At 39.3% G+C, this 144179-nt stretch overlaps 3 protein-coding genes across 5 annotated transcripts; all 3 read right to left on the reverse strand.

Moving 5' to 3' along the window:
- Positions 1-2856: 2856 nt before the first annotated feature.
- On the reverse strand, positions 2857-9323 carry TBR1 (T-box brain transcription factor 1). Its single transcript, XM_075029339.1, has 6 exons — positions 8444-9323; positions 7884-8038; positions 7427-7548; positions 6920-7078; positions 5974-6035; positions 2857-3700 (listed from the first exon to the last, which is right to left on the reverse strand). The coding sequence occupies exons 1-6, from the start codon at positions 9133-9135 to the stop codon at positions 2857-2859; spliced, it is 2034 nt and encodes a 677-aa protein (XP_074885440.1). The 5' UTR covers positions 9136-9323.
- Positions 9324-13317: 3994 nt separating this feature from the next.
- On the reverse strand, positions 13318-61870 carry PSMD14 (proteasome 26S subunit, non-ATPase 14). The gene is made up of 12 exons (XM_075028580.1): positions 61718-61870; positions 56426-56513; positions 53683-53734; positions 38604-38675; positions 38155-38274; positions 36983-37053; positions 35866-36016; positions 23175-23282; positions 19765-19839; positions 17308-17433; positions 15952-16014; positions 13318-13742 (listed from the first exon to the last, which is right to left on the reverse strand). The coding sequence occupies exons 3-12, from the start codon at positions 53728-53730 to the stop codon at positions 13644-13646; spliced, it is 933 nt and encodes a 310-aa protein (XP_074884681.1). The 5' UTR covers positions 53731-53734; positions 56426-56513; positions 61718-61870; the 3' UTR covers positions 13318-13643.
- Positions 61871-93682: 31812 nt separating this feature from the next.
- On the reverse strand, positions 93683-122728 carry TANK (TRAF family member associated NFKB activator). Of its 3 annotated transcripts, none has more exons than XR_012650490.1 (11): positions 122584-122728; positions 121764-121897; positions 117729-117875; positions 114563-114671; positions 113626-113738; positions 105798-105977; positions 104437-104513; positions 102117-102235; positions 99908-100491; positions 95212-95531; positions 93683-94166 (listed from the first exon to the last, which is right to left on the reverse strand). XR_012650490.1 is itself a non-coding variant. In XM_075028579.1 (11 exons), the coding sequence occupies exons 3-10, from the start codon at positions 117825-117827 to the stop codon at positions 95364-95366; spliced, it is 1449 nt and encodes a 482-aa protein (XP_074884680.1). In that variant the 5' UTR covers positions 117828-117875; positions 121764-121897; positions 122584-122728; the 3' UTR covers positions 93683-93967; position 95363. The 3 variants fall into 3 exon arrangements, 2 of the variants coding, with proteins under 2 accessions (XP_074884680.1, XP_074884679.1); XM_075028579.1 differs by having other exon boundaries at positions 93683-93967; positions 95363-95531; XM_075028578.1 differs by having other exon boundaries at positions 95363-95531.
- Between the last annotated feature and the right edge of the window lie 21451 nt (positions 122729-144179).

The raw sequence follows: 144179 nt of genomic DNA on the forward strand, positions 1-144179 counted from the left end.
GCGGGCGGCGGAGGGCTGCGGGCGACGTGCGGGGGGGGGGGGACGCGGGCGGCGCCGCGGCCTCCGCCGTTCGGTGCGAGGCGGCCGGGGAAGGGCGCGCACCCCCCGCCGCCCCGGCTGCCCGCGCTTCCCCCAGGGGTCCTCTGCCGCCTGACAGCCCGGGCCGCCCGCCCCTCACGGCGGGGCGAGGCGGGGGGGGGCGGCACTGGCCCCCACGGCCCTTCTCCTGGCCGGCGGGGTCCCGCGGCCGCGCAGCCCCCACGGCCGCCCCGGGGGCGGCCCCGTGAGCCCGACGGCCGCCGCGGCCGCGCGGCCCTTGAGCCCCTCCGCGCGTGTCGCACCCCCGCCCCCCCCCGCGCACCGGGCGCGTGGCCCAGCGCTGGCCGCTGCAGCCGGCGGAGGCGTGGGGGCCGCAGGGGCCCGGCTCAGGTAGAGCCCCGCACCTTACCGGGGGGGGGATGTAATCGGGCTGCTCAGACCCCCGCCCTCGTCAATACCGCGACAGGACAAAATCGGCGTGGTGGCTTCGCACCCGCGCTTACCGCGCCGAGGAATCAAGACTAAAACCGGCCGTTTAGCCCAAGCACCTGTGCACCCCGACCCACGCAGGTGCCCGGGGATGGCGCCTTTCCTAAAGCCCCCAGAGAGGTGATTTTTAAGGGGGGAGGGGGGGGAGCAGCATATCCCCCCCCCCGCCAGAAGGTGGGCAAAGGCGGTGGCGCGGGAGTGGGGGCTCCTCCGCCGCTGCTCCGCTCCCGCGCAGCGGGGACGGCGGCTCCCCCGAAAGGGCAGCCGCCCCGGGGGGCCCGGCCGGGCCCCTTCCCCAGCACCGCGGGGGCTCCGCCGTCGCCCGCCCCGGCAGGGCAGGCTGCGGGCGGGCAGCGCTGCGCCCCTCGCCTCTGCTGCGCCAGCAAAGGTGTCCCCGTGTCCCGTGTCCCGTCCACCCCCCCGCCAGGCACCTCTCCCGCCTGCAAAACGCTGTCAGGGTTTTCGAACGTCAAAGACGGGGATAATGATAAGCCTCTCAAACCCGACGGGGTGTCATCTCCCTCTTTCTCCGACTGCAAAGCTCCACGCTTGGCCACGCGCTGTGCGGGCTCCCCCCACCCCCCCAAAAAAAAAGGCAACCGCTGGGTGAGGGGGCCGGCTCCGGCCGGGAGGGAGGGAGGGAGGGGAAGCGGCAGGACCCCCGCCCGGCAGCGGGGCCGGAGAGGGGCGAGCGGTCGCCAGCCGGTTCCCCTCGGCCTCGCCTCGCTTCGTACGTGCAAAACGGCGAAGTGCTCTCCGACACGACGTTAACGTTTTGCCAGGTTTATTTTACTTGTTATACACAGACGATACAAACGGGCAAAAACCGAAACATTTCTCAATGGAGCATGTACTGGTATAAATTATTCAGTTCCACAGACGTAACAGAACAAATATAAAAATCACAACATTCGATTTACAGAAGAGTCAAAAATATACACACGTTTATGACCCTGAATTTCTATTAGGAAATTTCCCCGTCGAGTGTAATCTAGACTGAATATTTAGCCTGATGCATATTTCAGTTTGTAATTTTTTTTCCATATAAAAATGCATTAATTGTATAGATTTGCTACTCAAAATTCGAAGACTTACTATTCTGCTTCGCCGGGGGGGGAGACCTGGAGGGATACGAGTTCTCCTTCATTAATATAATAAGAGGTTTACAGGAAAGATCGCTCTTACTTTCGATGTGCATTGGATTCCCCAGGAAGTCAGATCTCGGTTAGCTACTTTATGAAAAAGTCAATTCCAAAACTAAATGCAGTAAAATATACAACTCACAATTCATCTTCACTGGACTACACTATGGTTACCAACAATTCAGTCGTCTATATCTTTTTTTTTTTTTTTTAGATTATTCATTACAAAGATTTACAGCAATATAAAGAAAGAGGGGGGAAACTGCAAAGAAATTTGAAAAGAGTTTGTCAGCATATTTGGCACCTGCAGGGACCAGTAATGGATTTGGCACTTGGGGGCGGGGGGGAGGGGGGGAGGAATACCACAAAAATAATAATATTGCTGCTGTCGAGCTATTCCTTTTAAAGAAAAATACAGAGGCAGTTAATTTTGCTTTTGGAAGGCGTCATGCTACTTTAATCGACTTTCCTACGAGACATATTTCTGTTCTTTTGAAGGGAAAGCTGAGCTATTCCTTAGCTGTGTTAGCCCAGGGCACAGCGTAATTATTTCATGCGAGGAGTTGCAGAGAAAGTGAGAAACCCATTACTCGCTGCTACAGCTATGGACCACTCTACATTTCCAGAGGCGTTTAGAAAGAGTGTTTACCTGGGGAGGGGCAGGAAGAAGAGGGAGCAAAAGGGGGAGGGTGGGGGTGGTAAAGAAATTGAAACAGGATCTAAGTTTTGTGACTTAACAATGAAAACAAAATTAAAAAATCCGAACAAATAAGGAAGAAACAGAACCCAAGAAAAGTAATCGGTTACAATAAATTAAATACTATGTACAGGCATTTCACAGGCTCTTTTTCCCCACCATTACTGTTATCCCCTAGAATCCATCCGTGGTAAAAGGAAGGAAGCGCTGTACGGTTTGAGAGAGTCTAAGCATCCTACTTATCAGTGGGTTTCGGAGCGGCGGTGCCCCCCGCGCCCCCGGGGCGCCGCCGGGCCGGGCCGGGCCGGGCGGGGAGCGGCGGCAGCCGCGGCTCTGCCTCCCTGCCGGACCGGGCCGGGCCGGGCCGGGCAGGGCAGGGCCGGGCCGGGCCGGGCCGGGGGTACGGATGGGGCAGCTAGGGGCGGGGGTCAGTGCGCTAACGCGGAGGAGTTATTGTGCAAAAGGACGGCGGGGCCGGGCGGGCCGCGCCTAGCTGTGCGAGTAGAAGCCGTAGTAGCCGATGTCCTTGGCGCAGGTCTTTTCGCAGTCCCGCTGGGTGAGCACCTCGCTCTTGAGGGGCGAGGAGCTCTCGGACACCGGGGTGTCCGAGGGGGAGATCCGCCTCCTTTTGGCCTGCTCGTAAATCCCAGAATCGGTGGAGTCGATGGACTTAATGGACGACGGCGTCTCGATCCAGCTGGAATCGGACAAATCTTTGGGCTTGGAGTCCTCGGCGCCCGGCAAGGGGGACCGCTCGGGGGCCAGGCTCTCCGCCTCCTCCCCCAGGTAGGGGTTGCCGGCGGCCATGCGCGCCGCCGCCGCGCTGTTGGGCCAGCAGGAGAGCACCGAGCCCGACTTGCTGCAGTACTGCGGGGGGCTGCGGGCCCCCCAGCCCGAGGGGTCGGCGTAGTAGCCCAGCGGCCGCCCGGCGCAGCCGGCCGCCTGCAGCGGCAGCGCCTTGACGCCGGCGGCCGCGTAGGAAAGCAGCGTGGCGGCGTTGCCGGCGAAGTCGGTGGCCGTGTCGTAGGCGGAGGCGGCGAAGTCGAGGCGGTTGTTGGCGGGGGCGACGAACCAGCGCTGCGGCGAGGGGGCCCCCGGGTCCTCGGCTTGCTGTGGGGAGAGCAGCCCGTTGGTGTGGGGCACGCTGCGGTCGGCGCCGGGCCCCGGGCCGGCTCCTGCCCCGGGGTGGAAGCGGGACTTGGCGTAGTTACTCACGAACTGGTCCTGGAGGAAGGAGCCGGCCATGGCGTAGCGGGCCCCGGGCACGATCTGCGAGCGGGGCGAGTCGTTGGGGGAAGGCGTCAGCCGGTCCATGTCGCAGCCCGTGTAGATCCTGCCCAAGACAAGGGGAGAGAGCTGGGTGTCCGCCGCCGCCCGGCGCCCTCCTGGGCGCGGCGCCCGGCCGGCCGCAGCCCTCGGGGGACGGACGGACGGACGGGAGGGGACGGGACGGGACGGTGGCCGCCCCAGCCCTGCCCGGGGCCTAGCGCTCCTCTGCGGGCTTGGCCTCCGGCTCCAGGAGCGCCCAGGGCCTTAACGGGGGGCCGGGAGGGGGTGGGTGGAGGGAGGCGAGGAGAGCAGGTCTCTCGGGACCGGTTGGCCGTTCGTTGCCGGGGCTGAGATCTCTTGCTCCGGCCCGAGCCCGGCACCCCGGCTGCGTCACACCCCGCGCGGTGACGCATTGACCCGTCCTGCCATATGCGCAACAGGCAACCCGGTCATTTGCCGCGAACAGCGTGAATGGCAGACTATGGAATCATATCGGCTGTTTAACACTTATTATTGGGAGTCGCAGACGAACCATCAACATTTTACCGAGTTTAAATTAAGCTAATCTTTAAACACCTACTGTAGGAAACGTAAAACCAGACACATCCAGTGTTCCCTGCGTGGCCTATATATAATTCTCCCATGCTGGGCTGCAATTTGCGATTATAAAAACTTTAATGGATGAATAACTACTATCTGTATTTAATTCAGGCTAAAACTGTGCTTTAATTAACCCTCCACGCCTCCTGGAATTTCTTATCCAAAATAAACTTGGCCCTTAAACAAATCCGACGTGCTAGACAACATTGAAGCTTCCCCCTCCCCCCGTCTCCTTTCAAGTGACGCCCTATAAAGTTTTTTTCCCATTAAAAAGAGAAAAGCACTTGCGGTTGGGGCGAAGGCCACGCAGCCTTTCTAAAGGCCGCGCATCTTCAGAGCTCGCAGAAGAGTGGGCGGGCACGGCCGCCGCTCTCCGTGGCACCGGGGACCGCCGTTCCCCTCCCTCCGGCGGCCCGGCTCCCCCGCCACAGCCCCCGCGACCCTCGCCCGTGGGGGAGAGCGGCCGCACCACGAGCATCCCGCCGAGGAGAGCCGGTGCTGGGCCCCGGGCCCCTCTCGCACTGGTTCAGGCCTCGGCGTCGTTTCCAGCCCGGGACTGAAATCCCGCTGCCGGGGGATGCTGGACGGCTGGCGGAGCTGAAGGAGGCTTAAGCAGGCGCTGAAGGTACGCGCGGGCTTAGGCGCTCCGAGGGAGACCGCTCCCCGCCGCAGTTCAGGGAGGAAAGAGGAGGTTTCCCCTCCCAAAGCCCGAGCCCCGTCCCGCAGAGCCGGGCCCTGCAGCGGGGCGGGTGAGCTCCCAAGCCGCCCGCCCCCCCCGGGCGTGTGGGCCGCCCTGTGCCCACCACCTCCCGCTGGCCCGGCCCGGGCAGGGGGGCGCCGGGTGGGCCGGACCCCTGGCAGGGGAAAACCGGAGCCGCCAGTAGCTGCCAGGCCGGGATGTCCCCATTCGGCTCCCGAGGGCCGGGAAAGGCGGAGGGGGGCGGGGGGGCCGAGGGCTGGTGCGGCCCCCCCCCCCAGAGCCGCACTCGGGGCGGCGCCAGGCGCAGGTCCCGCGGGGGGCACGGCCGGGTGGGTCGCACGGCTGAGCCTGGGAACAGGCGGACCCCGGGCCGACGGGCAGTCCTAGCGCGGGGGCAAACCGCGATTAAAACTTGGGAAGCTTTAGCTCCACCCAGAAGGAAGAGGGGGGGAAGAAAAAAAAAAACCAAAAAAACACCAAAAAAACCCCACCCCTACCCCCCCCAAAAAAAAAGCCTCCAACCCCAGAGAAGAACAAAACGAGACCAAGAAATTTTCCTCCGGACACCGGCTCTGCGGACGCCGGGATGATGCAGAGACGGCGGGATGCTCGGGGACTGAGCCCGGGATGGTGGGGTGCTTCTTTCGGAGCCCTTGCGTGCAAGTGAGAGGGGAACTTGGAAAGGGGCACAGAGATCCGTGCCAGGAGAAAAACCCAACCACACGACCCCGCCGCAAGTGCCAAAGCGAGATGCGGGCTCAGGTGCGGGCGGCACGGCCCCGGGCGCGGAGGTGGCCGCGGGCAGTGCGGGGCTGCGCGGAGCCCAGCCGCAGGGACAGCCCAGCCGCAGGGACAGCCCCTCCGCGGCCGCGGCCCCACCGGGGGAGCTTGCGGGTGCCTCCCTCCCGGAGGGCTCTGGAAAAGCCTGACATTACACGTTTCGGTGCGAAACGAAGCCAGCCCGCATCCTAAAGCTTCCCCCCCTTTGCGATGTGTGCGCAGCCGGCAGAAGGGTAATAAAAATCCGCTTTACTTACGTGTCATAATTGTCTCGGAAGCCTTTTGCGAAAGGGTTGTGGTCTATTTTCAGCTGTGTGATCTAGGGAAAGAGAAGATGAGAGCGCACGTTGTGAAAGCCTGAAAAACGTACCCTGCTGCAGCCAACACATTTTTTAAAGGATCAGGCTTTACTCTAGTCGATCCAGTTGCCTTTAAAACGTGAAAAATAAAGCTTCGGCGTGCTAACGGGTATCACGGTGTAATGTTAAGGTTTATTTTATTGTAAAAAGTACGGTAAATTTTAATATTTATCCCCATGTTTTGAGGCGTGTCAGTATTCCTACCGCATGGGTGTGAATACACTTAAATCCAGAAATTAGGTAAAATGTACCGCAGAACGGTAGCTAGGAGTTCACATTCGCATCGAGCAAAATAATTAAAGCAAGAATGCGGACTGAACATATGTCATTTGAAAAAGGGGTCACCAGTCTGCAGCAAAGCCAGACCACTCCGAAACGCAGCCAGGCGTTAACGAGCTTTTAATTTGAGGAAGTTGCTCCGTCACCCCCGGCGCAATCAATGAGGTTGTTAATTGATCTTTGCAGACTCAAAGCTTAAGCTAACAGTTAACTGAGCCGTTTCCGACTGGAAGATAAACGCCCAGCTCCGGCCGGAGCGGCACCGCCGCCGGCAGGATTGCTGCCCGGCCCGGCGGGGGGGGGAGCGCAGGGCCGCGGCCGGCGGCCGGCGGGGGGCTCCCGGGGCAAACGCGGAGCGGAGAGGGCGGCCGGGGCCATCCTCGGGGCTCGCCAGCCTCGGGCGAGGCGGAATGGCATAAAGCGGGGCGGTAGGCAGCCCCGTCTGCCGGCGCCGGAGCGCCGGGGCAGGGAGCGCAGCGGCCGGGCAGGGCCGGGCCGGGTTCGGCGGGGTGCCGAGCGGGGAGTTCGGGCGACCGCAAGCGGAATAAACCGGGGAGGTCTTTACATCGGTGTTCTGGTAGGCGGTGACTGCTATGAACTGGGTCTCGGGGAAGGTGAAGGTCTGCACTCTGCCCGGCTGGTTGGTGTCCTCCGTCCCGTCTTCGTTCACCTCCACCACATGCAAGCGGGGCTGATACTTGTGGAGGGACTGCAAAACCACCATCTGCCAGACAGAAGGAAAGGAGGGAGGGGGCCGCGGGAAGAGGAGGACATTAGAGCCAGAAGGACGGGGAGAGCGATGCCCGCGGGCGGCGGGACACCCCCCCACCCTCCCCGGGACGACTGCGGGCTCCCCCGGCCACAGCGGGCAGCCGCGTCGGCCGGGGCAACGCGTTCAGGGTCGACGAGGCCCGTGGCAAAATAAACGGGAGGGCTTTTCCTCCCCTGCCCCCCTCTTCTTTTCACCCAGCGACGCGATCTGCAAAAATACACGTCCTTTCGGAAACGGCAGGATTTTGCCTGGAGCGTTAAAAACGAAGCCTGGCAGAGCGTCTGCGCTTCCCCCACTGACCTGCCCGTTGTTGTTTGATGCTCCTTTATTGTTTGTAAGTTTTAGTTTCCCAAAGGAGATTTCCTGGCGCATCCAGTGGGCTCCCGTGTTGGGGGAGTCGGGGTGCATGTACACCCGGTTTCCTAAGCAAAACAACAAAAAACACAACCACATCACAGTTCTCGCGTATACCCCGGTTCTGCCGCTGCAGCGGCACACGGGGTCGAGGGACCCCGTTAAAGTTAGCGGTATTTTACTGCCGAAACTCCCTTCATTTTGACCGCGAAGGATTAAAACAGCGTTTTCCGAACACCTTTTGCTTTCTCCTCCACCCTCCTTTTTTTTTTTTTTTTAAAAAAAAGCATCATTGGCCCATTCATTCTCTTTTAAGAAGTCGCCAGAGCCAGTCCACAAAGGCTTTAATTAATCATTCTCACCTACATATGTGTCGGGAAAAGTGTTAATTGGAGGAACTTGCCTTGTACATTGGTGTCCGCCTTGCCGCAAGGAACCCATTTGCCTCCCTGAAATCTCCAGTGGTTGGGATCCGCCAAAATTACATCCACAAAAATATTGTAGTGAGCCGTGGGGTCGAGACCAGAAATATTAAAACTTAGGAAAGGGAACATGCGCCTATAAAAAAGGAAAGGGAAAAAAAAAAAAGGAAAGAAGGAAAGCAAGCCACCGGCAGCGACAGGCACACGCGGAGGAACCAGCCCGTTGTGCTTTATCCTCACGGCTCCCGGCAGCGGCCGGGAAATAAAAATCAAAAGAAACTCCCTCCCCGAAACGTCGAGCTCTCCGCGGGGCAGGGGTGAGGGCAGCGGGCGCGGGGACCTGCGGGGAGGCAGGGAGGGCTGCCCCGGCGGGGACCGGCACCGGCGGGACCGGCAGCGGCGCGCCCGGCGCCCGGCGCGGGGGCCCCGGCGGCGGGCGGGCGGGCGGCTCCCCCGGGGCGGCGGAGGCTCCGGGCGGCTCCCCCGGCGGAGCCCGGCGGCTCAGCCCCGACACCCGGCGAGGGTCCGCGCCGTGGCTTACCTCCCCTGCTTCGTGATGATCATCTCCGTCTGGTGCCGGTGAAATTTCAGCCAGAGTGGCCTGTTGCACAGGTAGACCTGAGCCTTGCCGGGAACTAGCCCCGGCTGGGTGGAGGAGAACTGGTAGAAAGGTGCCCCTTGGTAGGAATGGCCATACTGCTGGGGGTAAGGGTAGCCCGCCGTGGGGTAGCCTTGCGGAGAAGAGTTGGACAGGAGGCTGTTATAAGCTCCGTTGGTGATCACAGGATGGTGAGCCATGTAGCGGCTGGGGCTGGCGATGGAGAAGGCTGGGTGAGCAGGTCCATGCTGGCTGGGGTAAGGGAACATGGTACTAGGAGCAGAGGCAGCAGACTGGGGCTGGCTGGACTGAGAGAGCAGATAGCGATCTGCAGCAGATCCATCGAAACTGTGACGAAGCTCAGAGACCCCGTCCAAGACGGGAGAGAGTTTATTTCTCTGGACGTCCCCTGGTGTGTCCTTGGAGTCAGGAAAATTGTCTGTATCTGACTGATTCGTCATCCCCCTGGTAATTTTTTTCAAAGGTGAACTTCTCTCCAGGTTGTCAGTGGTCGAGATAATGGGATGATCATGCAAGGCAAGCTCAGATCCGCCTGCATGTGGGTAACTGCTGCTCACATTGAGAAATTTCTTGGAGAGCATGATAGAGGGAGAAAGACAATGCTCCAGCTGCATAGCTCTAGCACCACAGTAATAACCCTTCAGTCCCTGGATCTGAAAGGGCTCCTTAGTATCAGAAGCTAGACATCCTGGGACCCTCACTAGACAGAAAGCACTTCATCCACCAAATGCTTCCCAAACGTTTGATTTACTTTTTTTTTTTTTTTTTTTTTTTCCTCCCTTCCCTGGGAGAAGAGATTGGCCAATTGACACTATGCAGCAATCAGGAAAGACTCACTTTTGATCTTGCTGCTTGTGGAGAGGATGAAACGGCTTCTGCCATTGGTTAACCGCTGACAGTAATTTAATTAGATAGACATTAATTAGGATAATCACCTGGCTCCTGGTCGCGACGATCATGGCAAATTGAAGGAGATGATTTTATTGTGAGATAGAAGGAAGGGGAAGGGGGAAGGGAAGAGTGTGTTTGCTGTAAGAGCTCATTATTATGTGACCTTTCCAGCATTTTTTTTTTTTTTTTTTTTTTTTACTACGGCTGGAAAATAAATCCAAACCCCTGCGATTCCCCAAATATTGCGCGCGTGTCCCCCCGCCTTTGTGTGTCGGGGAGGAGACGGGGTGCTGGGGGCTCCGGGGACCGGCTGCGCGGGGAGCGCCGGGCTGGGCGGCCGCTGCCCTCGGCTCACCTCCGCAATTTGCCTCCCCTTTCGGAGGGCGCAGCCCCTCTCCCCCAGCTCCTGTGAGCGACCCCCCCCAACCCCCACCCCGCCGGCGCAACGCCCCCACCCCTTCCCACCCGTGCCTGCTTCGCGGGGGAAAAGACACCCTCCGTCGACAGCGGCCGCGTATCGTCTCTTTCAAGTTCTGAAATAATCATAAACCCCGCAGCCGGAGTGCCCTAATGTATCTGCCGCGATGTTTACGGGTTCTTTGGTAAATAAATATTTTATCCGGGAGCCGTGATGCCGGCGGTTATCAGCAGAACGGCGCGGAAGGCATCCAGCTGCCCGCCCGGCTCCGGATTCCTCTCCCCTCGCTGCCTGCCTTCCCTCCGCGACGCGGTCCCGCGGGGAGGGCAGACACCCTGCCCGGCGCATCCCTCGTCAGCCGCCGCCGCGGCCCGGGCGGCAGGCTTAGGGCGGCGGCGGGGAAACCCAAACCGGGGCGACGCGGCGGCGGGAGCCGCCGGCCCGGCCGAGCCCCGAGCCCCGGCCCCCGGCGCGGCACCGCGCGCCTTCGGGGAGCGGGGGGGACACGACACACTGCGGCCGCCCACCGGGGACCCCCCGCTAGCGGGAGGGACCGGCCGGCGGGTCCCGCAGCGCGTCCGTCCGTCCGCTTGAGCCTCGGGCTAACGGGAAGCGGGACCCCCCCGAGGCGTGAGGAGAGGCGCGGAGACGCGCCCGAGGAGTTGAGGGGACGCGCTCGCCCCCCCGCCCCGGGCAGGCATCAGCCTCAACCTCCCTCCCTAGGCCAGCTCCTGAGTTTTTTTGAGCGCCGGCTTTTTGCCCGGGGAGGAGCTCTCCCGGTCCATTTTTTGTAGCATTTTCCCCTGCGCGGTTTGGACTTCAGGTATTTTACCAACCGCGTCTCTTTCCAGGTGACGGCAGCAGCCGGCTGCCAAGTCCTCTGACAGTTAACGCAGCCTGGACCATTGCATAACAAAACCAAGACCAGCGTATAATCAGCTGAAGCCGGGCGGAAACTTTGCAGGCTCAAATCCAGAGAAGATTAGGACCAGGATGACTTGTCAGACCGAGTATTTCAACGTTCTCAAATCCTACGGCCATTTATTTTGCTGTTGCTTAACCGTGAGCTAGTTCGGTTATTTGATGCTTCACAGAAGCCAGCATACACCACTCTCTGCAAGGACATTATTCTAATAAAATAATTTACGAAGCAAAAAGCAAGCAGTTCACTGTTTTACTCGCCGTCAGGTGGTACAGCAAACATGACTTTCCATACTACACCTTCTCCTTTCACTGCTAAGGAAATAGTTTCGTTACTGTAACTCATGTTTCCGACACTTGTTTCACCAGTGTGCTCACCCTTCCCTTTCTCTGCTCGAAACCGACAGAGAGGTAATGGACTTATATAGGCAGGAGACGGGTCGAAATGCAGATAAACCCTGGGAAGCGCTGCCCTGCATTACGGAGCTACACCCATATAGATGCAGAGCTGCAATGAATTCAGTGGTATACTGCCAATCACATGGAAGTGCTAATATATGCCAAAAATCTTCAGTGCACAACTCCTAAACTGGTATAATAGGGGGATATGCAATGGCAGGTGGTGTTATAGAATCGTCATAGAAAGAAGGAGAGAGGTTTGCTAATACAATATGCCCGTCCTTCATGCTGACAGGTGACGAGGGGTCAAGCTGCTAATGAAGGTCTGCTCCGTTGCGGCTGGAGGCTCAGAAGGTGGCTGCTTGAAAACCTCTCTCTTCCTCCAAGACGGTATACGACGAGCTGCTGCCTTTCAGGCTACTGCATGCACACATTCTTCCAAATCCTCTGTGTAGCTCCTAAAGCACTGGACAAAAATGAGGAAAGATGCCCCGAAAAACAGCCTTTTGATTATTCATGAAACAGTAAATGGAAAATTGTGCCTCCAAGTCAAACTGAGGAGTAGCTAGAAAGCAGGGTACCACAGCACAAGCTCATGCTACAGGAGATCTGCATCTCCAACAGACTCCCTTCAGCTACCCTCTGCAAGATGTACATTTGTCAAAATTAATTTAGAATATGCAAGACTCACTGGTTTGTCTCCCTGCTTACACCGGCCTTTCACGCATGTATACACTGCAGCACTGCGATAGCTTCTCTCCTGTTCTGCAGTGCCATGTTACCCACGACCTGCCAAACTATGTTTCCCTCGTGGTGTTACACGTGCACGTGGGAGTAGATAGCAGCAGGGATGCAGAGCCCCACTGGCAGACGAGCCCCGGGGCAGGTCCCCCAATCTCCCTGCGGTGCGCACATTGGACAACGGCAAGGCCCAGATACAGCCTTCCTTGGTGATACGCAGGTTTTTAGTGCCAACCGCCAGAAAGCACTTCCATTTAACTATATGCAGGCAAATGTGGTTTGGTACATCTCCATTTTCCCAGTCTGATATTCTACTGCCTACTGTGGGGGCAGAGGGAAGGCCATAAGGAGGGCAGCTGCAAAAATCTGCATGTTTCCCACTGAAGTAAGCGCATGCTAAATATACTTAGAGAGAGTTATTCTAAAATAGTAAATTAAAAGGCCTAAATAAGACATTTCAAACAAAAGAAAAACCTTTGAATGGTAAAGAATAAATAAACCGAAAAATACTGGGCACAAAGTAGAAAATAGACAATTTTATGGGCTGTATCTTTACTATGCAAGAAGCAAAATAAATTTAAAAAATCATCTCCAACACAAAAAGATGCATCTAGTTGTAAAATATTTGCCTGCCACAACTGTTGCCATTCATTTAAAAAAAACAACCCCACTAAACAAAATATTGTGAGTGACACAGAAAGAGAACACTTCTTCCCAGGCAAAAGAATCAATCAGCCTAAGTACCATCCAATGCTTAAAACCCAAACAAACAAAAAAGCCCAACCAGCCCCCTGCCCAAAACCCAAAGTCACTCCCCAAACCCAGTTATTTGGCTTTGCCTGCTTAAAACCAAGCAGCCAACCCACCTGCCTTCCTGTGAGTGTTTCCCTCTCTAGTCAGTGGAAACGGTTTTAAATGTCATATTCCAGTTGGGACTCTTTCCATATATTTATGTATATGGACATCTCATGTACGTTCTCTTTCACAGGAGGGAGGGTTCACGTAACCTAGAACAGCCTCTATCACTTTAATGTTTATTCTCAGAATACTGCTATTTATGACACCACTTGTGAGAGTTGTGTGATTCAGTTATCAGCATAACTGAATTCATTTTCTTAAGGTCAATTGTCTTCTGTGGATATTAGGGTTTGAATAATATTGAAAGGGAGCTGGCAGGGGAATTTTCAGCATTTTGGTTTTTGTACATCCTCAGAATTCAGCATGACTACAAATTTTTTTTTTTTTTTAATCTCAATGAGAGTATCTGGTAATCAACAGGAGCCAAATTGCATTAGAGAATTTTTGCTGTCCTAGAAATTAATATCTCAGTAGTTTTACAGTGGGTAGAAATAAACCTTTACCAACACTTTTCCTCCACCGTTAATTCCCGCTGTCCTTTCTCAAAAAAGGCCTTCCAGAACTTAAGACAGGTTTGTAAATGTATTTTTATTATGTTGCAACAATCAAAATATATATGTACTACTGATTTTTCCCCCAAATATTAAATGAAAATGTAATACATTTTTGTCCACGCTGTGTTCTTGAATGCTTTGGAATCTGTAAAGACCCTGACATAAAGAAACTGAAGCAACTGCACAATTAGAGACTGAAAGGTGTTATAGTGCTGCACTTACATTGCAAATGAAGTCAGATGTCTGTGTTTAATCAAATATAGCCTCAACAGTCTCTGTTTTGTGAGTATTAGAAACAATAAACAAATATACACAGAAAGCATCACAAACAGTAAATCGGTTATTTAAATACAACTGTATCCAACATAGCAGCTAAACACTGGACAATGTTTGAGGTCATCAGCACATCCACATGCTCTTCTAAATGACGTTTGGGGTCCTGAAATACAAAGGATGCCATGAGAGAAATGACTGAAACACATCTGAAGGATTTCATTTACTTCAGGTCTATTTAAGACGATTGTGAGTTAAGGAACACAGGCCAGTAATACTCCTAAATTTTCCATTCTAACAAGACCTCACAAAAGACTGAATTTCCATGAATAAGATTGTATTAGTCCATGCTATCACTCAGAATCTAAGTTGAGGATAGGAAGTAAATTTCTATCCAGCATCTGAAGAGTAACCATGACAGCTATGAGTTTCAAGGACAACACACAGTATGTGGAATTTACTATACATCTCACTAAGGCCAATATTTTAATCTTAGTTCTGGTACATTGCAATTTGTTTTCAGATCTTTGTACAAATGTGTGTTCTAATCTTGTAAAGACTCAAGCATGATCTAACACAGTCTTTGAATAGTTGTGTTGACTACAAGAGAATTAGCATATTTATACCCATAAAAAATGAAAAAATGCACAATGCTGTGTTCAAATATTCTGAAAAATTGAATGTTAAGCCTGAGCAGTGTTCTGAAAATACACATCCCCACACACTATTACTCAAATCATGTGGGCATTTGTGGGCATCTGCATAGAACAATAAGATTATTTCTGGTTGAAAACCATACTCGTGCACTTCTTCAGTTTCAGAACTGAGATTAAATAATTAATCTCCAAATACTGCAAAATTATCAGGCATATTTAAAAGACCCTCTAAACTTTATTGTAGTGTTATTGTAGCATTCTTGTGTGTAAAGAAACTAAAATATGGAAGACAAGCATGTGTGAGATTTTTACCTTTTTTTAATAGAATTATTGTCAAAATCTAATGAACCCATCTAAGTTTACATAAAAGTGTACCAGAAAAATCTTTAAGCTGTCCTTCTTAAATAACTAGTTTTCAAAGATCATACAGTTCTCCAATATTCTCTCTGTTCCTAGCAAATTATGCAACCTAATAACATAATATCCCTATTGTGAGCAGCTGTTTGTCTACAAAGCTTTTTATATAAGTTGCATAAAAACACCACATGGAAATTACTTAACAACCATTTTGTAATTTAAAGAAAACTTAATTTTATCAGGAAAAAATTTATTTTCTTTTTAAAGAATTGTATCAAAATAGATTATTTTTCTTCACGTATGTGTAACGATTTAAACAACTAGTGAAGCTCAAGTTCTGTTTGAGATCACATCACAACTGTTAAAATACAACCCTTCTTACATGTTTTATTTTATGTATGTATTTATGTATGTGTAGGTGTGCATAAACTCCATTGTTCTGAATGCTACAGAAATACATGAGTGACTGAACAATGGTGCAGATGTGTTATGACATAGCTGCTAGAAGCTGACACATAAGAGCAATCCAGAATCCTTTAAATTCTTCTACTGCTACTAGCAATACAATAAATACTGGTTCTTTAAGGACACAGTGGATATTTTTAAAGCTATTTCTTGTTTCCACTACCCTTTCTGAATTTGAACACAACCTCTTACAAACTTGTTTTGCTCTCCTTTCCCTCACCAAAGCACCTTTTCTCAACCTTTACGCTGAAATCAAACGTAGAAATAGTTTTCCGTTAAGTCTTCTATAAAGACATTATATCCTGACATTGCAAAGGGACAGAATGAATTGAGTGGGTGTTTTCAGTTTCAGCTATGGCACTAAACTGTCTTCCTTCAACAGCAATACAAAGCAACACAGCTTACTTGCATACATATGTATTGGGGCTAAGCACTGACAGTGTGTTCATGAACTGAAGATAGGGGCGAGCTGGCTCTTTAGCCATGACAATGGATAAAAAACACTCCCACATTTTTTCAATTATTACTATTTTTTAAAAGTCCTAACAGTTTTGGCCTCTCTAACAGACTTGGATATCTTTATGCCTCTTCTTGGAAAGAAATTAGAAAAGAAAAAAAACCCAACCAAAACAAAACAAACCTACCAAGTCTCAAAACTGCTCCTCAGCATGTAATACAAACGCATGTAGAACACGACTTGCAGATATTCTGCCAATTACCTATAGTCAAAAGCTTTGTTCCTTACGCAACAATCTTCAACAAAAATAAATTCATTATTTGGAGCGTAGAAAATATCTTGCACAAAGAACTAAAATCACCTACGCACACATACAAGAATTAATATTTAGAATGAACGAAGCATATCATTCCACCTCACTCTAATTCATCACACCTCACCTGCTTGCCAACATTTTTTATTGCCAGCTGTTCAGGTGTCATCTTATCTTCTTCTTCAACAGCCTGTGAAAGAAACACAGAAAAGGTCAGTGTTTCAGATTTCATTTACTTTTTCCCCAAGCCACAAGATCCTCAAAATATAATTCTCTTTCTCAAAAAAAAAAAAAAAAAAAAAAAAAAAAAATCAAACAGCAACACATTTCAGAAAGTCAAAAGGAAAGGTACTTCAGCTTTTCAGCAGACGTGGGTTTAATTACTAAGTGTTAGTGCAAAAGATCAAGGCAAATACTCATGAATGGTTTTATTGTCAGATATTCACAAAACTGTTTTTAAGCAAAAATCTTAAATGAGCGATATCAACAGTTAAAGATAGTTGAAGATAATTGAACTAGTAAAGCAGAACCAAAAATAATGTTACCTAGATTGTTTCAACTACTGGAGGTTTGATCTCAATAAATTTTTATACTGTTTAAAGTCACTTATTTTAATACAATTTTATAATGTTCCTTTGCCTGCAAACACAGTGTCTTTATGAAGTAAATCTACTAACTTAACTAGTGAACATAATATTAAATTTTGTTTTTAAGCACTTCTAGGAAGTTAAAAAATAGCACTCATCAAGAATGACTGACATGCTTACTACTCACTGAGTGCTTGCTGAGATCTAGTATTTATAAAAAATATTTCTAAGTGTCAGTATTAAAACAGTACAAATAACTGATTCCTCTTTCTTACAACACCAATAATAATTTTTTTATCTAAAAAGAACATTGAATTGGGCTCCAGAAGGTGTTCTAAATACTTACTATCTATCTACTGGAATGATACAGGTAAATAACCTTTATTCTGCTATACTGGTCAAGTAGTCCTTGACTGAAGGAATGAAGAACACAGTCAACTGCTTATTTTGATCTACAGGAATCTTATATTCTCTTCACTAAGTAAAAATACAAAATTAATGAGATTACTCACATTTCAAAGCAAAAAGTGTAATTAAACACTTTGCTACTTTAGGGCAAAAAGTCAGGTGGCAAAGCCTGAAAAGCTAATGGGCAACTTCACATAGAAATGATACATAGTTGACTAATAAGAAACACAGTCTCCACAAGGCCATTAAAGCCACACTTGTACCTAATTATCCACATGCCAAAACCCTTTGCTGAAAACAGATTATACAAATCAAATAACCACTAAGATCCAAAGGAGTTCCTGCAACAATTATTTTGTTCTTACAGTCTAGTCCTTCACAAGTCATTCTGAATAAAGCTTGTGATAATCACCTTCTAAAATTAAGTAATAAATTTCTTCACTTCATAAACACAGCTACAGTTATACTATCATTATGGGATATAATACCTTGTTATAATTCTTTGCTAATTCTAACATCTCCTTCACTACTGTTTCATTGAGTTTGCAATGTTCACTGTAGTCCTGAAGTGTCAAACCTTCCATCCAACTCTTCTTATGCAAATTTAGCAACATCTGCAAAACAAAACCTCTTCAGAGCATTCATCGTAAAATACATTCAAAATACTACGAAGACCTCTTTGACAGAAAAACAATTTTTAATAGTAAGAATGTAATAAAAAATTATTGATCTTACAATCTTTAAATACAGGAAATACAATAATCAACTATTCTGCTAGAGCAGATGACAGATTTTGCATAAATTTTTAAAGATCAAACTTCTTGAACCCTAAATATGAAAATGCGGCATGGAAGCCAGGATCGCATTTACTTTGATAGGAATACTTAGGTTTTTCTTACGTAATTTTGTTATTTTTGCTGTAGGTCGAGAATGCACAATTGCATTGTAGGAGAGCTAATAGAAAGGTGACTATTTTAGCTGCCAAATAAGGAACGGTTGAAGCTTCTGTCCTCTGATGAAGTTGAAAAAATATTTTAATGCTTGGATTAAATGTATGAAGTAGTTATTTATGCTTCACTGATTGTCCTGAACTGTATGCAAGCAGATGCCACAGTTGTGATGAAGTGAACTTCAAAAGCAACTAAAGCATGACTTGCATGTGCATCCTCCTACAAAGTAAACAGCCCTAAAACCAACATGATAAAGTGATGCAGAGTTTTGATGCTGATAAATGCCAGGACTACTAGAAATATCTGAAATGTTTTACGTGACACTCTGATGTCATTCTTGAAAGAGTGAAGGAATAGCTACAATGACAATTTCCTGATTTTCATGAATAAAGAAAGTGTATTTTGTGGATCTCCTGCACACTTGAGGACTGTAGGGAGGACCCTTTCAGCAGTTTCAGCTTGCCCTCAATTTGCAAACATTTGCTACAGACATCTTTGAGAATCCGTAAGCCCTGTAATTGCTATCACCTGAATAAAAGTGCCTGTTTCATCCTAAGTACACCTTCCAAAGAAACCTAGCTTTGGAACATATGAACTGAGAGGAAAGTTTGTGTCATAATTTGTATTAGCAAGATCTTAGTTACTGACAGAAGGAGTTGTAGGCAAACTGCATATGGACAGTTTAGCTAGGCTATCTGGATTTTAAAATTATGGTTTGGTGTGATGGGCTCCTCATCTAATACATGAAGCATATACTCTTCTTACTACAGATGGAGATAACAGATCACCACCACCACGAGGGGGTTTGAGATATGTATGAACCTTCCTTGTGAAAGATGTGTGGAGATAGTTGCTGCCTCACAGATTAAAGTTTCCCTAACTTGGTCAAGACTATTCTCCTACTTGCAAAGGTAGTAACTTGCATATGTGAAGCCATTAAAAAAAATACACACTTGGAACTTCAGAAAAGGCTGGATTGGCCACACTGTTGTATTTGAATGCAAACAATAACCTCCAGAAGCTTCGCTGAGAGCTGGCTTTGTTGAATCAGTTACTCTTTTCAGTAACAGTGAGGTCTTGAAAGTCTGATACCATCCTAAAAAGGGTTGTGCATTTCACAAATTCTTTTCAACTCCCTGATTTGCATGCATATTCTTCCGTTACTCAGAACTGGGTTTTTTTATTACTTCTAGCCCTGTAAGAAGTCAAAATTAAGCGAGAAAACTATTCTGACCATTTAATCATGAACTCCAACTCTGACATCAATTCATAACCCTAACAAGGCCATGAATATACATAGGCATAACTGAGGACAAAACTTGTCTTTTTCAATTTCTGTAGCTGATAAATGAGTTTGCTTGGTTTTTTCTGTTTGTTTTTCTGGTTGAGACTGTCAAGCTAGATTTTACTTGTAACTGAGGAAGTTTGATACAAAAGTAACTGACAATATTTGGTGTCAGTAACTGAACAATATTTTTTCTGTAAATGCAGGACATCACTACTTCCTGATACTCAGTGAAGTTTTGGGGAGCTCCATTCATACCAACTGGAAGCACCTTCTGTCAATGTGATTATAGCCAATAAAACCCCTGAGATTCCTTGGTTACATATTTTCCAAAATGGAATTATAGTCTTCTAGCTTCAGAAATTCCAGCCTGTGAAAACCTAAGGCAGCTAGTATATCTTTCAGCTTCATCACTGAAAACTTGAAACTTTGCACAAACCTGTTAAGTGTAGAGAACAGCATGAGGACTTTCCATAAAGCATGTGGACTGAAATATTATCAAACTATTTATATGAATATTAGAATGTGGTTTCGGAAGGTTTCATCATCATGACTACACATCTAAGTGCTTTCTGGAAGAGAAGCCGTCTACTCCAGAAGAGCTAAAACAACTACTGAAAGTATCAGCAGTTGCAATCAGAATATAGTCACAAATGTTAAATAGTTTGTATAGTGTTTTTTGTCTTCTGAATAAAAGCTAAAACAATTACCTTTTGTTCTAGTTCATTCTTTCTGTAGTTGATGGTGATGGAATAGTAATGTCTGTTTAGTCCATGAATTAGTGCCTGTAAAATTCAGGGAAAAGTTTGCATAAAAATTACCCACCATTGAAATGAAGAAATATTAGAAGGGAAGAGTTCATTTAAATACAGCCATCTTCAAACATCACTTAAATAAAAGAAAAAAACACAAAGAAACAATACACAGAGACTGTAACTAGGTATCAAGTAAATATACCTGTTCCTATTTCTCTTTCAGTGTTCATTAACTGACAGTTATACTTTCTATTTCTAAACCACGGATTTTTTCACACAATAACAACTATCACAGGAATAAGTGGTAACTGCCTGCAAACATTTGACCGATACATATGCACAAACATATTTCTCTCAAATCCTTCCTCTCTCAATAAATTTGGTTATCACTTCTCTTAAAATATAAGGCTCTTGGTTACAAAAAAAGAGAAAGTTGGCTATCTACTTATTTGCAACCACTGCCAACATTCCCAAGTTCATTCTCTAAGGTACAATACAAAGAGAGAGTAGCTGAAGCAGTGATTAAACACATCAAGTATCAGTTAGACAATGTGCATCAAATTAACCTTGGATATTAAAGCTAATTTTCTTTTTTAACTTTAAATGAAAAAAAGCCTCTCTCATTTATAATTATGCCCTTTGCAAATTTGTCCTTAAATGTGTACATCACAATCTGATCAACTGAGATTAGGTTAAGTGACACCTTTATGCATGTATCTTCTATTTTGCTTATGTGCATTACAGAATTTTTTTTTTTTTTTTTTTTACATTTATGACTTAAGGGTGAGTTGGATTAATATTTGGGAGGTGGGGGGGTTAAGAAAATTCTGTGATAAATCCTCATCACAACTAAAATCATCTCTTTTTCAAATAAAATTTTACATATGAAGTATACATTTAGAAATGAGATATGATAAATCATATATAAAATATGCAGAATTAGTGGTAAATATTTCTTGTGTTTCAATCATTCCACCTATTTATGTTTAAACATATTCTTTACTGCTATGTAGAATGAATGTGTATTTGCATCTTATGCAACTTAATATTTCAGCATTCCAAAATTATCTGTATGAAAACTGAAAATGTTCTCATACATACATTTTAAACAGATTTCTTTTGCAAACACATATACAAAGATACAAAACTACTTGAATGGTTACATTTATAAGAACCAGCAGTTACAGATAACCATTGCTTATGCCACTTACTATAATTAAAATCACAAAATACAGGTTTTATCATCAATAAAGTAATTTATGGTTGAAACTATTAGCAATAAGCAGTTTCCACCGCTATTTTCTTATCCTACTCAAAATGACTGCATATGAGGTTTTGGGGTTTCTGTTTAAACTCAGTTGTAGATATTTAGGGAGTTTTCTAAAGCTCCTGAAATTTGACAAACAACTTTGCCTTCCCCCACTACCCTCTCTCTTTCCTCTCCCCTTCCAAAACCACTCTTTAGAAGAGTAGACAAACGTGAAAGGTAAACAACTGTTCCAATTCAAACCTGAACAGTAGTTGTAGTTTAGCCACTGCAACAGGTTAAATTAAAACCCATAAAACACTTTAAAGCAAAGCTTGTTCTTTGTATGTTTTGTTTGAAATGGAAACCACCATTCCGACAAGGCTTACAAATTAGATGCACAAAGAGCAAGTAAAAAAGCTGTTGATAAGGGAACACAAGAAAAACCATAAAAAAAGGAACGAAGTCAAGCCACACACTATTCTTATTCCTGAGATTTTAAGGAATGTCTTAAAATCCCTGCTTCTAGCCCAGCTGAAATCAATATTTAAGTTTGCTGCTGAGCTCAACTGGGTCAGAATTTTATTTATGACCTTAGAATAAAAGCTGAACAACACTGCAAGAGCCCTTCCAGTTTTAAGAACAGAGTATCATTTTAAACTATGATTTTTAGCTTAATGGTGACATTTGTAACAGCTCACTGTCAACTTGCAAAAAACCAACACAAACGAAAAATACTCACTCTAGCAACAGAAACCCAGAACTCCCATGGCCAAAATACACCACACTATAGTGACAGTGACCTTAAAACAATGAAGTTGAACAATACTACCAAGGTTTACAAGGGAGATCATTACACACGGTCCAGAAAAGCCAGTTAGAAAAGCCCTGAAACATGCAAGCACGGGCTCGCCTATATCCAATCAAGAGTATTAGCTGCTTATCTCATTCTCATTATAGTTTGCAGTTTTTACCAATTCGAAAATCAGAAGTAAAACACAACAACCTCCTGAAGCAGACACTCTTTAATTGTCTGATTTTTTTTGGCTAGCATTTTTATAAATAGTAAAGGATTTCAACGCATTAGTAATAAAAAGAACTGATCTTTTGAAAGATAGGGCCATGGTGATCTAGCAACTCCCAAAGGACAGCTCTCTTACAGCAGAAGTTTATCTAGCAAATATTACTTTTATTGTTCAAGTAACAGATCAAAAGAGCAGGAAGTAGGCTTCATAGCTGCAAGTACACATGCCTTTTAGAATGCATAGTAATGGAAAAAAGTTTTCTAGAGAGAAAAAAGGCAAAAACACTGAGGGAGAAGAACGACACAGATAAAAGCATTAATCACTCCAGAGGATACTTGTTTCAGGACAGAAGCTATTTCTCAAAATAAAGGTTTGTTTCATTGAAGACCAACATTTTTGTTTTACTAGTGAAAGTCAACTTCAGAAATCAAACTCTGAACATTTAAGTTTCACAAATGCTTGCAAAGAAATATAAGAAAACATACTCAAAAGAAACATTACATTTGAAGCAAAGCAAACATCCTATTTATCCACTGAATCTCCTACTCCACCATTCTTCAGCAAATTACTGCATTACATAAAAATCATAGATTAATTATTTAAGACACAATACAAGGTTTAATCTAGATTACATATTAGGTAAGAACCTATATAAGCATACAGTAGAAAGACAAGATTATTAAGGAAGAGGGAACTTTTTCCATAATTTGCTTCAGAATAACTTAACTTTAGGAAAGGTGAGAGGTTAATAAGCAGCAGTTTTAAAGTTGCAGTACTGAAAACAGTACCTATCTTGTATCATATGGTATGTCATCAATTGTCACTTTTAAAAGTTTGCATTTCCATAAATCTGTACTTCAACCTTTGCAGTACATACTTACACATGCATTCACACTTAAGTAGTTAATTTAGGGCTCAATTTTAAACCCTTCACATATATAACTCCACTGATGAATCACATCAATTATAAATGCATGCAGAAAAATTCTATAGAGAGAACAATAAACAATTTGTAGCTTATTGGTTTTAGGTACCTTTCCCCAAAATTGCTGAATAAATCTTGCAATTTACAGGAGTATCAACACTGGGTTTACCTGGATAGATGGCTTGTTTAAGTGACCCAGATTCGAAGTTGTTTGTCTTGGTTCATGTCCCAAGACCATCATATTAGCATTGATCAACCTGAAGGCATCAATAACAACCTGTAAAAACAAGATGTCAAGTCAATTCTTTTTAGAAAATGCAACTAATAGTGCCAAGCAACAGTGGACAAGGCACAATCAACTCTCATCTGTTTTTGGCCTTTATCCAGAAAATCATTTAATTATAATATTAATAAAAAAGAGCCTCCTGCTGGCTATGCTATCAGCACACCACACTACCTTGTATCGTAAGGTGACACCAATTATTACCTTTTGCATGGAGCTGTAAGTTTTATATACATGATATCATCATATAACATTGAATTTTTATGTATGCTTACTCTAAGCTTCAAAGGTATGCATATGTTTGTCACCTAAATCTTATCCAATCAAAATGAATGACAGAGAGAGACTAAAACTGAAAGTGAGCACAAGCTAAGGGACTAAGTCTAAAGCCCAGTCCTGTCACATCAATTATACTACCACAATACTTGAAATGACAACAAAATTATAGCCAGCAAGGAACTTGCCCCATGTATTCCCTTCTAGTCAGATGCTTTTTGCTTCTTGTGACTACGAAAGGGTCTATAAACTGCCTGATGGATTAAAAAGTCCTTGTCAGTGTCATGCTCAGGAGTACAAAATAGAGTAAAAGAAAACCAAGGTCATTTATGATTTAAAGGTACACAGTAGGTAGTATTCAGTGCCATTTCATTGCAAATAAAGTAAAACCATCACTGATTTTTATTCTGTCCTGTGCTGAATTTGTCTATGAAAAATCTTTGGAAATACAACTTCATGGCCCCATACAATAAAACCCTCACCCCTACCCAATGCCTCTGTGAGGTGAAAAAGAACTGAGAACATACCAACAATACACTCAAACTCAGTCTTACTGGGTACTCTCCATTACAGATTTGTAATTGCAAGACGAGATTTCTCGTTTAGGCCCCAGTCTTAACTGGACCAGTGCACGTACAGCCTTGTACATCCACAGAAACAGTACCAGGCATACTTTACAGGCATAGTGTCTGCACATGTTTGAAGAGTTATTGTAGCTCATTGAACTAAATACTTTAAATCTCCTTTTAACAGCTTTTCTACAACTTTTTTTATTCCATTCCTCTCCATACTATGGGTTGGACAACAGATGCATTTATATGGCTGCTTCGATATTTTGAGGCATTAGACCTGAACCAAATCTTTTATGTTGAATAAAAAAGAAATCAACCACTGTCACTGCAAGTCTGCAGAGAAAGCAGCATCGAGTCTCCCACCTTGTTCTAATACTTTCCTCTCCATTTACACAAATATTAATAACTAAATACATATGCAATTTATTAGGAGCACTTTATAAATATTGAGGTTATTCATGTGGAAATAAAATTAATTGGCAAGTATTTATAACAAAGAAAAATCATCAAAGTGTAAATGGAAAAAGCTTAATAACTTATCACCCTGCTGTATTTACTTTTGAGACCCAACTATTTCAGTTGTGTTGAGTGACTCAGTGCCACTAAGGGCTATTGCCTGGACTCTGCTGACTGGCCAGATCCTATGTCAAGTCTCAAAACTGCATGCAGAAAACGTACAAAAAAAATCTTCTTTATTAAAAATGTTAGGTTGTGACCCAATTAAAGTCAGTTAACAGTGACAATTTTTTCTGAACAATAATAAAATCAAAACACATTTCAGATTTAATATGCAGCAGAAGCATGCCATCTGATACTAATGCTACAAAAAAGGAATTAAATTTTAAAAAGCATAATTCTCAAAAAGATCTGAAACAGTTTCCATATATATATTCTTTATAGTAACAAACAAAATAATTTTATTTTTTCCTTTTTTATCACGATTAGATTTTTTTTTATCTCAAAACACTTGACAAGCTTTTGTATATATCTCTCTGTGTTCCATTTCAACCAGATGCTCCAATTTATGCACACCTGGAAATGCCCAACCATAACAAACAGGCAGTATAAATTTAAAACTCAAGCAAAGCAAAAAAATTCCACACCACAGGTTCTTCAGAGACTAGCTAGATAAGGGGAAAAAAATCCAAGCAAGTAAAAATTGACCCTGAGGAGCAAGAAACATGAACTTGGCAGTATACTATAATCACAAGGAGCTGCTTTATGACTTACTAACAGCCATGCTTCTAGAATTGAATATAACTGAGAACTTCACTAGACAATGCCGAGCTTATCCAAGAACAAATGGCATTGTCCAGCATGGATTTGTTTTGGGACTTGAGTCACGTAAAATGAAAAGAAAAACCAATATAAAAAAAATGATTAAATGTGGTTTTGATAATGAATTCAGCATTTCAGTTTGTGTTCGCAAGGTTATGTTTGGATAAGTTTCACATTAAAATATGAGAACTAGCTGCTAAAATATTTGGGTGATACTGAATATTACTCTAGCATCTTAATTCTGACCAGAAGTAATTTTTCTTATGTTTCAGGTACTACCTGTGTGGGAAAGGATTGCCCGCTCTATCTGTCCTCCTGAAGGAATGAAATGCATGTATTTCCTAAGTAGAACAAATATCAATCTAACAGAAAGTGGTATGAAACATTAAATGACAAATCACAAACATTAAGCTTTAGAAAGGAATAAAAGTGCAATTTCTACCATCTCAAAAAGATGGTACAGGGCTACAAAAAGTACACGTGTGAATGATATTTCTTGTCTCAGTTGCACTGTGACAACCAACGGTAACTAAATACTTTAACTACACTAAGATTAAAGGAATTTGCTGCTATCACTATAGCAACCATCTTAAAGAAACTAACATGCTCAACAACCTGGAGGCTAAATTTAGACCTAATACGCAATAAAAACATAAATACAACAATAAATCCTACATATTCATTTCTATGAAATGTAATAGCTTTTTTTCACAGTGAGCACAAATCAGTCCCTTCTTTAGAGGATTATATCAAAATAGACTCATTAATGTCCACTGTATTAATGAGCAATGGGTGAAGTAGGTGTTAATTATGCCACAGTAAGATTCAAGAAAAAAACCCCGGTGAGCACTTGAAGGTGTGTACAAGCTGAAGTCTCCCCTCTAAATTTGTATATTTTGAAGTACAGCATGATGCAATCAGATGACAGCAACATGGTCACCCCGTATTCTACAATGGAAACTTTAGACACAGTATTTTGAATAAATAACCTCTAAGGATTAATTAAAAGCAGCACAAAAACCTGCTCAGTTATTTTTCTTGTAAGAAGTCAGTATTTCTCATAAAAAATTTTAAGTTTTCATTGTACTTAAATTATCTAATGCAGCTCAGCGTGCACTGTTTTAGTGAAAACTATAGTTTCCAAGCTTCAGGCTTTACAGACTTTCTGTAAAGACACAAAAAGTTAAACAAAAGTCTGTGCCATTGGGATATTTTCCAGATATATGAAGGTAGATATATTTTTTTAAATGCACTTCCATAGTGCAACTCTTTCACCACTTTGACCATTTAATTCTTCCTAGTACAAGTGTCTTCAGACTTTTCAGAGGTCATTTCAACAGCAGACAGCTTATAACAAAACCATTAGCAGTTTGGCTAGCTTAAGGAAACCTCTTACTTTCCTTTTTTGTTTATTATCACTGCATGAATCTGCAGCATATGAGAGTTTATAATTTCTCAGGCTTGTTAAATTCATGTTAAAGGTCTGTTTTCTTGTTGAATAAATTTTGTTCATATAATGCTGCCTATTTCATATACTGAGTCTTTAATAGCACCTTTGGTCTATGCGCAACTCACAGATCAAAACAGAGGACTAAAATAGGGGTTGATGATGCTATTTACATGTGTGATTCCTGCTGTCTTCTTGTTAGTAGCTTTAATATAATAGAAGACCTTGTCTGTTTTGTAATTAACACATCTTTACTGGAGAGATATTTGGAAGTGATTGCTGTGAATATACTGGTTAGTAAAATAAACACAATCACACACCACTTTCTGTTATCAGACAAATTTGTGAATTGTACACATTATACTCCAGATCAACAAACTGTGATATAACAGCCAAGTAGAAGACACATTTATATAACCCTTTATTTTTCTGAAAATATGTATTCAATCTGACCTTGCAAATATAATTAGCTTGTGGGATGTGTGGATTTCAGTACCATGGATGCTTTACTAATTGCAGCTCTTGGAAAAAGATACTAAATATTTGGAAGCTGCCAATACAAAATAAAAACTGCATCTTTTTGTACATCTGTCTTAGCTTCAAAAAGCATAATAATCTAAAAAACAATAACTATACAGCATTTTTTAAGCATTTCTCCAGGGTCAACAACCCACAGTACAGCCTGCGTAATATATTTTTAGAAAAAAAATTTACAATTATCTTCAGTGTACTTTAATAAATTTGAGAATAGCTACAATTAATATGATTCATAGTTATTCACAATCTGAAGACAAGCACTGGACTCCTCAATTGCTAACTAGAAAAAATCTGGCCTTTATAGTCTGCACATAGTTATTAAAAATAATGGCTTGATTAAAATTTAGGATGCTTAGTAGCCAGACTTATTTCAGCTGCTTCTGAGAGGGTGAATGCCATATATATATTACCACTTTTTCTAAAACAGGCTTAATAACTTTGTGGGATATTTTTTACCACCCCCACCCCCCCAAAAAAAAAGATAATTTCAAGAGTACTTTACACTTTACACACTTGATTCTTAAATCCCTCCAATATCGAATGTACAAACAATATTGAAACAAAAACAGTCCTGTTTTGCAAGACCCACTATATTTTAATGGTAAACTTCAGTTAGAAATGTCAGCCTTTTATGTTTAAATTAAAAAAATTTCTAACATCAGTATTTTTTCCAGTGAAGAATCTATGACATATGGTGACTATCTTTGAAAATGTATTGTGTCCTTGGAATTCAAATAGCAATGTATTGTTTATGCCATATGTTTATGAACAAACATACCAGTGCTTAAAGACAACTCTGTGAAGGATATAATGTGGTTATGCCAGGTGTGGAAAAAGAAGTAATGTCCCATCTAAAATCTCTTTTATCACCTGCAACTGACCTGTTATCAACTGCTTAGTTTGTTTCTAGATTCTTTAAAAATGAAATGGAACATGTGACCTGAGAAGTGCAGCTCGGGTTTATGACCATTTCGTTATTTATGCTGCCATGCACTGTTAGACAACTACAAGTGAAGAACATCTTCTGTCCCCTGTAAGCCCACAACATAAAAAATTCAAAGAAATCTTACTTTTTATGCCATTTCCAATGAAAAGCACTAAGAACTGAAACTGACTCATGCCAAATGCATATCACTGAATTGCTGTGATTGTGAGTTTGAAGTTTGCAACATGGAAATTATTTATAAAATGTCAATTTTAGCTCTGGAAAATATATTCCTAGGAGTATGTGCATTTTCCTTCTCTGTCCTTAGAGAATTGCTTACTTGTGGTCAAATCCGCAGTACAACTTGAATATCCATACTGGGAGGGGAGAGAACTACAGTATAATACATTTATCTTGACAAGTGAGGGCATGCATCCATAACTCCCAAGTAGCAAAGCCACAAGTTTTAAAGCTATATGCCTTAATGAAGATAAATGGACTATTCTAGATCCACCATGGCAAAAGGAAATTAAACATTTAATACTTTTCAACAAAAAGTCTTCTTGGAACTTTTTTTGTTTTAAGGACGGACATGAACTGAAGTAACCTATGTATATGGTTTAGTAGGTAAACATACATCACTTCATTAAATCACAAGAAGTCCAAAGGACATTGCATAACAAATTTTTAGAACACCAGCATTGATATTAACAGTTTTGGCATCCCATTTAAAAAAATTAGGAAGTAAAATATGCAAGATGTTATTCTGAATATGTGCAACTACTATCAAAAACGTTGGTTTTCAAACAAAATGGTAACGAAACAGTGGTATACTGGCAGTAATGAAACAGTTCAAGACTTTGTAGTTTATGGCCAGGTTTAGAAAAACACATTGTGAACTGAAAACACTGAGTGGCCTACACTATAGTGCAGACACAATTAAACTCTTACAAATGTGATTCTTCAGGGAAAAGAGCATCAATCATTACTGAATCAACAGGAATCAAACCAACACAAATATATCTACCTCCTTATTCTCCAAATCAGGCTCCTATAGACACTCGGTTCTTGCCTAGATCAATTTAAGATGTTTGCATCTCTGATATGCAGGCTACTGCACCAAATGCTCTGTTCAGTCAATGTTAAGAAATACCACAGTACTGTAAGAGTATCTAAATGCACTAGACATGGTATGAAATGTACAGAAATGTACCCTTGAAATTTCAACCAAAATTACACATTGTAAAGTTATCTTCTCTATTTTAGAATTTTCCCCTTTACAATAGAAAAGTGTTAGCAAGTCCAGTTCTACCAATGGAAGTTGTTCCAGGTATAAAAGATTCTGACATAAAGTTGTAGGTATCACATGTTTTAAAATATATTTTCTTGTAAAATATTATCTGCATAATAATTCACAATAAACAGACGTCTCCAAAGCAGTAGTGACAATATAGTCAATTTACTGTTTTGTTTAGTTGTTTTTAATTAATACATTCAAGCTGTACCCTAATGACTGTTGAATTCACTTGTGTCTAGGGAAGACTTATTAAGGTAAAGGTTATTAAGACAAATGCACCAAGTAGGGAGAGCTGGGTATATAAAGAAAATCTTGTTAGGTGGCTCCAAGCTACTTAGCATGCTCACAAACTTAATGGGCTATTTTAAATTTCAGATTTCAGGCATTATACTAGTCTCTCCACACATCTCATTTTAAGGATTGCTTTTTTTTCTGCCGCCTTAAAAAACAGTCACCATCTCCAATCCTGTGGTTAATTCAAACAAACAAGGGAAAAGGACAGGTTCAAAGGAAAAATGATAGCACTCTGATAAAAGAGTGGAGGTCTGAAAACATGGAATCTTTCAGAAAACTAGTGTAAAACTTGTTCAGCTGAAGAAAATTGTTTAGGCTAGATGATAATTCTAACATTCAGAAGAGTAATTGTTAAATCTCTGTCTGCTTTGGTTTCACTCTTTTAGACTATCAAGTAATTACCAAGTTATAAAACCATTCACATACATATTTGTCTTGATAAATTGGGAGGATTTGCAACACAAAAAACTGTCTCAGGAAAGGAGTTCAGCTGCCTTTCCCCACATAAGTCACCAAGCTGAGATAGTGTAGTGCATAGAAAATTTAATCTAAACTGGAACGTAAAAGTAACAGGAGAGATCAAAACTATTTGCAAATTGCTATTCTTATGGTCAGCACTCAGCAAAATAACCATCTCTTACTCTGAAGAGTTAAAAACTGAAATCAGGAATTAACAAAACCATACTGCTCATATACATAAGTAATCACGCAAAGGTTGTCACCTAGATTTAGAAATACCAATGGGCAAAAAAAGAGGAAGAGGAGTGTTTTAAGGAAGAGGTTGCCAGAACAGGTCATCCAGCAAATGAAAAACAAAGCTCTGTTCAACCATATGATCTATTGGTTTCATGGTGGCATTTTATCCTATGCCTACATAAATTTTGTCCATTTTTCAAAATGGACAAAATCTTATTAGCACAATAAGAATTAAAAACATGCTGGAATACTACAAAATTTCAAAGTAGAGTATTTGAGCCACCAAACTTTTACAATAGGCTTAGAGTGCTTTATCATTCTAAATAGAAATTTGAATATTTAAAGATACTATTTTTCTTTGTTAACAGCTCAAAAGGACTTTGAGACCTGCACCTTGCTCGAGATGACTTTGGCTTTGGACAGACACAATTTCGTTATGGACCTCTAGGAGCAACTCAGCTAAGTTCTCTTCTCCTCAGCTCCTCATTTGTACAAGGAGGATAAACCCAGCACCTCTCTCTCTCTCTCTCTCTCTCTCCCCCCCCCCAAAGAATAGCTATTTTAGGACAAATAATACCTTTTTTTTTTAAACCCCATACAGTATAACTGTCCCTTTTTGGGGCTTCTAGGAGCATGATAAGAATATTTTTTTTCACAGTTTAAAAATGAGTAAAAGAACAAATGATAAAGTTCATCACATTTGTTACTCCTGTTAAAATAAAATTCTAAAGATCTCATAAATTGAACAAAATGAAGCAATTTATGACTTCCACTGAAAAGAAACTGCTTGAACAAAATGGTTTTAGACTACAGCCCACATTCTGGCTACTCTTTGAAGTATCAAACCTTCCAATTCCAGAATAGGTTACTTGAACCACAGAACAAGATTCTTCAATGATGTATGTGGCAGGAGCCGGTAGTAATAAACTGAAATGAGGAGCTGCCGACTGTACACAAGGGAAAAAAAAACCCTGCAAGAATAATAAAGTATTGGGAACAGGTATTCCCATGAAGCTGTTGCATCTCAAGACTCAAGTGAACAAACCCTAAGCGAGCTGGTCTGAAATCAATGCTGACAGTGTGCTCCGCACAAAGTTGGACTAGATGACCTCCTGGAATTATTTTGATTTACCTGGCTACCCAAATGTACATGTTTTTTTCTTCTTGTACCCTCTGAATGAGATTAAGATAAGGGTAAATTACCATAGCAAAAACCTCTTTTATGAAAGTGGCAGGATATGGTTTAAGCACAAGATTAAGATACATAGCATATTTGTTTTTATCTGTCAGGTGTTTAACATGCAAAATAGAATTTATAAAACATTATTGCAAAAACAGGTCTTTTCCTCAGCAAACAATTTAAAAAAGCATTTTTGCCATAAATCAAGAGATCTTCCTGCAAATACTTCTGACAGTGACTTGCTAGGAAAAACTATGGTATAACGGACATGAAATTTTGCTGTATGAACAAGAAATTTTGCTACATATCCTACTAAACACCACAAGCGCCAACAAACTTCTCAGATGTACAAAATGGACTTCTGGAAATTTTGGATTTTACCGATCCTTATGCTAGCAATTATTAATCAAGGGAAACCAATGAACTTCCTCAGAAAACCAAACCATTTTAAATGGTGACTTTTATAATAAAGATTTAAAGTTTAAAACAGTTCAAAAAAGAAAATACCACTTTTTTTCTTAATTTAACATATAAGTGTGCAACACAGTAAGTTAATGCTTTTGGAGTTAAAGATACTATGTTACAGTGGGTTTAGTGTAGTTATATTTTCCTTAAGAGGTGAGGAACAGCTGCTAAGTTAAGGTCCAAAAAAAAATTATTTTTAACATTTGGCAAAGGTATATAGTTCTCTCTACAGACATTTCAAAATGTATGTTGGAAATAAATATGAAATGTCAATATTTAGCTTTATTCCAGATCTTTAATGAAATTACTGCTTCTGTGGAATATTCTAAATATGTATTACAACTTCCATTGCACAGACTGGAAAACTGGAGGGGGTAAAAGAAAGGTTTATTGGTAAGTACAGGATGAAGCAACAGCTAGCCAGGCTGCTCCACTGGCCATATTTCACCATGTTTACTTTGACTTCATTCATAGAAATCAAATAAAAAAAAAAGCCAAAACACCAAGCTTTTTTCTCTCTGGGTTCTGATAACATCGACCTTCAGTTAAAATTCACTGATCTGTTGTGAGTTTATTTTACAGACAGCTAGAACATTATTAGCCGCAAAATGGCAATATACGGTACAGAGTCCTGAAAAAGCATACTGTGTGTGCAAGAATATGTATGTAAAGTAATAAGATCACTATTTAGAATTACTTGTCCTTCATGTGTCCTATTATATATATGTAATAATATCCCAGTCTTAAATGGTCATTAAAGCAGTTGGCATTTAATCCACACATCTATATGAGGGTTTTATTTTTATATAAGGCATTTATATTACTTTTTATTTTTGCTCATTGGCTTTAAGACAACTTTTTTTTTTTTTTAAACTGATGAATATTACATGTATTCTTATCTTTAAACTGCAATCATACACGCCTGTCTTACTAGGTGTTTGGAACACATGTATCCAGACAAGGACAGCTAACAAAAGTTAATAATTTTTGCTTGCTACCAGTGACAGGGCAAACTGCTTTTTAATGCTTTAGCTAGTCAAGGTGAACCTGAGGCTCCTCATCAGAATTCATTTCAACTTCCCAACACATGAAAATAACCTCTGCCCCGGTTATTCTTCACTAGCACAACCATGACTGCTTCACTGACTATAAGCCATAGCAATTTATATGGGCATGGACCTGCCCTGAGGCAGGTTTAAAATTAGCTAATGTGTTATTTTGGACTTTGTTTTTAAATACATCTAATCTCAGTCAAAACAACTCCATATTAAAATCATCTATGCCACATGTTCACTATAATTTTTTGCCAGACAGTTATGCTAGGAAAAGGTATAATGAGTAATGGTCTTGGACTCACATAGCTACATACACGAGCAAAAGCCCACCTGTATAGTGGCTACTACACCAGCAAAATTACCTCTGCAAGCAGTTCTTCTTTTGCTGGCACTGATAAAAACTGGGTACTTCCCTGAAATAGGCTTCGCTTCAGTTGTTTAACATACAAAGAGGCACTGGACACCATAGTAAGGCAGCCATGCACATGAAGCAGTCAAACCTCAGCTAAGAAATCCCCTTGAGCTCTAATATATCTGTTCTTCTCTCAGTTCATCTAAAATCAAAATACATTTTAATATAAGCGATCTTGCCTACCAGGATCATAAAAATCATACACATTCCATAGCCCAATCTCACCCCCAAACCCAAAAAATTAATTAGAAGTAGTACTCATAATTTGGGGGATTCTCTTTTATTTCTAAGCTTTTAAGGACGCACTTGTCAGAAATGTGACAGATGTAAACCTTTTTTTAATGTGAAACCTGAGAATGTAATTTAATCTGACTGTAGCAGCTAGATACGTATGAAAAACAAACAAGACTTCCAGTGATCTCAAATACTGGCAGCAATGCTGTAAGAAGAGCTGTAATTGAGAAACGTTTAGATGGACAAAAAATTCCAGAAAGGTTTAGATGGACAAAAATTTATTCATATTCAAAATAAATATGCCAAAGATTATTTTCTTGAAGAGAACAAAGATGCTCAAAGATGACATCTGTGTCAGAGTGGCAAAAAAATATTTTTCTTTTAAAAAAAAAAACAAAAAAAACCCCCCCAAACCCAAAAAAACCCAAGCACTTAGTGAGCAAGTGTGGTACAACAGTAGTGTGACTTACTGGGAGGCTTTTCTCCTTAATGGTTTTAATACCTAGTGAGGTCTAAATTAATTACTAGTATAATCCTGAAAATTATATTTTGACAAAATAAAAAGAATCCTATTTCAACATTTCTATTGGAGTGGAAAACTAAGAAAAAGCAAAAGGAAAAAGTTCTAGAAAAAATAAGTCAGGAGTAATTAAATATTCTACTGCATCTTCCCCCCTCCCCCCCCAAACTACCTAAATTTTCTTCTACTCTTTATACAATTTAAAAGGGAGCAAAATTGTTTCAGATGTCTAATAGCTTCCAAACAATCAGAAGCTATTAATTTTTCAATTGCCTGTTACATAAACGAATTTTCTATAAAAAACAGAATTTAAAAAACCCAACTGAAAATGCAACTGTAGCTTCAGAATATTCTATTATGAAATTAAGGAAACCTGTGGTGGAATTGTTTGGTAGCTTCAATATGATCTGTCTCACAGGAAATATTATACTACAGCTTTACAGATGATGAACACTTACTTTTTAAATATTTATAAATTTACATTAATATCATCCATATATACCATGACGCATTTCAATAATTATTCTACAATACAATGGGAGTGCATGCTCAAACAAAACACCTCAGCAGTATTTTAAAGCAGTAAACCACCTAGCCAATTTCTGTATGTTCTGTAGTTTTTCTAATCCATTCTCCCTGTGGTTGAGCAAAATCGAATTGCCTCTCACATTTGCAGACAGCTCTGTGAAGGTGATAATAGAGCTGCTCCCTGCTGTCATGAGGCAGGAAATAGGAAAATGGCATATGGGGCTAGAAAGAAATAAAAAGAGAACTAAACAAGAACAAAAGAGATTTCAACAAAGGACAACTATAGCCCAATATGCTTTGCAAGTTAATCTCTTTTCATAATCATTTAACATACTTAATCATTTATCTGCACACTTCTCAAACTCAAATGCTTGATACCAAGTCTTCTGTAAAGTTTTATAGCCCAAAACATTTGGAATAGAAATGATACTAAAAGCCATCATATGCAATGCCTATAAATCAATGCCTTCTTAGTACCTACATTAAGGGGCTGAACCTATTCCAATCTGTTAGTAATTGATCTTAGATTTTGTGGCTAAAATGTAATATCTGAAACAATGTATACTTGAATTACTAGTTGCAAACATGTTGAGTGACACCTAAATAGCAAAATATTAAGGGAGGATTATGACTGGTTATGTGTACTGACAATATCAAAGACTTTCAGCCTGTTTAAGGACTACTGATGCAAGATGCAGAATAAACTAAAAATGATCTTTTCATTTGCAATGAGAATTTTTTTTTTTAGTGCAGAATGGGCCTCCAAAAAATCCAGAACTTACACATATTTACAGTGCTTCTATATTAAATCTTACTTAAATACTTAAAAAAAAAAAAAAAAAAAAAGCAAGCCTACAATACCTTTCCTTTTACACTCTGAATGGGATCCACCACCACAGCAACAGCTCTTTCTGATAAGGCTTCAAAGCTCTGCTGAGTATTGATATCTACACCAGACAACCAACAGCCAAAGCCAGGGTGACTATGATACCAACCAACTACCATCTCAGGTCTGAAACAAAGAGGACATTGAGATTCTTAAATATAAAAACATGTAACACAAGAAGAAATAGTAATGTATAAGGGCATAAATTAGGATGAGCTGTGGAAAAAACACCATTAGAAATATTTAAATTACTCACCACAGCATGGTGAAAACACAGACATGAATAAATGCGACAAAAGAGGGCTATCATTAAGGGATGCACATTAGCAGTGGTAGATCATGCTTTCAGTTTTTCACCCTGTTACCACACCTTCCCTGAACCAGTTTTTACCCTTTCAGCACTTGAGTAAATATCTACTCTTTAACTCTTTGGCATCGAGGGTTGAATTTTCACGGCAGAAAGTCCATTTCAGACATGGGCAACGGGAACCAACGGTGGGAAAGGATTAAATATCAATTAAACCAGCAGTAGAACTAGGAACTCAGTCAAAAAGCAATTTGCACTGTTCTGTTCAGCTGCTGAGCCTTTTGCTAACATTAATTTTGAAGTTTTTCCCACAGTAAAAGAATTTGAGCAAGGAAACGACAACTGTTCAGAGGTAGGAGTGAAATAAAAATTTGTTTAAATACTAGGATCTTTTACAAAATTATTTTCCCTTTCTTTTCATTAAAATTGTTCATAAATAAGCTAGAACTTGATAATTTTTTATCTTAATCAGAAGAAATAAAAAAATCAATCTCTTAAGCAGGTACTGTCTAGTAACTGCCTATACTAAATTGAGCAGCATTCTAATCTTTCTGTGCAATAATCAAAGCTGTAGGTTTAACATGACTGACAACCTCCTAACAACTGAAATGCAGGAGGTGGACTGAATTACATGCTCTGCTACTCACCCGATTTCTGGGCCAATTACTTCTTTTTAAACATTATTAATAGCCCCTATATCACTACTTTTGCAGAAAGCCAGCTGTTTCTTCTAAACAACATGCAGGGAGTATTTGTTACTGTCAGCCCTCTTTAGGGTGACTTACCTTCCTGTTTGTTTCAGCATATCCAACATTTTTGCTTGAAATACAGGATCAACTGCCTCCACACTGACACCCTGACGTAGAAGACAGATAAAAGTCATATTAGTTGTACATAAAGCCATATTGTCTTTTAACTTGTTACTCTCCACAAACAAAAATTCAAACACCATTCATAAGCATTTGTTTAAAAGGGCAACCTCACTCCTTTAGAACTACTTGATAGAACACCCTTAAATGTAAAATATAATTTTTATAAATATATTTCAATGTGATTTTTAAGATGCTGAAAGAAGATTTTTAATTGCTATTTAAGTCATCTCTACTATGAGTAAACATGATTAAATAGGCATAGGAATTCACCTTTTCCTCTTTTTGTCCTGCAAACTCTGGCCCGTTGTTTCTCACAAGTTCAGCTCTACAGGTTTTAGTCACGATAAATATCACATACCAGCTTTTTGCAGATTCTGCTTATACTATAACATGCATAGAATAAACTCAGGACAAAAGAATCTGAAAATTTCATTGATGTGCAGCTCTGAGTTACAAAGGGGTCCGTGCTTCTTTTAAGAACAATATTTCATTCAAGTTACACAAAAAAAGCATCATAAATTCCAATTATACCCACTGGCTCATCTTCTCTTTAAAATATCTCTTCATAACATGAATATTCTTACTTAAAATACATAATTTTTTTCACATCACAAAAATATAATTTAAGAGACATGCCACTGTAAGATCTGTTGAAGAGAGCAAGTTTGAAGTATATCTTATAGCACTATCACACTTCAGGGCATGACACACTTCTAATCAAGCTTTTTACATTTTGAATCCCTCCCCTGGCTCATAGTATATGAGTTCTTGAAGTTACCAATTTATAAGTGATGTTATACCAATATATGTACACATACATAAAGACCAACATCTCCATATATTGATACACACACTACACACTTACATACTAGTCTTTGCTAAAAAAAAAAAGGAAATTTGTTTTAACTAATTGTTTTTTACTGAAACCCTTAAATCCATTAGACACGTTTGCATTGTACCTAGTAGGTTATACCTTAAGATTGTATAAATGAGGTAAAGCAGGAAAAGCTTTTTTAAAAATATCTACCATAAGAAAAAGCAAACAAGCAAACAAAATTATCAAGGTCTAGTTGCAAAGAACTCACCGTTCCTGACTGTGGCATTGCAAAAACATCAATCACTCTCACAGTGTAATCATCAACAAATTCCCCGAGCATCAGACCCATAACTTCCATAGGGACACCAGCACGACCATGCTTCAACATCTGGAATTAAGACCAAATGACACTGTATGTTTAACAGGAGGTTCAAGTTTGACTTGGGATAGTTCTTTCAGCCTTTGTTGATCTATAGATAATTTGTAACTTGTAGCACTTTTGGAAACTGTAAGGAACTACAGAATAGTAAAAACGAAGTCAACAAAAAAGAAGTAATTAAAATAAGTTTCTTACTCTGAGTGTTCCAAACAGTATTAATTTATTTAAAAAATTAGTCTGACTAGCACCTAAGGAGCACAAGTCCATAAACTTTGGATAGCTGCCAGGTGCTTTATCTCCAGCACTACACTCAGATGCAGTACACACAGAACACTTACTTTCAGCAGTGCAAGGGAAGAGATATAAACCTGTTCGGCTGTATCGACCGCAGGAGCATCTGTTGGTGGTCCCTATGAAAAGAATAAATAATTATTTTCTCCACCATTGTTATTCTGCAGTTTCTAAACATTTGCTTTTGTTTTCCATATTACAAAACTTACAGAAAAATGCATATATAATTGTGATTTTGTGTTAGATTAAGTTCTTACAAACAAAACCAAAAAAAAGCACACCCAAACCCCAAACACTTCTTTACAGTGCCTTCTTCATTATCCTATTTTATAATACAAGTCACCTAGCCATCATCCCATCTCCCCCCCGCCCCAAAACAATACCAGTCTAAAGAGCAACCTAATAGGAATCATTCAAATAAACTGGCAAGTATTGCACTGGGTACAAACCTGTTACAAGACATACAGGCTAAGAGTCAGATAAGTTTTCATTAGTCAGCCTTGCCGCAATGCTAACCTTCATCAGCTGTAAAATACGGCCAGTTCTCCAATTAACTATGCGTTTCTTACAGTGGTGTGAATGTAAATGCTGCTGGGCTAGCATGATTAACTGGCACCAACACAAACAGCAATTTCCCTTTGCTTCATCAGCTTTCAGCTAAAGAGGACTTGCAGATAAAGGCTATGGGAGTACTTTGCAGATACACTGGTACAGTGAGAGAAAAAACGGACCTCCGATCCCTAGGTGGAAAAGCTGTGAACAAAATACTTTGCTCTTTGCCTTATGAGTAGTTATTCAAAAATTAGCACAACTGTCCCAGGTGTGAATGATTGGTTGAAACAGGTTCTGTGTACTGTTGAAAATGAAAAACACAGGAGGCAGCAGTTTAAAATGCCCCTTTCTCGAGGAGCAAGACACATATTGCTCTTATATACAGAATTCCATATCAGCGTACCTCATTACAGCCAATTAACAGTACATTCATTACTTTATTACCAAATTGTGTACAACAAATTTCCACCGAAAATACAAAAGGTTACTTCTGCGCTAAGTGATGTAAACTTAGAAGGGCAACAAAGAAACTATGGAGTACAGTTAACAAAAAGATACTCCCCGTTAAGTTAAAGGAGGAAAACAATGGTGCCTTTACACAAACATTTTGTGGATTTAGAACTTTGATTCCACAGTTATAAGCAAAATTGGGCAAAAAAAAAGAGGGAAAATTTTGAGTAAATTCTTGATTTTTCACTTAAAGTGGAAAAATTCAGTACAACACGTGTCCACCGGACATCAAACAGAAGACATAGCGATTGACACGAGCCATCACCTCCTGAAGATAAAACCAGGAACTTAAGTAATCAGCATATTAAGTTTGTATAGTAATTGTCCTTTCTGCATACTTTCACTTTTACACACACAGAAAAACATCACCTGGTCTTCAGAACACTTTAAAGAGCAAGAAAAGTCAGTTGTGTTCCCCCCCCCGCCCCACGTCAACGAATTCCTTCTCTATTAGCTCCAGATCCAATCTTTTTATTTTGAAACGCATATACATGCATGGATCTGTCAACCACAACTGCTTCCTAACACCTTCAAACCTTTATTTCCAACTTTGATACTGCTGACCATCACCTCTTGATATTTGCTCTCCCTCGCTTCTTACTACTCATTGCTAATTCTGTCACTTTGCCCTTTCCATCAGCAATCTTCCAGCAGGTTTAACTTTTCACCTTCTATAATATTTTCACCAAAGGTCCATTTTTAAGCAATTCCACTTCATCAAGTATTTCCCTGACTAGCCATAGCCCAACAGTGACTTGCTCCAGTCGAGGTGTCCCTCTGCACTTATGATGAAAAACTCTACGACCAGTTCTTCAGAACGTTTCACAGAACTAGATTCACAGGGCTCCTGAATTGCTTATTCCAAATTTACTACAACTAAATTGTTTGACTGACGAAGTTTCAAATGCCCAATCATTTTCCGATACTGTTACTATGGGTTTTTTTTCTCCATAAATATGTAAGTTTACTTTCTCAACTGTACCTCTCCTGCTTTAAGTCTATTCCAGACGATCTTCTTTTCACTCAGAAGTCTTAATACTTCAGAAAACACAAAGACTCATATTTCCACTTAATCACTGCTAAGAATAAAGCACAGATGAGTTGGGTTTAACTTAAAACAAACAAACAAAAAACCCAAACAACAAACAACTTATTAGTTTGATAACAACCCCTTTCTTCATACATAAAGCTCTTTTCCATTTTTCTACCAGTTCTAGATCAGAGAGGGTCTGAAGTGATGGTAAAAGTACAAACACAGTAACTCTCTGCTTTAGGAAGAACCATAACATCCATGCTGTGATCACCATACTATTCTACATTTGTCCCAGATTTTGTTTAACATTTCACTGTAAGCAAGCATCCCATTACACTATTCAGTATTTTTTAAAATAAGGAATAGCATAAAAAAAATAATCTCCCCTGAACTAGCATAAGTAGTTCTGAGATTTCTGGAAGGTTAATGTTGAAGTTTGATTGAAACTAGCTTCTCAAAAATCAGGGACTTGAACTGAAGTTTATTCCACAGACTATGCCTCTTGAATAGGCTCTCCTTGTGTGGAATCTCTAACGTCTGTTAAGATGTCAGATCACACTGACACCCTTCCTGCAGCTGAGGCATTAATCACATCTCTGTCCCCTATGTAAACACCTGTGTTCACAACTCGTAAGAGTTTAATTATTCCTCATAACTTTTCCCATTTTAAAATCAGTCAGCAGATTCAACACTTAGAGAGGAGGTAACGACAAACGTTATTACATTTTGTTTCCATAACAAGGCAACTAAATTACCTTTAGTTTAAGCAAAGCTAGGAACTAAAGCAAGGTGTTACCCTACCGTACTCATTCCTAATCTTTCCTTTTTTTTATTATTTCTATACTCCTTGGAGGTTTCAAATGCTTGTTTACCTTGGTGATGGTCCAGAAGAAGGGATACTTAACATTATACTTTATCAATCCTTTAGGCATTCTATGAGATAAAGTAGTTTCTGTTTTCAAAACTTATCTTAAAAGTTCTCCTGCCAGCTGCCAGCACCCATAGCCAACAATTCATTTTCAGCATAGGAAACATTGCTAATTCTTAAAGGAATGCGTCACTGGTGTAAGTCAACTAGCTTAGCACCTTTTTTCTTTTTAAAGCCATAGTATTCACTGTGAATGATTCTGCACACTAAATGTGAGTTTAAATATATAAATGACTACACTAAGTGTTAGGAGATATTAACTGCAAACTTCACTGTTTCACTTTAAGCACACGCCTGAGCTAGCAAAAATATTAAAGATTAGCTTCCACTCTTACCGTGCAGTTCAACCAATTTACCTGAACTCTTAAAAAGTAACTAGTGGTAGTATACAATGCAAATATAATGTAGATTTATTAATTCTCAGTCTTCTTATAAACTACAGCACATATTAAGTATTTCCTTGGTCACAGATGCTTCTTTTGTGAAGACCTCACTATGTCCTTTCAGTCTGCTCTGTTCTCCTTAGAGATTATAATTACTAGCTAAATTATGAGAAAAGGAAACAACTCATTGCACTGCATGAATTATGTTTAAATTCCATGTTAATATTCCTTCGTTTTGAATATAGATTAGAATGAACTGCTCAAAAGAGTTCTGAAATTATTGATGTACCAATTCAGGAGTTTTGAGAAGGAAAGGATCCATAGGTCAAAACCTGTCCAGAATCCACCTTCACAACAGATTTAGTTTTGCATTATTTTTCTACCAAAGATAAACTGGCACATAAAATACTATAGGCACACACTTGTCTTTCTACAGAGAATTATAAACCCAAAGTTCACCAAATTCTTAACCTAAAACTTAAAGATTTAACAGATAAAAGCAACAGAGTAGATCTTGGGTCTTTAAAGTAGTTTACTTGGCTTTAGACAGTGCCTTTTGAAAAAAGCAGACATTTGGAAACTGGAACCACTTTACTTCCATTTCCAACCACTTCCTTTTCCATGAATGGCTTATAATCTAACACAGCCTTGGAGTGACAGCCACAGCTTCTGCGTGCTAGTTACACAGTATGTGGGAGCTAGCTATGGGTTACATGTTTTAAGATTTCTTTGGCCTGTTTCTGCTAATCTTCCACAGAAGTTTATGCATTTCTTTCATGAAGCAAAGAGGAAGAAAGACTTTATTAGCTAATCTCTACATGGAGGCAAAGTATTCTGCACTGACCCTCCACAGCATGTGCTATTATCACTGTTCATAAACTGCACTGCCTGCCAACTTTAACAAAAGAGCACCATCTTTATGAAGCAGAGTACCAAATTAAATTAACTGGTGTCAGAAATCAAAACAAGAAAGCATTTGTATCTGCAATGCAAAAGATCTGCTGGTATTTTTGGTTACATTATGGTATTCAAAGAAGGTCAGATAGTTCTCCCACTGCACAGTTTTGTAAGAGTGCCCATCTCACTGCAAAACAGCAAATACTGCCTTCGTTCTGTCTGACCACAGCTTTAATGGACAATTTCTTGGGGAACTGGAGGAAAATGGTATTTGGAAACTGCAAGGAATACTGAACATTCTTTCCCCAAGCATTCCTGTATAAGCTGGATACAGTAATTATTAAAATTAAAAAACTAGTCTGAAAAAAATACTGTTATTCTGCTACTTACTGAAAAATGGATATTTCTTCTGAATCAACTATACATGCTGTCAGTCAGTGAAATGAGCTTCTTGATGGCCAGCCATCTCATAAAACCCAACCAAACTGGTTTTGGTTTTGTTTAGAATGGCAGAATCCAAATTTCAATTGATAAAATTAAGTTACCACTATTGAATTACATATTATTTTTGCTTAGTTTTATTCAGAAAGACTTGTAATGAAAAAATAATCACATTCAAGTTATGAACAGATTACATTGTAATATTAAATCATGCATGATACTATTTTTGTTTCAAACAGTTAAAGAGAATTTCCAACATAAAAAGCAGCTCTTTACTTGGACAGCCCTTGTTGACGAAGTGTTAAAGGCATTTGCCATTCTAACAGGATAAAAACTAATCCCTTGAAGTGTTATCTACTCAGGTCTTTTAGCAAATTTGTTAACACTTTTAGGTATATTACTCCACCTTTCTCTTAGTGTGAACTGGTATCAATTATTTAGCCAATTTTATTATGTTATTAAAATACCTGCTGATTAAATGTGAAATAAAGTGTCATTTTAGAGCACTGCTCTTTATTTGTACTATTTTACATTTTTTTCAAATAGGTATAGAAAGTGGACTCAATTACATGAGCAACTGAGAAATATTCCACAAATGGAGACACTTTCTATTGTTTAAATGGATCTTAAGCACTGCTCTGGTGTCACACTAATAGCACAAAAGGTGATTTTGAAATACATCATAGCTGTTTCAATAAAGACACTCAGTTTTGCAGGGGCAACTGTAATAAAAAAAGGCAGTGAACTAAAGTGCTGTAGAGAAAATCTTAGCTTTATTGCACCAAACAGCATATTTCTGTGTAAAATATAAGAACTGCTACAATCATTACGACTTTTTTTTTTTTTTTCATTTTTGCAATTGGAACAATTTAAATGTGAACGCAGGACACACAAGCAAACACTGACCACTATAGTGTTTCTTTCTTTCCCAGTAAGGTAAGAAAGAACCTTTTAATAGTTTAAATTTGTGAGTATTAAACAACTAGTGTGAAAAACAAGCTGCATGTAAAATATTTCTACTGCCTCTGCTTCAATGACTAGCTGAGGCAACCTGTTATAGGAGGTGTTAATTGGCAATAGGAGTACAAGTCAGAAGCATGTTCCCCATCGTCCTAACCCAGCAAGGCTAGGTCATTAAAGTGGAAATGAATTCTTTCATGCCGACTTAACCCTTTCAGTACATATTTTCAGCTGTTATATCTAAAGACAATTGAGAAAGATTAACTAAAAAAACAAGACAGAAAAAACTTGCACTACTTTTGAATTTTAAAAAAACTATTCACCCCTCCACGCTTCTTCACTTCCCTTTTATCTACCTCCTCCAAAACAAGTGTTTCAGAAAATCATGACATTTACTATGTAGGTGGGGGCAGAAGGGCAACTGGGGTATAAATGCAATGACAATCATTGTAAAATAATAATAAGTTATCATATTAAAGGGTGTGTGGAAAGATCAGGCACTTAAAGTGAGCTTAAAACCACCATTTTGTGAAGGTAAATCCAATGGTGGGTGCATAGCTTGGTATGAGGGGGAAAAAAAAAAACCATTACAGAATACTACCTACAGAGAGGACACAAACTCAAGCAAGCTTGCAGAGGAGGCAGAGGTATAGTGATAATAAAAAGACCTTAAAAGTTCACCAGAGTACCACTGCTCTTCTCTACTTACCCTTTGTCAGTAACTGGTATGACCTGATGATATATTGAAATAAAGAATAAGAGATTTCTTATATCAGTATAGTGCTTTTTACACATTGCCAAGCCTAAAAATCTAAACAAAATTGTGATTGTGGAGCAATTTTTTCTATACTGAGACAATACACTTAGAGAAAATACTAATTCGTATTCCATCAGTGGAAGTGGTGAAGGGAGTAAGCTATGTTCCCAGATCTCAATGGTTCTAGCAAAATTGTCATGACAAGCGCCAGAAGCCATGTATTACGTTTTCCACAGTACAGGAAGTTAACGTGATCAGTCATGACAGAGAAAATGATACAGTTCATAAAAAAATTGGAAAAATCATAGAGTTCATTGAAAGGGAAAAATATATTACTTTGGACTGTGAAACACACACTAATTAGTAGCAATTTGAAATTTTATTGCAGTTTTCAAGCTAGTACACACACAATTTTACAGTTAGTTTCACATCAACAGGATTATATTTTGAAGCTAGCATTATGTCTAAACAGTTTGTATGTTTAGGCCCATTTTTATACCAATTATAATCAAGCATACATAACAGACCACAAAATACCATAAGTCTCAACAAACAGGCTAGATTTCTGAAAGGATCACATTGTCTTGTTACACCATATGTCAGATCAAACAAAAATTGTAGTAATATGTTTAGTCTCATAGACAGTCTCATAGACTCCAAAATGGAGTAGGGATACTAGGGAATTATTATGGCATCAATTGCTACTTTAAATTAAAAATATCTGCAAAAAACCCTTAACAGGCTAGGTAAAAAAACTTGCCTCAGTATGTTTTACAAAATCCTGTCTCCTAAAAAAAGTTCATCCAGGTTCGCATTTCTAACAGAACTCCATAAACAGCAATATAGATGGACTTGAAATCTATAATGTTTGCCATCTCCCCTCCTCTTCAAAAACCAAAATTACAGAACACAGAACTTTGTATAGCTTTGAACAGTTGGTTAAATGGGTTGGCATCACCAGTTTGCAAACACCTCTTCAGTGCAGAGCCAAAACTTTACCACTTACCTTTTGTTTGTTTGGGTTTTTTGTTTCTGTGGTTTTTAGGTTTTTTAACTCAAGCAGAACTTAAAACAAAAATAATCTCTAGTTCACTGGGACACTCCAGAGAACCTGGCCAGAATTTTAGTTAAAGAAAAAAAGAAAGAAAGGAAGCCACCAAAGTTTAGCTTATGTTTCTATCCTATCCATCTATCAGTAATCTCTCTTGCACTATTAACAGTTTCATAGAAGAGATATAGTAATCCACCAACATGGGCATATGCAGGATTTCCCATATACCTCTAGAATGTAATGTGTTTTGCTTATCTAATCGCCCCAAACTGTCAAAATTTTAAAAGGTCTTTTACAGAAAGCAGCACTCCTGTTTTCCAATACTACCATTGAAAATATTCTCAAAGACTGAGGCTTACAGCTTACTAAGAAAAAAAAATACTTTCCAGGATTTGGCATCAAATTATGCTAGTCAGATTTATTTTGAGGTCAGATTACTACAATGTACTTCACAGAAAGTCAATCTACTTAGTCTAATTTTAATCAGAAATATTTATTACCCAATATTAACACGCATTCATGATATAGTTATTTAAATGTATCATCTTGATGCAATTTGCAATAGTCAGACTTTCTGCAATGTTCCCAACACAACTGTTGCATAAAATGGCCGCCAAGCATAATCCTTCCTCATTCTAGTGTTTCCTCTCTCTTTACCCCACACAATCTAAAAATTCATCAAGACATGCAAAAAAGCAAGGGAAGGTAAGCTGTGTCGCTGCAGTTAATATTCCTCATTATCAAGCATAAGGACAATTTGGACTAGATGACCTTTAAAGGTCCCTTCCAACCCAAACCATTCTATGATTCCATGACAATATTATGGCTAGCAAAAAGCCATAAGATCAGGGACACAAATTCTCAGTGACATTGTATGTGTTTTTGAAATAAACTACTATTTTTCACAACCTCAAGCTACTGGGAAAAGAGAAAATCCAGACAGTACAAAGGTCAGTTTCACTCCAGAATAAACCAGGACTAACCTGTTATCTATTCCTATCACCATTACAGAAGGTATTGGGATTTAGAAATGAGAGCCTCAAGGCAGATAACGAGTCAGCATTTGTACATTTTGTCTGCCTCCAGAAGTCTTGCTCTAATGCAGACTTTTAATTACCTTATTCTAGACATAGTTCTGCCAAGAAGACAAGTTAGCCTTCAGCAGGTGCTGTCTGAGGTCACCCTAAAGTACACTTTGTGCAGCAGAGCAGTGAAAAGGGATTTACTCAATATGTAAAAGAAGGCACTGGGTTCTATATGCCTACAGGCTCTCTGTTGTGAAGAGCTGGTCCTCTGGACACAAGCAGGTGAACTGGGAGACTGAGTGGCAATATGTAGGAAGGTTAGTTGTTTGTAACACTTTGTAAAAACAAAATAAAACCCCACACCAGTATTAATACAAAAAGAACACTTCAAACTTCCAGAAAAAAACTGAAGAGGACTCTTCTACACTGCAAGAAGAAAACAGAAGCCCTTGTTCAAAGGTGCTGCATAGTAGCACTGCATGGGATTTCAGAAAGAAACAATTTCTAAGAGAAATAAATTAAATTAATCACTGTAAGGGGGCTGTTTCCTGCTTACAGAAAGGAAACATACAGAAAGGAACAGATGTAATGCAAAAAGGCACCAAGATGTCTGCTCTTGTTTGGTCTTTTTCCCCCCCGTTCTTTCTCATTATGGCTACATTCATTTCCTTGTCCAAGCCCCTTTGTCTCTTCTGGGGAAAGTCGGTTGGACTACACTAGCAATTAAATTGAGGAGAGAGAAGCTAATTGCCTAATTATTAGAAATAAGGAAGTTTAAGATCTGAGGCCAAGAGGAGGCAGCTAAAAATGGTCTCCAGAGTTCATAGGAAAACAGTAGATCAGAGGAAACTGATAATCCTCAGGTACAACCCACTAGCTTTATTATTTTCAGTTTTGTGTTTGTTTGTGAATAATATGTAAGGTATGACTGTAGTGCAGCCCATCATACTTTAAGGCAGCTTTTATCACACAAAGTACACACTGTGTTCTAAGTACAATCATATGACTGTTCCTGAACCAATTCTACCATGTTTCCCTCTCCCATTAGCACTTTTGGATATAAATCATGTTACAATCACTCAACTATTTCAAATGTAGGAAAACTATACTCAGCCTTTAGCAGTCCCCACCAACTTTCAAATAAGCCTACACTACCCATGGAGCTGTCATCACCTCCAGTGTAAGCAGACCCAGGCCACACCAGTACCCTAAACTTGATATGAAGCTTTCCGTTGAACAGCCCTGTATTAAACCACTAACCAATGCAGTAAAATAATCATCCCAGTCAATAAAAGTAAAACAGCACAGTTTACTATATCTATGGTGGTTTTTTCTCCTTAAAACAAAATCATATATTTCAGTTATATAAACAGACACTGAGACTTTCTACCGGAGATAACATACACAATTGATTAAGACTTTTGAACTTCTTATGGGAGTTGAGGTTGGATGTTTTTAATGGATGAAAAAACATTTATCACTAAGAAAATTTTTCTACTCTTTAAATGGGTTGACAGCTTCTGGGGAAAAAAAGTAGAACTGGATTAACCCACTCAAATTGTATACCATCTTATTGACTGGGAGGTATATTGGAATTCTAGAAATACTAACATTCTTAGTACTTGAGAACTTTGCTGGAAAATGTCTCAGAAGCAATGGCACAGAAACGATGCACAACTTTAAGAGCTGTAATTCAGATTTATTCCCCTGGCAGAGTATTCTCAAAAGGAGTATCTGAAGCTTCAAATACGTGTGAGAAGCAGACAATAGTGTATCACCACAACTCAAACCAAATAAAGCATATACACCCAGGAGACACACGAAGGAAAGAGTCATGCAGGTGCAACAGATACTGAGACACCAAAACACTCTACAGCTTTCCGAAAGAAAAAGCACTTTATTATATTAAAGACAACACATTTGCACCCTTCAAACTAAACCCCAACCTGTTTCACAAATCAATTAACCAAAACAATTTTCAATAAGATACTAAGGTGTTGGGTTTTTTTCTGGTTGGGTTTTGGGTTTTTTTTGCAGGGGATGGATGGGGGGGTGTTGGGGTGTTTTGGTTTTGATTTTTTTTGTTGTTGGGTGAGGGAGGGAGGGTTGTTTTGTGTTTGGTTTTGGGTTGGTTTTTTTTACAAAGGGAATCTTAGGATGCAGATTAGCCAGCTAGAACACATAATTTACTTCAAGAGACACATCAGCTTAATTAAGTAACTCAAGGAAACTTGTATTTAATTGTTAATTGGGAATGATCTACACAGAGGCTGACCCTCCTTTGCCTGCCAGATCACCAACTCTTATTCTGAAGCCCTGCAGAATACTGAGCCAGTAGTGCTCTTTTCCAATAACGATCCTGGCTAGATCAGCAGATGAAACAGAACTTTAGATCAGTGGCAGGTCTCCCAAGTTCCCACGGTGCCATAGATTTACTAAATGGGATCAGCATGTTCTAAAAAACCATGATAATACGAGGGAAAAAGGTTCTACAGCATCAAGCAGTGCAATGCTTGAAACCTCATAATCAAAGTGACAGTTTTCAAGTGCCATTTACAATGCCCTAATCTGGAAACATCCCAGCTAACCCATCTGATCAACTATTTCACAGATGGAAGCACTTGATGGCTAATTGGCAAGTCCATTATTCAAATAAAATAGCTATCTGCACTTCTATTTTCTATATTCCAAGTCAAGGTGTAAACACTCCTTATAAGACACAGGTCACTTCTCTGTCTCTCCCTCCCTTCCCATTTGGATTTTTTCCCTTCCCCTCTGCCATCAAATATGTTAATTCAGAAATACAGAATCAGTTTTATTTTCCATTTATTGCACTAAAACAGTTGCCTGCACCAACAGAGCAATGCAAATTAATATTTTCAAAAATCCATCAAATAATGAAAAATTATTTCAACAGCATTTTAAAAGCGTCATTAATTATTTCACTGCTTCCTATCACATCTGGATTCAGAAAAACAGACAGGAGTTGTTAGTACGGACAGGAACTTGTATAGCTTGGATTATTGTTCTGAAAGCATTGGGGAGAGAGCTCTGCTAAAAATGCACTTAATTTACTTACACCCTTAAACAGTATGCAGTAGGATTGCCTAATAGAGGCATATGCGGAACTGATTTCACTAGCAAACAATAGTTCGGTGTACAAAATGAAGAGGAGTGTTGCTCCAAATTCCTGCCTGCTACATAAGTAGAATGCTTTCACATACCCCACAAAGCCTGTTAATTTGTCTGCACCAAAGGTACAATGCAAAGTGAAGTATTAAATCACTAGTGAAATTCTGTGGTAGGCAGTGTTCCAGGGGGATGAACAGGGAGAGACAGAAAAGAGTAAACCAGGAAAGGAAAGATAACAAAAAAACCCCAACATGACAAGGGGCCGGAGGAAGAAAAAAGAGACCATACAAGAGAAGGAAAACAAGGGTGTTGCCAAAATCTGAACTCCCATGAACTACAGAAGGCAAATTAAATTAATAAGCATTTTGTTTGGGACATCGCAACACCTTCAAACTTTAACTGTTTCCCCACAACTCTTTTAAAAAGCTTCAATCAGTCATTCTTCTTATGCATATATAATGAGAGCAGAAATTCAAATGCCTACAATACCAGGCATATAAGAAAAACAATTTCTGCATGAAGCAGTGTTGCAAAGAAGGTCTTATTTATCAAGTTCAAAACTAAACACAGGTACCTTCCCATACAAAGAACACAAAGTTAATGACCAAGTTCACTGCCAGAAAATACTGTGGATGGCTTATGTGATGCCAAAAGCTATCAGATTCTCTTCCCTCCTCTCTTGTCCACCTGCTGCCCCATGAAGACAGTCCTTTGTCCACCTAAGACTAAAAGAGAGGAAATGGCTCAAAATTTCTAAGCCACAAGTGACTGGAAGGAAAGTTGATTGTTGAAATATCACTTGAAGATCACTTCCTTAAAAGATGTGTTTATCAGCCGTATGAAGACAGGCTTAGGGTCAACAGAATTTAGCACCGACCACCTCTGGACAATTTAACATTAAAGGCCAATCAGCCACTCAATAGCATGCTGAAGTAGCAAGTAGTAAGAGAAGAAAAGAACCACAAATTCACTGAAAGCAGTTTTCAAGTGGAATGCAAGACAAGAAAAGACTTCAAAAAAACGTTGTAAAAACATGAATCCAAAGAGCACTTGGGACAACATATTTGAGTGTGAAAATGAAGAAACAAACAAACAAAAACCAAACAAGATAATAGAGGTGGTTTTACCACAGGGGAAAGAACCCAGTAATTGCTGTTGAAGAAGCTAAGGCAAGTCAATGAGAAAGAATCCCTTGGCAGAGCTCAAATAGGAACTGTGCTGACCAAGCATTTGCTGTTAGTTGAACATTAGTTACAAAGCAAATCAAAGGGACTGTTCCCAGACCTTATGTGATGCAGTCCTTTTGCTAAGCAAACCCCTAGCTACAAGAAAGAAAAAAATCCCCAAATTGTGTTATAAAATTACTTTGAAAATGCTTCTGTTTTTCTACGAGACTACACATGCAGATGATTCTTACGTTAGAAAGAATAACTCACTCAACAGATGTTTTTACTATGTTCAACCTTAAAAGCAAAACCTTCAGAGACAGAACAACTGTGACATAGCAATAAGACAAACAAAAAGCTTTGTAGGGTTGTTTAAAACACGCTAGTGCAAACAAATGGTAACAACTTTGTTTACTTTCTAGCAGGACAAAGTATGTCCAAGAAATACCCAACTCTTCACTTCCACCTCAAAGCCATCTGAATCACTCTGGATTATTTCTCAATCTCAATTATCAATCAATCAATATTCAGAACAGAAGTGATCTTCGAACATCCACTGAAACACCATATTTTAAGGACATAAAATTATTCTTTTTGAAAAGCCTTCCTGCTGATTCAATAAACCAAAAGACTACAAAAGTAGTCAAGATATACAGTGCAAGCAGTAACTTGCATAAAGAGCAATTCATTTTTCTGCCTTTTTTTTTTTTTTAATCCAACACATACTCATCAATTCTTTTAAGAGACAATTCCATATTTAAACAAACACAGAGCAGCTTTGCAGGCCAAAGCTGCCAGAGGAGTTCAGCTAGCTTCTTCTGAATGTTATGTTCTATTGTCTGCCACAATTTTCTAGCAAGCTTTAAGTTAAAGCGGAGAAATTCAGAAAGCAGCAGAGAGAGTTAACTGTAAATTTGAAAAACAGCTTTGATATGCGTCAAGTTCAGAGAGGACTAAGAAGTGAAAGCTTGAGTGATTAGACTGCGCAGATGTTAAAAAAAAATGAAGAGTCATGAAGCAGGCTGGCAGCTCAGAGGAACAAGAGAAATAACTGTTTAAGAAAGTGAAACTAAAAATAACTGAGGGCTGCTTGAAGATTCACTAAGAGAGCGTGAATAGAATTTCAGCTATAAAAAGGAAAAAAAATTATGCACCAAAAGTTACAGCTTATTTGGCAAAACACCTAGAGGCTGTAAATCAGCTCAGAATATTTCACCAAATGCTTCAGTATTAAACCACTCCTTTCCTAATTATACTGGACACAAACACACTACACACAACCAAAAGAAGCTGTGGGTTTAGCAATTTCAATCATCCCAGAAGCACACTCACACACACATCATGAAGCCTAAGACAAACAGAATGGATTCCTCCAGAAAAACAAGAGTCTGGATTCTCAACTTAGAGCAGAGCCCCAGAGGCAGATGAGGAAAGCAGAGAAAGGCCAGCTACCGAGACCAGCCAAGACTACAAAGAAAATTACACTGGGGCCCTTTCCTTAAGGAAATAGTTCTTTCTACAATCCTCAGACAAAGAAGTTCCTAATTTTATTTCTTTCCTGTATCCACAGTAGTCAGTACAATGTAATAAGATCAGCTCGATTTTATTTTTGAAGACTGCTGGCCATGGAAAAAAGCACTAGGACTTGCTCTAGTGGTAGAAGAAGCCATACAATGCATGTAGGTCTCCCACTGGAACAGGACAGCTGCCAGGGAGGCCTTTTTGCTATGAGCATAGTTACAGAAGTGAGGACAATAGCAAACAAGAGAAGACACAATAAAACACACATATAGGTGGCTATAACTACCTGCAAGTGATAAATTCAACTCAAATTACCTCCTGAAATTTAGATATACTTCAGTACCTTATTATGCCCATCACAATGTAATCCATGGACTGAAATATACAATTTATGAAGGAGCAAGTGGGTATGCTCAGCCATTTAGAACAATCTTCATGTTCTGAAAATCCGTATTATTGGAAATTGATTTCTTAATTTTATTCTGTGTTTCCAGTGCTTTTCAATCCAAACTTTAAAATGTTCAGACACCAAATGAAAGGTTTATAAACATTCTGTAAACTCAGTGCCAACACAAGAGTTCATACTGACGAAAAAAAAAAACAGTCAGGCTGTAACAATGATTTGCATACACTTACATAGCATCTCTAGAGTTAGAGATTATTACTATGAACTCTGTTTTTTTGCTTAATGCCATTTTTAAATATAATAAAAGGAATATTCCAGAACTGATTAATATTAAAGAGAAGATACTGACAAGCTATATACTAACCTGTCCCAGACCAGGCATACCTCCTCCAAGTCGCAGAAGTCTATCCATATTTCTAGAAAAACAGAAACAAAGGAAAAATGTTCCCAAGCTCTGAAGTGTTTACTAAATTGCTATCTATATAATTCACCTTCAGTCACTCAGTATGTCAAAAATATTGGTGGTAATTACAACACAACATCAGACTTCCTGTTAATTAACACCACATATTAATTCAAGAAGCTGTCTTCCATGCTAATTAACAGACCTTGTTTTATTGCTTTGGTTTTGGGTTATCCCCATTTCTGAAGACGAGCACTCTTGTCAAACTTTTCAAAACTTTCCTATCATTCAATTAATTGAGAGATTTTTGTTAAGAACAGCACCTACATCCAGGAAGTGCCTAAAACTTATTAGATATACAATCAAGTTTACTCCAATTTGTTCAGAAAGCATCAATAAGAATGTGAAAGTAAGGATTTTAGCATCCTCATTAGTAAGTTCTGCACTAATTAACTTACAGCTTGTCAGTTATCATCAAAACTACATGTGAAAGACACTGAGCAGATTATGGATCTCTGAATTAGCATCAAAAGCTTTTTTTTAATGAACTCATTATACTAAAAGAAATACTGTAAAGTAAACATTTAGTGTGTATATAGTTAGAACACTAGTGACAGTACAGTCATTTAATACATTTCTTGTGTTGTGTGTGCCATTGCTTTAGTGCAAGATTATTCTAATCAAGGCAACTAACTTGTTACTTTATAAAAAAAAAAACCAAAGCTTTTCTATCTTGCAACTTTCAAAGGAGTGATCTCCAGGAATAAGAATTGTTAAGGTGCCCAACTAAAAAAAAAAACAACAAACAAACCAAAAAACCACTGATGTTTGTATCTCAGCAGTTTATTCACTTTCTATTGTTGAAAAGCAATCTAGTATTTAATTGTGGACATCTAAGAAAGGGTTCTCTCCTAGCTGTAACGGACTTTTATCTTGCCTATTTGGCTTTTTCAACTTCTTAGCTTTATACAACAAAACTCAGTGATAAAATAAACAAAAACTACTGAATATTACTTTTTAAACAGCTGCTCTCAGCAAATCAAGCCATTTCCAAGGTTTACAGACATTAGTAAATTTTACTGGCTTATTTTATTTGTGAAATAGAAGATACAAAGTAAAGCATCAGAAACTATGATCTCAATTGCACAAGTTTTAATACAACACAACAAAGCCTGATCAGGTGATAAGAGCAATTGAGAACAGCAAGTAATGATAGTTCCAAAATACATTCATCCTCCAAATGGATGTTACATTACACATAAGAGAATTACATACATAATTTTTTTTTTTTAACAATACTAATTCAAGAACCTTCTTGTAAAATTAATTATGCAAAAGAACTTTGGACTTTTAATGAAAAATAAATTTCCTTTGTAAATTAAAAATAAAAAAGTCTTTATGTTGAAGGTGAATGTCATCTCATTATTCCTTCTGAAATTTGCTAATATTTTTACTGGCTAGATAGTAACAGGCTTTATTTCAGTTTAAGTTTAAAACAAGTATTTTAAGTTTCTTGTTAACACACACAGAGGCAGCATTTGAACCTACTAGTAGACAAGATTATCTAACTCCTACTTTAATCATGTATGGAATTTCACCCATTTCAAACAACAATATCTAAGACACATGGATCAATAAAACTTGCTGCATTTGCTAATTTCACTTTCCCAGTTTAATGTACTAACAAGCTATTAGCTTCATTTGATTCACTCCCTTGATTTTGTAGAATACGCAAACCCAACAACTGCAGCCTCAACTAACTCCAAGTACTTTCTTAAAGCTACCTTGGCACTATATGAATTAAAAAGGGGTTTATTAAAGGGTCAATGGTTATGCTTTTCTTTTCAGACAGTCGTTGAAACCAAGCTTCTCGATTACAGGTAAAATTTGCACTCAAAGTATATATACTTTTTTATCCTCAACCACAGTAAATTCCAAATCAAGTTGTAGGATTTCCATGGAAAGGTTAAGTTGCTGTTTAAAGCTGTTATGTAAAACATGGTAAATGGCTTCAATAAAACAGTCACAAGTACAAATTAACACCAACTACATTTCATTTTACCCCTCTGTGGTAGATACTCCTCCATTGAAACTCAAAATGATTCATCTTTCATGACACTAATGAGGGCTGAAGAGTAGCTGAGAAGTAAACTACTAACATTATTATTTTAATCAATCATGGTTGTATGTTTATTTTAAGAACCTCTTAGTCTCTACAACTGGTAACCATAAAACTGGTCTTCCCTACAACTACAGCAACTCTGATAAGCTGATGAGATGTACATGTTGTACATGTTCAGATTCTCAAGACAGTTGCACAGAGAGAAAATCTCTACAAATCAGTTCTAGATACACTGCAAATTATTTCACTAGCTCTGTGGCTTGATTCTAACCTGGTTAGAGTTTTGGCAACTAATACTTTACTTTCTTATTTGTAACTGAAGGTGTTTTAGTAGGTTATAGTACATTTAGACCTAAACATATTTGTTTACTCTGTATAAACATCTGAAGAATTTAGGTTAGCAATCCAAATTTAAAACAATTTTAATTTTTGTTAATCCACTGTGCCCAAGTATTATTTAAGCTATTAATTCCGTTTATGAAATAATGCTTTTGTAAACCTTAAAACAGCTTGAGCAAAATTTTTAGACCTTAATTGAGATAACTTTAGGATTTACAGATAAAGCAAGTATGCATTTCCAACCTGGTGCTCAGCAAGAGGTGATCGCAGAATAAACTCAGCAACAGCTCCCACTTTTTGACTGTAAAGATGATGCCAGCAGGTCTCTTTCCTATAGAAAGAAATAGAAAGGAGGGGAAGGGCAGAAAACCAGTAAAATTTAGAAACAGTAGCACATATAAAAAGAAATGTTACATTGATGACCTACAAAAGGACAAAGCACCATCGAATAACCAAAAGAATGTTGGTGGGGTTTTTTTTTTTGTTTGTTTTTTTTTTACTTGTACCATATAATCCCTGGAAGCAGTGCATGCCATGTCTTGCCCAAGTACCCATAACACTGAAAGAAGTTTCCAAGTTTCTCAAAGTTACATGGAAGAGTAAAGTATTTTAATAACCCATTTAAGCAATTTAAAGCTAATCAATAACTTAAAATGCTGTTAGAAACTGAAACTATGGTCCTTTATTACTATTTTAGAAGATTTTGCCATAGCTGAGATGACCTAAGCACACAGGTAAAGAGCAGCCTGCAGGTACGGACAGTTTTCTTGTTTACTTCAGCAGGAGCAGTTGGTGTGACTGGGAAAGTCACAGAGGTCTTTAGGTTTGCCTGAATCCAGGTTGAGAAAGGCTGCTTCACATTCAGTTTAGGAGTTAGAAGTCATGTATGTTATCCTCCTCCCAGAGAACACTGCCCACTAATTGCATCCACTCAATCATTTGTAGTGCAGTGTTTTAAAACAGATCTGTGAAATGATCTGTGGCCATGATTTGATAGACGTTTTTTTCAATGTCAATGTTAACATAAGGAGCAGTGGGGAAGCTGCTGTTGCTGCTTACCAACTTGATGCTGCTTTCTCAGTACTGCCAGGACAGCCATTTGTGCAGCCTTGCAGTAAACTGATAGGCTAACAAAAATGCTGGTTTTAACCCTGTTCACTTCTCTGAGAGGATTCACACTGCATCCCAGAAACAGTTGTCTTGGCATAACAGAAAAAGAGGTCTTGGAAGAGCCGATTCCTTCTAACGCTAATCCAGACTGCCGAAGACATTTATGTCAAATCATTCTTTAAGCTGAAGCTGCCCAAAGAATGCCTTTGGGTTTTGGTGTTGGTTGGGGTTTTTTTGGTAGGGGTTTTGGTGTTTGGTTGGTTTTGGTTTCTTTTTTTTAAAGTAACAGGTAATTTAACAGAGACTGTTCTGAACCTTATCTCCAAGAAGCACAAGAGCAAAGGAAGATGTGCTAATCTTCCTAGAAAGTCAGAGGAGAAAGAACAAGTCAGAGTTTCTCAGTGCTGACAGGCTGGGGTGGAACTCCACCAACAAGTAAAAGAAAAGTTGCTACATTTCTGCCAGCTTTGCATAACAAAAAGATCCAGGAGAGATCAGATGAGACAGGACCACAACAGCCAACAGTTTTATTTCCACAGGCTGCAACAAAACTGCAACCAATTCACAAGCGGGCTTCAGAGTTACAACCCAATTCACTTTTAACCAACTGGCCACCCAGGCATCTTGCATTCCCTTCCCCACTTCCTACAAGGATATTAAAGAAACAGATCTCTGTGAGCTTGGTCAGTTCCCTGGGGGAGGCACACAACATGTTAACCAATAGCTGAGAATTTCCCCTCTCTGCTGCAAAGTGCAAAATGCTAGTTTTGATTATACACTTACCTGTTGTTTTTTCTCTATATATAGACACACACATATATATACTTATAGTTATATATAAAAACCACAGAAAAGTAAACAAACAGTTCACAGTAAGTCTCGCCTCCTTTCCTTCCAGAGTCAGCAAAAAGTATTTTGATAACTCTTCCTTGCAGACAGAAGGAAATATTAACAGTCTCTGTTTTAAGTGAAGCTTTAAGGAAAGGAGTACACATATCAAATAGTTCCATATCAGAAAATTGCAGAAGGCCAGTTATAATGATAATAAACGTGCATTTTGGTGCACTGCAGGATTTAGATGACATGCACTCATCATTGAGATCAATGTGGTCACTGATGGCTTAAAATAAAAGTTAAGTAGCTTCTCTGCTTGTGTATGTCCATGATTGGAACATCTCAGCTAAAAAACCTTGATCATAGGATGGTATTTAAAAACCCCAAACCTCCATTATTGCAATTTTCTTTTAACTGTCCTGGCCTCAAAAGAGAAAAGTCTGTGGTTATTAATAATGCAGTGGAAGTATACACAGCGCATCTCAGAACTGATCTGAAAACAGAAATTTTTTAAGCCCATGTCTAATATTGTTCATAACAGTACTGTTAGGTAACTGAAATAATTAGCAAGAGTTGTCCATTTGGAGGGCTCTGTTTCACCATTCAGTTGTTGGTTACTACTTTCAAGTCACTTAAATGGCAACTTAAATGCTGACTTTTAATAATGAAAATATTTTTTCCTTAGGTAACATAGGGATGAAATTATATAAATGCATTATGCACACATGTATGTATACATATAGGTATAAACCAATAGCTACTGTGCTTATACTTGGCATGTTTCAGCACATATTTTGAAATCCAACTTGAAACACAGTCTTAAATTACTGTATCTCTTTGCATGAGACACATGAGTTTCACACTACAGCGTGCTATTTTTATCTAGCATTAACACTGCATGACACAATCTCTCAACGAAAGAGGGTTCTCCTAGGTTGACAACTTTCTAGTAAAAAAAAAAACAACAAAAATCAAAATTATCTTCAACAGACATGGAAGAGAAACCACTGGCTACTAAACTGCCCTATTAATGGAGAGAGTATCAGGCTAGACTCAGGTGAGAGCAATTCACTCCACACTTTGCAATCTGTAAACTGAGTGACTTCATGCAAATCATTTCATCTTTGGTAACTCAGTTTCTCCACCTGAGACTACATAATAAGCTTTGTATAAGCACTTCCAGATGTCCTGTTGAGAAGTTCCACACAGCACGTGAATTAACAATTTTATTAACAGCAACTAAAAAAGTTGTTTAAGGTTTTTGCTCCAACTATAACAATTTCAACCTCACTAGGGATGATAAAGAGCTACAAAGGTAAATTAGCTGAGGAATTGCATCTTGCAGAGAAACATCATTTCACCAAGAAAAGAACAAAAACTCACAGCAGGTAAAGTCAACAAACACTGAATGAAAGAAACTTGAACCAGAACAGAAACTTCACATGTGACAATGGGGCACAAAGTCTATCTTCCTATACATTTTATATGAAAGAGAAGAACAAATTACTGAAAACTGATGGTAATTTTGTTTATTAAAGCTAAAGACAAACCATGCCATGAATGAATGCAGTCTCAGTAGCACAAGTCCAGAGCTACATGACTATTTCGCTTCCAAAATGCTCTCAGCTCTGTAAACCCAATGTTTCTGGACAATATAGACCTCAATCTCAATAAATGTGAGCTGGACCAGAAAGTGTGCAGATTAGCTTCTCTGACTCTGCTTTCTGATATCCAGAAGCCCAGCAAACCTAATTCTACTACATTCATTGCTGGGCTGGTGTTACTGAAGTAACCCAGACCCAAGCTGACTACTCTAAAGATACTTAAGTACATCCACACCAAACTTACAGGTAAGTGAAGATTCATTAACAAATCACACCACCACAAAACCTCACAAAATTAATTTTAATTTTATGCTAAATATAAAGTAATAAGCTTCTCTGAACTCTGCAGAAGAGGGGGGTATACACACAAGTGTTGTGGAACTGTCTCCCGCCACCAGCGCCAGCAAGTACTCATCACACTGGTTTTCTATTATTCAAGGTATCCTAACTACCTGTCCTTTCCCGTCATCCTAGATGTCAGGAGATAATTGTAGCTACTATTAGTATACACTCCATAATGCCTGTCAAGATTGAAACACTTCCAAGAAAGTTACAAACTAATTTATATTTTGGTATTATTTAATGTTAATTTTGAAGCATGCTCTAATTTATCATTGTCTTCAAATGAATACCCCTGATGTGGCATGTTATAACAGCTGATGGAACACAAGTTACCCATTAAGCTATGGGCAAAACCTAGTTGCTCAAAGTCAGACTAAGTGGTTCAGAAGCAATTCATCCACAAACTAGTTTCCAGATTTCTTCACAAACACAGATCTTTTCCTTGTTTCCATAACACAAGCTCACAAACAGTGCCCTTCTCAGCAGGACCTTCTTCCAAGTGTACCCCCTGCATCCGAGGCATACAGTACACCTTGGACTCACAGGTGGTGAAAGCTTTACAATTAATACAAACCTGTCAGACTTTTCAGCTTGCCTAGTACCTTTTCGGCTATATACAGCTTTCAAATACATTTGCATAAAACTTTTTTAAGAGAAGTCGATCTCGATCCTTGCTGTTTTTCTGGTTTTTGACAGCGTACCAGAAACAAGCGCAACTTTAAGAGGCGACATCAGCGCACGTTCAGATTTGTCAGCCGTTTACAAGTATCCAACTACGTCACATAACTTTGTTCCAAAAAGGACATGCAAGTCTGCTGCATACTAGAGACAGCACTGTTCATTTTTATTATCGCTCCTTTTCTACTTACTTCCGCTTCGTCTTTCCCGACACGGATTAAAGATTTCTTCTCCCCCCCCGCACCCCAGCCAGCGCTTTGCCCTGGCTTCCCCCTCCCTCCCTCCCTCCCCACCTCCAGCCCCACACCGCCGGGGATGGCCGCAGCGCTTCGCTCCAGAAGCGGCAGCGTTTCCATCCGCCGAGTCCCTCGGACGGGAAACCGCCCGCAGGACAAACTCCCGCTCGGAGGCACCCCCCGCGCCACTCGGCGCCCCGAAACACCGGCCAGCGGCTGCAAAACCGGGCGCTGCCGAGGCCAAACACGACGGCTGCTCTCGGCCGGGAAGAGGCAGGGCCGCCCCGGGCCGGTGAGGCGCCGAGGCCCAGGCGGCCCGCTCCGGCGGCGGGGGTACCCCGCGGCCCGGCCGCCTCCTGCCGCCTGTTTACAGGCCGGCCGCCCCAGCACCGCCGCTGCCCGAGGTCGCCCAAACTTCCTTCGGGCGCGACCGGCACAAACGCGGCCAGGCACCGCCGGCCCCGCGGGGCCCAGCGTGCTCCCTGCCCGGGCCGGTGCCCCACGGGGAGAAAACCGCCCCCCCCCCCCGAGGCTACCCGGGGAGGGGACGGTGCCGCTCCCGTCCCCGCGACCCGCCTCCCTGCCCGGCGCTCGGGCCCACTCCCCGCGGGCCCCACTCCCGCCGCCGCCGCCACGCAGAGGCCGCCCCACGCCGCAGCGAGGCCCCCACGGGCCGCGCCGGGCCCCCGGGGATCCCGGTGACCGGGGCGCCCGTCCCGCCGGGCCCTCACCTCCGCGCGGACCCCTCCCCGGCCGCGCCGCCTCGGCCCGGGCCGCCGTGAATCAGCCGGATTTCATTCAAACCGAGTCCGCCCAGGCCTCTGCAAGGACTTCCCGGTTCAAAGGGCACGCGGCGGGGGCTTCCGGTCCCGCAGCCCGGGAAGGGGAAAGGAAGGGGGGCTGGGAGCCATGGCAACGCGGCCCGCCTGGCAACGGCGCGTGCCGCCGGCGGGATCGCGCCCGGCAGCGGCCGCGGCCGTTAAACCGTCCTCTTCTCTGTGTGGCGGAGCGAGAAAGGAGGGCTCGCCCGGGTGTCGTGGGGGAGGGTGGGCCGCGGCGGTACCCCGGCGCTCCGAGAGGAGAGGGCGAGCTGTGGCCGATCTGGGCCTGAGGCCGCTGAGAGCCTGGCGGCAGTGGCGAGTGGGGGGCCTGAGAAGCCCCTGAGGCAGCGGGATGCCGTGGTCGCACCCGCGTTGTCCGTTGCGCTGGCTGGATTGTGGACTGGCAAATCCGTAGCTGTCACAGTTACTTTTGGGAGCAGAGGCCTTCAGAGGGACGCGGTCTCTACGTGACGCTGAGTGGGAAGTGCCACATGCTGATCTGAAGCGCTTAAACTGCTTTGCCGTAAAGTTCTGGGTTGACTTTGTCCGTAGCTCAGAATCAAATTGCAGCCGAATGGCACCTGTGCTCAAGTAACTAGACGATAGGATGGCAGAAGAGCCAACGAATGGGTCATCGAATCAATAAAAGAAGGATTACTGTAATAGGAACAGTACCACATGTACTCCTCTCAAAAACAGTATTACAGAAAATAAGATGATTTAGAGAAGAGTAATAAGAATGGTCATCTGTATAAAAACAGCATAAGCAGAAATGGAAAAGAGTGACAATTTTTGCCATACAAAGAAGACAAGTAAGAGATAATGAGATAAAAGCATGCATGCTGATGAATGATGCAGAGAAGCAAACTGGAATTTCTATTATGTTAACACAGGAGCAAAAACTCTCTTGTAAATTAAAAGAGGAAAATACAAGGCCGAGGAAATAGTTTTTCAGACAGTATCTGAACATGTTGTGGAACTCGGTGCCTCAGGAACTCATTATGGCTAAAACAATACAATTTTTTAGAGGTTAGTTTGTGTCTAGCAACTGAAGTATTACAAATATTTTAGAAAGTATTGGACAACTTAAGAACCTCTAAAAGCAATTTATTAGGACTGCGTATAAAGTTTCCACCACAAATGAGCGGGAAGAGCATTATGGTTTGGTTTTGAAAGCCCCTTTAAGAATTAAGAGTGTAATATTACAAGATGGTCAGCATTTTCTGCTCACAGACAACTATATGGAAGCAGGTGGAAAGGTACTACGTTATAAATTATACTGGGATAACCTCAGACAGATATGGTCACCCCTTCCATGACACTTTAGCAAACTCGGAAGTGTTAGGTTTTTATACCATGATGTGTAAAATGAATCAAAAGAAAGAGAAAGTGTATTACCATGACACCTGCTATTCTGCTTTTCAAGAGCGGCAATCTTTTTGAAAAACAATATTCCTATAATTGTCTCTTCCATCCTTTTTCAGATCTTTACTAGGCTGAGGGAATCACAAGAGTTAAAATTTCCAAAAGATTCTTAAAAAGCTAAAGGCTTAAAATGTAGTTTGTATTGTGGGTCACTCATTTCTTTTTCACATTACTAATGAAAAACCTATTAGTGCAGTTTATTGCTGCACCTATAGCCAAATTATTCAGAAAAACAGAGTAAAGACATAAATATGTCTGTCTGTTTGTGTGCTTTTATCTATGTATGTTTGTCTTATACAAAAGAAAACTTGCACCCTGCTTCAAACAGGCTCTTACATTCTTTCCCGTTTTAACCTGGCAAAAACTTAGCTCCTACAGTCTTGAGACTGTATTTTGAGACTTCTGCATATTTTAATGTTCTCAAAAGTCATTGAGAACAATGACCACAATAATTATGTGGTCAAAGGTTCTTTCTTTTTTGTGTGTGTGTGATTACATTTAAAAGGTAAAGTATTAATTCAGTGAACTGAAATGCATTATGTATTTTCCTGATTTGTACCTTGTTTTCGAGAGCAATCCTTTTATTCCTCCATGTTCACTGGAATTCTGATACCTTAATGAGAAATACTCATTGTATTTCAATTGTCACTCTGCAGTCATGTGTCTTTAAGGAGCTCCACACTTCTGAAAAAAGAAAGAAACAAAAATATTTATGAAAAGTGAGCATTCCTCTGGGTTAATGTGTATGGTAGGGAAAAGCAAGATAGTTAGATCTTTGTAATTTACCTATACCCACTGACTTAAAAGAGGTATGTCATTTCAAACCATGTGAAGATTTGGCCCTTCTCCTTTGAAATACAGAGTGAAACAGACTTTCATTCTTATTCCTAATTACATTTCAAGTCATAGTATTGACTTTTTTAATATATACATTTATTGAAATTTTATAAATAAATATAGTTACAGAAGAAGAAAAAAGGAGAAAATAGGAGAAATATTTACATTAGAAAGTATAGTGAATTAATTGGATATATAGAGGCAGTATCATAGTTGGTACTTATGACAGATGGTATTTTATATTTTGATATAAAAAAGATATATTCTTAATCGTATATGTCAAAGAAAAGAGACCATATGTTGTTAAACACTTCCAAATTGTCATTTAATCTGAAGGGCACTTTCTTGCGTGCTACTGAATCCCTCATTGTTTTGGTCTAGCCAACGCTAATCCACAGAAGTTTTTTATTTACTCTTTTGCTGTAATGCAGTGCTGAATGAAAATATTCAAGATTTGTTCCCTTTTTCATTACTTGGGTGGCTGTCATAGGTGATAAAAGCTTCTTTTGATTGGATCCTTACATTCTTCCAGTTTTCCCCATACTAACCTACCCTTGCTTATAGTAAAACGATCAACAGGGATCAGACTTGCTAGGAGGTCACACCATTTTTTCCTGACTCCTGGCTTACCTGGTATTTGATTTTCCCCCAAGGCTGTTTGTGATTGGGTTAAAGCAGCAATATTCCTGCAGCTCTGTAATTAATGAGTAAAATTTTACAGAGCTGGGTGACAAAATTGAAGAGTTGTGTGTAGAACACAAGGAGTACACTGAGAGATTGGCCACAATTTTCCTGCAGATCAAATATATAGACAAGTAGAATGCTGTTTGTGCTAGGACAGGAGGAAGTCTCCAGGACTTTGTTATAGTATTAACCACCACCACCACCACCACCCACCCCCAAACAACAGAAGATACAATTTTAGGAAGCCTGGGATTAGGGTACACAATGCACTGTAGATTGGACAAAACATTAGAATTATGGACAATTATATTTTCTATGTTTAAGCATATAGAACAGAGCATAGGAAATTAATATGCATTGGGGAGTTCAAGTGCTGACAACATCCTTGTGAGAGGATAATAGAGTCAGAAGCCACACACTATTTTTTTTCTATTTGCTTAGAACTATGTTTGGTAGTCAAACACTGAAAAAGTAATAGAGGAATAGTAGTTTCTTAAACTGTAGCCTTTTACCCTGGGAATGAACTGGAGCTCTGTCTTGGCAAACCTGTGTATGGGAAAATGGTTTCTTCTGTCATACTTGGCAAGCACTCAAAACAGTTGGAAGTGCTTACGATGACCTATGTGACATCCCCAACAGCTTGTAAAATGCCTGATCAACTCTTTGCTGCATACAAACTAATAACAGGTCTTGTCACAGACAATGCATAAAATTTTACAAGATTAGTTAAAGATAGTATGTTAGAGTGAGATTACTTTTTTTAGTCTTCTCAACAATTCTACAATCAGCTGCAGAAGGCTGTTAGAGGTTTGAAAGAGGCTTCATTAATCATGAAGCATATGATTATTGAAAACCTGCAAACAAAACTATTTTCATCTCTTCCAGAACATAGACCTGCCCATTAAAGTATGACAAGTATAAACCCAAATTAATTTGGGTGAGAAGAATGGTAACAATGTATTTGGATATAATCCATCCCAGTTTAGAAGGGAGAGAATACTAAGAAAGCAAACACTCCCTACAGTGAGCCATAATAACTATCCTCCCCCCCCAACTGGAGCCAAAAGATCTTGTTTATATTGAAAGTTTCAGTATTTGCCAGCCAATACAAGTTTCATATACAGTCCTAAAGGAAACTGGACTTTTGTCTGTCTATTTAAAGTGATGGCTGAGTTGTGAGAACTATCTACAAACCATCTGGAGAAGATAAGGCCAAGAAAAAATCAGTCTTGCTGGAAATGCTTGTGTTGGGGGTGTCTATGGAAAATTTTTATGAGGAAACAGAGAAGTGGGTTTGTGTCCCTGGCAATTGCAAAGGTGCTACTCCGTGAGAGACAGATTATTTAAATAACTGTGTAGAAGACTGTAAATTGAAGACTGTAAATTAAGAGAAAGGTGGTATGTAAAGTGGACATACTGTGGGTTTTTTCTGGATTACTGTGGGATGGAACGATGTTCCACCTAATTCTTTTTTTTTTTTTTTTTTTTTTATTCAGTGGGAGTTTTCCCCCTTATTTGTGACACAATAAAAATAAATTTTACACTTCCTTTAGTACTTAAGATATTTCTGTTGTTGGACGGAAATATTCCTTTATAAAAGTGCTGTGTAACTGGTGTAATGCTTTTCACCAATGTCAGGTAGTGAGAGCCAGGAAATAAAGAGAATTTCAATCACTTCTGTGGCTATGCCTGTGTTAGGAAGTAGTACAGACTAGTAGGAACAAATCTGTAGGGCTAGACAGGCAACCATGCTATGTTTCTTTCAGCATTTTTTACTTTGAATAGCTCTAATTGAGTCCCATAGAGTGAATGCCCATTTGCAACTGAAGCGTATTAAGCATGTTCCTGGTCTGCAGTTTTTCCTATGAAAGAATCCACTTCCAGTACCCCCAGACAGCTTCATGGTGCAAACCAAAGCACCGAAGTGCACCAGAATAGAGAGTTTTGCTTTAAAGGCATACTGTGGATCCAAACTTAAACATGCGTGTAGATGCATGTTATGTCATCATTATTTTTTATTGTGGCAAGAGTTAACCCACAGTATGGAAAGAAAACATGGCAGAAAGCTGGAGAAGAGTGAAATAAAACTGAGGAAGGTGAAGTCCTCCACATTGCTACACATGGCATGCCCAAAGCACTGGATATATGCAATATGTTCTATGGAGAGCCTGAGGGACCTGTAAACTGCCAGATAAAAACCATTCAGTGAATATTTTGATCCTCACAAGAATGTCACTTGGGAAAGGCACATTTTTTACAAGAAACCAGCTGCCAGATGAGACCATTGACCATTGTTAAGATCTTTAAAATAAAGCCAAGTAATGTGAATTGGAGCAGTTAACAGATGGATGAATTACTTGTGATATAAGTGATAACCAAGTCAAAGCAAGGTGAGAAAAGGACTTGACATTGCAAAGAACAGCGGATATTTGCAGGGCTAGTAAAGACTGCTTCCCAAATAAAAGTGTTAGCTAGTGGTGAAAGAACTGGAGTGTATCTAATTAAAAATGCATACCAAAGCATAAAGAGAGAATACAAGGGTAAACAAATGGCAGAGACCAGACTTGTTTTCAATAGATGTAAAATCAATCACAACATGGTGAAAAGGTCTCACACAAGAGGTTCAGTGTCCTGTATACAATGAAAGGCAGCCATTTTGCAGAAAATAGATTGCTTTCAACTCAACTTGTAAAGATATGCTAAAGAAAAGCTATCCATGACTATACTGCTGGAGGACATAACGATGGTGACAACAGCGAAAGTAATTATAATGACTTACTAAAGGGATGGTAGGGATGATACTATTCTATAAAAACAGGTTTTCTGCTCAGCCAGAACTTTTTCCTTTGAAATTTCCTCACGAATAGGGATGCAATTTGTAAGTTTTGGAAATTCTGTGATGACACAAAAGTAATGAAGAATTGCTACATAGCTTCATTCCACAGTGCTCTCCATAACAAATTAAATCTGTAGAGATTACATTACTCTAATAAGCACAGTAGTATAGCAGAGAATAAGGTATTTACATTCTTGGTGCCTCTACAGAACAAGGTTCTCTTCATTATTTGTGATTTACAATGTTATTAGGAAGTGAAAGAACCTGTACTTTCTATTTAAATAGAAACGAACTAAATACAAAATAATGTATCTAACTTGAAATTTGTGACTTCCACATAGCCTTCCTCTTCAGAGTTATGCAACCTATTGATCCGATGATGTTGACTCTTCTCTTTAGGATGGTTTCAGTTCTTGTAGTCCACCAAGATACACCCCGTGGCATTTTTCCCCTTCATTGCCCTGACTCTTTCTTCCATGACCTTCTTAGTAGAATTCTCTGCTATGATTGTAAACATTAAAGCATGCAGGATCCTTATTGTGTTTGGAACTTTTCTGAGATAATACAAATTATAAACAGCTAGCTAGATAATCTTAGATATTTCTCCTTCTAGGTTGGTTTAGAAAATAGCTATTTTATTAATTAAACATATAAATCATACTTCAGTCAGTTCAGCTTTTTGTAATATGAGGCACTGGTAGAAGGAAAAGGAAAATAAAATATAGCATAATCGTTTCTTGACTATGCACAATTTGTACAGTTGTGATCATATCTTGTTCTTTGTGTTGATCACAGTAAAAATACTAGAAGCATGTAGAAAAGGTTTGTTTCATTCCTGTAGTACCTGATTTGTCAGAAATATGATTTGGGGGGATTTTATTCTACTGAATAGGCAAGCTTCTTACAAACATTGATAGAAATATAATTTGGATAGGCAGAGTACTTGCAATTGGCAATAAACTATTCAGGTAAGGCAAGATCCTTATTTTAGTTATATTGGCTCTGTGCCATAAATAAATACAGTAGCAATTTATCTCATCTCACTAGCTATCTTGATTCAGTTGATTAAAGGCTATAAACTGACTTTAATTATACGTTGTAACAGTTGGTATTTGGAGACCTAAATATTTGGAACCATGTGGTGGCAGTTTGAATCTCCATTGTAGAAATGATCTGAAGAAACTCTTAATACTGCCCAGATTTCTAATTTCAGACTTTTTTTTTTATTATTTATGTGTCTCCAGATTTTTTTCTTCATTTAGGGAGTCCTGATTCTTTTATCTTGAACTACTAAACACTTTTTTTTTCTATCTTTTTCTATGTCCAGAGTTCAGTCCAAGCACCAGTTGAAACTAAGCATTTCCTCTGCAAAGGTAGGATGTGGAAAATATGATCCATTTCAGATATTTTTTGCTAAGAAAATCAAACATATTTTTATCTCTTGCAGAGAAGGTAGATGCAAATATTACACTTGCACATACTATTTTTTATAAAAATATTGGCATATTTGTCTTTTGAGTTTCTGAGAACTGATGAGGCAACTCTCAGGTACTTAAGACATCATTGATCCATTCTGTGAATAGTTTATGTTAATTTTAAATTTAATTTAATTTAATGTAATCAAATTTAAAGTTTATTTTATTATTTTATTTCAGATTTAGTTACTCTGCTAAAAAAAGTAAATAGGACTCCCTTGTTTATTCCTGCTGTTAAAGTGTTAGTTGTCACAGCACTGCCTAAATGATTATATTTTGTCTCACTGATAAAAATTAGTCTAAATCCAGATAGGCAGAATATCACACAGATAAGCAGAATGTTTGAGGCAAAAGTAAATACAAAAGCTTCTTGCAATTAAGTAAAAATATTGAAATGACATAATGAAAAATGGATATTCATTCAGTTTTTTTAATTATTGTATTGCTGGTATCTAAGTTGCTGGGTTGTTAAAATGTGATGCAATACACAATCTATAATCATGGTTTGGAGCCTTTTTAAGATAATGGATTTGAATTAATATAGTAGAGAAACATCTTAACTTGTTTTGAGACCACAGATTTTTCTATCTACCTGATTAAACCAATGTAACTGGTTTAATAGCCAAGAGAACTTCATGCACAAGTTTAAATGGCCAAGAAAAGACTACAGTATCTGCTACCTAGTTTTGTTAATATTCAAACTTTGTTGATAGTAGCCCAAACCTTAAAGTTCTTTTTGGCTCTTGTTTTATTTCAACTATTTATGTCAGTATATGGCAGTATTGACTTGTGAAGAGGTAAAAAATTTCAGTGGACTCCTTTAGATACGTCGTACATTTTGATTATACTGACATATATAAATTTGTTTTTCTTAATTGCCTTTCACAGATTGCTTTAGAAGCAGAGTTTGAGGACTAAGAATTAGTCCACAGACACTTTTTTTCTGTAGTCCGCAGATCACAAAGTTAACACTGGTGGTTTAAAAATGCTTTAGAGTCTTTGAGTAGTTTCCATGTATAGGCCATGAAATTACAATGTTTAAAATATCTGAAATATAGTATGATGATTCATAGGGCATGTGTGCAATAGGGAATTTTGGGTGGAATAAATGCAATTGTTAGTCTCAAGGATCCTTTTCTTACAGTAATTATACTCCCTAGAAACTACCTCATGGCATCAGAGCCTTATAAGAGTATTTTGGGTATGAGTAATTTCAGAGTATGTGTAATTTCAGAGCTTGGGTTTTTTTACTAGTGTTTGCATACTTAAAATTCCCATTGCGTTGGCCTTTGTGTAGTACCCTTCTCAGGATTTGTCGAACAAGCTAATATAATTATTTGCTCCTTTCAGCTTAGTTTTATGCTCAGTATTGGGAAGAAGTTTCCCTTCTCCACAAAACTTGAATATAGAAATTAATTAAATGACATATTTCCAAGTTACCTGAAAAATAAGTTAAAGCAAGAGTGATAATCTCATCTAGCTAACAATTACCTTTTGTATTCAACATCCTTCACTTGCTGTTTTCAGCAACTGTGAATAGCCTCTAAAAAATCATCAATCCTTTGTTGCATATTTCTTTATGAGCACAGATGCTTACAACTTCTATTGAGTGACTGTAAATAACATCATTTTTAATTAGAAATGCGCTGATTTAAAACTGCCTGATCATCTTAGCTCCATCTTTCAGGTAACTGGAGCTGCTAATTACTTTCAAAAACCTAGGTCAAATGGTCACTATCTGAATTCATTAACCACTCAGCAAAATATGTCTCTCTCTAAAAAAAACAGGAAAACTTTACAAATATTTTTAAAGGTCAAATTTTGTGCTCTACTTTACCCATTGACTTGGTTCTTGGTAATAGATCTAGAATTTTGTAATGGTAGTAATACACAAATAGTTAACATTCTTTAAATGAGTGGTAGGTAAAATAGCTCTGTTCTTTTGTAATGGAAGACAACAAAATGTATTCTTAATATTATACATAAGCAGTAATTTTAAGGATCTCCATCCCACTGAAGAACGTTCAAAAACAGTTAATTCAGATTTTCTCTATACAATCTTTTATGTTCTTGTTTCTTAAGTAAGTAAGAGAAAAATAATCCCCAGTAGCAATCATCACATGTAGACTACCAAATAATCTGTTCAAATAATCATGAAAATTGGGTATAGAGCCCAGGTCTTTTAAACCATGACTTCTGACCCTCTACATGGGACATAATTTTTAAATAAATGTTTTCTAGTTTTAATTTTTGAGAAAACAATTTGAAGCTGTTGTAACTTTTTAGCTTGCTGACAGAGTGCATGTTGTTCAATCTAGAACTGTATTTCTGTCTGACTGATACTGTTATACACAGAAATACTTAAGTAACAAAGAATTTTGTAAATGCAAACCACCCTTACTGTCTTGAAGGGTAAGAATAGGCTGACCGCTGTGTGAAAAGTAATCATGCTTCTAATTATTTTAAAATACCTTTGATAGTGCAGTTAGTTTTCAAACAGCCATTAGACTTAAAGTTGGTGAGCTATTTACAATATTAATGTGGTGTAGGCCTTCTAATTTTATGGTACTTCTTTCAGGTCTTTTTAATTTCCTGAGTGTTTGTTAAATTTTCTTCACTGCTTACCAGTAAAATTCTAGCTAGTTTTGATACTTCCCTTTTAATTTAAAATTGGCTCCAGATATACTTTACTGCTGTGGATTATATTCATGTCATGAATGATGTAGAGTAATGTTTTTCTTACTCTACTTATGTGTTGTTATAATTACATGCTGTTATAATGTAGGTAAGTTTTGTTCCTTGTTGCTTCTATCATTATGTTTTACTATACAAATAGAAAAAAACACTCAAATAATATAAGCCTTTCTTATGACAGAGAAAGCAGCTATCCCTTATATATTTTGAATGAAGTGGTATTTTTAAGGAGAAAGAATCCACTCTGCCTAAATTTGGGCATACCAATCTATTGCCTCTTGAGGTCTTTGTCATTTTGCCAGTTGAATAAGCAGGGTGCTTTTTCTGTAGAAGCAGCTAAATATATGCTAAATATATGCTGTTTCATAAAGCTTACTAAAGAATGATGGGTTTATTTTATTTTACATTGACTGATGCCAGTAGGAGGGGAAGGCATGTATTATTATGTAGTATTGCACACAAATTTATTTCATGTTTGCATGGAGAATATATTTATATTTCTTTAGAAAAATTGGTTAAGATAGATCTTCAAACACAAGGAAATACTGTGAATAATGCTGTCTTTCCCTTTTTAAGAGTTACAAATGTATTCTATATGACTCAAGCCATCCTGGCATAAACTGTTCTACAATGCCCAAGGAATAAGACCAATATCTGGTCTTATTGGTCTATATTTGGTCAATACTGGTCTTTAAAACTCAGAAATTCCAGAGTGGCATTATCAGCCTAGTTGGCAGTCCTCTTATTATAGACCACAACTGCCACTACCTTTAAGAACAGCATATAGTATAAAGGTCCTGACTACAAATGGTCATCAGAATTCTATGGTATTTTCTATAATAGCTGAATGCTAAATTCTCCTTTACTTAATTCTTCATCTAAATCATGATATTGCAGTCAATGGGAATGCTATTACTAGTATCAGTTAACAGCAAGAAGATCTTTTTGGGTACATTTTCCTTTTGCTACATGAAGCTATTGCAGATAATGGCAAAGGAACAGGTGTGCCTCAGTATGGACAAAACAAACCATTCCTCTATAGTGCAGTATGTACAAAAATGAAGTGATGAAATTTATCTTTGATTTGGATGAAAAAAGTTAGATCACAAGGTCATTAGTATTTATTACCATTGATATTAAATATATTAAATATCTATGCTAGCTGCATGCATTTGTTCTGCAAATGTTGGTGGAAAATAAGGCCATGCATATTCCTACAACAAAGCTGTTCATTGTATAATTTAGTTTTCAGCTGAGTCTGAACTTACTGCAGGTGAAAATAAGATGATCCAGATCTGTCAGCACTGATATACATGTAGGTGGTTCCATTATTATAATTTGTGAAATGCTTGCAAGCTGTCTTTGTGAGGGTGCTTATATAGAGTAATGTATTAAAAAGAAGCAAGATGTTCTACCTTATGATGGCATTGCAGTTGTGCAGTTTGTGTAAAGTGATCAAATGTTTCTAAAATACACATGAAAAGTTTTTGAAGAGGAAAATTGAGCATTCTTGTTGTATGATTTTGTGTATAAGGTAATACTATATACTTTAAGAATTTCCTGCTTTTTATGTGACAGATATGTTTCAATCAAATGGAACTGGTAAGTATTTATAAACCAGATGCTCTTTTCATGAGCTGTGAGTTACTGTAAGAATAACACTGCTGTTCTTCTATGGAACACTGGTATTAGTTGCAGAACTGTCCCTCTTTCTTGAATAAAGAATTGTTGCGTTAATGCCAACAGAATTTCTGTACTTTTTTCACTGTTTTGAGAATATCACTCTGCTTTTTTCAATCTTTTCTTAAATTGTACTTCCAGCTGTTGTTTAAATTTGCAGTGATAAGCATGTGTAGTATGTGTAATAGGTGTTGGAACCAGTCTGCAACTCTGATTAAAATAAATGATTGAAAAAAATAAAATACCTTATTTCAAATATCTACTTTTGATAAACTTACTAAAAAAACCAGTTTTTAACTATAATATGATAATAGAACTGGATATAATCCAGTATTTTATAAGCTGACTTTCAGTCCTCTCCCCTCCTCCCCACCATGTTCAGAATAGTAGCAAAACAATGCTTATATTAAGAGGTTTTATTAAGACTGGCTGATATATTTAGAAAAAAACAGATAAGGTTTTGGACACATGGTCTTTTCATAGAGTCATTCTGCTTCATCTACTTCCAGCAAAGCAAAAAGAAAAAAAATTATTTCTGAAATGACACTGATTTAAGCTTGCACTCTTTTAACCATATGGATATGCCATTTCAGAGGTCTGCTTGGGATGTTTGGTCCACATATGAATCCATGTTTGAGCTTGAATAAGGAAAATGGCCAGCTCCATGATCCAGTAAATTCTTTATGAAAAGAGAATTACTTCTAGTCACCTAAAATGAGCTAATCCTGCGAATGCTTAACCATATTTCCTACTTTAGTCACATGATTATGGACACCTTTGGATGAATAGAGCCTTCCTAATCTGTAAAAAATTGCTCGATGGGCACCTAAACAAGCAGGGTATTCCTCATTATGTGAAATTAAGGGTAAAGTATATTTTATCTATCCCTGAAAACGAAATTCCTGCACTGAAGTGTAGTTGACTATGTAAAAAATAAAGTATTGAAAAATAGCTTCCAATTGTGTAGCCCTTTTTATCTACCTGAATTGTGAATATTGGAACCATCAAATTTTCGTATAAATAGCAGCTCTGCTTTTCTCCTCTTAAGTTCTGGCCAGTGTGCCATTTTTGAAATATTCAAACAAAGAAACCACAAACCGCTAGTCACACCACAATACCAGCTTGTGTTTACATTTTCAGCTCTCCAGATCATGATCCTATTGAGTGCACATAGAGCGAGTGCGTGTACACGCGCCCATCCACCATCAGGAGGAACGAAACTGTAAACACAAGCTGGTATTTTGGTGGGGGCACACTAATATGGCGGTTGGTGGGGTCAGAAGGTGGAGGGTGAATTATGGATCCAGAATTTCCTTTTATTTTTCTCTTTAAGTCAGGCTGCTTGCACAGTAGCTGCTTTTCAAACTGAAATGTTTAGTTGTTTTAAAAGAGTAGGGCCTAGTTTGATTAATTTTAAACTGTGTATTCAGACTTGAAAGAAGGTGGATGAAAGCACTAATATTTAACATACTTAAACTTGACAATGAATTATAAACTATATTACAGGGAGTTCTGCTTGCATGAGTGGAGGGTGGGCAAGAATGATGTCACAGTTTTTACCATTTATGGAATTCTTTGCTGGACTATCTAGCAAATCATCTTGCTTAATATTAAACTAAACACTAAAGAAATTGTTAAAAATAATATGGTGAGAGAAAAGTGACTATGTTTAAATTTGGAGAATCTAAGATATATATTTGAATATAAACTCTTAAGGTATAGAGCACTTGATGGGTAGATTGAAGAGATTAAATATATTTAATTAGATGTCTCTAAGAACTTCTTTATGTTATCTATTGCTTAATTTAAATATGCTTGCAAGTCTCTATTCTTTTTTTTTATCAGCTAAATAGTATTGTTTAACTAAAGCTAGATTGCCTGAACAAAGCTTTTATCTGGAGAAGACTTGGTTTTGCTGCTTACAGATTAGCTGTTGCCATTAATCTTTATGGAATTTTCATATTTGCATAAGTCTTCCTTACTGGCCATTTGTAGCCATTTTATCCTGCCTTCCCCAAGAAGAATAGAGGAGTATTGCTGAAAGGAGAGGTATATTGCTATTTTGAGAGAACAGAACACTGGAATGCGTGATCAAGCCATGGCTTTAAGGAACAGTACAGAGGCATGAACAAAAGGGAGGCTGTTGTCTTCAGAAGGAAAATAGTCTCCATCTAAAATCTAACTAGTCTGATAACTTCTCCTAGGGTGAGAGCAGCATGTCCTAATTTTCGGTCCTGCTATCATATTAGCAGTATGTTGTGTTAACAACAGCATTTCTGAGCTCATTCCTTTAAATGCTATATGTTGTTCTTAGTTCCACAGTAGACATTTTAAAGCACTGTGAAATAAATCAGATTATAGATACTAAAATAGCTCCTTTATAAATTATTTTAAAAGTAAATAACCTTAATAATAAAAATGCAGACATAATCTTTTTTTCTTAAAAACTGCAAATGCATTTTATTATTTGCAAGTTTGATTACTCTAGCACACAATGCCTGTATTTATCTGATCATTTTAAAAAAAATTTTATATGTTAAAGGGAGTACAGGACTGAAAAAACCCCACCCTATAGGCTTTGTTATGAACTGTCTACACTTTATGGAAATTACATAACTTCTTAGTACATGTCTGGTTAAATAGAGTGAAGAAGGCTGTTGACCTGCACTTAAAAGACTTGTGAAATTTAATATGCGTATATTTTGAGCATTTGGAATTACTAACTGGAAGAGACAGATAATTGCTTATCCTTATAATTATTGTGATCCTTTTAGAACAATAATATTCAGAAGACTGTAATTCAGCCTCAAAATCTGAAAAGACACCACAAAACTTTAAAAAAATCAATATCAGGCTGCTTAATGTAATTAAGTAAGTCTGAGACCAAGATATTTTCATCTGCACCTTTAGGTAGTTCATAAAATACCAGAGAGAGATTAGAGAAAGCAGCAAAAAGGGATACAATTTCCTTCTTACGGCTGTCACATTTGTGCTATTAAATCACTGATATTTTTTACAGGTAAGCTATTTGTGTGAAAAATCATGTTTTGGTTTGATTTAATGGAAGCTGAGATTCTCAGTGTAATCCATCACACAATATTGGGATATTCTCAGTAAAATCATGAGAGTTAGCAAACTGCTGAAAGCTTAGTGAACTAAAGCTGTAGTAGAATGAGTTGGTAGTTGGTGGGAGGTCCCATCTCACACTCTCATCTAAATATATGGTTGATAATGTTTTGTTCTAACAAGTTTCTTGTCTGTCATTTTTTTTGAAATTTAGATCCCCTTTCTTTCATGCTGGTAGGCAACAAGATGTGCCCCATTTTAGAGGTGACTTCCCTCCACCTAGACTTGCTACTTATTTCTGTGGACCTTTCATCTCACACTGATCTCTCTATTCATGGCCAAGGAAACCATCCAACAGCAAGAAAGGACTAACCTTTCAAAGACTTCCCTAGCCTTAAGATAAAGTTTCTTCTCTGGTAGGGCAGAGCAATAGACATCCACCAGGCAACCCATCAGTACTGTGAAGAAACATAGTTGTAAGAGATCTGCTCAGTGTTTTTCCCAGACCTTAAGAGAAAACTAGTTAGCAAGAAGTGCTGAATGCAAATCTTGCTAATGTTTCTCCCATATGCATGTTTTCTACTAGTAACTTTCTTACTACATTTTACTCTAAAATGTTGTGTTTCTATGAAATCTTGTCTATCCAATTCATTATCTTCTTCTGATTTATGGCTTCATTAATTTTTCTTACAGAATTCTTACAGAATTATTATGGTGTCATACAAATGAACATTAGACTAACCAGTAAAAATAGTATAGCTGCAGTGGTTACTATAACTATATAGCTATTAGTAATATAAAGCTACAGCCCTGTTTTTTGAGATAAATTCCTTCTTTAATACAGAGCAGAAAAAAGTAACATTGGGAAGATTGTATTTCTGAATGCCACAGCTGAGGGAATTGGCAGAGATCAGTCACTCTTTAATTCCAGCTTAAAATGCGCCAAAGATTAAAAAAACTAATACTAAACTAAAAAGAAGAAATTTCCTAGAGCTGGTATGCAGTTGAATGATTGGCGTGAATAGGAACTACATAGCCAAATCCCTCCTGTATACACTTTTGCCTTCTGCCAACACGCTGCTATGACAATTTCACTTAATTTATTAATAGAAATAATTATTAGCATAATTTTTAGCTGTCAAACTGTGGATCATCTTTCATATTTACTATGTACATATTGCATATGTTTTAATGCAGTACATAGAAGAAAACTTCTGAAGTTATATCTCTTTACATAATTTCAGATTTTGTATTCAAATTTAGAAGTAGTACTGAAAATATTCACCAAGTATATAAATAGTATATAGTAAATAGTTTCATAATGTATAAACTGATTTTGACAACACAGGACCCAATAGAGGATTACTTTCAAAATTATTTAACTGGAAAATTTCTTCTGCAAGAGCTATTCTTTTAAAAGGCTTTTACTGACATTTCAAAGTAATGTGATATATATTTCCATATAGTAAAGAGTAAAACACTTTTAAAAATGCATTGCATTACATTTACAATTAAATGTTTTTAAAATATTCTTTGAAGGGTCAGATTAAATCTTGCATAGCTAAAACTCAGGTCAGCATCAAGTATAATCAACTGGTGGACTCACATGTGATATGCCAAATGGCTGAAAATACATTAGATGAAGTAAGTTACTATTACTATTACTATCACTGTAATTGATGTGCCTGTTGGTTTTTTTCTTGGGGGAGGAGTATGGAATGACTTGCCTTATGTTTGTTTTGAGGAAGTTCCTTCAGAATTAGATCTTATTTACAGTAAATCCAAGGCTGTGGTTCCACTGAAGCTGAAGCCAATCTAAATGTTGATTGCTGCAAACCCTACTTTTGGCCATATGTTACCACTGCTTTCCCTTGAGCTCTCTTTGCTGTGCTCTTCTCCAGCATTTTCACTGGCACCTTCATTCATCTGACTTCAAACTGAATCTCTTGTAGCTCAATGGCCTGCTACTAACCCAGAGAAGTATACTTTATAAGATTGGTTTTCTGTCTCTTTGGCTTCACTGTGGGGTCAGATCAATACCTATGCCAGGGAGGCATGCAACCAGGTTCAGGAACAAAAAAGAAGCAGGATAATCTCTTTTGATAGGGGCTTGCGTTTAGACCAGCCTAGTTGTATTGTCAGGCTGCACCCTGAATAATATTCTGCCATGGAACAACTCACCTCTGTGGGAAGGCAGCGGGGGGACAGCATCATCCAAACACTACTGCTGATGTAAGGAGTAGGCAGAAACACTTGGCAGAAAGCACACTAGCAGCTCTGATGTAGAGCAGCTCAAAGTGTCATGAAACTACAGCTTTAACTAATGAAATTGGATAGTTGGCTGTGTGTTGCTTAGGAATTGTCAGAATATGTTAGCTTTTAATTTAAAACAATGTCATGTTTATATTGAAACAGAAATAGTGTAGTAATGGGTTAAATGTGTTGTTTTAGGATGGCACATTGGAACAGTTTGAAATTAGTCTTGTAACATTCAGTTATTAAATTATCGTTCAATAATTGTTGTATAATTATTATAATTAATGTTTTGTAAATATTTAAGAATGGGAATCTGAACACGATTTCTTTTACATCCATGGAAGTTCTGTTTCTTAGTGCAGGATTAGACATACTCTCAAATTCCCTAAAACTCATGAGTGACAGCATCTTGCTACAAAACTGGTCACTCAGCTATGTGTTATAGCAGTAGACCCCAGCAGATTTTAAACATTTAGATCTGCCTGCTGTCAAGTCTTTCTTCTTATGTAAGAATGTTCTGTTATTGCATTAATTGTTCCAGGACTACCAGTACTTCTAAAGTGATACACAGGGCCTTTTAAAAATATAATAAATAAAGACTTATTTCCAAAGTATTTACAAAAAGAAACTCAGTGGCTTAAATTGTGTTATATGAGATGTGCAGTATTGCATAATTTTAATTATCTTGAAGCTTTGTATCTAAATAGTATTAATGAGGTTAATATCCATAAGAAGACAGATTTAGAATCTCATTGCTAAAACTGGTCAAATAATTCATAATGAATTATTCACCTTGTTTTTTTCATGAACTCTTGGTGAACAGATTGTGATTTTCTCAGAATGATTAATTATTCAAAGTTATTCACCAAAAAACTTAATAATTCTTGGGCTCAGAGCGATACTTGGTGAGCAATATATTGTGAACATCTGACCAGCCCCAGTATTGCAGATCATACAAAAGTGGATTTTTTTCCCATTGTGACCTTTCCTGATCAGTTCAGGACTCCCTGAGATGAAATGTTTGTAAGAATTTTTTTCTCATACTGTCTAGGGAACTGTCCCTTTAAATCTGACAGAGACATACAGTAGCAGTCCTAAAACTAATACAATATTGTCTCTGCCTTTCAGTTACTAAATATTGTATGCTGTATTATGCCTTTACCTAGTTTTCCATTTCTTACTCTTCAAGAGATGATTCATTGTCAGTTACATATGGATGGTGTGGGTTTATATATTGAATTACACATTCAAAATTTTCTTAGAATTATTGCTGAAAATGTTCTGTGTAAGTGAATAATATTTTAAATTGCTTATCTAAACCAAATTAATTAATTTTATTATGTTTTAATACTACCTAATTTGTGTATTATTCAGAACAAGACTTTTTTTGTAGTAGTAGTAGTATAGTTTATATCCATAGGCTCATTGCTTTCTCCAGCTCTCAAATATGGAAGTTACCAATCTCCACTGTGATCTCTTCACTTTCTGCAAAAACATCTCCAGTGGAATGACTACAGTGGCTGGAATAGTCATGGATTAGCCAGGGTTATTCAGGTCTTGCAAATACCTAGAAATGTTGCTTCAGTCCCATCTTATACTATTTTCCTGTATAGTTCTTCCTTTCTTTCTCAAGAAAAATCCAATTCTGAAGTTTGTGCTCCCTCACTGAGGAGCAACTTTGTCTTCCAAGGAGGCAGTGTTCTAGAGAATCTTCATGTGGCTTTTCTTTTCCGGAATTCTCCATTCTTTTATTTTTAACTTTCATAAGCAATTTGGTCTACAATGTTCAAATCATGTCCTTCAAATGCAACAATATAGCATCACCTTTTAATGTTGGAAGACTCCATATCACTGAAATGCTTAAATACTGTAAAGAAAATAAAAGCAAGAAAACAAAGCCTTTTGCATTGTTCTGATGAATCAAATGGAAATAGCCAACATAGGTAGCTTATGGGCACTGTGACTCTTCTATTACCATCACATTTAACGGACTTGTTTTCTTCCTCAACCTTTGCTGTTCACAGCTTCTCTTTAGTAATGTCAGGAGAATGTACTTGTAAGACTACATCCAATTATCTTCTGCCCCAACGTATGGCTGTAAAAGTTGAAGGATTGCTTTCTACAGCACAAAAATTGGTACTGTATTGGTGGACAAAGTTTTGAAACTCCCTGTGAGTGATTTGTCATTCTTATCTGTTGTCTCAGGACCATGGAGAAGAGTCCAATAATGAAATATTAGAATACTCAAAAGAGTAAAGCTGTTCAATTAACATGAAAATTGATTTATTATAGTTCTGTTTCCTATATCCCCCTATATCCTTTACTTGTCTTTACTCCCATCCCCTCAGTATCCCAAGTAATCCTTAGATTACCTCTATATCTTAAAAACCTCCAAGACATCCTCTGTGTCTTTAATGGAACATCCCCAGAATATTTCTGGCTTTTCCCATAACCTCTAGTTTTGAGTTCTGGCCTGCCAGCTAGGTAAGAGACGTCACGTGGTGAGACTGCTCCAATAGCTCATGTAGGTTTTGTCGTCAACCAGCTGCTGCCAAATAGAGCAAATAATGGTTGGCTGCTTTGAGCCTTTTCCCTAGTATTAACAGACTTATTCTTATTCATAACAATTAAAAAAAAATCAGTATCTTAATGCATATTACTCAGTCAAACTTGGTTGAACTTTGCCAACAGATTTAAAAATTATTAGGAGATAGGCCCTAAATCCCTAAAACCCCCTTTTTCCTTATTTTCTCTGAAGACCAGAACTTTAAAAAAACAGCACCACATTATCTCCTAAAGCAGGATAAATGAACACATAAAAATGTCTGAGTAGCATAGTACTCAGAAAAAAAAAAAAGAAAGAATAATTATGCTGTTTACACAATTGTATTTATACCTATATCTGATGCAAAGGTTCCTAGATAAGAGTTATATGGAAACCATACCCAAAGTTGAGAGAGAGAGATTATGATCTACAACTCCAGATGTCACACAACTCTCCAAGCACTGCATGCAGTTATATAGCACCACATGTTTTCCAGTACACAGTTTTAATTAAGTGAACTGAGGATGAAGGCCCAAACCCTGTTTTCCTTAATAATGAAAATAATCCCACTATTTTTGTTCTGAATTTCCTGGGTATAGTTGATTTAGATGAAAGTGTAAACATCAGAATTATTTTTATTAGGTTGTGCCTTACATTGTTCAAGATTGTATTTTGAGTGTTATCTAAGCCTGTTCTTTAAACTTAGCTGATTAAGGACATTTATGTCATCATTAGAACAGAAGCAGCAAAGGATTTGTGTGAATGCAGAATGTTTTCTTTATATATATATATACACATATATATATTCACGAGAAGGCTTGAAGGCCATTCTTTGTCCAAATTAAAATTTGAAAAGCAAATTCTTTAATGGGAGAAATTATCAGATCCTATGATATTTAATGTAAACATTGGGATACTAATGTGGGTAAATAATATGAAACTTTAAAATATACTAAAACTAAAGCACTTTTAAAGAACAGTTATGTTCTATGTATTTATGAGACGCTGAAAAAAATAAAGAAGTGGATCAACAAAGGTGTTGAAGAAGTGTTTGCAATCTGGAAAAAGTCATCACAAATAATAATCCAGACAAGCACAGAGATGGGAAACTCATTTCAATGTAAATACTGTTGAATATCCTACAAACAGATTTTCCTGTGTGTGTCCGGTCGAATTATTATTTTAGTCAAGCTAGTCTTCCTTTTGCTGTAGTCGACTTTAGGTGAGGATTTATATCATTCTGCCTTTGTGACCCTAGGATTTCAAGAAAAATTATCCCTCTGAGAAATCTGACTCTTGAAGGATCCCTGAAGATAAATGTGTATATATTCCAGGTCCGGCTGAAAACCGGAACGTATGGATCTGTTTATATCTCCACTTTTCTCTAACTTGTGTAGGGTATTGATTTGATGATGGAACAGACTAGCGAAGGATTATATTCTAAATCTAAATATATTTTCTTTGTCTGACTGAATTATCGGGTGCTGTTTGGAAAGCCGCCCTTGGGCTTGGGTAGGGAAAGCCTGTTTTGAAGACAGAGGGGAGGGGGCAGTCAGATTTAAGGCTACTGCGTGACTGAGGAAGTAGTAGCGCAGAAAACCCCTTTGCTTGCGCGGTAGCAGATGCTGTTCAGAAACGCAGGGCTGGTTCTCCTGCCGTGCCTGCCCGCCGGTGCGGCGGGAGGCTGCGCTGCTCCGCTGTCCCCTGCGCTGAGCTGCGCCGAGCCGGGCCGAGCCGAGCCGGGCCGAGCCGAGCCGCTGCGCGCTGCCGGCCGGCTCGAGCGGCGCCTGGGAGCGACATCTCGCTCCTCGTCTGCATCACGTTCCGAAACAGCGTCTGTTTGCAACCGAAATACAACTGAAGTATGGGAACACAGAGGTGTTTCAACTAAAAATGTAATTCCTGACTAATAAAATGGAAAAGGATTAGTGTGGGAGCGTAAGTGGCAGCGGGAAAAGACGGCAGAAGTGGCGGTGGTCCGAGGCAGGCTCCCGCCGCACGGCAGGCTGCAGCACAAGCAGTGCCACGCAAGTCCCTTCCTGAGGCACCTGCCCCTGGAGAAGAGCAAACTTCCTGGCCTGCCTTCGGGGAGAATCCGCATTGTCTTCCTAATCCTGAACGCGCCGAGATCGTTATTCGTGAAAATAAGACTATTAAGAATTCACAGATTATCGAAAACATTAGCTAATCGCCCCACGCCTGTCCTAGAAGAGAGAAACAGACATTGGGGAAAGCGCTGGGGACGGGCTGGTGTGAAATGCAGCAGCCTTGCAAAATTGCAAAGCCTTTCCAGCTCCAGCCTGCTATTACAAGAAAAGGATCATGTGAGGATCCTTTGAAAGGCAATGCTCTGACTAAAGCAAGCAACTGCATTAATTGGGAGTCTTGTATTCATACATGCTGGGCTAAATAAAGCAAGCTGGTTTGCTGCGGCAGGCTGGGGAAAATATATAAAGCTAATCCTTTCAATTACTTTGTCGTTGATTAGAGTATCCGTAACAAATGCACAGTCCTAAGAGTTCCATGTAGCACGGAACATCTTTTCAGGGAACAGGATAAGCATCCTAAACTAAAACAAAATGACCAAACTTTTTTTTTTTTTTTTTTTTTTTTTTTGGTCATTTGAGGGGGCGGAAGCGAAGGGAAGCGCGAATTGCCACGATTCCCTACTTTCGAGAGCTGAAGCTACAAGGTATCCCCCCTTTTTTTTTATCGCCTGAAGTTAACTTTCATGATGGAGAAAAACTCGGCAGGACAACAAAGCTTTGATCTTTGTGTGAAGGAAGAAAGTAATAGAGTGAAAGTCTCTCCAGAGGGTAATTATTCTTTGGCCGCTCAGGCAAGAAGTTCCCTGTCACTGTTAAGGTTAATATTAAGGTAGCTCCGCTATACTTTCTCATATTAAAAAAAAAAAATCCTCCCCAGAATGTTATACTATTAATTGCCAATTTGCATATGTGTGCAGCTGCTGTTTTGGCTCCGATCTTCCATCCGATAAGCTTGCTGGAGGTATCACAGAGCACTTGGCAGCTTTCCTATTTGAAAAGAAAGCCTTCCTAACTACAGAACAGCTGATAGTCTATCAGTGATAGACCCTGATGGCGTGAATTACAATTACACTACTTTTCACACTAAATCTGGGTGATAGCTACTTGGAAAGAAGTTTCATCATTTTTTACCACAAACTGGAAAAAGAATTACATGGTCATGCTGTGCTTTTAAAGGCAGTTTGGTTCGCTTTTGTCTATTTAACACCTAATTCCGAGGAGTCCATAGGCATCTGGAGATCTGAACGTCGCGTAATGAATTCACTGTTTAGATGGGAGATTTTTTAAATCTACCTCAAATTACATTTATTAACAAGGCGAGCAGGAAGTGTTAGAGTTGTTAGACGCTTCATTTATTAAATAATTTGTGGGTATTTTCAGTTGTCATATCCAGAGTCATGGGGGTTTACTTATTTTTTAATTAGCAATTCCAAAACAATGCTACTGCAATTTAACAATTCATCACGTAATCTGGGGCTGTTCAGTTCAGCCACTAATGCTAGATAATTCAGATTGTTATTTTGATCTGTTTATAACTCATTTTGTTGTGATAGGAGAACTGCTGCCATGAAATTAAATGGCATGATTTCCTATGGACCTTGTTGCGACCTAGAAGCTAACTATATTGTCTTTGCCTACCTATATCCTTAACATTATACCTGGTATAGCAAAGCAATAGTAATTTAAAAATTTCACTTGTTTGTTCTCTCACTTCACGATTGGTCCCTATTTCGCCTTAGTGTGTTTTTGTATACCACTGCGGAGGAGGAGGTGGGGAGAAATGCAAGTGTCAAAGTAAATTTAATTGTAAGAGTAAGTCACCCACATTGCTGGCAAGGTCACAATGTCTAAACTTTTTCCTTTATATGCCAGCAAGTTAATTTAGCGAGGTGCTGCCCTGATACTTAAATGTAGCTGTTTAAGTGTCTTATAAAGACACGGTGGAAAGCCTGACTCCTGACGTAGCTAACCTAACAGAAAATAGACTTTGTTTTCCTTTTTTAGTTGCTTGCTTTATTAGATTTCTCACTCTCGCAGATTATCCAAAAACTACCCATTGATTGATCGCCCGTAGAGCTGCATTTGGTGTAAAGAAAAACTTCACAGCTTTATTGGCTCCCAGGAGACAAAACAAACATAACAAGATATTCGTATTAATACAAACAATGCAACAAATGAGAAAATCATCACATTTAAATAAGACGGTAAAGTCAGTCCAGTGTACATCTCAGCCTCTGATATACTAGACATGGCAGCTCAACTAATCACCAGCGCTCTCAGGCACGGGTCCCTATGGGACTTGCGTTATTGCTCACAGCATCTCATCGCGAACACAGTTAACCTAAGAAAATGCCACCAAATAAAACTTTAAGAACCCCGTTTAACGGTATTTTACTGCAGGTTTGCGACTCTAAAGATAAAGGTTGAGATTAGTCTGTTTCTTCAAAAAGACTTTGAATGGGTTTTTTTTGTGAGTGCTTGGACCTGGAAGCTGTTGCTCATTTTTTAGGGCACCACACACCTAATCGTAACAAGGCGTTTACTTTGTGAAGAGAAAGCAAGAAGATTCGAACTTTCTGCCATTTCTTCTGAAGACAAAGAAGGGGACGTGTCCCTTTAGCCTTGGTAAAAAACAAGTCCAAGGAACAGTTTTATTTTTAAGCTTTTAAATATCCCCTCCCAATGCAAACACACCCACCCACACCATGAACTTTTTTTGTTTAAAAGAAAGCTAATGCCCTCTTAGCTTCATCTCGGGAACATCACAAAAGGAAAGGGACCGTTTTTGAAGGACGGCAAGCCAGTAAGCCCACTCTCTGTGTTATTTCCTACAAACTCTTTATCAAACGACGCGACCAGGCTGTTATATAGTAACATTTTCTTGACCGGCATTTTCTTATAATAGCCATTTTCTTCACCCTTTAATGGAAAAGTCACTTAGGCCCAGTGGGAAATACGGACCTTCTGAAATGCTGTGGGAGTCTTATCATCCTTATCATCTTGCTACCCTTACGCAAAGGGCTAGGTAATTGCTGTTCTGCCATTCTGCTAGTCTCTTCTCTTTGATAGAAGGACTAAAATCAAAGTGAAGCTGGATTTATTGGCCGTACGATTCCCTCGAAGCCCATAAGAGATTTGACAGCTCTGAGAATCGCATCACGTTCCAGGTCTTGCATCCATTTTCCACCGGATGGTGGGGTCGAAAAAGGCTGAAGGGACTGCCTTCTCTTTCTGTGTTTGTAGCGTCTTCGAGCCGGACGGGCATTTCTTGGCATTCCTGAGGTTCTACATGAAATAAAAAGCTTATAAATGCTCACTGCATTTACACCCATTGAATTTTAATGGACTTGTGATCTTGAATGCATGACTACAGGCTCTCTGCTAATAACATCAGCATTGGTCTTTTTTCACACTTGACCGTCGATCCCCGTACACGCCCGCCGCGACAGAGCTTTGCGTAAAACTTCGGGCGCACAAGGTGTACAGTATCGAGTCCTCTCTGCGGGTATCGCTTATATTGCCTCTTTCGCGAGTAGGTCGGCACGACTTATATGAAGGAGCAACACGCACGCGTTTAAATAATTAAAAAAACCCATGTAAAACTAAGCTAAGTTTAAAAGAATTTGTAAAGCATACGGCATTTTGTTCTCTTAGAAGAAGCATTCACAGGTTACTACACGTGTCTTCAAATAGTTGCAATTGCAGTCGTGGCATATAATATCAAGTTATCATTACACAAAGTAAATTTAAAAATGACAACTCTTAAAATCTTGCTAAGGTGTAGGAAGCGATTCCATGACCAACTGATACAATATTTCGTATTACTTTCCAGCTATGTATTCCTCTCAGATTTATCCTGCCTGAAATGTACGCGTGTGTGTACAAAATTATATGAAATAAAAACTTCGGAGAAATGCAGGGAGTAGTATGCTGACGGAGATTTCAGAAATGATACAAAAGAGTGAAAGGAAGTTTGAATGGTAGAAGGAAACCTGCTGTTCCTGTTCCCTGGGCGGAAGGAGGGCTAAACCTGGCGGCTTTATGCTAGAAGACTTGTATCGTTCTTTGAATACTTAGGGACACTAAACTCCCTGAATAAAGAAATCAGATGAATGTGTTCTAATTAGGGATATTCCTGTTGCTACTGTCTTGTATCACTTGAGGCAACTGGGAATCTATAAGTAACAAGCTTATTTGATCTGTATCAACTGCACTTAAATGGACACATGGATGAGAACTCTATTAAAAAATCAGTGTATGCGATTTTGGCTGCTGAGTCTCCGTGGGCTTTCACATCTCGGATGGCATGGAGCCCGAGGTTTCTCTCCCGTGCTCCTATCGAGCTTGGACCTGGCTTCCTTACGCCCCCACCCTTATGTCCAGAGTTATGTACATGTTTCCACATATTAAAAATGTAGTCTACACGGCTCGGATTGACAACACTATCAGAGCCTCTCCAGACGTATCCATCGCCAGGTCTCCGTGCGCTTTGAACGGTTATCACTCAAACCAGCTAGTTCCATTGGTCTGGTTCTGTACTGGAAGAGAACTTGCATAAGACTCCAATGACATTTTTTCTCCTGCTCACTTCACATTCTGTACCTCCTCCTACAACTACTGTAATCCCTTTAACCCAAGAGAAAGCTCCAACGCTCGGCTTTTGATAAATTGATGGGTCGGATGGCCTTTCACCTGGTTGTCACCGCTGGAAAAAGTGCTAATGGACATTTGTAGATAGGATTCGCGCCCGACCGGAGGCTCAGTTTCTGCTGTGCAGGCACGGTCTTGTCACACAAAGGCTCGGCTCCACACCCCGTCTGTACGTATACTCTTTTGCATGCACACTGACCCCAGGAATAGTTTATGTGGTTTTTCAGGGCACCTGTTGTAAGCAGATGTTCTGACAGTCTCACAGTCCGCGATCTCAACGACTTGTTTCATTCCGTTACCCCGCGGACGTGAGTAACCCCTGTACAGGAGCCTTGTGATGGCGAGAAGGGCAGTTAATCAATAAAAAAAAAAAAAAAAAAAAAAAAAAAAAAAAGAACATTACTTGTCACTCCTTTGCCGGCGGTCAATTATAAAGAAGAAACTTTGAATGGCAGCGTATCAGTAACGTCAGGAGGGGTGGCAGTGCGGCTGTACGGGCTGCCTGGGTTCATCCATCATTACCTAGCAAATGAGCCGACTAGCTGGTGGGCAGGTACAGAAGCCCTGGCAGGCAAGCAAGAGAAGAGATTATTTTTGCATATCTTCTGTGAATCTCCGGGGAATTCGGTGGCGTTCCTGATCTCAAATGCTTGTAATTAAGAGGATGGCATCTTTGGGTTGGAGAATTCCGCAGAAAATCATTTTCACAGCACCTAGAGGGCTTGAAGTCGCGCTTGATGACAGATGGGAAACCTTTATGAAGGCTCCGTAACCTTTTGCCCTGAGAGACTATACTTTTTGACACTGCAGGATTGGGAGGATATAGATGTTTTTACTCGGGTGATAGTGTGGTGATTTAAAAAAAAACCGAGTCATTTATCGAAGTATTTTAATGAACTATGCAAACAGCGAAAACCTGACAAAGCTTGTGTCACTGCTGAGAGCGAAAACATAACTATTAACCATAGAGTGTTTTGCTTATGGAGACTTTTATATTGCACAGAAATAAGATATAGGAAAAGACTAGCAGATAAGATTTCGTGTTTCATCTTTTCAGATCATGACCTCAGGAATGCCATGCCACTTCCATTAATCCTTTTCTCGACTTAAAGATGCCTGTGAATATGAATAAAGTTGTATTTAAAAAACGATAGAAAGAAAGAGAGAAAGAGAAAACAAGACTCATTCACATTCCGAGTCTGCTTTCTGTCTCACACGTATTACATTTCACAAAACAGATAGAAACAATAGAGCTTATTAAGAAAAACTTGTTTTGAATGGCAAATTAAGCATAATGAAAATACACACGTTTTTACAAGTAGTTATTTTTTTCACCAATTGAATATTTTAAACCTTTTTAAAGTATGCACTTGTCTCTGCAAAATGTTTTTCTTTTAGCTCATTTTCACCATATCACCCTGCTATATATATCTATTTAAAATTTTAATTCGGTCAGCTTAGAGACCTTGATAAGCACAGCACCTTGTCTGCGGCCAGACATTAACCAATAGGGGTGCCCTACCCCAGCTATTTATGAGCCATATCAGTGTTGCTTTCCAGGCTGAACAGGCTGATGCACAGATCAGTCCACACTATGGCTTCGTAGGCAGGAAAAAAAGTTATTATTATATTCGAGAAGCTATCTCAGCATTCGTCTTTGACGCAAATACCTTTTTGATGCAGCATAAATCATCAAAATAGATATAATAATTTGTTACCAGTTTGGAAAATTATGTGAAATCAAGAAACAATCCAAGAATCTTTTAATGAAAACTAAACTTGACCTAATGAAAAGTCGATTCCTCCTTTCATCCTTATGTACAGTTTAAAAAAAATATTACGGATAACAGCAAAGAAAGGCAAGTTTTTATCTCCATCCCTCATATGTCTAAATTCAGAAGCACAGAAAAAATAAGCTCCTTTAAAAAGGGCACAAAGGTTATCTTGAATTTTGCTTTATATTGTAAATCTATTAAATCAGTATTCCCGATTTGCACAAACTTGTGTATCTAGTGTTATAAAATCTCTTAAAACATAGAGCACTCGAATGTTGAGCATTAAGGTGGACTGCATTTTTCTGCTTCTTAGGTATTGCAGCGATCTGGGAATTTATTTTTACAGCCTGAGATGTCAGTATGCCACAGAAGCATGAAAATCTCACCATCTGTATGCTCATGGACAATCTCATCAAGTACACTCAACGACAGACTTAGAATAACAAAATTTAAACGCTATTACTACAGCCTATCCATACATGCACTCAAATCTATTTTAAATAGCATTCAACCTGAGTTATCATGCTGCTTACCTCAGGCCTAAAACAGTTTAATCCCTTTCGCTGTTTGCTTACCCACATGAATTTTGTTGCGAAACAGGCACATGCTATTTGAAATAACACTTGTTAAATTAAATGGGAGGTTACACAGAGATGCATATAATTTAATTCTGCCGAGTGCTGATCCGTAACCCAGTGAAGGTTCAGGAGTGGAGCAGTGGCTTCACCTGGCACCTTACCTAATGTGCCGGGCAGTGTCCTTCTGGATATGTGTTACTTGTCAGTGCCAGGAAACAAGGGTATGTTTTACTTGGAACTCTGTTATAGCAGACACTATGTAGTTTAGATTAACTCCTTTCAGTAGTACAGCATCAATGTGTTATTCCCTTAACATAAAACATACAGATTATGTAAATCTGTAATAAATACTATTTTGAAGTGTATAGTAATCAGAAATCTTTCAGGGCAGGATGGAATGGAAACTGAGAAATATTGGAGAGTAAACATTCCAACGCTCATTCCTCTGCTTCTCCCTGGCAGAGCGGAGCACTCGCTGTCGCTGGGCTGCTAACGCTCCAGCACTAGGGTTTGCCCTCTGAGTCCCGCCGAGCGTGGACCTTCTGGGAGAGCTAGGGCCAAAGCGATCCCGCACAAAGCATTTCTCCTCTCTCTGCAGACCCTGTCGCCCCTTTTTGTGAACGGGAAGGGTTGTTCCTGGTCCGAGGGAAGACCAGCCCTTTTTGTACCTCCTCACAGGGTGCAAACTGGGTACGTGCGGTCATTCAGGCTCGCAAGGCCAAGCAATCTGAGAGGCAAAAGGCCCGAGAGAGGCCGTACAGCTTGCTTACAACATGTGTAGCATTCCGGACCCTAGTGACTGTGCAGAGCTAAGAGGGCAACGCAGCCCCTGGAGCCCGTCAGTAATTGGCACAGCTCTGCATTTCCCTCACTTTTGCGGGCCTGGCCTGGGGCTTCGGCGGTAGGTTGTCTCTTACCAGGCAACACCGCTCTGCGCTGACGGCTATCGTCTGTCCTCTGTCGGGGAAGGGGGAGGCGGGATGTCAGCATAAAGAACCCACAGGACGTGTACGAAGAGCTCCCTCCTCGCCTCTGCCCCTTGCGAGGACGCATACTGACGGGCTCCTGGAAGCCTGGGCACCGAGGGCGAGGTCTGCAATCTACCACTGATACCCACCAGCCTGCCAGATCCCCCCGGGTGCTGCCTGCCCCGCCGCGCCGTCCCACCGGGACTCTCTCTGGGTTACCACCTCTGCCGGGTGTGGTGCTGTCTGCTGCGGAGGGGCCTGATTGTGTTGGGCTTGCCATGCGGCCAGCGAGAAGGAGGGATCGCGGCAGGCAGGCGGAGGGAGGGAAGGAGGGAGGGAAGGAAGGAAGGAAGGAAGGAGGCCGGGCTGATTAGCATGCAGCAGCGCTCGCAAGCCCGGCTCCATTGTTTTAACACCTCCCCTCTCCTCCGCGCCAATCTGTCACCGTTCAGCAGGCGAACGCTGCTGCCTCGAATGCTGCTCTTCTCAAATGAGACGGATAATTAGCTGCCCCGCACGAATGGCGCACTCTTCTCACCCCTGATTGCTATCACCTTCTTGCTCCTGGCAGTTTTGACACCTCGTAATCAGCCTGCTGCTTTTTCTCTTTTCTTTCCCTATTTCTGATTTTTTTCTCCCCCTTCCTTCAGTTTTTTTTTTTTTTTTTTTTAATGCAATCCCAGTTGCCATTTGGATTGAGACTCCTCTGTTGAGTTAACCTTGTATGATTGCGGGGGAAAGGGGAATGTACGGTAGGGAGGAGAAGAAATCGCCTCCGAATCTCATCTGCTGAGTGAACCATGGGTGGGGGTAGGAGCATCTCGGCTTGATCCTCCAGTGCTTTTGTTCGTAAGGGGGAACAGCCTCTCCTGAGCATCCTCTGAATTAACATTATCTCCGATGGGGAAGGATCGTGTGTGGAGCGACTCCTCCGCTCAGTTAAGGGAGAAAAGACTGCACTTCTGTTATCTGTTTAGTTAAATTCAGCAATATGAGGAGGTGATTTTAAAAGTAACTTCACACGGCCAGGAAGCGCTCTCTTCCTCCCGGGTAGGCAGGGAAGGAAGGTAACTTCTCCTGAGCCTCTCAGAGTGAATTCACCGTGTTTCATGGGAGTCGGAGGGGAGGTCCGACTGGGGTGCGAGATGGCAGAGGGAACTTCTTCCCTTCCCATTCCAGAGAAAGAAGAGACCTCAGTTAATGCTCTGGTGATTTCTGTGAGATCTTAAAAAACAGAGGACTCGTGGAATCTGTCATAGGAGCGTTTTCCTCTCCTCTAACAAGCACTGACAGTCTAATTACTGGAGCTACGAGCAGCTGTCGAGTTAGCCGGAGAGGCAGAGGAGCTACATGTGTTCTCCTCGGCCGCCGGCACCGAGCCCTTGCGCCAGGCTGAGGCAGCCGTAGCGGCACAGCGCGCCCCTCAGAACCCTCCACACAGGCCAGGGGAGCGGTTCGCTTCCTCGCTTTCCAGTCAGAACTAGAGGTCCCGCCAATACGGGCCGTAAGCGCGGGGCTTCACGCGTCGCGTACTGTCGGCGCGGGGCGGCAGGACAGGGGAACCCCTACGGGACCCTGCAAGCAGCTTCAGCCCCGGGGCTACCCGGGAAGGACTCCGCTAGCCCTGGGAGAGGAGGAATTCGGTAGTACGCCTTGGCACGAGCCTGCGGCTCTCTCGAGTTCCGCTTCCTCCCCCCAGATTTATTATTATTATTTCTCATGAAATCCCACTTCCCATTTGGATTCAACCTCCTCCGCTGAGTTGAGCCTGTGTGGAAGGGGGAGCGGAGGGGAGGAACACCGAGCCTCCTCTGGTGAGTGTAATAAAGCAGATGTCCCTCCTGGCAGCAGCAGCCTCCTCCAGGAAAGCTGTACGAGTGGGGCCCACTTAAGGACCGCACTCCCCTCCCACTTCAAGTCGCTCACAACTGCTTAGCCTGAGATTTATTTAGTTATTTTTAAACCAGACCGGTGCCCCTCGCAGTGGTCTGATCGGTGAGCCTGTCTGGACGTCCTCAGGCAGCAACAGTCCTAAGCACGCAGAATTAAACAGCTTCCTAAGGCGCCGCACTAGGCAGGAGCTCCCATAGTGGAGAGGAAACATTCCAACCGTCCTCCATAGCGGGAGACGGATGGGTTCCGCTGGTCGACAAAAGCCTTTGGACAACCGCGTCCCACCCGCCTTCCCTCTCCCCCCCGGCCCGCCCCGGCTGCCGGGGAGGCCGCAGCTCTGCCGGCGGGGCCGGGGTGCCAGGCTGCCTCCAGCAACAAAGAACCGCGGCCCAGTGCGGGGACTGGGGCTCGGCGCAGGGCTGCCTTCTCCGCCCGCCGAAGAGCTCATGGAGGGAAGGCGGGGGGGAGGAACAGATGACTTTATTTGCTTTAGAGGTGATTCGCAGTTTGTTCAGCTCTTAATAACGCGAGCTCCTGAGCTCGAATTTCACGGTTGAGAGGATGAGTCGGTTTTGCGCCGGGCTGGCTGGAGATGTGCGAATCCCCTTCTCTCCTCCCAATCCTGGAACTTCTGCCTCTCCCAGGAACCACCCTCCGCCGTGCTCTCCGGGGAGGTACTTCACACGCCGCACGGCGAGGCCAGGGACGAACCTCTCCTCCTCAGCGCTGGGGACCGCCGGGGGTTCGGAGCTGTCGTTAATAGTAACAAACTCTTTATCCAGGTCATGTAGCAGACATGCACTGTACACTGCTGTTTATTACAGTACGCTGTTGACAGCCAGTCACAAACATGAGATGTTTAAGATAGAGAAAACAATTGCCGAAAAATCCACTTCTAAAAATTATGCAGGTGTTAATTCTTCCAGCAATTGGTCACCTGCGAACAGATCTTTAAAAAGAGAAACTGTTGTGCTTTGTTGCTATAAAAATATTAATGCTAATTATCAAATATCAGGACTAAAATCTCAGTTCAAATGCAAAAAAAAGCTCCAAGTCGCCCTTTATCATTAATTTAAATTACTTAGTAAAGGCCCCCCCTCCCTTTAATTTGATCCCAATAAATCCAGAAAATGTGCAAACTTTATCAGAAAGCAATGTTTCACCTAAACACAAATTTAAATTGCATTGAGAAAGCCACTAAGCATATTCAGGTTAAAAAAGAAGCCACTGAGGTTTGGGTGATAAGGTTTCCCCCTTTCCTTTCTAGGCTGTAACACACTTGAGTAGTCCTTCATAGCAAACCAGAAGGAAAGGTAAATAATCTTTGGTATTCTTAGTTTTAGGGAAAGTTTAACCTTTTCTTGCTCTATCCTTCATACTAATATAACCTTTTCCATTAAAGTATTTTTACTAATTATTAAGGATAGAAAGGTACAGGAACAAAATCATTATTTTTTTGTAACATGTAACAGAAATCCATAAAATTGCTACCATTAGATTTTGGCAAAAGGGTCATTTATGTCCTGTGTTTCATTACTCTCTAGTAAACAATTCATCTGGGAAAGTCAACCATTCAGTTACATTAGTGAACAAGCCTATCCTAATTTTGGCACTCCTGGCACTCAGTTACTGTGATGATTTTAGAAGAATCTGAATTAAGAGGTTCACTATTGTAAGTTAAATTTCAAAATTTTATAATAGAAATGAAAAAAGAGAGCGTACTTCTCTTCCTGTTTACTTCAAGGAGAACATAATCACATCACCGGATATTGAGAAAAAAATCCTAGCATTACACCAATTTCCCCAGCCAGATTAAGGCATTACTCCTGCAAGTCCACAGTCATTAATATAATTATGACTTTGGGCCTACTCATGCAATGATTAATTGCAAAAAAAAAAAAAAAACAACCAAAAAAAGTTGTTTAGCATCATTCTCAAAGGTAATATTGAAGCATAAAAAGCAATACTACGAATTACTGACAGTTTCATTTTACCTTGTCAAAGGACAATTAAAAATGTGCTTATCTGACAATTTCAGCCATGAGTTCTTGTTACAAGAAGTCTTAATTCTTAAATTCTTAGCATATCTATTGAATAAAAAAAATCAAATGTATGCAGAAACAGTGATCCATTGAATTCTCATACATTAAGACTGTACTTTAAAGTGGGAATTCAGATGCCGAAGAAAATCTTCCTTAGATGTTATAGATGGTGGGAAAACTTCTCGACAGAATTCACATATTCCACACTGATTCAGTTCAGAGTCTGTATAAGCTTGTGCCAGCAAATCATTGTCTCGAGGCTGCCAAATGAGCTAAAAGAAACAGAAAATGATTATTGCTGTGGTTTACATTATGCTGTGGTTTATATTTATAAATTAAAAACCCCTGCCTCTTTAAACTAGGTGTCCTTTACACCTGTTTGGCCAGAGACATTAATTAGAGAGTTCTCATTTAAGAAAAGCAAGATAGGACTTTGATTTTTTTTAAAGTTCTGTAAACATACTATCCTTGCAAACACTTAAAATGCCTTGTTATCTAATAATGATAAATACTGCTATGAGCAAAAGTCTGTAATATCAATCTGATACATATTAAGGCTTTTCTTTAACTTTGCATTTCAGTATTTTACTGTAGAAGTTAATAGTACGTAATAGCCATTTAACAGAAATGAGAAAACACATTTTTACCTTAGAATAAAATGTTTCTTGTACAGGGTTAATGTGAATATTTTATTTCTCTTCTTACTGACACATAACTAGTTTTCAGTTTACTTACAAAATGACTAGAACCAATGTCATATGGCTTAAGTTACTTATTTGCTCTGCCTTTTAGTGTAATTGTGTCTCAAATAATCTGTTTTGGGATTCCTTCTGCCATGACAGCATCAAACTCAATGGGACCATCTGAATATCTATCCATGCATTCAGGCAATTCTGTAAACTATGCTAAACTTGGTTCAGCAGCTGTTCTGCTCTTGGTCCCTGAGATAGTTAGTTTAAAGCCAGCAAGTCTGTTTACCTGACATTGGAGTTCAAGGGACTTCAGCCTGATACATACTTTAAGTCAGAGTGCACACTAATTATTTAGCATCAGACCAGGTAAGAATCGAAAAGTCTTCTACCAGTTTTCAAAGTAAAGTTAAAAATTAAGTTTAATTACTTTAGTATTAGCAGCACAAGATAAAATACATAGTTATGTTATATGGCCAGGATGATTAGGTTTTGAGTAAATTGAAAACTAAATGCATACTGCTGTGACTGCAAAGTAGACAGAATGGCAGCAAGCTGGTATGAGCTCTACGTGGGGATGGAACCTAGAAGAGGAGAGCGCCCTACAGTTTTTTTGGCTCAGTTTTCTTCTCTCTTGCTTCACTCGCACATGGAAAGGCAAGCAAGAATACTTCAGAAAGTAGTTTCTTGAGAAGTTTTAGATTTCTTGCTATCGATACTTACCCAAGAATTTTAATTTTCAGCTCTTATTCAAATTTCATCATGCCAAATAGTTAGAATCTATTGTTTATTCCTCCCATGGTAACTCACTGTACAACTAACCTGGCTTTCATAGTAGTTAAACCTTCTTTTTAAACCAGCTAAACTTCTTGGAGTCAATTTCCTGTCCATTCCCTATTTAAACAGTGTTTAGCTTATAAGATAGCAATGGCAGATTTACTGTCTTTCATTATGGTCAGCAATCCATATAATTAAATTGACTAATTAGTAATTAAGTGCAATCACACCACTTTTTTCAGCTCAAAGAGTCTACTTATTGTATGTTTCTGGTGTAAATTGCATATTAAATCTATCTAGACACTGACACACTTAAACATCCCTGCAGAAATGTGTTTAGAATTACTTGTTTCTAATAACTTATAATGTAAAGCACCATTTGAAAAAAGATAAAATAGTATTATAAAAGCCCCACAAAGGACATAGTAAGATTTCTAATCTTGGAAGCACAAGGGGAGGTACTCTTTCAGCAATCCACTGAGGCAGGCACTTAACTTCCACTTCTTTCTTTAAGTGTTAAGCATGTGCTTGATATGCTTTTCAGAATAGGGATATATTTAAGCAGATGTTTCATTTCAAAAACATTAATATTCAGATTAAGATCAATCGACTATCAATTTGCTTTTAAAATCATGAACCTTCTTAGAAATATTTCTGGTAGAAACAACCCCCTCAAACTGTGAATACCAATAAACACATGCATCTATATGCAAGTCTCAGTTAAATGTAGTCTGTAAAATCCTAGGTCCACTAATATCCATGTTTATTTTAATCTGCTGCTCTTTTCAGTCACATGTTTTTTTTTTAAAAGTTACATCCTAAGAAAACAGTATTGAGTTTTCACTTTTAGTATCCACATAGAAGGAAAGAGCTAAATTTATTACAGCAACTGAGAGCAGTTCCAAGAACTTACTGTTGCCAAATCTATTGCATTTATGGGGTTTTCCATTTTATAAGTTAACATATGTAGTAAATACTTGAAAGTTTTATCTACACTAGGGAAAAAAAAATCAGGTATAGAATTCCTCCTTACTGGAGCTTCACCAGTGGCAGGGACAATGAAAGCTGTAAGCAGTGTAACTACCCCTTAGAAAGGTGGTAAAAATACTAAGAACAAGTTTATGCATAGACCTTTGCTAAGGCTTATATAGTTGAAAGGGCACGTATGCAAGTAACTTTTAAAAAACATTAGTATTTTAATCTACATATGTATTATCTGTGAATCAAATCTTTAGCACAATTAACAGAAAAAACTCTAAAGTTGAGTCCAATTCACTGGGAAAAATGCCTAACCTCTTCTGAAGGCAGCTGAATAAAGGTGATTGATGTTTAAATATATGGATATACAGAGAACATATATTTAATGGATTCTTAAGTAATACCGGCTTGTTTCAAACAAGCTTCTGGATAAGATACAACATTTTATTCAATGTTCTATATGCTCTACAGTGCTATTGTAGATATGACTTACAAATACTGAAACAGTTCACCATTAGTTTTCTTTTCTCCAGGTGTTAGCATTGTTACATTTTTCGCCACAAAGCAGATAATTTACATTTTAAATGATGGCTCCGAATTAATTTATTTTGCAGAAATACCAATGATCAAACCAAAGGCTTACTGCTATTCAACCGTAATTCTTCTCTACTTTTTAAGCTGCATACTCCCCTATCAATTTATAATCACATACCAGCTGTTTCACTTGCTGTAATATACAATGCAGGGTGCCATCTATTGAAAAATGAATACACAGACTAACTAGTAAAAGAACAAGCTGGAGAGCAAATACAGAAAAAGAGGATAGTAACAAGCAATGGAGTGAATGCTTCACAGCTCCACAGGAATTCTACCAGTGATAAAATAAATGGTTTCATTTGTTTAACTCAGTCACAACTTTAACTGAGGACCCAATGAAAAATAAAGCACAATAAAAACTGTGATTAGGAAGTTGGTATAAAATTGAGATCTCCCACATTACAAATACGTATTTAAAATACATTTTGAAAAATCAGGCTTATAGTTCAAAATACAATGACGAAGAACAGCAGACTTTCCATGCTTTAAACTCTTCATCCAAAACTGGTTTGCAACAGAAAATTAAACTCGGCTGGATATGTTTTAGGAGAAGAAAATATCAAAGCTATTGTGTCCTACACTTTCCAAATGCTAGTTTTGCATGTCATGCAGTGGCCAAATTGAGAGGTAAAGCTCTTCTGCTGCACGTACCTTGTCATTACCAAAGACACAAAACCACATCAATGTAAATAGTAAAAATATGCCAAATCCACCCTCACAGAATTCCTAAATATCGCTATTTGCTTATTCTTGAAAAGCTGTCCTCTCACAAGGTGTGAGAGAAGCCATGGAAATGTAAAAAAAATCAGTCTATAAAGGTCCATAATAACTTTGCAAGCAATTTCAGTTGAGAAAGGATGTTACACAAAAGAAGCAAAGTATTCAGAGATGTCATTGTTGGAACCTGCTGAAATGTTTTTCTGCATTACAGCAACTGGGCCTTGCTTTCAGAACCTGCCATGGACTTCGAGTAGCTATAACTGAAATTCAAGCCTGAAGTACGCATATAAACCTAAAATAAAGTATTTTAGTGAGCTTCCTTTCATTTGAAAAAATAAATACGCTTTCCCCCTTTACTGCTTAAACTATGAAGAAAAAATTTAAAGCTTTCTTAGAGGGGAGGAATAGGGTGCTGTTTATACCTCAGACTGAGATAAAAAGTAGATAATTTTTCCACAGTGAAGTATTTATCTGTTCAGCTTTTTAATTAGTCCATTTGTGATATTCTCTGCCGTACATTAAGAACAATTAAAACAATTATGTGTCCTATTCAACTGAGATCAAGTGTAGAAAGCAAGCAATCTAGGGGGCAACTTACAATTAATGACAGCTTGGAAATAGATATAGAAACAATTAATATCTAAATGAACTGAAATTTGTGCAAGCATATCCAGTGCTTACATCTGCTTGAATTCCTGCCCTTTCACTGGAAAAGTGCCTTGTACACATACTTCAATGTCAGGAAGAACTGTCAAGAGATATTGTCTTAAAAAAAAGACTGATGAGATACCTCATAAAATATGTTAATCCTGTCTCAAAGATCCTTGCAAAGTGGTTGTCTGAATCATTGCCATTTTTTGAAATGTACAGTATTTATAGAAAGATACCTGATGAGGACCTCTGATGGTTGTCCCAGCAGCTTCTAAAGAAGAAAAAATTACTTCAGGTACATCCTGGTTTGTGTGCTTAGGTACAAATGTGAAACCAGTGTCTGTTGTTTTTAAACATGTTTTGTCACAGGCATTTTCTATGGGCATGTTTGCATGATTTGGGGGGTTTGTTTTGTCAACAGTAGTTAAGCTTTGTAAAGCTGAGGTCATGAGATCAGCTCCATGAGCTTCAAATGAGTTAGGTTCCAATTTACTGAGGTTAACAGCACGGTCTCTGTGCTCCAGGTTAAAATGATGATCTTGAAGCATGTTTTCAGCTATACCAGTACAAGGAACTGTTGGTTTTTCCCGAGTGCTCTGCAAGAAAGCAGAGTCATTGTCTGTAGGTGGAAACTTGACATTAAATTTAGAAAGTGATTCTACAGAGTTGTTGTCCTCATCTTGGCCCACTCCTCTTGGTGTGATAGATGTGATGCATGATGCACCTCTATTTATATCCTTTATAACCCGAGGCTTAAAAAGCTCTTCTGCTTGTTCATCAGTTTTATCAGTACACTGTATCGGCATGGAAAACTGTATTTCTGCAAAAAAAGAATGAAGAAAACATTAAATAGTCCACTGAAGTATAGTTATTAAAGGTGTGGTGTTGAGGTATTTTTCCTGAGCGGTTTTTGATCTTCCTTCTTGGCTTTTTAACCTTTATTTTTTCTCTTTGAAATCAGTTTGAGGCATAGTTCTCTTTCAAAAACATTAGCTCCGACACAAAAATTATCAGAGCAGAAATAAAAGGAAATAATTCTGTTCTAATAATTCTATTTCTCTTTGATCTATGTCTATAAACACTTTCATTTTATTGAAAATTATGTTGTCCCATACTCTTAACACATACTTGCATATATTAACTGAAGTGTTCTGGCAGAAATAGAAGCTGGAACCAACACCATTTCACATGGTGCCAAGAACATGTTAGGCACCATGAGCACAATTTTAGAAGGTATTCAGGTACCAAACTCCCACTAGGTTTCCAAATTAGGTAAATATTTAAACAATAACTATTCAGAAGTAGGACCATATTTTCCCTTTGTTTTGAGAACTGCTCCTTCATTTTCGGCACTTTATTAACAAAAATGGTAATAATATATATATGGTTACTCCTAGTCAGGTGAGATAATAACTTCAGTACACATTTATTGTATAGCTGCCTTCTGACGTCACTCAGATATTGTAGTAAAGTGGGCCACAGAAGTAACAGAAATCAAGGCAATTATATCATGTATAGCTTTTCACACAGCTGAGTGAGGCACTTATTTAAGGAAAACAAATCCATTCTGAAGTTGCCAAGCACTCATCCCCCAAAATTCCCAGCCCCAAATAGTAAGTTTAGTAGTGTACAATTAGAATATAACAATACAGTTCAGAAATAGCAATTTGAAGCCACAAACTACCCATTAGCACTTCATGTAACAAAACTTCAGTAATGTTATAACCTAAATTAGAAGCAAGTGCTGAAATTTGTGTCTTTTGCTTCAACTGTGTAAGTTTGACAGGTGTTTTTTGAAATCACTTAAAAGTCTGATCCTACTATTAAGAAAAGCTAGTAAGGAATACCCATATTAACATTATATTAAATGTAAGCATTAAGAGAACCGGACATTCAGGATCTCTTCCAGGTGCAATAAAAATCAAGCCTTTCTGTTGTTTTCAGGAAGTGTTGGATTAAGCTCTTGTCCCATATAACAAAACAGTATTCAAAACTCTGCACAAGGAAGTCTAGAAAATAAGTCCTCTGACTGTCCTCAGTCCGGCAGTTTTCCTCTAACAGATATGGGGCTAGAGACATTCATAACAGACATCTTTCGAACTGACAGCTAAATTAAAAGCAAGCAAGTGCTGTCATTCACACAATATGATAGGATATCACATGTAGTAAGTGCCTGCCTCTCACTCCAAGGGACAAAACAATTACAAGAGCCATTGATGTGATGACTGTCTTTTATAGCATGTGATTTGGAGCATTCGTCATAGAATGCCAAAACTGGCGGTGCGTTTTCTTGGTGAAATACTGAGCACCATGTGAACAGACTTGAAAAAGGCAGATGGTAAACAGTAGAAGTACTTCTATGTATGTGTAATTTACAGTATTTTCAAATATAAAGCAAAGCTTTCAAACAGTTGAATCACAATAAGAGCTTAAGTATGATATTACCAGTTTCAGGTTCTGGCTTTATCTTAAATTTACTCAGTTGGTCTGTTTGTTCTCTGGCTAGCATACATATTCGATGACACTCTTCTTTCATGTCCTGGAAAATAGTCTCCAGATTCTCCCTGGAAGATCAAAATTGTAAATTAAAGAGTCAACCAATTCAGCCTGTTGTGACCTTTAATCTAGTCACACCCACAAACTAGAGAAAAACAATAGTGTAAGCTACTTTTCTTGGATACCTTGTTCCTCAACATATGTATACGTATTTTTGTTCTCCTCAGTAAAAGCAAGCAGAAAAGGGAAAAGAAAATGTTGTCAAAGAGCTGTTTAGTCATATCATACACACATACATTTGAGCTTAGGGCCTGACCCTGCAGGGACACCCTGCCCCCCCCCCCAAAATCCAGCCTTTACATTTCTTTCAGTTCCCTCAGGTATTTTGTGGAACAGCTTATCTTTCACAAGGGTACTGTTTCCATCTCATTCTAGGGAAAATAAGATGCTGCTGCTGTGAACATTAATTGTTCTCCACTGCTTTCTGTGCACTTCAGACTTTGCAGGAGAAGGAACACACAAGCATTTGTTACTGCTCCTTCCTTCTCTGTCTACCTGACATTTTGGAGAGGGGCTTGTGAACTCATTTCTTCTCTGTTTTATACAATATCACATGACTTCTCCTCTTATTTTGAGGGATTTTTTAAATTGTATCTTTTCCAGAGTATCATATGGACATCCGATATTTAGTTATCTGCACTGAGAATGGTAAAAATAGTTCTTCATTCTGGCATGAGTTTTATTTGCCCAAAGGCACTATGTTATTCAGTTACTGATGCATCCATAAAATTCCATTGCGAAGTTTTGATAATCTTGCTGAGTAATTTATATTTCTAAGCACAGTATCATGGATTTTATAAAATGAACTTCAAGCATCATAAAAGTGAAGTTGGTGACAAACTGGATTTGTGTTCTCTTTTGCATCTTTGTACCAAAAGAGCTCAAAACAGATTTTTCTTTAATCCAGTGAATTGTTTTCCTTTTTATCGCTTATTCTTATAGCAATCAGGAGTGTCATGAGCTGTGTTCCTACTTCTGCTGTGTTTCTCTTTTTGAAGGCATAATGTCTATTTGTATCTCATTTGAAAACAATCTACAGAAGGAGTTAAAAGTTGCTACTGTTAATACTTACATTCTGACTGTTTTTCAGGTATTTTGATAAAGAAGAAATTAAAAAATATTCTTAACACAAGTTTCTAATCAGAGCTTTAAAATATACATATGATTAGATGAATCAATCTTAATTTGCTAGACATTTGTGATACTACAATCTTACTAGTGTAAGATTACCAGTAATCTTACCAGTCACATACCTCTTTCCAAGAAAACGGTAAAGTAAGGGAGCTACTTGAGAGCAGGGAGACAGAAGACAGGTAAAGGTTTGTCATTTTTAAGATATAAATCAGTAAAGACAAAAAAGTCTTTATCATATCACAGTCTTATTTCCTCTCTTTCTTATCATAAAGCAGTAGTAGTGAGTCAAGACTAAAGATCCACGTAGTTCAGCTAGCCTATGTCCGAGAGTAGCCAAAAGCAGATGCCTAGGCAAGAGTATAAGATGACAGCAAGAATTTATGATAGTTTTCCCTAATATTTTCCTAGCCTCACCTTAGGGAATCCTCTACTTGACCTCGGCAAAATTGATAAAAGTGGTATTACTGCCTATCCTGTGAAAAATGCAAACCTAAGACTTTGGTCAATATTTTTGCCAAAACACTGACAGAAGAGGGAATACTTGCTTAGGAAATATACTGCTCTTGGTCCCTTCATCACAGCAAGGGCTAGCTGGCTTCAGCTTACAGATAAACCTGGTTTCAAACTCTCTCATTTAGGACGGATCAGGCCAAGAATTACTTCTTCATGCTGACTACCAGACCTCCTCCTGGCAAGCGCAGCAGGCTCCTCTGCTGTGCTGCCATCAGTTAATTCATTAGGGTTGTACATTCCTGTTCTGAAGAGAGTTAATGCTTATCCAAAACCCAGCATTAACATCCACTGCTGTTTCCCACAGTTCAACCTCCTGCTGAACCAAGTGGCTATTTTTCTTCCTCCCAACTTATCCCTACATACTTGCAAAGCCCCAGCTATGACTCTGCATAGTTGCTGGCTTTATTACCTTCCCACACCGGCTCTTTGACCTCTCCTGCTCCTCCCTTCCCCTCATCCATTTTTTAAGGTACTGTGTAGAAAAGAGGGAAATGGCTGGTCTTATTTAATGGCAGAAAAAACAATTAAAAGCAAATTTAAAAAATGCTGCAAAAGTTTTTACCTTTCAGGCATAGGTGAAATACCAGAGATCCCTAGCAATAATTCAGGCTTATCTGGAACAACTTTCTTACTTTTCACCTTGAAGTAAAATATGAAAATATTGATCACAGGTTAGCACATTAATTTTGCTCTTCACCCTGATATAAATAAAGATGTCATGGGATCCTTCACCTATTCCTTCTGGAAGCTCTCAAAACATTCACAAAATGACAAAAGCAGCTTTTTACTGTTTGTGTGAAACTCCTATTTTTAGTTTAACTTAGCAACCCAGTGTGGCATTCCTCTGCTCATAATCCCTTGAATGGAAACTGGTTCTAAGAATATTGCTTGACTGTAATTCTGTTTCAATCATGTATAAGGTAAGATTATGTATTATGTATAAACTTGTTAGTGAGGTATCCAGCTATTTTAGCTCTTAAAAACTAATTTATTCACTGAAATTTTCAACGAACACATCACAAGCTAGTATCTCAAGCATTCTAGCAGGTTTTAAAATAAGTTATTAACTTTGACTACCACCTTGTGGTTCACTCTAGTATTACATAGTTTTAAATCTGCAAGGCATAAAAGAGAGTTTTTATAATAACCAGTCATTAAGCTGCAGTTCCACTAGATCTACGTTACCAGATGGCCTCGGTAGTTCATATGTGCTCTAAATCAGACACAGAACTTGATCATATGTCTGCCAAATCAGCTGATTGCAGTGAGACATTGTTTATAATCACAGACCCATAGCATACAGGTTTGTCTTACCTTGCACTAAACTGCAACTGCAGCTCCCATAGACACATTCGAGCTGCCTTACACCTAGCAACACGGGTTACAAATGCTTGCCACAGGAACTTACGCAATGCTTGGCAAGTCTAATAGCAACAAGTTCTGTGTTGCTGTGGTCCTACCCTTACCTACCTTCACTTTAAATTAGCTAGCTAAAATATGTTTACACGGTCAGATTCACATCCGTGACTGCACTCTAGCTATCCCACAAGGACAGAATAGCACTCTGCACGCTATTCTGTAACAAACGTAGGGTGGCATAAAAGTGAAAAAAGCAACTCAGTCTTGGTGAGAACTTCCAACTGAAAATTATAAACCAGAAAAGCTAATCTGGAGTTTTCACAATTACTAAAATTTTAATGACATAACATAAAATAATTAACAAACAAACCAACCAATATATATTTAATAGTTCAGTGTTTCCTATGTGCTTTATATACTTTAATCATTTCCTAGTAATTATATAATGCTGAAATTTAAAAACAGTTTCTTAGAATAATTAGTATAAACATGTTTGAAAGAAGTAATAATTTACAAATGTTTGGTTTTTTTTTCATTTTATCTCTACTTGGTTTCTTATCTTACCTCCCTTTTATACATTGGCATCTGTATACCCTTTTGTGCTTCATTTAATTCTTTCAATTTGCTTTTCAGAGTTCTTATTTTATCTTCTTGGTTGGAAATAATAGATACAAGCTTCCTTTCCTTTTGATTGTTTTTGTCCTCAAGTTGCTTCAATTTCATGCTCTCATTTTCTAACTGTTCCTAAAAAATAATTTTAGAAACACCAGTACAATTAATAAAATTGAGGCTTGTGGAATATCACTGTTCAGCAGTCTGGAATAAACTAAATTAAGCTTTTGCAACATAAGTAAGGGTCAGTCTTATTTATTGCATTATTAATTTTAAACTGATAGTAAAAACCTTCTACCACTACACATAGATGTAACTCATCATATATGATTACTCAAAACAACTGTATGTTCTGAATTTCTGGATGTCCTATTAGTGTTTATAAAAAATAAAGACACTCTCTTGGTTCACTTACTATATCATTTACGTTAACATTTTATGTACAATATATTTTATGTACAATATATAAAATAATATTTCATTAATTTCAATCAATCTTAAACAATTCTGAAGAAGGTGATACTCTGCATCTACCTTAATTTTCGAGCAGACCCTTGAACAGAATCACAGAATCACAGTATATCTCAGGTTGGAAGGGACCCATAAGGATCATTGAGTCCAACTCCCTGCTCCTTGCAGGACTACCTAAAACTAAACCATATGAGTAAGAGTGTCATCCAGACGCTCCTTGAAGTCTAAGAGGCTTGGTGCTGTGACCACTTCCCCGGGGAGCCTGTTCCAGTGACTGACCACCTTTTCAGTGAAGAACATTTTCCTAATGTCCAACCTGAACTTCCCCTGATGCAGCTTCATTCCATTTCCTCGTGTCCTATCACTGGTCACCAGGGAGAGGAGATCAGCACCTCCCCCTCCGCTGCCCCCCCTTGAAGAAATTGTAGATTGCGATGAGGTCACCCCTCAGCCTTCTCTTCTCCAAGCTGAACAAACCAAGTGACCTCAGCCGCTCCTTGTAAGTCTTGCCCTCGAGGCCTTTCAGCATCTTGGTCACCCTCCTCTGGACACACTCTAATAGTTTGATGTCCTTCTTATATTGAGGTGCCCAAAACTGCACACAGGTCTCAAGGTGGGGCTGCACCAGTGCAGTGTAGACAATCACCTCCCTCGACCAGCTAGCTATGGTGTGCTTGATGCACCCCAGGACATGATTGGCCCTTTTGACTGCCAGAGCACAGTATTGACTCCTATAAAAAAAAACCAACCAAAAAACCTGAACAGCAAAAGAGAAAAAAAGGAGAAAGATTTTTTGATATAGTTCTGGAAAAAAACAACCAAATAAGAAGACTGAAGATTTTAGGCTAAAGAATCCACACATCATCTTCTGTAACTGGATGCTACGGTAGCTAGATTTCATTTTCTCAAATGGCACAAGAACAACACTAGGAAGAATTACAGTACTATGAGGGACAGAAAGTTCAAAGCACGTTAAGGAAGTATCTGATGAATGAGAAAAGATAATCATATCTGGCGATGTGGGGAAAAAAAACTACGTTAAGAGGAGATGGAGACATGCATAAAAGTATTCTTAACAGATCTGAAAATACTTTGAAGAAAGTTATAGCAGGGCCAGATGCTGAATGTAATTTTATAACTATATACCTTTTCCATGTTCTTTAAAGACTACAAAGTCACAGTAGCTATAGTATGGGGAACTGCTTTTTACCATTCCAGGAAAGTGAAGGCAGTGATATTCTATGGTGTGGGTTCACAGACCCCACGCTACTACTGAGCCATTATTTGGTCACAGGGTTCCCAAACATTAGAAGCATAGAATAGTTTGGGTCGGAAGGGACCTTTAAAGGTCATCTAGTCCAACCACCCCCTGCAATGAGCAGGGACATATTCAACTAGATCAGGTTGCTCAGAGCCCCATCCAACCTGACCTTGAATGTTTCCAGGGATGGGGCATCTACCACCTCTCCGGGCAACCTGATCCTGTGTTTCACCACCCTCATTGTGAAAAATTTCTTCCTTATATCTACTCTGACCATTCCATGGTCAGATTCCATTTCCCTTTTAAAAAGCCAATGGGACGCAGCTTCTCCTGTATTTTCCTTTGAAAAAGATTTGCTGGAAATCCAAACACCTATGAAAAAGCTTATGTCAAAGACAACACCTGCCCTTGAAGAACAACTCCATCTTAAAGACAGTAAAATAACTTTCACTGAGCCTGTGATACAGCATTGGTCTGCACACACAGAATTTATCTGTTTGGGACTATTACAGCTCCAAATAACATGTGGGCTTTCAAAAGCTTTCAGATAACTGGGAGCACTGCAGTAATGGCCAGTAGTTCTCTTTCATTTCTCCTACCTTTGCCTGCAGGAAGTGGGGACAAGATTTAAGCAAGCAGTGAGAAAAACCACATGGGAAACAATGTGAGGAGAGCTATGCAACATGTTGCAATGAAGATATATCAGTACATACTGATGTAAATCATCATTCTTGCACACCATCAGGATATCACACCAGGAAAAACACTGGAGAAACAATTACACCTTTTGGGATCTTTCAATAATACAGCCCTTCATAGCTTGATGATCTTACAGTTTCTAATACTGACTGAGTTTGGGTGTTTGCAACAATGTGGTAACATTTATAAACTGGCTGAAGTTTATAAAGCTAATACCATGACAAATAAGTATGTCACACAGGTCATACCTGCTCAGCTAAGTCCTTGGCCATACAATGGGTCTTTTAAGCATGCTGCTATTAGCAGCCAGCAAAGAGGTTCTCTCTGTATTATGAACAGATTAATATCTTCTCTTTTGGAGAGGCTTGATAGGATCAGAGGATAATTCAAGCTGGAAGGCACCTTAAGGGTTCTCTAGCTCTTGATCAAAGCAGGGTCAGTTACTATGTCTGATCAGGTTACTCGGTTTGGTGTTGAATTCCCCAAGGATGGAGACTGCACAGCTTCTCTGGGCAACCTTTTCCAATGCCTGGCTGTCCTCATGGTGAAAAGTTTTCCCTTATGTCCAGCCTGAACCTTTCATGTTTCAACTGCCCATTGTCTCTCGTCCTCTTGCCATGCACCACCATTAAGAGCCTGGCTCCATCTGCCTGATAACCTCAATGTAGGTATTGGAAAGCTATTAGCTTCCCCTGAAGCCATCTCTTCTCCAGGCTGGACAAGTCCAGTTTCTGCAGCTTCTTCTCATGGCATATGTACTCAAGCCCCCAACTATCTCAGTGAGGCCTCTGCTGAACTCACTCTAGTCTTTCCTATACTGGAGGTCCCCAGACTGGATGTAGTATTCTAGATGCGGCCCAATGAATGCTGAACAGAGGGAGATACTCGCTTCCCTGGGTGTGCTAGCTGTACTCCTGTTAATATAGCCCAGGAAGCTGTTGCCCTTCTTTTCTGCCAGGACACACTGCTGGCTCACGTTCAGCTTGCTGTCTAACAAAACCCCAGCTCCTTTCCAGCAAAGCTGCTCCACAGCCAGTCAGTCCCCAGGCTGTACTTCTACAAAGACAGGTCCTTTTATTTTTCTCTGCAGTGTGCTATAAAGGCCTGTTTCAGTGGCTTCCTAGAATAAACACACTGTCATAGGGTTTCAAGGAAAAATATTATTCAACTGATGAACTACTGTAAGTGGTCTCAGAGAATATTAACTGTAACTTTTAACAGTTTAATCACAAACTCTTCTTTATTATTGGGTAGAGATAGCTTGAACAGATGAAGCAATAACAAAAAAGGCTATCGATACCAGAATTTCTTATATCAGGTAGCACGGCCTAATTAATCCTACCGCATACATCACACCAGCAGCAAAGAACAGCTAAATGCATAAAATTGTCAGCCAGCATAAAATCATGAAGTACAGCTTTCTTTGCATCAAAGATAGGAAACAAAGTGACACTAGAGAAGCTGGTATTGACTGGAACACACAACTGTACAAGATTGCTGCGGTAGCTGCTCTTAGTTATGTAAGTCATTTTAGCACCATGATTTTGAGCACAAAGATGACTACCATAAATCTGCCATTCCTCTGCTTATGTCCTGCACAAAAAAAACCCTAAACATTTATTGCAGGATGAACAGTTTTGTATACCAAATGCATTATTCATTCCTGACACACAGTTTTGTCCTCTCTTTCATGGCACAAGAAATTCTGATCAACTAACTTGACACGGTGTTTAATACTGAGGTTCTTGACCCAGGAAAACATGAACATGTTTTCTTGTCACAGGTATTGACTTTAGCTTAATGTTTTGTGGAGTTTACAAGGATTCTGATGTCTGACTCTGTACTAAAAATAGCATGCAGAAGCAGCTTTACTTGACATTGCCTAATCTCGCTTACTAAAGTTTTCTGTCTGCTGAGCAGCCTTGGCTCTGAAACAGTAACTGGATCTACATTCTTCCTAGTTAATAAAGTTTAGCCAGGCTATACTCAAAAAGACAGCAATTTAGGTCCCTTAGGTCTCCTTAAGCAGGGGACTGAAAAAAATCTGATAATCTTGTATATAGTTTGGTACTGACCACCAAACCAATCTGGTCCACTCACCTCTTTCAGTGAAGATGAATGTGAACAAAAACAAAACCCAAAGCATTTTATGACACACTGGCAACAGAATTTGACAACAGCAGGTAAAATACACAAGTATGGCCACCTATTGGAAATACAGAAAAGCTAACCCCTCCCTCATTTTAAACCTCTGAAATTTAAGCTCTAACCATGCACCTATTACAATTAATTCAGGATTTCTATTAACTTTACTGGAGAACAGAATATAGTCCACTGAGAAACTCCATAGGACTTAGCAAAAGATAGTTTCAATAGGTATCGATAAACCCGGGCACCTCCAGCTGCAGGAGAGACTCTGAGTTTCAAGGAAAGACAGGAAGAAACAGCAACATTTTAACTTAAAAGCTGTAATCACAATTTATTATCTGGAACTGTACATTTTGCAAGCCTGAAATTTTTGGTGGAAAAGTAGAATAAAGCAGTGAATGCAGTAGAGGACAATGGCTGTAGACATAATTTATTTGGTGTAGAGCAGAATGTGGATAGAATATGATTAGAAAAATACAGGCTTTCAAATAGAATATTCGAGCTTCCAAATTTCAACAGCTGAAAAAGCCAATACATTATTAAATTAGATACAAGAAAACTATACTGGGTCAGTGACAGGATGATGGATTTTTGGTCTAACAGGTGTCAAAATATGATGTCTAGGGAAGAGTACAAGAAAACAGGAGGCACTCATGATGCATCCTTTAATAAATTCCCAGACCTTCTTAGTAATAGTTTCTATGTATTTATTAACTCTCAACAGATTTCTTTTCCATGAAGTTGTCCAATTTTCCCTTGAAGCAGGAAGTTCCACTGGTTGGCTATCTATCCTGTGAAGAATCAGCTCCTTTTGCGCTTTTTTTTTTTTTTTTAACATGGGACATGATTTTTTTTTTTTTTTTTTAACTTTTAACTTTTACTTCATTTATTCAGAAAGATAAAGAAGTGGGAACTCTTAGGTTAACTCAATGTGGTCTTGGTGATTTGCTACTGTTCATTTTCCCCAGCTTGTTCCATACATTCATTCCATGCAGTTTACCTTATTATCCATCACACATCAAAAGTTCTACATTTAAAAAGTGCAAAAATTGGTAGCTGCCATAAAAACATATAACGCGTTTAAGACAATACAATTAGTTTTCCATCATCTTCATCAGGAATTTGGGGTTACATGGTTCTCCTCCCCTGCGTTTATTCAGTAAAATGAGGACTTGCGTATAGAGACTGCTGTGTATCTCCACTCACAGCCAGCCCATGAATGGCATGGCCAAGACACAGCCAGAGCTAGTAGAAGTGTGCATACCTCTGCTGTGCTGTCTGGACATCTTTTATCACTCTTGCCAGGTTAGTGGAAGCTTACTAGGCACAACACCAAACATTAGGGTCCTCCTTATATTGGAAGGATGATGCAAAGATATCCATGTGCCTCTGCAGAAGCCAGCCCTGGTCCAGTCAAACATATTTTCCTCAAGATCCAACTCTCAACACTTAGAATAAGGGAGCTCCTACATTCCCAGTAACAGGAACATAGAATAGGCTGGGTCAGCCTGACTTGGCACTCTGGGGATCTCTACTGATCCCCTCTTATTTGTATAACACTGTGCCTGGGTTTAAATGCAGACAGACTGTATAGTTAATAGTTGATTCTGCATGGAGTTATATCAGAAATATTTCTGTTCGTGGCACAGTGTGGCAGGTACACCTCTGTAACACACAGATGAAGCAAAATCTAGATAAACTACTTATTGCTGAGAGGTCATTGCCATAACTGACTACAGAAAAAAAATGCAGATAAAGACAAATAACTTACATTCCATTAAGAAAATAGCCCCTGAAATAATGATTCCAGCTTCTCATGCATTGCCTGTAATCTTCTGTATAGATTGCATCATTTCTCAGTGTTTCCCCATGAGAAGAGCAGATAACACAGCTTCCTTTCTCCTTCCTACTCATTATATGACTAAGTTACTTAAAACTATTGTCCTTGAGCAAGCATTCAGAAACAAGAATATGAAATATTAGGCTTGGTCTAATGGACATAGACTCCATGTGCAACCGTAAGACATAATTTTTATCCAACTCAAGACAGAGAAATGCAAAAATATCCAAAGATGTTCCATCAAAGAACTAACCCTTTAGCTGTGTTGTATTCCAAATAAATGCAAAGACTAGGAAAGAAATGATATCTTGTGATTACAGATTCTAGCGTAGAAAAATTATATGAAGACTTTTTTTTAAATAAAAGGAGTGTATGTAAGTCTTTGGTAACAGTATGTTTAAAATGTTTGCAAAGGCTTAGTCTCAAATCAGATTCCTTTAAGATAATTAAGCAAGCATCAGTAATCCAATTAAATTATTTTTAAATTAACATTTCTGATATAAAAAAAAGCATTTCTGTGAATTCAGCGTAATTAATTTTTTATAGCTCAGGTTTAAGAAACACATTAATTATTTTTAAATCCAATACTTGTTTTTACATAAGGGTCTTTTTATGACCCTTACAAGATCCCTGCTATGGAGATTCATACTCAAAAATAAGAGATTTTATGTTACAAGACAGTTCTCAAAAAACACAGTAGGATGACTTAGGATAAGAACAGTGCAACTTTGTGCATCTCTGTCACTGTCTTTTCTCAATATGCAAAATCCATTCAAGGTATTTCCCATCTATTCTGCACTATTGCTTTACTCTTACTCCTGTTACTCTCAACAGGATGTAGTGAAAATCTCGGTATTACTTCAGTGAAGAAGGGCAGAAGAGACATCGTATTAAAACTGGCTATTTAAAAAACCAAACAAATCATCAGACTCTCCAGAGCAATGGATAGTTCACTCCCCACTTCATCACTTTTTGAGTGCAGATTCTCCATTTCTTGCAAAAATACACAGACTGGGTGCAGTGTGAAAAGCTCTTGTGAGAGAAAGAGAAAGCCCCTTCTTGACCACTGGTTTTGGCAGGTTAAGAAATAAATAAGCAAGTAAGTTCCTACTTTATGATCAAAACTATTCTAGGGAGCTCGATGGCCAAACAGCGATTGCACTGGGAAGGATCGAAGATAGATGCTTAGTTCACCTAAGTAGACTGCAGTGGCACAACACTCATGCACTTCAGGCAAGGATGTATTAGAAGAAGTGCAGTTCAAAGGCACCAATACAAATCTCACTTATCTCTATAGGTTCTCCTAGTACAATCACAGCACAAATGTGATGTGATGTTAAAGATACTGCAGGTGACCATACCTTTAAGAGTTTTTCTCTTTGCTTTGCTACGTTCAGTTTTTCAGAGAGCTGGCTGAAAGATAAGTTGGAAGTTTCAAAGTCTTCATGCATCAGTATGTAGGGATGCGCATTACCTTAAAGAAAAGAAGCAGCTGATTGTCACTGCATTTTTCCCCAGCAAAATTAAAAGAAGCTAGGCTTACACTAACTTCTTTATTTTCTCTGAGCAAGCCTTCATCATAAACAAGTAAGAGAAGCCCAATTCTGTGCTTAGAGACAACGCAAGACTAAACCAGCAATAAAGAATGTACGTGTACTCTTAAAAATAAAAGCCAACCACTTCGCTAGTATTTATGAAAACCAGGAGTGTTAGGCTAGTGTGAATAAATATTTAATGAGCATGGCAGATTAACACATGGTTACTTTGACTCTTTTCTCTTATTTGTGTAATACAGTCAAACAGTGGAAAATTATCCACCAATGACTATTTGATTTGAAAGAGAATTATCTGCTTATAAAGCTTTGGTTATCCAGTAAGATTATCATCACAAGACTCATCTAACATAAAAGACATATAACCATAGCACTCACATCTAGAACAACCTAAGCCAAACTTATTAATAGATAATTGTAAAATTAATATGTAACAACTTTGTTTTTAGTTCTAGTGAATGATTTAAACCCATTATTTTCATAACTTTTATTGGCTTCAGTGTAAGCAGGTTCTTACCTCTAAAGAAAATCTCACCATTTCTTGAAGAGGATAGAGAGACCTCAGAAGTGTTGCATTTTATAAATAGATTTTGAAACTGCACATTTGTGTTAACTCTCACGTTCACAGAAAAGTAAGATACTGCTTTGAGAGATGTATATTGTAAAAACTGAAGCAACAAAGTCAGAACTATTCATCAATGCAACACAGCATTAAAAGAAATAACGTGCAAGCTGGAGTACATACCTCTATTAGCATTCCGAGCAGCTAACTGTGATTTCAGTTTTGCAATAATGCTGTTTTGAAGCTCTATCTTTTCCTGCTGTTCACGTATTTGTTGCATGTAGTTTTCTGTCTGCAAATATAATTTAATTAGCATTAATCTTATTCTGTTTTGACTATGGGTCTCCTATTTGGCATATAAAAAGCAGGACTAATTTTTAAAGATAATTGTAGCTGTGGACCTATGCTTGAAAACCCAACTACAGTCACCTTTGGCAAGTCTGTATTTTTGAGGTTGCACTGATTAGAAAAGGTATTATAGGAAATAAATCCTGATTCTCAGTAACTGTTTCAACTGCGGCAGTTGTAAAGGATAGGGTAACTTTTAAGTTAGGATTCTTCATTCATAGCCATAGAATACATCAGGTTTAAAATTAGAATTTTAGTATTCTTCAGAATGCTGGTCAGTTACTTTATCTATAGAAAGATGTAAACTTCTTCCCCCAGATTTTCTAATATGGGGGGGAAAGCAAGCAAGCAGCCCCATTCTTCATCTAACTATACTCCATCTGATGCTATAAAGAGGCTGTACAGAGCCTAATATGACTGCTCACATTTCACCAAAGTGTATAAATATTATTAGACAGCCAGTTAATTGAACAAATGGTCAGGTGGGAAGGAAGATGCTAATATTCAAAACCTATTATTTCATTAGCACATGCCTAATGTTGCAGTTACAGTAGTGCTGAAAACAAGCAAGAAAACTTGTGAAGTCCCAGCAAGGAAACTTACAGGAATGCACCAAATTTTTCTAATATTAAGAATATGTCTATTACTGAACAGGTCACGACCTGGGACAAGACTAGTCACTGTTTTCATGTCTATTCATATGTTATCCATACTATCCAATCTAATTCTCAAATCTGTCACATTTAAATTCCACACCCCCCTACTGCCCAATGTGTTTGTCTGTAAAGCAGACAGGAAAAAAAAAAATCTACAAGCAAAATTTATTTTAAAAGGCCAGGTAGTAGTTGTACTATGAGAGTTTATGAGTTTGTTAAAAAAAAAAAAAGTGATCAAAGAGCAGTACACTCCAGCAGCTACAAGAGACCTCATGAAGCAGAAAAATCACTGAGAACCAAATTGAAAATGTACAACAGCAATGTCTTGTCAACACTTCTGTACAGAGCACAGACATGACAGCTAAAACAGACAGAAGAGAAGATGCTTTTGACAGCCAGTGTGCACAAATTATTCCTTGAGTCAGATGGCAGCAACAAGTTACCAACTAGAAGATCTGCATGACAACCAACCATCCATCTGTATCAAACACCATCTGGCCGAGATGACTCTGGCTTCTGTGTGCTTGACATGGCTCCCAGCTCTAGAGACTGGCAAAACAAGTGGCCTATCGGTAACTTAAGTAGTAAACTGTTAACAACAGAATGGTGGACAATCCAACAACGTGTGAAGGCCACACAATGAACAGAGGAAGTTACTAAAGTAAAGCATGGTACAAAGGTCATTAAAAAAACAGGAGTTTGGTTAAAAAACATGAAAAACAACACAAACAACCCCCCCCCCCCCAACTAATTATAGTATCAACTCTTCTTGAAAAAATACTTTTGTTCTCTTTTGAAGTCACGAAATCCAACTACTGAAAGTTTGATTAGGACAAAGATTTGAACTGGTAGTAATCCTGTATGAAAGGCTTTCAGTTTTAATTTCTGAACCAGAGAAAATGCAGAGAGAAATCTTGCAAGCATTCAGTTCACTTAACACTGATAATCTCACACACTTCTCTAGTTTTCTTCCATAGACTTTAGAAGGGCTATCTGACCTTGTACTTGACATCTTGTTTCTTGGGCAGAAGTTTCTTTCATGTATTGTTACATGACCCAGGAGAATTAACTTGACTGGTTTTCCTTCAAATAATTAACTGTTCATCACAAGATACAAAATATAAAAGATTCCCAAACATTCTAAAATGTGTTGCCTTTTATGAAGTTAGTTGCAGTTTCAGCACAAAATGTATTGACACGCTACTTGTGCTTGTTAAGTACAGAAAACACTACAGATTTGCACCAGCACTGCTGCAACAGACTATGAATGGAGATTGACTGCATAGTGGGTGACTGCACACATGACTGACTTGTCACCTGTTCTGCAGTGCCTCGGCTAGTTTATTTTGCTATGCAAGGGGACAGCGGAATCGTGCCCAGATATCAGAATATTCTCTACTAGACCTTTCCCCACTCCCAATTCTACTACTGCTTCCATAACTTGACACCGAGTATGGTTCATCTGCCCCTGAACAAAGTCCCAGCCTACCAGTTTTATGGAAGTATCAGAAAGCATCAAAAATATTCAAGCCTTCCTGTAACAGAGGTTCCACTGCTGGGCAGAATACGCACGATAAAATTAGTATGACAATGCCCAAAACTGATAGCATTGCAATATGCTGGCATACATGATGAGAAGTCCTAGACGAGTTTTGGCTGAAGTAATGTATTCTACAACAGACTAAGTAAAAATTCAAAGGTGCTCCTTACTGGTCAGAATGCTTCCAGAATCTTCCTGTTACTTCATAATTAAAGAATAATTGTACAGATTATTGTTTTTTAAAAATCAATAATTAGTCTAATAATTTTAAGGAAAATTTGCTGTAAATGTTTCAACACACAAACTCTGTTGTCCTCATAGTTTGCACAGTGCTTAACATATTAGACTCTTTGACCTTTACATCAAGTAAACTAGTAATTCATATGGTGTATCTGCCTATTAAGAAAAAAGATTTAATTTTAACTATTTACATTAATAATTTAAAAAGTAATATTTTAAGAAAGCAAATTAAATTTCAAAAAGTACTTCATTAAAGCTAGGTAAATTTTATATACATCTTTGCTGTTTACATTAAAAGACTTCATTAATCCTCCAAAACAGACAACACTTTTCTCACCTTTAAAACTACAAAAAAATTAAAGGTCAAAAACCTGAAACCCACCTACTATATTCACAGCCTAATGAGTTACTCTGCAGTGTACTGGTCTGGTTTCATAACGGCAATTTCCAACTTTAACAGATGCACTAAAGTGCGCATAGCTAAAGTGAAAGTGAAATCTACATGTACCACTGTCCTCCATTGGAAGGATGCCTTTAAAGATACAATTCAGAACCCAATGCATACTTTTTGTTGTAGTTCTTTCACAGCATGGTCCCTATCCATGCATGCTTGTCGATAGGCTTCATAAGCTTTGTTAAGCTGCTCTCCGATGTTTTTGTCCATAATTCCCAATGTTGTTTCATCACTGAAAAGATGGTCAAGTTAACAGACCTGAAAAGTAATCAGAAGGGAAAAGAGAGAATGCTAAGAAATAGAAGTATATAACTAAAAACATATATAACGTGACTTGTACTAATATAAAATTCAAGTAATATGTGCAGTATGTTTGAGCATTATCTCACATAGTAGTTTGAACTATAGCTCTGCTCACCTCAACATTTAATTTTATGTCTGGGGATAGGTTTAAACAATAGCCAAATAAAAGCAGGTTAACTCTGAATCTAATTCTGGATGTACAGAATGTAAATGTATGTGTAGTTACAGTGTTTGAGGACTGAGATTTAAAATTGGTGCATATCACCAGTAACCAGATTTTAAGACATTTTCAACACTTTATGTTTACTCAGTTGTGAATTAACAGATAGCATTAAAAAAACCAAAACTCAGCTTTCGGCATTAAGCAATAAAACGGTGAAAGCTCAATAACATTAAGTCACATGGACATATCTTATTCTATGCCGTATTTGAAAATGGCAACACAAGCAACACTACAAGGTGAATCAAAACATCTTTTATCTAGAAATCAGTAATACCAACCACTAAGAATTAGCAAGACTCAGACCTTTTCACACAATACTATCAACTTTTTACACTTTGTGAACAATTTCAGTAACAATTCCTGAAACTACAGCTCATGACACATAAGACTACAACACTATAAAATGTCACAGACTTCAATTTCAAGACAGAGTGAACTTTGCTAACAAAAGTCCTTTGCTTCTTTAGTAATACATGACATGAATTTTAAGATCAAAATTTATCATAATGTTAAGTACGGTGGAGGACAGGTTAGTGAAGTCTCAAAAAAACCAAAACAACCAAACAACCCCCAAAGTACCAGCATTAAGGAAAACTAACTAACTAACTAAATAAATAAATAAAAATCAGTAATTCACATCTCCTCTCCTGATACTTAAAGTATGGTTACCTCACAGTACACAGTATGGACAGCCACAATCATCTCTCACTGTCTTCTGGGATTATGCATAAACCACAGATAAGGAAAGTGGTGCAGTCACAAGAGGATAAGCCAAGCAAGAAGGGTATGAGGATAACTTGCCTTGGACCCTGGTCAAAATTCTAAGGATCACAGCTTGAAGCTTTTATTCATGTTTTCTTGCTCTTGAATATCTTCCATATCATAGAGCCTGAATACAGAAATGTGGTTTGACTTTCCTAGAAGGTGCAACAGACTACTGTATGGATGTCACACCTTTTGTCCTGCAAACTTTATTTTAATGATGTGTGCAAAAGCAATTGTATCTCAACTCTGGCATGGCTGTACTGGCAAAGTCAAATCTTTATTTGCTTGGAATCATTTAGGGATCGCTTGACGTAACAAGTATTAAATCCAAGTTGATAAGTTTTGTGTAAAACACCTACATTGTTTCATATGAAAGGTTGTTTTGGTTTGTTGTTTTTTTTTTTTTTTTTTGGTTTTTTTTTTTTTTTTTTTGCTAAACACCAGTTCAGTAGTTCATAATGTTAGGTCCATGCATACTGTCTCAAAGCATTGTTAGTAACACAGGCTACTTCATCCACACCCTTCCTTCCCCAGAGAGTATCCCTCCACTAACTGGAATATTCATTCTAATACCTGGAGCACATCTTTAAATAAATGGGTAGGCTTTTTTTTCCATTTCAAATGAAGGACTATTTTATGTAGTTCAATGAATAAAATCAGATATTACAGCTGACTGCAGGGGCGGGTACTAAATTGTAGAAGGGTATTGTTACGGCTGAAAGTGATTTAAAGTGTGCTCTGATATTCTTTAAAAAATTGCAGAGTTTGCAGTGATGTTGATTTTGTACTCTGGAATTCTCCAGAGACACTTGTAACAATTTACATAGTAAACGGCAATGTCCTGTACATATAAAAGGTAACTTCAAAAAATGAGTGCAATGGGATTTAAAAGATTATGTTCAGCTTCTACTAGACCGAATGGGGTTCAGCTTCGTATGATTCACAGTTCATAGAAAATGAAGGCATTAATTTCATTCATGCAAATTCAAATCTCAATTTGAAAAACAGTATTTAAAATTTATACCTAACTTCCAGCATTTTACTTACTGATTGATTGAGACTGGGAGTATTAACAAAGAGTTCTGCTCTTATCTAGACTGCTGGTACCAAAAGTAATGGATCCAACAGGCAGAATTGTAGCACTGGACCTGATTTCCTACTTGGTAGGGAAAAATAAGGAGAATGTAGCTAATTTCCTGGTAGCTTCCTAAAATCCAGACTCCATGCAGTAAGAAAGGGGCAATAGAAGTCACTACTAGTGACCCTTTAAGATGGAACTGTAACTAGAAGAATTGGTCATATATTCCCCCATACCCTAGACACTCATTTCTGCTTCCATCTCACCCTTCCCTTTCTTCTAGCACAAGCAGCCTTACTGTGAACCATATCAGCAAACCAATCCAGTTTAAAACTAAATGCTAAAGGTATTTTTGCTGTGTTAGTTTTAATGCAGATCAGCTCCACGGACCACTTCAAATGGCATGATAACACAAGGAAACCAGCACAGGAGCAGAAAACATGAGCAAAAGGCAGACAGAACTCCTGTGTTCAATGGCAGCATTGGCTTTGAAATTGTAACATGAAGTCATGGTTATGTAACAGTGATGTAAGTCTGCACTGCCACAGAAAAGCATACTCCTGCTTTCCCCCATCTTTGGCCATGTATTTTTGCCACTTACTTGTACCGGTATTAGCATTTTTATGCTACACAGTTGAGCATGCCAAAGTAGCTCCCTACCTCCTCAAAAAAGCAACAACAATCCCCCTAAAAAAACAACCCCAAAATTAAAGCTGGAGCTAGCTCACTGCAAGGCTGCTGGAGCACTACTACCAACACAAGGAGGCAGTGGGAACATGAGACTAGTTGTGGGCAGGACTGCAGCAGTCTAGATTTAGATTGGATTAAAACTACTCCGTAGTCACACCCTGAACTGCCTGCTGCTGGAATAAATAACTGCTTCTTATGTTATCTATCTCATATCCAGAACTCCTTGCAGTTAGAAAAACTGGCTCCTTTTCCTGCTTCTCCTCATAGGCATCAATATTTATCAGGGAATTTGCCAACTGTTCCTTGTCATTTACTCTTCTCCCTACATGCAGTTAGGAGGAAAAAAAAACCCCAACCACCCTAAATTAAAAAAAACAAACACAAAACCAACCAACCCCCAAAACAAATATCCCCACTATTTTAACCGGGCTTAGTTATGCTGTATCCACACAGCAACTGGAACATAGTCAGCCCAAAGATGACAACCCTGGTCTTTAGCAACTGACATTCTAGATATTAATTTGAGTCACAATTATTAACAGTAATATGTAGCCAGAACAGGTGCAGCAATACAAAATGTTGCATTTATTCTAACAGGCACAGAATTAGAGAAAGAGATTAGCTCCAGAATTTGTCTGATGAGGGGGTCCTGCAAATGTACCTGTGAATGCTGTGTTGCCAGAGCTATGGCAATGAGAACAAGAATTTCATCTTTGAGTAAAGACTTGAACACTGGAAAACAACTGGGTATAGCAAATGTTGCAAGAGAAACTTTTGAGTAAACAAACCGAATGAAACCTGTGGATGCTCTTAAAATACTTGCTTCAAATGAGAAACATTTTGCTGATATAGGTGGGAAAAAAAAAAGCAGTAATACGAATTTTCTATGAGTCAAATGCCAAAAAAGCCCCAACACAAAGATTAGCAACATACTGCTGCATACATCCTGAAATCCCGGCTCCACGGATCACTAAAGAGGCACATTTTGAGTTTTCATAGTGCCTCAGAAAACACCTTAAATTCTGAAAAAATAAGGTTTTAGCTAATCATGTGTATATACACATTCACTCATAATACACATGCCTACCTCTCACAGGTTCATATGAGAACATAGATGCCATCCAGGAGCGAGTACTTCTTTACATATTTCTGCTTTCAAAACAGCTTCTTCAATGGAAATATTTTGTAAGTTACACTGCCATCATCTCGGGAACTGTAAACCTGTTGAGGTAATCATTCGTGAGAGACTGAAAGCTCACTGCACTTTCACTTTGGGCTTGGTTTTTTTGGTAGTGTTTTGTTGTTGTTGTTTTTGTCTAACGGACAATATTCCTGCTTCGCCCGACTGCGGAGAGTCGGAAACCCAGCAGGAGCCCCGAATGCCACGCCGGCGTCACAGCCCGGGGCGCAGCCAGCCAGCCCCTCTGCGCTCAGGCAAAGAGACGGTGACTATGGCAGAGCTGGGGTTTTACACCCCTCGCCCCCCGCCCCCCGGCCCCCCGCCGCCCCGTTCCTGCCCGTGGAGACACTTCGCCTCCTTCTGCTCCTCCGCTCGCCGCCGCGGGCGACCGCCACCCGCGAGCGAGCCCGCTGCCCCGCCGCCCTCGCTGCCGCGGCCCTCCCGGAGCGGCGGGGGGCCCGCCCCGGCCCTGCCGCGGGCACCGAGAGCGCCTCCACGCGCCAACGACGCGCCCCCTGCCCCTCTCCCGACACCGGGCAAAGCGGCGCCGGAGGAGGGGAACCGGCGTCCCTGGGAGCGGATGACGGAAGCGCGGAGGGGCCGAGGGCAGGGGCGGCGGCGGAGCCCGCCGCCAGGCGCCGCGGCCCGCGCCCCAGCCCCCCGGGCCGAGCGCCCGCCGCTCTCCGCGGAAGGGAGAGTAGCGGTTTTAGAAGCGACTCAGACTTACGAGCGCCTCACGGAGCCCCCGGCCGCTCCCGGCACAAGGGCGCTCGCTCCTGCCCCAGCACCTTAACCCAGGAACCAGAATTGACTTCCTGTCGTGCCTCTCCCCGCCCTGTGACGGGGCGCCGCGGCGCTCCCCGCGCCGCCGGCCGGGTCGGGTCGGGTCGGGTCGGGTCGGGGCAGCGGCCGCTGGAGCCGGCAGGCGCCCCTAGCAGGCGGGGGCTGCGCCAGGATGGCCGCCCAGGCACGGCACGGCACGGCGCCTTCCCCGCCGCCGCCGCTCGCCGCCAAGGCGGAACAAAGCTGTGCTCTGCGGCCCCGCGCAAGGGTCGGCGTCTCTCGGCTCTCCTCCGTCCGTGTGGCGATGCCTTTTTCGCCTGACTGCAGCCAGGCACCCCCCTCTAGCAGGGCCTGCACTGCTCCTGACTTCCGCAGGCCCCTTCCTCTTTCAGTCTTTCACCGTTGAGCGTGATTTGTACATAACAGTACTTATACTTGTAATCATACTTCTTACCCCCAGAGTACCTTCTGTCTAAAGGGCCTTTTGTAGGTTACTGAGGTGGCATTTCCCCCCCTGCATTTAATTCGTGCAGGCAATGAATTTTATAGATAAGAATATAGTGGAAACACACAGTTTTAATTTTGCTGCTGCTCCAAGCCCTTCTCTTCTTTAGGTCACATATATGAGTACAACTTTTTTCCTGAAGGTGTGTAGGAGGGTGGGAGCAATGGGAGAAAGTGAGGTGTTTCTTACATACTTGCATAGGCTACAGTCACAGAGCTAGCGGCAGAGAAGTATTACTGATTTTGAATTATAGCCTCAGCTGCCTCTGAACCCCAGTGAACATAACCACACAGCCAGGCCATGGTGTTTCGTCTGCTAGAGCAGAACTTTTCCCTTTGCACACTCACAGATCAGAACCTGAATTTCAGCTGTGACAACCTTGCCTGCTGTGGGTGTGTGCACTTGGAAGCTTGAGGACTGAGCTCAACATAGTCACAGAAGAGGAGCCAGGCGTTGTTCTCTGTACTCTTTTGAAGGTTATTTCCATTATAATTTACCTTTCCTGCTAAGTCTTTAACAACTCTTTTGGTCTGTTTTGGCCTGTACTAAGACTAAAGAGACTTACAGACAGATAGTTTAATGAGCTAATAAATATACTTCCTGGTTAGCCACTTTTAAGAACTTTAGTTGAGGTTCTAATGAACTATTAAGGTTCAGAGAGGGTTTGCTCTGTTAGCGTGTTTCCAAGAAAGGGGGACTCAGTTTCCTCTTTCAGAGACTGACCATTTGAGATGTCCAAGCTAAGGTTTCATTCAACCAGGTCTTTAAAAAAAGGGGGGGAGGGGACGACAAAAAGACGCTATTGTTTCTTTTTTAATTTCTACATTTTTTATTTTTATTCAGTCCTGCCAAGTAGTTCTGCATTTAAAATGGTAATGGATATCTCAGTTAGTAACTGAAATAAAACCTGCAATTATTAAATTCAGATCAATGTATGTAAATATAATTTAACTGACGCTATATTTAAAAAGATAATATGCAGAAAAGTACAAGTAGGTGTTACCTGATGATAAACATGTATCAACTAAGATTATGGCTACCTGAATTTGAATGGAACCATAACATATATACCATCTCTGAAACACTATCCTTGCAAGTTAGTTGTTATAGGAAACAAAAGTTTGTTTATTAAATTCTAGAAATGCCCTTAATATAAATTTGCTGTGAAGGTCTCAAACCCGACAAAGCAAAACTGACAACTGTCTACAAACATGCCTTTTCAAATCACATGTGTTATTCTTTTAGTACTTTATCAGTGATACTCTTTCACAATAAAGCATGAGAGAAGCTGGTCTTTCCTCTACCTTCATGATTTAGTTTTCTTTTCTTTACTACATTTCCTCCCCAAATACAATAAGATGTCTATTACAAGATTTACAGTAACCCAACTTGACATTCTTAGAGACTTTCTTTGAGTAAATTGTTAAATAGAAGAAATGAAAAATATGTGTGAAAATAATATAAAACCTACATTGTACAGCTAACTTGATCTCTAACTTTGATCTTTTAGAGTGGCTTCTTCTTTACAGTCAATTATTTTTTGTCCTTTTTCTCCTCATCTTGCTTTCTTTTTCTCTTTTTCTGCTTCTTCCTCTTCAGTCTCTGTATTTGCTTCCCTATAGCTATTCCAGTAACAACTTTCTGTATGTCCATCCCACATCAATATTTCACATTTCTATGTCATTGTTAAAGCAGAATTGTTTTCCTGTATGTAGTCTTCACAAGATAACTGGGAAGAACAAGCTTATATCAGTATAGTTAAAATTTATTTAAATTTTAGGAATCCACTAATCTTAAAAACAGTTTCACACCACTTATCTAGAGTTTGGAAGTGGTGGTGAAGAGGTTCATGTCTGTATTGTTTTATTTCACTTTGTCTTCAGGCTCAGAGAGAGTCTTGACTAATTGTACTTAGAAACATTGGGGGGGTGGAGTTAGCAAGTTGATACTTTTTCAGAGTGAAAATTCGAAAGTTTGCTCTGAGTAGGTCAAGCAGTCTATTTAAATACTTCACATCACCTGTATACAGTTTACTGTTTGACATTACTTATGAAATGGTATTTTAACAGGAATTTTACTTAGTCTTTACTGATGTGTTACCAGTGTGCTTGTTGGTTAAACTGTGCTGAAGTCTCGAGAGGAACTGATCGCTATTCAGGTAGGCTTCTGGTGCAGCAGTTGCCAAAAGGCTGTATTTCAGTAAAGGTTTAAATCTGATTCCTTTATACAATTTTAAGCTTATAAATATAAATTGGCTTCTACCAGCTGTCAGAGGTTAAAATGTTTCTTGCAATGTAGCCATGCGTTCAGACACTAGGTGGCTCACGTCAGATGTTTAAGCCTTTTCCAGAACTTTTAAACTGTGGTCCCAAATGAATCTGTGGCGCGGAGCTGGGTGCTGAAAGAGTCTGTGCTACTCTACGGTGTTTCTCCGTTCTTTCAATAGCTTGTTGTTGTTGTTTTAACAAAATAAAACGCGTATTTTGCTCTCGAAATGCCTTTCCTGGTCAGAAAAGGAGAATTGTGGATTAATTTGACCGAATGTTGTTGTTCCACAGTAAGAAGGAAGGTGAGGCTGAATCTTAATTTTTTTCCAACAGCAAGAGTAGTTAGTTGATGAGCCTGTGGAAACCTTAGTATATGCAATGCCAATAAGGTATGTATTTTGCCTATAGGTTGTAATAGACAAAACCTGGGTTCCAGAAGCTAACTAAAGAATATTTAATCAAAGTGCAGATATACAGACTTGGTGCACTATAAGCAACATAAATGTAGTGTTAGTACAATTATAAAGTTTGTAGATCATCTTGTACTTTTTCTATATATCTAGATGCAGAAGCTGATAAGTCTAATTTACTGATTGTCTTCACAAAGTGTAGAAGCCAACGGTTTGGATTTTCTTTTCTCATCTCTTTAGTAACAGTATAAGCAATTTTTATGTTGCCTGGGAGGAGTGTCAACAGGATTATGAAATGTGGTTCTGTACTTCAGTACTGCCTATGACTAATATTAGCTGGGAACTTCCACTGAGAAATACCCAACTGAGGAACTTCCTTAAATGCAACTGCAAGCACACAGCCATTCTCTGAAGCAAAGACTTTAGCAGAAACAGCCTGCAAACTGGCTTTGGACCCAGTGCAACATTCCTTACTTTTGTAAGTGATGTCAGTGATTTCTGGAGACTCACTACCCTGGGGAAAGGTTACCCTGCATGAAAAGCAAGCAGTGCATGAACAGGCAACCGTGCATGCTTGGGAACAGTTAGCATACATAGCAACTATTGTACTGAATGTAATACATACTTTTTAACATGTTGTGAAGAAAAAGCCAGTGATGATAATGACACCAATAGGAAGTAGCAACAGCTTTGTAAAACTAATGCTATTCATCTATATAGAATGTAACCTGTGTTACATATAGAGAGAGTGCAACAAGATGGAGGGTGAAATACTTCTTAGAGAATAGCCATTCTGAGTGAAGCTCTGGAGGAACTTAATTATGCAGACCCTTGAGCTCTGTTTAAGTTTTATCCTTATCGTGTCTTCCTCCCTTCCCCCCCCAGATCACTGTATAGTGAAGCTGAGTTTCTGTAGAACAATGTAGGGAAAACACTTACGTTGGAAAATTCATTTTCTCTAGCATCAGTGCCTTTTTGCCATAGAGACAAGTATTCAGGAGATTTGACACAAAAGCATTAATTCCTTAGACCTGTCAATGTGAAGAAGTGAGATATTTTGATATCAACTGCATTACATAGGCCTTCTCCCTCTGTTCCTTGTTAAAATTCAGTAAATCTTGGTAGCTGATTTAGATAGAGCTACATTATATTCAGTATCTAATTTAAAAAACATGATTGATATAAGGAGCCTTTGCACTATTTGTTGAATGTTGTTTGATCCCAAGCCCTTATTCAGGCTGTCAGTGTGGAGTAAGAGTGGAAGAAGTCAAAGAGATGTATTTGAAATAACACATTTCATTTCTGGAATCTTATGACCTCTTTTCCTCTTCTGCAAAAAGGGGAACTATGTAGTGCAGCAAGATCACAGATTCCATGGTATTATTTTTGTTTCTGTAGTCTCGTAAAATTCCAGAGTTTGGGGAAAAGGAAGAGACAGGTGTTGATGCAAAGTCATTAAGTTAATGGACCTGTGTTAGTATACCTATAGAACTTCTTGTCAAAACTGTTCAGGATGCGAAAATTTTGGATGTGTTCAAGGGGAGATTGGGCAAGTAAGTACTTGAGAGATTCACTGAGGGAAACTAAAGAGACAGGCAGCATCAATCTCAGGAAGTTCTCTGACCTGAAAATAGCTGGCAGCTGGGAGAAGACTCTGAGGAAGTATTACATATGCTTGCCCTGTTCTTATTCTTCCCAGGGCATTGATTTCTAGCCACTGCTGAAGAGAAGATGGGTCTGAACCAATGTGGCATATGTTCTTATGTTAATGGCTTCATGCTGATACAAATGTGTAGGAATTTCTCTACATTAAAAAATCTCCTGTAAAACACAGAATACCGTAAAAGGATAGGGAACATTACTATTGCAAGAAGCTCCAGAAGATGTTGGAACATCCATTCAGAATTATTTCTTATTATTTTAGAATATCCATTTGAAAGATAAAACCTTTGAGCAGGTTTATTAGTCAGTGAATTTTATCTGGTTTGTGAAAAGACACTCTGTGTAGTTTGACTAAGTTTACAGTTAAATTGTGATGACCAACAGATCAGCTGCATAATATCATGGCTTTCATTCTTAGTAATCATTCTAACTGCACACAAAGTTAACAGAAGGTATGTCTATGTAAATACACAGCAAGGCAACCTTCTTGATTGGTGGGCTGCAAAGAGATCTTGAGGAAAAGGCCTCACAAAGAGTAGTGGATAGTGATTTTTTCCATTCTTTAGCTGGTGACAGCATCTAACTATTTAATGCAATTTATTTAGTACAGGAGTTTTGAACTGGGTTTTCATACATGCCAGTTAATATTGTCCTAGTTAAAAACTGGACAGTGGAATAAACTTTCCAGACTTCCTCCTAAAGCAAAATATATAGGGAAAGCTAGTAAAATGCTTTGATTCTGTTCCATTTTTTAAGGAAAACACAAATCCCATTTAATTATTTTTACAAGATGACAGAGCAATTGAAAATATATCTATAACTTCCCTGACACATGGAGTTGGTATACTTCCTTTCAACATGATTTGGTTGTATGTTGTAGTGGAATTTGAAAATAAATAGTTCTGTTTCTCTGCACAGTGAAAAAATATTTTGGAATGATTCATCTCTGCAGTCTTTTTCTTGTTGATATAGTTGTTCCAGCTCCTCATGTTAATTTTTAAGTTGTTTTATAAATTAAAAGATGGCTTTGTGACTTCAACAGAGTGCTTTTCTTGATTCTTACTCATAGTCATCCTATGAGAGTTTGGTGGGTCTAAGCTTGACTAATTAGAATGTGTAAGACAAAATAAGATGCTCAGATGAGTGTTTCTGTAAATCTTACAATGTACCATTGCAGTGAAGTTCTTTACCCAAGTAAACCAAAAAGATCTGAGCAGTCATTGAGCAGTCAGGCTGCTCAAGTTTTAACTAAAATTTCTTGGTGTCTACATGCACCAAAGATAAATCAGCAGCTGTGCCTGCTGAATTTTATGGTAAATCTTCCCCAACTTTAAGCAAAGAAAGCTTGAAGCTATGTACTGTGTAATGGCTTACAATGTACTGACACCGTGCTTGGCTGAATACAGCCTTGTTGTCTGTGAAGCTAAGAGGACTAAATGATAAAGAAGAATGCAGACCAGCTTCTTGCAAATGATTTTTGTTCTTACCATGTTGAAAACAGTAATATGTGTACAAAAACATAAAGAAAAAAAAAAAAAGGATAACTCATTGAGTGTTCTCAGTTCTAATACAGAAAATACATCACTGGTAATAACTCTGACTTTCTGAAAGAGTTGTTACACTTTAAGATTTATTCCTGGTGAAGTAGGGAGAGAAACACATGATCAATGGGTTTGGGCCTTTTTGCATAATTAGTGGCAAAATGCACGCGCACATGCGTGCGCGCGCGCACACACGCTCACTTCCTTCGTCTGGCACAGCTTCAGTCTTCTTATTCACCAGCTGCTAAGTCATTTTCATATCCGTAGCTGCTTCCTCTGAGTGAAAACACACCTGCTCTTCTAGCATTGTATCCATTTATTGTTGGCTTCCTAGAAGCAAAAGATGTAAGAGAATTTTGGCTTGTATCAGAGATCTGAATAAGCATGGCATAACTCAAAACTGCCACACTCTTATAAAGCTATTATATGTTAATTTGTCTGTATTAATTACCAATTCCCTTCACTAGATACACACTGAGAATTAAATGTTCTAAGTGGTATTTTGCTCACATTATTTTCTGTCTGTGCCATTTGGAAATACACTTATTTGACTAGGTTTTGACCATTGCTTTAGTGTTACCACATACCTGCCAGCGCTCTTAAATTGCACCGCAATCAGTTTATTGTGTATTAAATCAAATAGGAGAATTCTATACAGAACTGAAAAATCATTCCCTGCAACAGTGAGTAACCACTGCATTTTAGATTGCATATTTAGATTTTAATATGGGGAGTAAAACCAGGAAAAAGAAAGTAATAGATGTCGGGTTAGTTAGGAATAAGAAAGTAGCTCCTTTCCTGGTGCTCGGCTTTACCTTTCCATCCATACTCTGAAGTACAGCCAAATTGATAGCTGTCTCTAAAGCCCTCTTTTAGATTTGATCTACACTATGCCCTGGACCTTATAGAAGTGATCTCAGATTTCTTCTCCAAGTTCTTCAGAGGCAATATACTCCTACTTTGTTGACAGATAATAGAGTAGCTAAAGACAAGAATCACAAAACAAATTTAGGGTTATGGTACCAGCAGCTTCATGGAGGCTGCTACAGCCTCTGCCATATAGCTTCTTTCCTACACAAAGTATGGGACTTGCTGAAAAGCGATGCTTTAAGTAGAGCTGCTGTCTCTGGGAAATATTTTGTAGTCCTGGATTCCTTCTAGTCACATCTCTTGGAGATGAAAATTCAGTTTTGCATGGACTAATTAGGGCAGATCACAGAGATTATAATTCTCCAGTCTCATAGCTACAACAATCTTTGGGTTCCAGCCTCCATTCTAACGAAGTTTGCATGTTTTATGGTGCAATAGGCAGTAGGTCATTCCCACTTTGCTGCTTTTAACAATCAGCTTTACTGACTGATTTTGTATTTTACTGGTGCCTAGAACCAGCCCTCTGAAGATACCATCCTTGCCAAAGGCAGCATCAGCTTTACCTAAACCATTTCTAACATATGTTTGCCTGTTTTGAAGATCTATATTGGTGATAAAGATTTCACAGCCTCCCAAGGGACCTTCTGTTCTTTCTTACAGATTTTTTTTCTAAATCTCTAATTATTCTTCAGTTGAACCACACTTTCCACAAGGTACAATGAACAAACTGGACAATATGCTCCAGCTGAGACTTTCCATCCTAATTTTCAACAAATATATGCTGACTGTTTTATATCCTTAAAACAGGACAAAAACTTAAGCTTGTTCAATTATTTGCTCCAGTATTTTTCTCAGAATGAAAGTAAAGCAGAACAGTATGTAATTCCTTGGTTTCTTCTGTTCTCTCATCTTAAAGATAAACATGACATCTGTCCTTTTTCATTCTTTTAGAAGCTCATCTGCTCTCCACAAGTTCTCAAAGATAATTGCTAATGGCTCCAAAATGTCTTTATTCTGTTCTCTAAGTACTCTGAGAGGAATTTCTTCAAGCCTAGCTGGTTTCAAAATATTTTATCTAAGTTATCATTCTAGCCTGTATTCTCTCCCCTTGTCACTGATACTAATTATTTTAGCCAGCTGATTGAGGTTGACTCTTCCAGTGAAGAAAAGTAAAAAAGGTATAAGCCTTTTCAATACCATCTCTAATTGTCCTTTCTCTCCACTGAGTATTGGGTCTCTCTTTCCTTTGTCTTTGTCTTGCTACAGATGTATTATCAGAATACATCTCTTCTGCCTTGCTATTTATCCCATTTTGTGCCTTGACTTTTCTGATTTTGCCATCATTTTACATTGTTGTGTTATTCTTTTACACTCCTCAGTAATTTAACTTAGGGCATAGAAAGTGGAAACTTTATTGAGCTTAAGGTAGTTAAAAAAAATTCTTACTGTTATTTAGCATGTTGGGATTTTTTAAAGCACATTTGTTATTTTGTCCCTAGCATTGGGGTGGTTTATGTTATCTCCTGTTTTTCTAAAGGAGATGGACAATCTCTTAAACGTCTTGATTTATTTTTTTCGAGGATCATAATGATGTCTGCATACTGGATTTAGGCACATAAAATGTCTGTATAGTTCTAGTCCTGACTGATTTGCCAGAAGTCACACTGTATACATTTATGTTAGAGATAGGTCTGAAGCACAGAAATGTCTTGCTCACATCAGTGGCTTCTGATTCCTGCCTATTTTTTTATCTGATTAAAGCAGGATTATTTGGTTACTATCTGATTTGTGTAGGTTTATTTTGTGCTAGCAAATTGCCTTACTTACCAGTCCTTCTTTGCTTGCCCTTCATTGTCCTTGTTTATTTCTACATTGTCTTGGGAAGAAAAAAAAAAGAACGAAAGAAAGAAAAAAAGTTTCAGTATGTATTTTTCCCATCTGGTTAGTCCAGCACTCTTCTTAATTAGTAAAATGCCATCCTGTCAGATTCTCTCCTGCCAGGAAGTCATTCAGCTACCAAATCACTTCTTCACCTCCATCATATATTTTAACATTTGAAAACAGCAAAACTGTAAGATATCATATTCTTCCTTACAACAGAAAAAGCAAAATCAACTACAGCAATGCTAATTAAGTGTAGTTTAGGATTAATTTGAATTTAAACCAGGCCTCATGGGATTTCAGAGCACGCACCCAGAGTGTCATAAAATATGTAACAGCACTTCTTCTCAATTAACATTCATTTATTTGGGAACAATAAAAAGCAGCACAAATAGGCACAACCTGTTCCTTACTCTTTCCCCAGTAGATTATGCTCTGCCCAGACTGCTTTCCCTACTGATTATTCCAAAGGCCAGCTCCTTCTTATATCTGGACAATACCAGACTGAAACAAGTATCACTGTATTCCCTTTCTTGAGGCTTAAACCTCTTTTTCCATTACAAAGCCACTTAAAGACAATGTATTGTCTATTAAATCATAAGCCTTATATTTGAATACATCAATTTTGTTGCAAAAACATAGTTACTGTGTTTCTTTTCCATTGTGCCAAATGGAATACCAGCCATTTTAAGATTACTGTATGGTTTAATTAATTTATTTTTAAAATCCTTGTCATATCAATACAAATATTTAAATCAGTCAATGCCATCATACTTATTATAAATAACAAGGTTAATAAATGCTAAAATTAACTGTTCTTTCAAAAAAACCAGTACAGTCTCAAGGAAAAACCTAAATTACATCTGTATTTGGAATATATAAATGTATTTGAATTGTTTGTAAACAATTAGGAAACACAGGAGAAAAATACGAAGTTACAAAGCTTCATGGACAATTTTTGTAGAATTTGCTGAAGAGGAATTCAATAGGAGAGAATTCTGTATATTCATATCATTTAATAGAGATTATAGCATTTTTCTAGCTTTGTTAATTTTTTTGTAACTGCTATAGAATATATAACACAAATCTGTTTCTCTTAAATTCTGTAGGAATTTTTGCTTTTACATGGAAGCAATTTGAAAATAAATATTATCTATAATTACACCAACTGGGTATTTCTCCCAAAGTATTTCTGCTGTATTCTGATTGCTCTCTGGTGTGGGCTTTGCTATGTTTTCTGGCCATCTGGCAGGTATGTTGAGGTGAGCTTTAAACAAAATGGAGCAGAAGTACAAAGGGTAAAGTAAACTACTCAGAGAATTTTCTGCACGTAGAACTCACTTCCCTAGGCATCCACTTCTAGCTGCTGTCTCTGAATCAATAAGGGCATTCTTATGCAGGAACTTCTACTTATGTGGAAGTAAGCAAGGAAAGACTAGGTGATTGTGGCTTAGCACTGGGTACCATCGGTTCTGTAGATGTGACTGTTCCCAGGTGTGAGAAAGCTGAATAAGCTCATTGTATAGACATATCAGGTTTTAGGTTTTACCACTAGTAGCCCAGCAGAGGATGAGAGCAATTATGGTTTTTCTTCCATAGTGTAGCTTGTGAAAAGTGTTTTGTGCTACTTGAATGATAAGAATTTTCTTTGAGTAAAGGCTATGTCCATAGTGTGCAGCCAGGCTAAAATGTTATGCAAATGTAATGCAAAATGTAACGCTAGTTCACCTTAATTCTTATTTATCCTTAAATTTCAACTAAAGAAACTGAAGATGCCCAGGCATCACTTTAGTAACTGAGCAAATCTTTCTTCTTGCTTCCAGCAACATAGTCATATAAGGTGTCAGCATTTCAGCCAGTAGGCAGAGACCCTGTGAATATTCCTCGGTTCCCTGAAGCTCTCCCTAGCATACTTACACTGTTCTCTCAGACTGGATTCACTCCAAGAAATAAGTATAGCAAAGCCAGTATTTTAGAACATGGAAACAACCTCCCCCCAACTGGTCTTTATTAATCACTGTCTCTTTGGACAGCATTTTGCTTCCCTAAGTGTTTGTCAGATTTGTGCCCCAGGCATGCATACTTGAGAAATACAGTTTTATTTGGGTATTGAATAACACAATACATCTCATTAGTAATGAGATGCTTTTTCTGACAGAAAATAAGACTTATTAAACATGACTGTTGTGTTCATTCAATGTCTAAACAGTACTTTGCTGCAAATCCCAATCTACTTGAGCAGACATACAGTAAAATACCATGGGTAATACTTCATTATATCATTAGCACCAATGATAATAAATAGCAATAATGAATCTCTTGGCCTCTTTTATATTAAAAGAAATGAGAGCGTAATGTCACACTACAGGAAAAAAACAGTAGCCGACAAGAGGTTGAGATGGGTATACAGTATAATGAAAAAGGTTAATTATGGAGAGATGTCAGACACCGATTATTTCATCTGTAATAGTAGTGTTCTGTTACATTGTAAATACAGTTTTCACTCCTATTCCTACTTTTTGTGGCCAACTAATATGCAAAGCATCTTAGGAATGGTCCTGTATATTGGGAATTTTTGCCAACAAAACTGAGGAATGCAAGGTAAAGCTTCCTTTCTTTCAGCCAGACACTGTCTTTCAGCATGCATTGGTCTTTCTGTTTGTTCTTTCTCCTCCAGAATTGTTTCCATTCCTTCTAGATCCTCTTGTTTTCATCCTCTGTTGCTTCTGCATGGCTTGTAAGAGTTTCTCAGTTTTTGCTCTGCCTTTGCCCAGATTCCACCAACTCTCTCCAACTCAGCTATTCCCTCCTATTCTGCTTCTTATACCTCAGAAGCCTCCTACCTAGCCTTTGAATTCTATGGCCACCACAACTTTTCCCAGTTAGAGACTTCTTCACAATGGCTTGAATATGTTTCTAGCATATGTATTCTGGCCTGATAAACACCAGCCCCATAGACTGGCAGCATAAGAAGCTTCCCAGGTGCTTAAGATAAGGAAACAAAAAGATTTTTTTCTTTTGCTGCCTTAATACTTCAGTTGAAAAATACATGAAGTGGAAAAGTAGTGGAAAGAGTAGTATGGAAAGCAGAAATTCACCTGCCTTTAAAGACATGACCAAAGAGGAAGAAAAATGATGAGATGACGAAAACATTGCTGTAACAAGGGATTCATAAGTACAGACTGAGATATATGTGGTGAGATCATCTGTACCTAGATGATGAATCCCAATTTTCAACTAGCAACCTGGAAGGAGCCATGACTGTTGTCAGCTTTGAGTTATTTCTAAAGAGCAGCTGCAGTTGTAAAAAGACAAATCCTATTTGCCAAGATGCAGGCTTGCTCATGACTGTAAGAATAACAAAGGACACTGGATTATGGAAAATTAAAAGAAAAGAGTCTTTAAGCAAATTCTAGCAGTGATAGAAGGTAAAACAGAGGACTACTTGGGTTCTAGCCTGCATAGTTCTAGTTAACTCTCCAGCCATCCTTACCTTTTCCCTGACAAGCACATTTTTCACTGTCTGATCTCACCCCCTCCACAACATTCAGGGTAATGTTCAGACTGAATCTTTAAATCCACTCATCATTCAGAGTATATTAGACTGGGTTTTTAACCAAATTGTTGTTCTTGTTGTTTAAACCTGTAAGTTTTCAAAATAAATTGACTTGAAAGCAGACATCTATCTACATTCTTTGGATGTCTGAAGGCCCTACAAATGTCAGCCTGGCAGCAAGGGTAATGAATATACAATGATTATATTACCAGACTTATTTATTTTATCAGATTTATTTATCTTCCTTATCTCCACCCCTATTTCATTTTGACATCTGAATGTGTTTGGCATTAGGGTAATGTTAAAAAAACCCACCCCAACAAATAGCTTGGCTAAGATTGATTGAACTGTGTATTGGTTTTATGTGGCAAGGTTTTGGTAGCGGGGGGGGTTACAGGGGTGGCTTCTGTAAGAAGCTGCTGGAAGCTTCCCCTGTGTTTGAGAGAGAGCGAGCCCATACCAGTCGGCTCTGAGACGGACCCGCCGCCGGCCAAGGCCGAGCCAATCAGTGATAGTGGTAACGCCTCTGTGATAACATTTTTAAGAAGGAAAAAAAGTTGGGAGAGGGAGAAACAGCCGCCGGAGAGAGGAGTGAGAACATGTAAGAGAAACAAGCCTGCGGACACCAAGGTCAGTGAAGAAGGAGGGGGAGGAGATGCTCCAGGCGCCAGAGCGAAGATTCCCCTGCAGCCCGTGGTGAAGACCCTGGTGAGGCAGGCTGTCCCCCTGCAGTCCAGGGAGGTCCACGGTGGAGCAGATCTCCACCTGCAGCCCGTGGAGGACCCCACGCCGGAGCAGGTGGGTTCCCGAAGGAGGCTGTGACCCCGTGGGAACCCCGCGCTGGAGCAGGTTCCTGGCAGGACCTGCGGATCTGTGGAGAGAGGAGCCCACGGAGCAGGTTTTCTGGCAGGACTTGTGACCCCGTGGGGGACCCGCGCTGGAGCAGTGTGCTCCTGAAGGACTGCACACCGTGGAAAGGACCCATGCTGGAGCAGTTCGTGAAGAGCTGCAGCCCGTGGGAATGGCCCACGTTGGAGAAGTTCGTGGAGGACTGACCCCGTGGGTGGGACCCCACGCTGGAGCAGGGGAAGAGTGTGATCAGCCCTCACCCTGAGGAGGTGAAGCGGCAGAAAATAACGTGTGATGACCGTAAACCCCGTCCCTGTCCCCCTTGTGCCGCTGGGGGGGCTTGGTGGAGAAATCCGGGAGTGAAGTTGTGCCCGGGAAGAAGGGAGGGGTGGTGGGAAGGTGTTCTGAGATTTGGTTTTATTTCTCATTACCTTACTCTGGCTGATTCGTAATAAATTGAGCTAATTTTCCCTAAGCTGAGTCTGTTTTGCCCGTGACGGTAATTAGTGAATGATCTCTCCTGTCCTTATCTCGACCCGCAAGTTTTTGTTATATTTTTCTCTCCCCTGTCCAGCTGAGGATGGGGGAGTGATAGAACGGCTTTGGTGGGCACCTGGCATTCAGCCAGGGTCAACCCATCACAAACTGCTTCTAAGAGAACAAGAACTGACTTGAACTTTTTTTTTTATTAAAAAATATGGCATTTACCTGAAGCTTATCCAACTCTTTTGGGATTTTTCCCATCTGTGCTGCAGGTACCGTTTCCCTATTATTTTTAACTTTTCTCTTGCTAATGCTTGAAGATGAGCATGCATACATTGCTAGTAAGCACGTCTCAGCTAGCAGCTACATAAATAATACAAAGAATAAAAATAGGTTACTGGAAAATACAAAAGCACTAAAAGATTTGAAATGCTGTCAAATACAAAAGGTGTTTGGGGAAATTATTAAAAATGTTTTCCTCTTATGACCTTCATTTTCATATTTCTCATACGTGTGTATAATAAAACAGCATGATTCATTAAATACATAGTTTGGCATTTGGGTTCACCGTATGTTTTTGAATATCAAAATGATAGCGATTCCACCTCAACAGTTTTTTCTTATAATGTACTTTGAACAGAACATTACAGATGGTGCTCCTTGATTGCTCACAAAATTTTAGGTTTGTAGTTTTCTGAATAATTCTCTTAAGTTATCTAATGGATTTCAAGATTTTGTGTCAGGTCATTGAGGCAATGGTGAACTTCCGGGTGAAACCCAGAGTTATTTCATGGTAAGCAATAACATAGAGCCCTGTAAGTTTTATCTGTGGAAGGTGTTCTCAAATTAATCAGGTTTTGCATCAATACTGTTTTGTAACTTGGATTATCACTTGTCCATTCATAATTTCATAGATCACCCTACCCATTCACAATCCCATAACTTCCTTTTGGCAACACAAGTGCAAAAAGAAGGTGTATAGGAGGTGTGAGCATGGACAGGCTATCAAGGAGGAATATTCAAGCATTGCTTGAGCATGCAAGGATGGAATTAGAAAGACCAGAGCTGAGCTAGCGCTGAAACTAAAAGGGATGTGAACAGCAAAAAAAATGCCAAACAAACTTGTCAGGGTACACTGGCAGCAAAGGGGAGACCTGGGAAAACATTGCCCTTTGATGAACGAGGCAAGTAATCTAATAATGAGGGTGAAGGCTGACACCAATGCTGTCTTTGTTTCTGTCTTTATTGGCAAGGTCTGCTCTCAGGCCTCACAGGTCTCTGTTCCTAGCAGCAAAGCTTGGGGGAAAAAGTTAGTGTCCACAATGGACAACTGAATCAGAATCAGCTTGAGTAAACTGGGCATATGTAAGTCCATGGGACAGATGGGATTTATCTGGTGGTGCTAAAGGAGTTGCTTGTTGTTGTGTAAGGACTCTCTAAAAATCTTTTGAAAAGTTGTGATGATTAGGGAAAGCTCCTGATACCTAGCAAAATGACAAATATTATGCCCTTCTTCTGAAAAGTCAAGGAGGAGGATCTGGTGAACTACAGTCCTGTATTCCTACCCAAAGTATAGGAACAAGGTATTTATAAACATGTCATTTCTAAAGAGATAGGATGATTTGTTCTAAACCATAGATTTTCATAAGTCTTTATTATTGCATTTTAGTAAATAGGTTTGGGGTCTTGATTTTCTTTCTATCATACTTCTTCCTGCAAAAATTCTTTTTAAAATGTCTCCATGCAACAGCTGACTCCCACACTGAGTCTTTTCTACAGAATATTGGTGGCCAGGGACTACAAACTGAGGACTATTAGCTGAGCATCAGCTTGGATATAGCTTGAGCTTGGAACTATGGATTCAGCTCCTGGCATTGTTCGGTAAATCATTTGCCTAGTCCAGAAGAAAGTTACACAATTTAATTTTGGAATTTGGCTTAATATTTACAAAGCAGAGCTAGCAAGGAGAGAGAGTAGGTTCTATTTTGGTTTAAAAAGAGTTACATTTTTCCTTCTACTTAAGAGGTGATAGACCCTGGTTTACTTTGTCTCCTTTTCTGCACTCCTCTTTTTCACCAACCCCATATGGGTAGAGCAGCATCTGCAACCTCAGTTTAGCTTTCCTTTCTTCTGGCAACAGTCTGTGTGGTTTTTCTTCAGAGCTAAGACAGCCTTGGGCTTGCTAAGGTGCTTTATGGTGAGCTTCATATTGTTGAGCTTGATGACTAAATGAATGTTTTCTTTTAAATTCTTTGAACTGGTATTCTAGACTTCTCAAAACTAGATAGCTTTTACCAAAAGGCTTTACTAATTCTCCCTGGCCCAAGCAGTGAGCCAGCATTTGAGACCTTGTATGATTCGTTGCTATATGAATGAGTTAATTAATGGTTGAAAATGCTTTGGGATTCTTTGATTTGTTTTCTGGTCAGGTAATACAAAATCTGTTTTTCAGTGAATACTTTATGAATAAACAGCAACAGACAGTTCTTTGCTAACAATTTCTGTGTCTGACTTCTCAGTTACTCCTGCTCCCCAAAGTAACTGCCTAGACTCCCTTCTGAGGTCTAGCACATGACTGTCCTGTGCTTTGCTGACCCTTTTTTTGCTCTTTTTAAAGTTGCAGTCCCTCCAAAGAGGAACGTTGGCTTATAGCATCACTGTTCATCAGATCTGTGTACAATTTAGTGTCATTTGTTTCTATGATAGTTTCTAGCTGTCTCATTAAAATACTTCTTCCAATTAGGATAACCAAGAATTACCTGACTCTAATTAGGTTTCTGTTTGCTTGCAGATCGAACACAGGCTTGATGGCTTTATGATTTTCAGTATAAATATATCCTAAACATTTCTAGTGCACAGAAATGTGGATAGATTCCACTTCCCCACAACTAACACAGAAGTTCTCTATTCCTCTTTGCTTCTTCTACTCTTGTAATTTAATATGCAACAGTAGACAGCTATAATCCCTGCTTTGTACCATACTCTGTCGTGATGCTTGCTACGTTCTCTGCTTTCTTTGCCTATGGCCAGTCTACCAATATTGGTGATGATAACTTCTTCTCCTGTGCACACTGTGAATGAAAGGTCTGTGGTTTATTTACAAGGGAATCAAAACATTCTGAACATTCTGTTCACCATTTGTCATTGACTTTTTGGCCCTCTCAAAAATATGTAGTTTTTACCAAGTTCCCCCATCATCACTATCATCTGACCTGCACCTTTGGTACTAGCAGGGAAGCCTTCAGGCAGATGGCTTTCTGATTTCCTCGGGTCTTTTTCCCCTGTACCAGTGAAGCCTGCTCAAAAGACTCCTCATCAAAATAGTGCTGTAAATAAGTGTCCAAGCTAGAATGATTGACTTCACAAGATAGGTGATAATGGTGTTATAAATTTATTGTACGATAAGTTTGCCTGCTATGTGCAATCTCTTGCTGACTAATTAAGGTGCATTTGAAAATATCTCCTTTACACTCATCAAGCCTTAGATTCGTCTGTTAAATATGAATTGTACTGTAGAGAGAATTCTACATGTCAATTTATAATTTCTCCTCAATACAGCAAGTCATCATATCATTTTATATTTTGACATGTAGAGAACTTTCTTGTTATTTGCAAATACCTTTCTATGCACATTGTAATAGATGCTCTTACTGATTATTCATGACATACCCCTGGATACTGCTGTTATTTCTGCAACCTACTCTTGAAGCCAAATCAGTTATTTAGAAGCCATGGGGATTGTGACATTAATTAAAATATTAAACAGTCTAGTTCTATCAAAGTGCTTGATCCTGTGATCTTTCCCAGGTGAGCTAAATGCAAAGAGAGGATACTACATTTACAAAGCTGTGAGCAATACACACGTGTATATTTCTTTTAAAAGAGAAAACCACACGGGTCACAAAACATATGGTATTCTTTCCTCATCTGTCATTCACTAGATTGTGCTTGTAATGTTAGAACTTTATGTACCAGTTTTAATTCAGCTTCAAGGAACTAGAGATTTTTAGAGCCCTATGTATTAGAATAGTCACGAAGGATGTTTTACAACTACATTTGTGTGTTCTAACTCAGGGAACTCTGACGTCTATCAGTATTTCAGAGACTGAACATCTCCTTTCTTATTTGAAGTTACACTGCTTCCATGAATCTTACTTTGCTGAAGCTTCTGTCCAGCTGTAGCAATATCAGTTTTTCAGGTGAAAAACTATTATTAGAAAAGTACTGTTGAGATTTGAGTTGTCTTTCTATATTATTTTATAACTGGAAATAGGAAGAACCATGCACTGTACACTGCGTTATGATAAACTCTGAATGAAACATTAATAGGTAATTTATTGAATTGGTCACAAATTTGGAAGTTTGTTGGGAAGGATAAGGAGAGTTTTCAGATTTGAATGTAGTAAATATGGCCAGTAAAGTTTAGCTGTCAAAAATTCCTAACTGATACAATACAGAAATACCTAAGCTGTCTTTTAACAGTTGTGTTTGGTTTTTTTTTTCCCCTCAGTCCAACACTGTGGTATAGGGACAGTGAGTATTTGAAAGAATGTTACTAGCACTGCAAAAGTACCTTTTTTCAGCACAAGTTAACACAGAGGGTGGGCGACTACAGTGGAAAGTCAGTTGTGTGGGTATATGCTGAAAGGAACTTCTGCAGGAAGAGGTGTGATAGAAAGAAAACCTATAATCCAAACATATTTGCACAAAGGCAATAATTAATAGAGAAAGGTTCTATGATAAACCATGGATTTTCATAAGAAGCTGTCCTATTTCTTCAGAAACGTCTAAGTACCTTTGTTTCTATACTTTGAATGGAAAAAAAAAGCTAACATTCTGAATACAAAAAAATAATAAAAAAACACAAACAGAAAGAGCAAAAAGAACTGAGGTCCTGTAAGATACAAAAAAGAAAAGGTTCTGTGTCTGACAAGAGGAGCGAAGACTAAACCACTTGGTTTAGTGGGCATGGTTGACTGTTGGACTCGATGATCTTAGAGGTTTTTTCCAACCTGGACAATTCTATGATTCTATGATTCTATGAAAAAAATGATATGTGGTTTGGTGATGGCCAAGTTTCTTATGGTCAGGGTCTCTTTATTCCCAGTGATGTGTTCAGCTCAGGCCAAAATAGCTATGTTTCTTGGCACTTCACTTGATATAATAAAATGCTGCAGGACCTCCCCCTGTTCCTCCCATAGCACACTTACTAGATTAGTCCACACTCCTCTACTCAGATCTGGTAGATCTGGCATATGGGCTACCAGCTGCCTATAAAACACTGGTTATCTTCATTTTACAGCAGGAAGAAAGCCTTTTTAGTTAGGCATTATATTTTTATATATATATATATATATTCTATCAGCATGCCTATTTTTATTTGAGTTTCTTTCATCTCTCAACATATTTAGATTTTAGATCATGAGTTTTGAATTGTTTTGAACTAAACAAACAGAAATGTCTTTGCAGCAGTATGCTGCAGCTTAAGAAGATGTCATGTTCTGACCTATGAGAGAGAGGAGAATGTCATACCTATCCCATAGCATTCATCTGAGGCAACTAAGGGATGTTTCTCAAACACTGAGTGAGGACAGTGTAAGTTCAGGAAAAGCTGGCTGACCAGAAATATTGGCAGAAGCTGAGGGATACTGGTTACTACTACTATTTGCACAATGCTTTAAAGCCAGGTAGCCATGAGAGATTTAAAATTCCAACAAGTTTTTTGCTACTTCTAGCTTATCTGGTTCTTCTCTGACTTCTTCAGTGATGACCATCCATAGAGTCACTTAGAAGTCTGTTACCATTTCTAGAACATATCTAACAGAATGAATAATACATTTTCTTTCTTCCAGGACTGCAGAAATCTATGTACAATTTACTACAGATATAAAACTGTAAAGCTTTGTGTTCTTTGGTACTGTGATGCTATCATTTGTACTATCGGATATAAAATTTTTAGTTACATTTCCTGTTCAGAGACTGTTTAAAGTTTCAGAATGGCAGATGGGTGCTTTCTTAGCCTTACAATGAGAAGTAATACGCAGCAGTACAACACTCACTAACAGGTTTCTGTATTTTTTTACTGAAATAACAACTATTGAAATATCAGTATTTATTCATTGTATTTGTTCATCTGCATCTCCACAGGCCATAGATGTCCTTGGCCTCTTTATTTTTTTTACCAGATGGCAGTCACAACTGCTTTTTTCGTCCACTTGTTCAGTATTTATATATTTCAAACAGATTTTTAAATGGATCTCATGGCCTAGTGTGATCATTTAAAACATTTATATCAAAAACATTTTCCCCCATGTTTTAAACAAATAGAAATACAGCATTCCTCCTTAGCTAATAAATTCTTATACTTTTTTCTCTGTAATTCTGTGAGATAGACTTTGCAGGAAATTATCCTCTGGTTATCAGATCTTTAGAGATACATGGGTTGGAAATAAAGAACAGAACTGATCATGTCAACTCTCAGGTTCATATTTTCTCCTCTAGGGATGGGAATATTAACCAAGCAGACCTAGCCAAAAAGATGAGATATGATGAAGAAAAAAGGTGCACCTCCGTAGCATTATACTTAGAATCACAGAGTAATTTAGGTTGGAAGAGGTTTCTGAAGATCATTTAGCCCAACCTTGCGCTCAAAGCTGGGTCAACTTCAAAGTTAGATGTGGTTCCTGAGGAACTCATGCAGTTGAATTTCAAAATTCTCAAAAAAAAGGGAATTTCACAACTTGTCTGAGCAGCCTGTTCCAGTGCTAAATCACTTCTGTAAACCTCCTAGCTATACCCTTGCTAAATACAGCCTTCATCACCACAACGGGAAAATGGGAGACCTGGTTACCCAGGACACGGTGAAGGCTGAGGTACTCAACGACATTTTTGCCTCAGTCTTCACTGGCAAGTGCTCCAACCACACTGCCCAAGATGCAGAAGGCAAAAACAGGGACTGGGAGAATGAAGAACCACCCACTGTAGGAGAAGATCAGGTTCGAGACCATCTAAGGAACCTGAAGGTACACAAGTCCATGGGACCTGATGAGATGCGTCCATGGGACCTGATGAGATACATCCATGGGCCCTGACAGAACTGGTGGATGAAGTGGCTAAGCCACTATCCATCATATTTGAGAAGTTGTGGCAGTCTGGGGAATTTCCCACTGACTGGAAAAGGGGAAACATAACGCCCATTTTTAAAAAGGGAAGACCCAGGGAACTACAGGCCAGTCAGTCTTACCTGTGTGCTCGGCAAGATCATGGAGCAGATCCTCCTGGAAACCATGCTAGGACACATGGAAAATAAGGAGGTGGCTGGTGACAGCCAACATGGCTTCACTAAGGGCAAATTGTGCCTGACAAACCTGGTGGCCTTCAACGACGGGGTTACAGCATTGGTGGATAAGGGAAGAGCAGTGGTCATCCTCTACCTGGACTTGTGCAAAGTGTTTGATACTGTCCCGCATGACATCCTTGTCTCTAAATTGGAGAGACATGGATTTGACAAATCGAC

The sequence above is a fragment of the Buteo buteo genome, chromosome 5 (genome assembly GCF_964188355.1).
Source record: "Buteo buteo chromosome 5, bButBut1.hap1.1, whole genome shotgun sequence".
NCBI classification, from domain to species: Eukaryota; Metazoa; Chordata; class Aves; order Accipitriformes; family Accipitridae; genus Buteo; species Buteo buteo.

Coding starts and splice junctions, on each gene's coding strand:
- PSMD14 (XM_075028580.1), bottom strand. CDS start 53,730: ATGGATAGACTTCTGCGACTTGGAGGAGGTATGCCTGGTCTGGGACAG. Junction 36,017..36,982: donor ATGCTGAAACAAACAGGAAG/GTAAGTCACCCT, acceptor TCTTTGTTTCAG/ACCTGAGATGGTAGTTGGTT. Junction 17,434..19,764: donor AGAATGAACTAGAACAAAAG/GTAATTGTTTTA, acceptor TTTGTTTTGCAG/ATGTTGCTAAATTTGCATAA.
- TANK (XM_075028579.1), bottom strand. CDS start 117,827: ATGGACAAAAACATCGGAGAGCAGCTTAACAAAGCTTATGAAGCCTAT. Junction 104,514..105,797: donor TGCCAATGTATAAAAGGGAG/GTAAGATAAGAA, acceptor TTTTACTTCAAG/GTGAAAAGTAAGAAAGTTGT. Junction 100,492..102,116: donor AAAGCCAGAACCTGAAACTG/GTAATATCATAC, acceptor CTTTTTTTGCAG/AAATACAGTTTTCCATGCCG.
- TBR1 (XM_075029339.1), bottom strand. CDS start 9,135: ATGCAGCTGGAGCATTGTCTTTCTCCCTCTATCATGCTCTCCAAGAAA. Junction 8,039..8,443: donor ATCATCACGAAGCAGGGGAG/GTAAGCCACGGC, acceptor CCTTTTTTATAG/GCGCATGTTCCCTTTCCTAA. Junction 7,549..7,883: donor GGCGGACACCAATGTACAAG/GCAAGTTCCTCC, acceptor TGTTTTGCTTAG/GAAACCGGGTGTACATGCAC.